This window comes from Callospermophilus lateralis, unplaced genomic scaffold (assembly GCF_048772815.1).
Source record: "Callospermophilus lateralis isolate mCalLat2 unplaced genomic scaffold, mCalLat2.hap1 Scaffold_109, whole genome shotgun sequence".
NCBI lineage: Eukaryota > Metazoa > Chordata > Mammalia > Rodentia > Sciuridae > Callospermophilus > Callospermophilus lateralis.
In genome coordinates this window covers 3,410,498-3,532,393 of record NW_027511135.1, presented here as the reverse complement: position 1 = coordinate 3,532,393, position 121,896 = coordinate 3,410,498, and the positions used below count along the sequence as shown (strand labels likewise).

Genomic DNA, 121,896 nt, shown 5'->3' with positions numbered 1-121,896 from the left:
AATTTTCTAATTAGTTTATACATGACAGTAGAATGCACTTTGACACATCCTACATGAATGGAGTATAACTTCTCATTCTTCTGGGTGCCCATGTAGTAGAATCACACCAGTTGTGTGGTCATATATGCACAGAGAGAGAGAATGTCTGATCCATTCTCTGTCCTTCATACCTCCACGATCCCTCCCCTCCCTTCACTCCCCTCTGTCTAATCCAAAGTACCTCTATTCTTCCCTAGCCTTCACCCCTGTGTTGTGAATTAGCATCCGTGTATCATTTGGCCTTTGTTTTTTTGGGATTGGCCTTATTTCACTTAGCATGATTTTCTCCAGGTCCATCCATTTAACGCCAAGTGCCATAATTTCATTCTTTAAGGCTGAGAAATATTCCTTTACAGTGCATATGTACTAAATATTTTTTATCCATTCATCTGCTGAAGGGCACCCAGGTTGGTTCCACAGTTTAGGTATTGTGAATTGAGCTGCTGTAAACATGGATGTGGCTGTGTCCCTATAGTATGATGATTTTAACTCTTTTGGGTATAAACCAAGGAGCTGGATAGCTGGGTCCAATGGTGGTTCCATTCCCAGTTTTCTAAGGCACCTCCATACTGCTTTCCAGAGTGGTTGTACCAATTTGCAGTCCCACCAGCAGTGTATGAGTGTTCCTTTCCCCCACATCCTCACCAACATTTATGGCTGCTTGTATTCTTGAAGAGCTTTCTAGTGGAAAATTCCCCAAGAGAGATGCTTCTCTCTGCTCTTTGCCCCATGAAATAGGATGCTAAGTTTTTTTTCTGCTTTTTCACACTGAGCAATGGTGACTTTTCCCACTGTGAATTCACTCTCATCGTCTCCTTGTCTCAAGTAGGTAGAAATATTGTCAGAGGTGGAAGCCAGGGTCTGATGCATGATAAACACCCACTCTGCCACCCAGTCACAACCCCTAGCCTGAGGCTTGTATTTAAATAGTCCTGGTAATGTTTTATGTCTGCCGTCGACCATGCCTAACACATTTTTTTCATTGGGAGGCCTGGTCCCAACGTATAAGTCTACCATATAGTATTCCTAGCATGTAACAGATGGATGTCACAGCTGGGCATGGTGATGTGCCCCTGTAATCCCAGGGGCTCGGGAGGCTGAGGCAGGAGGATCACAAGTTCAAAGCCAGCCTCAGCAACTTATCGAGGCCCTGAGCAACTCAGTGAGACCCTGTCTCTAAATCAATGATTTTAAAACGCTGGGGATGTGGCTCAGTGCTTAGGTGCCCCTGGGTTCCATCCCTCGTACCATTAAATAAATAAAAGGATATATTTCACAAATGCTTGTTAAATGGCCAGATGCCCACATCTTACTTTAGAAAGGGGCTTTCCGTTTTTCTCAGAAATGCCAGCAAGATGATCTCAATTGTCCCCTTCCTCTATGCAGGATCCAACTGACCATCATGGTCCCTGTACTCCTGATTCTTTGGGGAGCCACGGTGATACCATACTCCTGATTCTTTGGGGAGCCACAGTGATACCACCCGCCGACTTACTTCCTGACCCAAAGCGTAAGGACCTTGGATTCAACGTAGTGCATCATAGAATGGGTAGCACGGTTTCCCCCTGAGAAAACCCACAGTAAGGACATTTTATATTTATCTTTAAATATGACCCTTAGCTAGCCAGGGTGGGTGCAGAGTGCTGGAAGTCTCATGAGGTCAATGGAAAATCCCCACATGTCAGTCAGGGAGCAAAAGAAGGCTCTGTAGCAGCGTGAACAGTATTGGCCTAATTCTGGTTAAAGAAAAAAAAAAAGTTAAAAAGTCGTATCAATGCATGCCCAGAAAAAAAAAAATTATATAGTGACTACATCATGTTAATGTCCTTCTTCATGGTAGGACTGCAGATTTTTAAAGAAATATTTTTTACTAGTAAATGGACACAATGACTTTATTTATTTATTGATGTGGTGCTGAGGATCGAACCCAGGGCCTCACACAAGCTAGGGTAAGTGGTCTACCTCTGAGCCAGCACCCCAGCCCTTAATGTCATTCTTCATGGTAGAATTGTAGGATTTTTTTTTCTTTTTCTTTTTTTTTTAATTGTTCATGTTTACAAAACTGATGAGCAGGTACTGATTTTATTTTGTGATTAAATGAACTTTTTTTTTTTTAAAGCAAAGTGAAAGTGTGGTTCATGAAGCGGATAAAAAAAGCTGTTTTCTATAAATGCCCAAGGAACCAGGGTCACCAGTACTTTGGACCGTGACTCATAATAGGAAATGAACGCATCACAAATCTTTATACATCGTGAATCACATGTACACATACCTCAGTACCTTTATGTAATGGTAACAAGAGATTCACAATAAAGCTCTTCTTCTTTTCACGTGTGGTGCACCCTGTTATTTTCTATTCTGGTATTTTTCGATTCTATGTTTCTTCCACATCATTGAAAACATGCTGGTCACAACCCAATAAATGGTGATTACGGCCCATTAATACATAATGGCTCTCAGTTTGAGAACTATAGTTACAATAAATGGTGTTGAAAAATGTTCATATTTCAATAAAAAACCACATCCATGGTACAGATAGACACTTGGGAAAAGTAAAAAAAAAAAAAAAAAGATAATGAGATGGAAACAGTTTTAAAGAAGCATCTTCTGAAATTATTTCGGTATTGAACATCTTCACATCCATTAGCAAAATAGTACAGTAAAACGTTTTTAAATACTTGAAAGTGCTGTTTGTGCACAACAAAACATCATGTTGATTTTTAAATTTTTCCACAGTGTCCCTTCTCCAACCTGTGAATTTCACGATCAGAGTCATGGGTTTAGCTCAAGTCCTCTTAAGCTGGGAACCAAATCCTGACCAAGAGCCAAGGAATGCTCACCTGGAATACCACGTGAAGATCCACGCCCCACAAGACGATGACGTAAATATCCCTTCTAAGGGCAGCTGTTATTATGTAGAGTAAATGTTGTTTTGGCTGCATTTTTTTAATCAAATGAAATTCTAAGTAAAAAAAAAAAAATTAAAAGACAATGACCAAAGGTAGAATGGAGTAGATAATGGTTTGATGTTTTTTTTTCTACAATGGCATAAAGAACAGAAGACAATAAGTAGCCTTGCAAATGGGCAGAGAGCAAGGGGCAAAGTTAGAGAAATTGAGTTCAAAGCCCCCCTCATCTATACCCTATTGTTGTCTCCTTGGGCCCATTAGGTGACTCCCCAGGGCCACAGGTTGACTTCTGAGCTCATGGAAACCACCTGCTACACCTGCTGTGTCCCAAACTCCCAGGAAAGCAGAAACAGTGTGTTTTTAACTATTTTGCAGCCAATATGGAATTCTAGAGAATTTCCTGTTACTTCTTCTGCAGGGCAGAGGGACACTAGAGATAGGAATCAAAGGGAACTTCAACCTCAAGCTCAATTAAACCTTAACTGTGATATTTTGTTTGGTTTTATGAGAGGAATATGTTCATGGGCCACTGAGCAATGATGTTATTAGAATGGATTTTTAAAAATCTTTTTCTAACAAGCCAGGCGTGGTGGTACACATCTGTCATTTCAGAGGCTCAGGAGGCTGAGACAGGAGGATCGTGAGTTCAAAGCCAGCCTCAGCAAAAGCGAGACCCTAAGCAACTCAGTGAGACCCTGTCTCTAAATAAAATGCAAAATAGGGCTGGGGAGGTGGCTCAGTGGTGGAGTGCCCCTGAGTTCCATCCCTGGTACCCACTCGCCCCATTTTTTTTTCCTAACAAAACTATTTCAGTCTATTTTATCTATGTACCATTTGAAAAGTGGAAGAAGAGGCATCCGGGATAAGAAGTCGTTTTTTTAAAGGCTACTTGTGGATTTTATTTGCAGTTTGAAACCGGGAGCACCGAGAGCACCTGCGTGGCCCCCCTCCACGAAGGCTTTTCGGCAAGTGTTCGAACCATCCTGCAGGAAGGTCACGCCCCCCTGGCCAGCAGCTGGGTTTCTGCAGAACTTGAAGCCCCACCAGGTAAGGGAAGCTTCTCAAAGTCCAATTTCATTCCGAACTTTGCAAAACGGGGAAACAGAAAAACTAACAATGATTTGCTTTTCTGTAGTCAGTCACCAGTTCCTGGGAGGAGTCTTCCAAGGCATGCACACCCTAACAGGGGCTATGGTCACTTCTTATTACCAATTCCACCTGTTCATAATATATAGTTGAAATAGGTCTGCAGTACAACTTTTTTTGGGTACCGGGTATTGAACTCAGAGGCACTCAACCACTGCCACCTCCCCAGCCCTATTTTGTATTTTATTTAGAGACAGGGTCTCACTGAGTTGCTTAGGACCTCCCTAACTTCCTGAGGCTGGCTTAGAACTCGCGATCCTCCTGCCTCAGCCTCCCGAGTTGCTAACATTACAGGTATGCACCACAGCGCCCAGGTTTTAGGCCCCTGGGCTCTATACCTCTAGTTTCTATCCTCTAGAAAGTCAGCTCTTTGCAAATACTAAGTTTCTATAAATAGCTGACAAGACACATGCCATCTTTAAGGTTTCCAAAGAGGTACAAGATTCAAAGAAAACATCAGCCACCTTGTTTTGTTCTATTTCTGGCCACCCAGGGTCTCCTGGAACCTCAGTCTCGAATTTAACTTGTGCCACCAGCACAACAATGGCAGGTGGTGGTCACCTGAGACTACACCGAGTTTCTCTTCACTGCACCTGGCTGTCGGGTGAGGAGGCCCCCCCAGACACGCAGTACTTCCTCTACTACAGGTGAGTCCCTATTTTTACCCATGCAAATAGGTCGCCTCCTCTGGACCTTTAGGAAACTCACGAGCGTTCTACTGTAGGTATGGCTCTTGGACTGAGGAGTGTCAGGAATACAGCAAAGACCTGACCGGCAGAAATACCGCCTGCTGGGTCCCAAGGTCATCCATCAGCAGCAAGGGGCACGGCTGGCTGGCAGTCCACGTTAATGGCACCAGCAGGACAGCTGCCATCAGACCCTTTGATCAGCTGTTTGGGGTGCAAGCCATCGGTAAGACAAACTCTGCCCAGAGTGGCCCACATCACTGCATGGCAGGGTCTCAGAGCTGCATGGGGTGGGACTATGTTTGTGCTGCTGACAGGGGCAGGTGGCTCAGTGGGAACACTGCTGCAGATTTGGGTTGCATGACTTTTGTGCTATGGGGACTGGCCCTGGATGTTGGAGGATGTCTGGCCACATCCCCAGACACTGCTCAGGAGATGCTGTCCATACCCCTGTTGGAGATGAGGATCAGGTCCTAGTTTTCCTGGTGTTGAAGAGGAAACGCCCCCAAGCTTAGAAAATGAGTTTTATTTAAGAAAGAGACAGGCACAGCTGAAGAGAAGGGACCCCAGAGCTGGGAGTCCAGGTAACTGGGCGTGTCTTGCTCTTTGACAGACCCCAGAACCCCCACTACCATCTCGGGCTCCTCCATGTAGGTGCCCAAGGGCAGGCGGGGACAGGAGCACAGGAGGAGTCCTGAGCTATCTATCCACTGAGCAGCAGTAGTGGGAGCCCAGAGTTTAGCTATTAGCAACCCATCATTGTCTTTCTTTTTAGAACCCGGAATTGAACCCAGGGGCGCTTAACCACTGAGCCACCTCCCCAGCCCTTTTTATTTTTTATTGTGAGACAGGGTCTTGGTAAGTGGCTTAGGACTACCTCACCAGGTTGCTGAGGCTGGCTTTGAACTTGAGATCCTCCTGCCTCACCCTCCCCAGCTGCTGGGATGACAGGTGTGCACCACACTGCTCACTTTCTGGGTAGAAAAATGGCCCCCAATTATAGGAGGAATCCGTGCGTATGTAGGTGACACTGGGAGGTGACTTAAGCACGAGAGACTTTAACAGAACGTATCAGTTTGGGCATTCAGGAGACAGGTTGTGAGAAGAGAAGGTCTGGGGATAGCGTTCTACTGTAGTGTCACTGGGAAAGGATTTATTTGGGGGAGAAGAATCCATGTTTTGGCTCCTTCCCAAAGAATGTCATTTTTTAGGCTTGATGGATGGTTCCTTCCCAGGGACTCTCCTGTCACTAGGACAGGATGTGTTGGGAAAGGATCAATGATATCAATGGGTCACCTTCTTCCTCCTTCCCTCTCCCCAGGCCACACTGTGTGGGGGTTGTCATTTCCATATCTTTCTTTTGGAACTCTACCCAGCATAAATGTTCCATAAAGACACAGACTTGTTATTCACAGGGCAGGATTTGGTTGTGAGACACCTGCCATCAAATGGGAGCCTAAATCCGGCCCCAGAATTGGACCCTTTGCTATTCCCTTCAATGGTACATTTCCTGTGCAACCCCCTCAAACGTCCCTTTTATGAAAATAGGCAATAAAAGATTACGACAGAGACCTAAAAAGCAAATGATAATGGAAAAATTGTTCCGAGTTGGTACAGGCGGCAGAAATTTATTTTATGACCAAGTCCTGGGATTGCTAAAAGAATGAAGCAGTTTCTTGGTTGAGAATGTTCTGCTTTAGGGAAGGGCTGACTTTGAAGCCATCAGATCCCATTCTGAGTGTGTCTCTATGATCTGTTCATTGCGAGATCTCAGTCCTAGAATCTAGGACAAGGACGTGCATGTGGAAGTACTTTATTTCCAGGGACCTTACAATGGAGTCATGCCCTGAGCCAGGGCAGGGGTGAGGGAATTCATCCATGTAATTCTTTTTTTTTTTTTTTTTGGTACTGGGGACTGAACTGAGGTGCACTTGACCACTGAGCCTCATCCCCAGCCCTATGTTGTATTTTATTTAGAGATGGTTCTTGCTGAGTTGCTTAGGGCCTCACTTTTGCTGAAGCTGCCATTGAACTTGTGATCCTCCTGCCTCAGCCTCCCAAGCTGTTGGGATCACAGGCATCCAGCCATCCAAGCAATTTTGTCAGTCACAATCTCTTCAGTTCACAAGAAGGGTCTGTTTTTCACACCACTACAATACAGGAGTCCTAAGGAAGTCACAATCTTCCTGTGGCTTGAGATGAGCTGATTCAGATCTAATGATAAAGCCAGGTGCAGTGGTGCATGCCTGTCATGCAGCCTCAGCAAAAGCAAGGAGCTAAGTAACTCAGCGAGACCCTGTCTCTAAATAAAACACAAAATAGGGCTCGGGAGGTGGCTCAGGGCTCAGTGGTCGAGTGCCCCTGAGTTCAGTCCCCACAAAAAAAGAAAGATCTACTGGTAAATCTTGAATGCCTGGAGAGGTGTGGGTGGATTGGAGTCAATTGGCCATGATCACCAACTCATGTCACTGACCTCTCCTTCTCTAACCAGCTCGAGCGAATCCGCCAACCAATGTCACAGCCCACATCCAGGGAAAGCGTCTCTCCATCCGATGGGACAAACCCATTTCCGCCTTTCCACAGCACTGCTTTGATTACGAAGTGAAGATACACAATACAAAGAAGAATTATTTGCAGGTAATTCCTCAGAGGGTCCCAGAAGTCCATGACAAATATTCATTGTATAAACATTGAACAATTTTTTTTTTCTCCATTGGCTGCTCTGGTTATAGCTGGATACGAACAAGGTCAAATACATCTACCCAGGTGTTATGGAAATCAACCAAACCTTACAAGCCTTTTGTTCTTCTTATGGATGAAAATAATCCCAGGGATCAGATGAAACCTTGTGGGTACTGGTGTAGGGAAAATGTAAAATGTCATGGCTCAGTTGAAAGCAGAAACGTCAGTGTTCCAAGACCTAGAGCCATGGTTTTGGCTGTGTTAGATCCCATCTCAGCCCAAAGCTACAGACAGCCCAGGTGCCATCGATGGATGACAACACACCCAAAATGTGGTGTGTACATACAGTGGAAGGTGTCACTCAGCCTGGGTTTATTTACTTGTTAATTTTTATTTTTTTGGGCACTGGGGATTGAACCCAGGTGCTTAACCACTGAGCCATATCCCCAGCCCTTTTTAATATTTTATTTAGAGACAAAGTCTCACCGAGTTGCTTAGGATCTTGCTAAGTTGCTGAGGCTGGCCTTGAACTTGGGATCCTCCGGCCTCAGCCTCCTGAGCACTCAAGTTCTCAGAACAAACCAGAGATATTGCTCGTGATTCAACCTGAGCTTGTTCACGGAGCTACATCCCAGCCCAGAGGGCCAGTTTTGCAAGATGAGAAGCTCGGGAAGATGGACTGTATTTAAAACTGCTGATCTGTACACTTAAAAATGCAGCAGATGGTCAATTTTATATTGAATGTATCTTACCGCAGTTTTAAAAAACACATACTGGGTACAGTGGCATGTGCCGGTCATTCTGGCTACTTGGGAGGCTGAGGCAGGAGGATCGCAACTTTGAGGACAGCCTAGGCAATGTAAGTGGATCCCATCTCAGAAAAATAATAAAATAAAAATGAAAACCTCCCACCTCATTAAACTGCCAACATTTCTTGAGGATAGATTACGTGTCAAGCTTTATAATTTTATCTTATCCTCACAGTAACTCTTGGGTAATTACCATCCCTTTGGAGTGGCAAGACCTGGAAAAAGACAGTCTTGCTCACAGTCACCGAGCTAGAGCAAAACACAGGGGTGGCAGGCTTCCAACACGTGTCTCACTGATAACAGAAAAAGTAAATGCAGAGCAATGAGATTTCATCAATATATTTTTTGTGGGGTACCAGGGATTGAACTGAGGCGCACTCGACCACTGAGCCACCTCCCCAGCCCTATTTTGCATTTTATTTAGAGACAGGGTCTCACTGAGTTGCTTAGCGCCTCGCTTTTGCTGAGCCTGTCCTGCCTGCAAAATTTTTTTTGGTAAATGGTGAGAGGCTTTGCAGGCCATTCATTTTTCTATCAAAATTACTCAGAATTAAAGCGGCCACAGTGTCAACAAATGGGTAAGACTGCTTCCCATACGGCTTTATCTGTGGACACGAAAATTTCCATTTCACATGGTTTTCATGTATCATGAAAAAAGACTCTTCTTTGGAGATTGTCTAGCCACTGAAAAATACCTAAGCTGCTGAGTGAGGTGGTGCACACCTGTAAGCCCAGGGGTTTGGGAGCCCGAAGCTAGAGAATGGAAAGTTCAAGTCCAGTCTCTGCAAATTAGCAAGACCCTAAAGCAACTTAGGGAGACCCTGTCTCAACATTAAAAATTTTGAAAAATGCTGGGATATGGCTGGGTTGTCTATCACCTCTGGGATCCATCCACTGTACTAAACCCCCTCTCCATAAAAACCTCCAAAACGTAGCAGGTCATAGTTTGTAGGTCATTCAAAATCATGTGGCAGATGAGTTTGCAGACACCAGGATGGGCAGCCCTTGTGACGTTGTTTAGGATTCAGGATGCAGAGGGAGAAGGCCAGGGACCCTATTCACACTGGTAGAGGCTCCTCTGGTCTTTACATCTGAAACATCAATTGGGCCCCTACGGGAGCTCCTGGACTTAGCATGAATGGCCAGATATCTTTGAGTGACTTCCTGAACACCGGGTCACTTTATTTCTACAGGACCCCTCAAGCTGGTCATCAACATACCATATGGGTTTTGAGATTCTTACAAGACTTTTTTCCCCCATTTAGATCGAAAGGATCCCAACCAATGCATTTGTCTCCGTCATTGACCATCTCTCCAAGTACTCCATTCAAGTGAGGGCAGCCGTGAGTCCTGCCTGCAGGACAGCTGGGCTCTGGAGTGAGTGGACTCCACCTATCTATGTGGGTGAGTCTCTGAGAACTTGGGGTGGGGTGTCTTGGAACGGTTTTGCGTCTCTGCTGGGTCACATCTCCTATGACTCCACCGCTAGTTCCATCAGAGGTGGCTTTTCCAGGAAGCCAGCCAAGCCTGGGTGTCCACCCGGTCCCCAGAGCAAGCCCTTCTCGTGAGTCCTACCTGTTGTCTTGCTTGGAAGCCTCTGTTCCTCCTTCTCTCCAAAGGCTTGAACTTTTTCAGCTAAGTGTAGATCTACAAGCTGCTCAAAGAAAAAAGAGCTCAACTGCCTTTTACGAAGCTTACCCCAAGTTCAGTGTCCTGCAAAAAAACTTAGTACCATATGATGGTCAGACTATCAGGGATGACACTGCACCTATATTATTCGGATTCCCTTGGCTTTATATGCATTCATGTGTTCAGTTCTATGCAATTTCAGCACATGTTGAACTGCAAGTGTCAATATGTATCTTTACAGAGATCCAAAGTGTATCATTAGTCAGGATACAGGATGGCGCATTTCTAGGATTCCTGATGCTGTTCCCCCATCTCCATTTTTCTTTGGTACTGAGGATGAAACTCAGGGGTGCTTAATCACTGAGCCACATCCCCAGCACTTTTTTATATTTTATCTGGGTGCAGAGTTTCACCAAGTTGCTAAGTGCATCATTAAGTTGCTGAGGCTGGCCTCCAACTTTCCATCCTCCTGCCTCAGCCTCCAGACTCACTGTGATTAAGGTGCATGCCCCTGGGAGAGGCTCCTCTTGCCAATTTTATAACCGCACCCAATCTCTCTGTCTCCCTCCACCTTTCCCAGCAACCACTCATCTGTTCTCCAGCTCTGTGATGTTCCCATACCTAATTCTGAATTTATAATGCAGTTCTTTTTCTTCAAAAATGACTCTGAAATTGAGTGATCTTCAGAAAAATCTAGATCCCTCCCTGTGCCTTCTCTCTCATGGACAGAAGATCTGAATTTCTGGGTATTTCTTGAGCACCTGTGTTGCTCTGCCATGGTTTTGGTTTTATGGTCAAATTGGCTAGTTTTTGTGGCAAGTAAAATGACCATCTTTTCTGTTAGTGGGGTCTTTGAAAGGTCACGGGCATTAGATGGTGGCTGTGCATGAAGGGCACATTCCCAGGCCCTCCCAGTTAAGAAGCAGCTGTAATGTCTCACAGGACAGCGGGGTTCTGGAGTGAGTGGACTCCACCTATCTATGTGATGAACCTGGTCGAGGGTCTACGAGAGCAGGGAGGTGGGAATAACCCAGGAGTCCCCCACTGAATGCCGGGGTTGAACACCCAACCTCCGCACACACGTATCCTTGAACACACTGGTCTCTCTGTGGGACAACAGGAAGCAACTCCAACCTGTCTGCCTCTTGGGGTTTTGTGAAATACTCGACCAGAGCAGGCCACAGGTATGGGAGGTTATTTACCAGACACGGTGCTAAATGGCTCTCTTGCATTATCTCAATTAATTCCCTGCACCAACCTGTTTTGCAAGAAAGTTTAGGTCACTTGCAGTGGCAGGAAGAAATGGGGCTCATCCCTAGGCTGGTGCAAGCACCCCATCTCTTAGCCCCCTGGTGTGGGGTGTCAATATCCTGCAAGGTGCCAGGTGCTGTGGAAATGAAAGACCCGTGTAAGAGATCTTGGTGGCTAACTCCGTGGTCATGGCTGGTCATGGTGTGGCATGGCTTTTGGAAGAGTGGATTTAAGATTTCTTTCAGGGATGGCAAAAAAAAAATTACTATGTAGATTTTTACAGATGGTGGTACATATCTGTCATCCCTCTGGTTCAAGAGGCTGAGGCAGGAGGATCACGAGTTCAAGGCCAGCTTCAGCAAATTAGCAGCCCTAAGCAACTTAGTGAGACATTGTCTCAAATTAAAAAAAAAAATGGCGGGGGTTGCGGCTGGGGATGTGGCTCAGTGGTTAAGCACCTCGGAGTTCAATTCCTGGTTACCCCTCCACCTTGCCCCCCCCCAAATCTGCTCTGTATTCCATTCACTTCACTACAGAGTGGCTCTTGAGGCAGTGACCCATTAGACCCTGAGAATGGGAGTCAGACCTGAGGCCTATCAGGTAGACTTCCACGGAAGACCAGGGAAGGGGAACACTGTTTAGAGTCAGAGGAGCCTGGATCCCCTAAAAATTGTGCAGTGCGCAACACACATGGCCTTACGTGGTGGCCCTGACATCACTAGAGGGCTCGGAGAGCAAGCAGGAGCCTTCCAGAGGAGAGGGAACTGAAAGTGGGGTAAGAAGAACTTAGAACACACCACATCACCTGCTGCAGGGTTCTGCTGAGCCTCAGCGCCCCCCCTCTCCGTGCCCCCAGGTTGACCTACCTATGCTGACCCCAGTGCACAAGGGACTTCCCTCCACCCTGTTTCTTATCCCCAGATAAAAAATTCAATGTGGGCCCAGAAAGAGAAACACACAGAAGAACCACGCCTCAGCAAGGCTTTTGAACAAGATGATTCATTTTGTCAGATGCCTGGGGTGGGGGCTTCATTTTTATTCCTCGAATTCACAAGGTTTCCATTTTTAAAGTGTTTTCTGCGACTTCCCAAGGGCACCAAGCTTGGTGGCCCCACTGATATTTCTAAGCACCTTCCTAACACCACCACGTAGGCTGTTGCAGACAGACAGACAGATGTGAGCTCCTTCCCCAGCCCTCTTAGATTTTGTTTTGAATGCTGCCCAAGGAATTCCAAAGCACCATGCTAGAGACCAAGAGCAAGGTGGTGGCTAAAAAACCACTTAGGATTTGGGAAGGGGTGCGATGTGAAGCTGTCATCCCAGTTGACCAGAGCGTGGGCCATCTAGGTGTTAGCCAGGGCTCTGACCATGTCCAGATCTCCCACCCAAGTTAGAAGGGACCAAAGATAATACGGTGAAGCAGGTACTCAGAGGCTGCCTAGGTACAGTGTTCAGGAGGATTCTGAGGATGAATGTTGATCCGAGGGCATGGAGATCATTAGATAGGACCGAGTGGGGACTCAGCCCGTCCAACCTAACCCCTCTTGGCCTGTGTCCTCAGCTGTGACTCAGAGTCCCTTCCCCCTGTCACCAATCCTGTTTCTCCGCCCCCACATCACCCCTCCTTGAATCTGCTGAGCGGCGAAGGGGATCCGGACGGAGGGTTCATTTTAAGCTGGCTTTGAATTTGTCCCTCACTGGCCACTTTAGGGCCGTCTTGCCATTACGTCCTGGTCCTAGGCAACGGCTGGCTAGTGCAGATCTCAGCTCATTACGAGTCCCTGCCCCTTGCACCCCACCCCCAGGTGTCCCTCTTGGATGGGTAGCATCTCACCCATTTCACCGACAGCCACCCCTTTCATGAAGACGAGGTTAGACTGTCTCAGCCCCAGGGGCATTTTCACGTTGTCCTGGGGTCACCTGCTTTCACTTTTCCAGCAGTGTCTTGTCACTGTGTCGATTCAGAGGTCCCCAGGTCTTACGGAAGATGTTGAGTTTGCAGAATTTGGGGGGAAAGGCCAGGAGGAGGCCAAGAGGGGCCCTCCTGCTCCGGGTCCCTTTGGCTTCCCCTCTCCTGTTGGCACCACAGTGTAACGACTGCAGAGGCGAGGGCTGGTGCAGATCAGCAGGTGGGGGGACGAGGATGGCAGCTCCAGGGCCTGGGTGCCAGGCACAGTAAAGCCGAGGAGATGTATTTCATGGCCTCACGGGGGACTCTGGGTTCTGCAAGTGGGGGATGTTGGCTGGGCTGGGTCTGGTGAGGCCACTTCCTTTCCCCAGGCTCCTGTGGTTTCCAGGCTGGGTAGACCCCCGCATGGCAGCCCCACCATTTGTTCACTACAGTGTGTGTGTGGGGCTACCTGTGATTTTTTTTATTTTTTATTTTTTGGTACTAAGGATGGAACCCAGGGGTGCTGAACCACAGAGCCTTCTCCCCAGCCCTTTATTATATTTTATTTAGAGACAGGGATCTTGCTGAGTTGCTTGGGGCCTCACTAAGTTGCTGAGGCTGGCTCTGAACTCGGGATCCTCCCAGCTCTTGATCTGCTCAGCCTCCGTCCTGCCAAGCAGCAGGGCCAAGTTCCTGGACCTCTTCCGGCTCCTCTGACCCACCTGTTCCTCTCCAGTTCTCCTCCACGTTCATTTGAATGCAGATCCCTGCAGGATAAGGCCATCCTTGCCTCCCGTCCACTGTGCATTTTTGTTGAGGATTCTGACAACACTCCGATTTAGGTCATGCTCCGAGGATTTGCAGACGTTACCTTGAGGCCTGAGTGCTGCCTGGGCATGGAGCACCTACTATGTGGGTTCCGTGCCAAGCCCTTTACACACATCCACCCCCCATCTCCATTTTGCACAGTGGGAGATAGACTGATACCCTGCTTGGCCACCTCCAAAGCAAAAGGTGAAACCTGGATGGAACCCTTGCACCCTTGCTGTCACTTTGGTTTGATGACCGCACCCCTGCAGCTGCCTTTGGGGGTTGGCAGAGGCGATACAGCAGCTGATCCCACAGGGAAGGGAGCTGCAGGTTCGGGACCTGCAGAAGGTGTGCTGCCCTCGCTGCCAGGAGGCCTTTGCCTGCAGAGAAAGAAATGGCCCCAAGCCTAGCCTTCCTGGGGGTAACTCAGACAGGTGCTCTCCAGCCCTTTGTAAAGGCCCCAGGCTCCAGTCGCCATCACCTCTCCAGATTTCACTTCACCTGAGCCATTTCTCCAGGTGAACAGGACTGTGTGCCTTTTGGGGGTGGTGACCTCCACCCTCTGCTCACTCCTGCTGTCTTTTTGGGGGGCTCCAGCTGGGGCTCATGCTGCACTGGAGAGCCCAGGCACCTGGGGGTCAGCTTGTGCCTTTGACTTGCACTGGGAACCCGGGATCTCCTGAGAGCCACCACAGCTTCGCCCTTCCACCAGGGAAAGCTGGTTGAACCTGGCATCCCGGATGAGCACATTGAATTCTGTCCATGACTCAGCCCTCTTGGGGCCTACTGAACGTCTCTAGAACCAAGTGAGCAAGAGGGACTTGCTGGGCAAGAGGGGCTGCAGCGTCCAGTCACAAGTGGCTTCACCAGGTCCTGCACCAGCCAGGAGCAGAGCTGGCACTCACTAGTCCAACCCTGGGGACTTCCTGGCCCCTGGATGCCATCCCACCCCACATCCACCCCCAGGCCACAGAACAATAGAATTTCCACCCTTTGGATCATCTGCAAAGTTGAGATGTCAAAAATACAGGAGATCGAGGTCCCCAGAAACCAGACAGCTGGGTTCCCCAAATGCTCCAAGTTGGGGTTCCCAAATGCTCTAAGTTGGCCACGTGTGCAGAGTGTCCAGGAACAAAGTGGTCAATCCCGAGGGCTGCTGCCCCTCAGGACAGGCTGTGCGACTCCCTCTTTCTGGAACTCATCTTGACATCAACACAAGGCACTGCCCAGCGACTTTTTAAAAAGAAGCATCTGTGGCTGCGATTTCAGTGGTGGGCAGAGTAAAGATTCTTTAGAGAAAAGATTCAAGTTACCTGGAAATTGTGAACAGTTCTGGGACTGAACCCAGGAACGTGTGCATGAAATAGTTCTTTAAAGAAAAAAAAATCTACAAGGCCAAAGACTCCAAAATTCCAAGTAAGGATGTGAGATGTAGGATAAAGAGAAACACTGGATCCTCAAGGAAACACTCACAAGCCACTGAGATGAAGAAAACTTAGCTGCCTGTCAATCTGGGCCTGGGCCCTTGTAAATGGAGGTAAATAGGCAAATGCAGGGAAAATGGGTATGAAATTGTGCAGCTCCGTCCTGAACCCACCTCGTGTCCTGCCCTGATAGAGCCCTTTGATAAATATGTAGTGCCCAGCCCAAACCAGGGCCTCTCGTTCTTGAGACAGTGCATATTCTCCCCTCCATGTGCATCAACCTTCCTAAATGAACCTGTCTGTGCCTTTGTGTGGCTTACACAGAAATTCTCTCCTGTCACTTATGTCGAGAACCCTGCTGGTATTGAGTTGAGCTCCTATCTCCTCTGGGAACTTCCTGGAACCTTCTCTGCAGACATCTATTCTCTCGTGACATGTTCGAAGGACTCTCCCAACTCTTAGGCTGCTGAAATCCTTCATCCTCATGACCAGCATAGCTATACCATTGGTGGGGCCTGCTCTCCTTATTCTCCCTCAGCAACACCATAAGACATGCCCAGTTCATTTAGTTATAGTTAACTCACTTATTTATAGCCCCTGGCTCTCAATTCTTTGTGCATTAGGAAATAACTGGAAATAGCAGGTGATTGACAAGTCAGATGGTGAGTGCTCTTCCTGTACTAACTGTACCTGCCAACATATTTGGTCTTTGCAAGGAAGCTGACCTGGTTGTGTTCTTGGTTGTGTCCTTTCCCGGCTGCATGTGAGTAGACCCTGCTGGAATCAGGCCAGCGGCCATAACCCCCTTGCCAAACTCCCCCCAAGCACTCACGCATGGTACCTTAACGTGCATGGATAACATTGTTCTTTTCTGATGGAATGAAATGAAATCAGGGGCCTCGATCTCTTTGCTAATAAGGGGAGAATCTTTGCTTATCAAAGGGATAGCTGAACTCAATAACCAGAGAGTGGTTTAACTGAAAAGATCTTTGTAATCATGCTCACAAAACAACAGTGCTATTATCAGGACTTGGCTAGTGGGTGTTACACAATGTGAGCCATATATGTGGCCGTGTGTGTGTGTGTGTGAGTCTGATAATATTTACAACACTGCTTCTTCTTTCTACGGGACCCCCAACTTTCTCTGTCCGCTGAACCTTGTTGTAAACAGGCTACCTTTCTTCTGGATTGACAGACTCGGTACAGAACTCGCATCCACGCTGACAAGTCCAGCATCTCTGGATAGACTCATTAGGGTTCTTGCCTAATGAGCAAGAGAGGGGGATGGTTTATGTTGAGGGAACAAGGTGGAAGCCGAATTCCTTTTTTCAGAAAAGAAGAGTGGGACAAGGAGTGAGACAGTATTGGAGGTGACGCTGTGAATTCACCCCAGTTGCTCTTTAGCTATGAGCAAGTGTGGTCAAGCTTGGGGTCACTGGGGCGCTTCATCTGCAGAACTGAATCCTACCACTGATGAGCATGGGTGAGATTTGGAAAAATAAAAGGTCAAGCCTCTCCGAGGGTGTTCTCCCTAATTTTATAAACCAAGGCTAATGCACACAGAACATTTCAAAATGAAAGCTTTTTTTTTTCCCCAACAGGATGGCTATCTTTTTTTATTTGTTCTAAGTAGTTACACTTGACAGTAGAATGCATTTTGACACATTGTATACAAATGGAGCATAACTTCTCATTCCTCTGGCTGTACATGGTGCAGAGTTATACCAGTCTGTGATCATGTGTATGTAGGGTAATGATGTCTGTCTCATCCCACCATCCTTCCTACCCCCACTGCCCGACCCCTCCCCTGACTCTCCTCTACACAATCCAATCTTCCTTTACTCTTTCTTACCCTATTTTTTTTGATGCAAACTTGGGTTGGGCTGTTCTCAGCTTTGCAAAAACACTCAAGTGCATTTCATCTATGGGAGGTTTTATTTTATTTTATTTTTTTGGGGAGGTATCAGGGATTGAACTCGGGGGCACTCGACTATCGAGCCACATCCCCAGCCCTATGTCATATTTTATTTAGAGACAGGGTCTCACTGAGTGTTGTTTAGCACCTCATTTTTGCTGAGGCTGGCTTTGAACTCATGATCCTCCTGCCTCAGCCTCCTGAGCCGCTGGGATGACAGGCATGTGCCACCAAACCTGGTTTATAGGCACTTTTTGATCTAGACATGGAACTGTGCATCCTGCAGGGTCAGGAGGAAAGGCCTGGGAGAAGACTTAAATTAAAAGATAAGATAAAAGATAAGGTAATAGTTGCAAATATCCAGGGGTCACGGGATGAGCAGAGAGGGCCAGCCGAAATTACAAAGAGGGAGAAGGAACATTTGGGTAGCAGAACCCACAATTGTTTTTCAAGGAGGACTCGACCTTTGACAGACTGAAATCCAGAAAGGAGGTTACGAAGACTTGACTTGGGAGAAAAAAATCCAAGAATCCTTTGGCTTTGGCTTTGAAGACATCACCAGGGATTGGTTTGGGCAAATGAGGCAGCCCAAATCCTTTAGTCTAGGAAATCGGGCTGGAAGAGGAAGGAAGAGGCATGATAGGTTTGAGGAGGTGGCCAAGCCAAACCACGGCTTCTTCAAGACAGGACCTCTGTGAATATCCGAAAGCAGAAGGTAAGAGATTGGAGCTTTGGGGAAGTACAAGAGGAGCCTCAATTGGAGTCCCCAGAAACCCTCAAAGCAAGAGATGAGGTGGCGAGGAGTCACGGTCGCCCAATCTAAAGACACTTCTCCCTCTTGGTTCTTGATTTTTTTTCTTTTTGTTTTTCTTTCTGGTTTTAATTCATCTGGGGTTTTGGGAAGTCTTAGTCTATTTACACAGCCTGGAACTCTCCGCCTGTATATGCATTTCACATTTTATAGACCAAGTCAAGGGCAAACTGAGGATTGGAGGCTTCTTCTCCCCGGGCACTTGGAACCCCACCACACCTGGGCTCAGGTGTCCCAATATCCTGTGTTGTTATTGACCTCCTGCAGTTTTTCCCACCTGTTCTCTTCACCACTGTGTCCCAGGACCTTGGACAGTGCCCAAGACATCTAAGGAGGCTCCTAAATCCTTGTTAAATGGATGGATGATGAAGGAGAGGTCGTTGCCACAGAAAGGAACCTGCTGTGTTCAGGGACCTAACTCAGGGTCCATAGAGGCATTTTAGCAACCATACACACCCCTCTGTTGCCTTTGTTGTTTGTACTGGAAATTGAACCCAGGGCTGCTCCATGGCTGAGCTGTGCATATGCCCAGTCTTTTTTTTTTCCACTAAGACAGAATCTTGCTAAGTCACTGAGACTGGCCTCAAACTCACAATCCTCCTTCCTCAGTCCCTTAGACACAGGTGTGCACCACCCACCACATCGACTAAGGACATCGCTTCTTTAAATACCACTTAGAGAATGGCCTTGGGTTTTTCTTGAACACATTCCCAGTACCTTACCAAAAAAAAAAAAAAAAAGATACACACACCCCAAAGCTATCATTGAAACCCCCAAGTGTCTGTCCCTGGAATGTGGTTTAGGAACACATTTAGATGGAGACTAAGATGCATGCCAAATGCTTACTGCACGAACCAATGGTCATTTCCGTCTGCTCTCCTATCTGTGAAGTGGGAATATGGGTAAAGGAGGCTTTCAGGGGAATCTAGATCACAAAGCACTTACAGCCGAGTCTGAGACCACTGTGTCAACTACAAATATGCTCTCTTACTCCCTCCACAAGTTCAGTTTTCGACTTTGTAAAAAATGCTTTTACAATGAGTTTCTAATTGTGAACTAATTGTGGGCTTTTCCATCAAAAAAATCTGACTCCTCGAGTGGATGGGCTCCAGGTGCAGGTAGATGGGACCCCGCAAGTCCTTGCCAAATGAATCAATAATGCATTGCGATTAAAAGTGGCCTCATGGGCTGGGGATGTGGCTCAAGCAGTAGCGCGCTCGCCTGGCATGCGCAGGGCACTGGGTTCGATCCTCAGCACCACATAAAAATAAAATAAAGATGTTGTGTCCGCCAAAAACTAAAAAATAAATATTAAAAAAGAAACTATTTTGAAAAAAAAAAAGTGGCCTCACTGCTATTTCATTTCATTTCACCCTCTTGGCCACTTCAGGGGCATGACACGATCATCTCAGTCTCAGGAAGGTGAAGCCACCTGCCCAGCGTTACCCACCACTTTACCACTCACACCCCAGCCTCCTGATGCCCCAAGCCTCAACCTTCCTCCTATATACCTCTGATCCCTAACTCGGATCTTTCTCTCTTTTTCCCCTCCAGCAGGAAGCGAGACGCGGAAGCCCCTGATGGAATGGCTCCTCATCCTGCTCACGGTGACCGCCTGCTTCGCCGTGTTGATTTGCCCACTGCTCTGCAGGATGTAGGTCTTCTGTCTCTGCATCCATCAGACACAGGGTGTTAGCTATCAGGTCGAATTGATAGCATTTCTTTTTGTTTCTGGGTGGCCTTTCTGAGGTCAGCGGAGACCAAAGAGATAGTGAGACGCATCGACAGGCCTGGCTCAGACGCTGGACAGAACACCTCGTGGCCCTTGGACACTGCCCACGCTCTCAGATTCCTCAATGACCTCCTCATTTCTGTGAAGCTTTTGACCTGGGTGTTCTAGCCTTCCCATTCAGTGCTAACTGGGCTTCTATTTTATTTATTTATTTTTATTTTTTTGCTATGGGTCTTTGATAACCCACCAAGTCCCAAATTTTCAATTCTGCAATGAAATCAACACAGGTGCAATGAAACAGAGTGCTAACCATACTCATATATATGTATTCAAATGCTCTCACCAATCACCTATTACTTTTCTCCAAGGAATGGAGCCCCAAATACCTACCATTTCTATGGCATAAGCCTCAACGGTGAAGTGCTTCCTTCCACCACCTGGCCCCGAGGGGCTGGTGGCTCTTAGGTCCCACACAGATCCTGGAAATGCCATGCAGTCCCTGCAACTTGCAAATGGCCCCAGACCCCTCTCCATCCCTGGAGCACTCTGTAGGATAAAGTACCTTTCCGAGGCTCGACGGCATGTTCTGTCTCAGCCCTTTCATAACTCGGAAAATGAACTTCATGTGAAACAGCTTTACTGTCCTAAATGTTCTATCCACATGGCATCTCTGGGCTGGGGGGCAGGTGAATGGCAGTCACAGGAAGGGAAAAGCAAGCAAGCCATGTCCAGGCATGAGCATCGCAGGGAACATGCTAGATATGAAGGACACAGTGTCAGGACCCAGCCTAGCAACATGCACCCATGTCCCCTCTCCTCTGGAAGTCTCGATCGACAGATTTTTGGTATTTTTTTCATACTAGGGATTGAACCCAGGGACACTTAACCCATGAGCCCCCTCCCCAGCCCTTTGGATATTTTATTTAGAGACAGGGTCTCACTGAGGTGCTGAGGGCCTCACTTTGGTGGAGGCTGGCTTGGAACTCTCGATTCTCCTGCCTCAGCCTTCCGAGCTTCTGGGATCACAGGTGTTCACCACCGTGCCCGTCCTGGGTCAGCCCACCCTGGATTTTGAGTTGATCCATCATCCAGTCCTGGGACTGATGAGGTCAACTCTCAGAGTAGATATGGAGGGACAAGGGAGACACCCGTGCTCACCAGCTCCTTCCTTTATTCTGTTTTCAGATGTCACTTGTGGGCCAGGTTGTTTCCACCTGTTCCAGCCCCGAAAAGTCACATCAAAGATCTCCTGGTGACCGCTCACTGTGAAGTAAGGCTGAAGGTCTCGAGAGGCATCGTGAGCGCCCGGGGGGCAGCCCCTGGGGAACCACCGCTGAGCTCTTGGCTTTCTATATGATAAGGCAGGGGTTTCCCCCAGGAGGCCAGGGGACGGTCACTGGAATGGTCTTGTTTGGCTGATTTGGGTTGGACATGTTTACTGCTGTCTCACTAAGGTCCCACCCCATGATGAGGGCCCTGGCCTGCCCAGGCAAGCTCTGTACCGCTGAGCCACAATCTCAGCCCATAATCTTCAGATGGACACCTCCTTTCCCCAGGTGAAGTTATCTCGACATCTTTGTGGTGAATCACTTTTCTATTACACAGTTGCACTTTGTCTTTGACTCCGTTGATCTCCCTGTCTGTTTTCAAGAGGAAGAGAGAGAAAGAGAGAGAATGGTGTGGTCTGGTGCGATCAGCCCTGTGGCCTACATTCCCAACCACAGTGCTCATGGGGCTGGCCACAGCTGAATGACACCTGGCAGGGACCCAACCTCTATCTCTAAAGGCAAAAGCCCTCTGTCCTACTCTTAGGGCCTCTGCTACAAGAACAAGGGGACCCACCAGCGTTACTGGCAGTGACCACCAAGAAGTGACTGGCTAGTGAGAAGGGAACCCTCTACTTTCAATTCTGTTGCTGTCCCTCAGTGTCCACGGGGGATTTACTCCAAGGCTCACTGTGGATTGCAGACGCCGCAGATGTTCAAATCCTTTATATAAAAGGGGGCGGTATTTGCACAGAACCTGTGCGCATCCTTTCAAGCCTAATGCCTGATCTTGTGCAACTGCTGGGTAGAAAACGGTCTCACTGCACTCTTCAGGGAGAAACGACAAAGAAAGCCAAGTTCATACAGGTTCAGGACAGATGCAGGTTGTTTTTTAAAAATTTTTCTCAAATATTTTTGTTCTGAAGTTGGTTGGACCTGCAGATGCAGGATTCAGGGATTCTAGAGGACCGACGACGGTAGCTGGCACAGAGCTTGGTTCTGGGTGCCCAACGACTGGGGACTTGGGGGATCTCTGCCACCTCACAGCCCTGGTTAAGCAAGGGCTTGCTAAGACCTCAGTTAGAAATAGGAACATTCAAGAGACAGTGAAGCAAGGAGATCAGGTGCCCTTACAAGGTGACAAAATCAGGGGGCACTTATTTAAGAAAACAGACAGACAGACAGACAAACTTATGGTGAGCTTTTAATTTATTGTAGTCTGCTTTCTATCTAACCAGGGAGTTGCTCCCCGAGCGAGCTCAACTGTAAACCTTTAAATTAGGGGAGGCTGTGTGTGGGGTAAGAGGAGGAGGAGAGGGCCATCCACTCTTAGAAGGTTCCAGACTTTCCAATTATCTGCATAATGTTGGAGCCCAAACTGTGCATATCAAATGTCCAAATTGAGGGGAATATTGTAACGGACAGTGGAAGAAAATGAGCGATCACAAAACCAAAGAACAAATATCCATATTTAAAATAGCACATTATGTTACAGAGGAAGAAAGAAATTTGCAAAGCCGCTGGATGGCTGGGGTATACACTGCATGCTTAGCGAGGATGAGACCTGGGGTTCGATCCCCAGCACCAAAAATAAGGAAAACTGGGCAGCCCTATGACTTAGTCACAAAAAATGTACAGAATGCTTGATGCATATCAAACACTTTAGGAGAGACAGAGGTGGGTGACGGGTAGGTTTTATTTTACTCTTCTTCCTACTTTGTTTCTTCAACAGTCACTCTATTTTTATTTTTTAAAATCACTTGAATCATAAAGAGTTTGGAAAGATGAGGCGTTTCTGCTCCTTTTGCAGAAAGCGGGTTCCAGTGCCACAGAGATGGAAGTCGTAAGTTTCGTGGAAGGGCTTGGATGTGAGGTCTTGGAAAATTCCATGTTCTGATGCCTTGGAGCCTTCTTGGAAGAACTTGCACCATGTTCTGGGCCATGAGAACAGGGACGGCTGCTTCTTCCGTGAAGACATGGTCAGCATTTAAGGAGCCCTCAGCAGGGCGAAAGGGGTGCACGCCTCTAATCCCAGCGGCTTGGGAGGCTGAGGCAGGAGGATCCAAGCTTGAGGCCAGCCTCCGAAACTAAGCGAGGCCCGAAGCAACTTAGCGAGACCTTGCCTCAAAAGGAAATAACAACACTCAGCTGAAAAATCTCAGGAAGAAAGCAGAGTACACCGGCCTACAGAAAATCATGAATCCGGATTCAGAGAACTGTCTTTCCCATAGCAGCCGGGAGCTGCCAATTCTTGAGGGCTTTTTTCTTGGAGTTCTAGAATCCCTTTTGCTCAAGGAGCCGGCATGTGTGGTGAGAGAGAGAACCAAACAGACTGTCTCAAGCCCCAGCGGCCTGATCCAGGGAGCATCCTTTGAGGCAAACTGATGTGAAAACATCACCCTGCTCTTGAAGGTAGCATTAATATTCTGGAAATATCAAGGAAGTATCTCTGTCACCTTGGCAAGCCTGCTTGGCCTCTAGTCACCTTATCAATGCCCCATTCAACAGAGGCACTCACCGAGGTTCAGAGAGGCCCTTAGGCAGAAAAATGGCATAGTGAGGAGGTGAATGCCAGGTTCAGGTGACCCCAGGAGGAGCCCATGGGATGGGGGGAGATGAGACCTGCTGTAGGGAGCAGGAAGGTCGAGCCTAGGGTTATGCTGTAGTCATTTACCAAGGGTTTGCTCCCCGCCGTCTGACCCAGGATCCCTGGAAGGTGTCCAGAAAACTATTTTTAATAAACACCTTAAATCAGGAGTTGTAAGCAAGCATCAGCTGGGCACCGTGGTGTACACCTGTCATCCCATGAACTCAGGAGGCTGAGGCAGGAGGATCGCGAGTTCAAGACCAGCCTCGGCAATCAGGGAGACCTCGTCTGAAAATAAAAAGGGCCGGGGATGTGGCTCCATGGTAGAGCGCCCCTGGGTTCAATGGCTAGTACCACAATATGTAAATAAATAAAGCATCAGAGTCACCTGGAGGGACATTAAAATCCTGATGACCAGGTCCCATCCTCAGGTCTGAAGGAAGAGGTCTGGGACAGGCTCTGACAATTTGCACTGCCCACCAGCTCCCCGGTGTCCCTCGTGCTGTGAGTCTTGGGATCACATTTGGGAGATTCGCTGCCCTGGGTGACTCTGTGCCTCACCCACGTTGAATGTGGACTTCAGGCCTGTGCACCCAGAAGCACCGAGGAGCCGGACAATTGAAGCTGTGGGGAACCTTCTCTGAACAGGCAGGCGCTGGGACATGAGAGCCTCAGTGCCCAGCCTTCCCCAGGCTGCAGAGAACTGGGACCCCTCGAGGGGATTGATAAAGTCCCGGGACCCTCACTAAAAGAGGTGAGTGTCAGACACGTGGGGTCTCCTACATCCAGAGCCCAGCTGCAGCTCCTCAGGGGATGCTGTGGTTTTCAGATAAGTGATGTCGTTATCTCTTGCGACCAATGATGTCCTAACCACCCTGGGTCCAGGCCCTCACAGAGGAAGTGGCTGGGGCCTCGCCAAAGGGTATGGTTTAGGGGAGACAGGCAAATCAAGGCAGGAAGAACACAGGACTCAGACCTGCGAGCACCCCACCGTCCTCAATTTGAGGCAGTTGGTGCTGGACATAACCCTCTCCTTTCACTCTCTCTATTAAACGTTTTGTTTACTATCATGCGTTTCGCTCAAATTCTTCCTGGTGAAGTCACAAGGATCTCCCCCCGCTTCCCCCCACCCTGGCAGCCCCCCGGCCCCATAACCACCTCCCTGGGAAGCCTTCAGAAGCAAAGCTGGTGGACACTATCTCTGGATTCTCCTTCTGGGCCTCCATGCCAGCCTCAGAGCGGGTACCCTCTGAGGAGGAGACTGCTCCCCACTAGACTGTGAGCTCTTAGCACCCAGTGCACAGGAGAAATGCATCTTTTTTTTTAATCCTCGGTTCCCAGAACAGGGCCGGGCACAGGGGCACATTCTTGTAAGCCCAGTGGCTCAGGAGGCTGAGGCAGGAGGATCGCAAATTCAAAGTCAGCCTCAGCCACTTGGCGAAACCCTGAGGAACTTAGCAAAGACCCTGTCCCTCAGTGAAATATTTTTCCAAAGGGGTTGGGGATTAGGCTCAGTGGTGAAGTGCCTCTGAGTTCTATCCCCAATACCCCTCCAAATTGCTGTATGTATAACAGGAGTCAGACTTCAGAAGTGGCTAACTTTGGGGGGGCCTACTCTGTTCCCAGTTTACCTTTTGAATATAGCACTTACTGTTTATTTAAAATGGGCAGATTTTTCTTGTTCTTCTCCCTCTCCCCAACAAGATTAGAGAGACAGGGCTCTCTTTTCCTACCCTAGTTAATTGTCCTTGGACACACCGGCCACAGGAAGGGCTTATCTGCCAGAGGATGTAAGAAGTAAATATCTTAAATACATTCAGGGTGCCCTGGGACCCCCACCCCCACCCCCGCTTTACAGCCACGGGATCAGAACCAACCCAGGTCTCTCTCCAAAACATCCTTTGCAAGACTCCAGCCCAGCCCCTTTCCTTGAACTTGAAATTGGATGCACATCACGGCAGGAGTGTGCATGTAGGGTTGCAGGGGGTGGGGGTGCTGAAATTCCCAATTGCTAACACTTGAAGCCCCTGAGCCCCCCTGAAATGCCAGGGGGGGCCTCAAGCTATTTACGCAGCCCAGGGAAGAATGCACTTGGGCAAAGAACATCCTGATTAAAAATCCAAACATTTTTCTGATGAGACTTGTCTGTGGCAGGACCATCTGTTAGTGGAATTCATAAACCCCCGGTGCTCATTTGTTCAAGAAAAAGTCGATTTCTGGAAGCGAGAACAGGGCACTGAAAACACTCTTTGATGGGGGCCCAGGTAAAAAGCTTCATGAGAACAGGATCTAATGATGGCCTAAGGATCTCTGTGACCTGTGACTCTGTAGCCCTGTGCGCTTCTACTGCCTGTGAACCAAGTTCCAGGATGCTGCAGACTTCTCTAGAATTTCGTATTGAACTACCATCTTATTTTCTTTCAGTCACCCTTGGCTTTAGGTAATAGATGTGAATGTGAATGTGATTTAGATGAGAAATGTTTAGCACGAATGGCAGTGAATTGTCCAAACACTGAAGAGAGACACTTTTCTGTTTTTTTTTTCTTTTTCTCCTTGTCTGTGCACATTATTGGCTGACCTCTGGGCTGGGAGTGGTGCAGTAGCCTCTGACCTGAACTGACCTACTTCAGTCTTTTCTTTCTGTTCAGGACACATCTGCTGGTCACCCATGCACACCTGTCCTCTGACCCGCCAGGAACTGCTGGGATTACAGGTGTGGACAACCATGCCCCGCCCTCAGCTCCCTTTTGAAACCTCCTGGTCATGTAAAAATCTGCACGTTTGCTTTGCTCTGGAAACATCTATTTTTTTTGTCTTAATTCTCTCTGTTCTAAGAGGAACCTCAGAGCCCCGGTTCTCAGAATCTCTCACACATTCCCCTCATCCAAGAAAAGGCGGAAGGAGGGTCCAGTAAGTGAAATAGAAAAGACAGCAAATCTCATGCCTACCCCTTTGCAGCTTCAGAGCTCAGCAAGTCCCCTGGATATTGGATTAGAAATTAATCAGCCAGGGTGCATCTTCCTCCCCCCCATAAGATGGCAGGTTTAGCAAAAACATAGCAAGGAGGACCAGATCACGTTTCATTTGAATTTCCGGTAAATATTGCATGTGACATCATTATATCAAAAAAAGTTGACATTTAAAAAATCTGAAATCGAGTTTAACCGGGCTTCCTTTATTCATTCTGTCAATCCCAAACTTGCAGAGTATCCAGAGTTTGAAAAATCAGCTCTAAGTCCCTGGGTACACTCTAAGTGCACTCTAAGTACACCAAGCAGAAAGCACAATTTGCAGTCAAGGACAGAGCAGCAGCCCCACTAGTCCACTTCAGAGTAGAAAGTCCACTTGCACCTGAGCTCCATGGGCCCTCTCTGCAAGACCTGGATGCTCAGTCTAGCCCAAATCACCTACCTTCCTGCCTTCCTTTCTTTTCATGTGGTACTAGTAGTTGAACCCAGGGCCTCCTGCATGCTCTGAGCTACACTCCAGACCCTTTTGTAACTTTTCTTTGGAGACAGGGTCTTTCTCAGTTGCTGAGCTGGCCTCCAACTTAAGGAGCCTCCTGTTGGAGCTTCCTGAGTAGCTGAAATTACAGGTGTAATTTCTTCTCTGTAATTTGTATTATCGTGTGACATGTCCATGGTTTGACTAAGCCAGCATGCTTTGAGCACATTTCAGCAAGGAAGAGCTGGAATAACTGGGGAAAGGTTTGTAGGGATTTAACTCATTTCCTGCCAACCCACATTTGCACAGTAAGGATAACTCAATCATTCTGTCTTGATAAATGTTTATGGCAACGGCCCCTTCCCAGGCTGCAAGAATTCAGGGCTTACCTGAGGAACCAAGGGGGGTCCTCCCCATCTTCTGGTCTGCACCCAGGGCGTGCGGGCTCTGTAAGAGCTAGATGCATTGAGAGAATCCAGCCATCTGTCAGAACAGAATGTCCTTCTACAGAGTTGAGTCACAGGTGGATTACACACAGAGGAGAGGTTAAGGGTGAGAGTCTCAAAACGTTAAATAAGCAAAGCAGAATTTCCCCAGTGTTCTTCATTCAGGGAAAAGAAAAACCAACAATAAACATCAGCGGGTGACACATTCTATCTGAGAGTAATACTTGGGGCCATGCCTGAGACATCCCCTTGAATGTCAGTTGTTCAGAACCATCTATTTCCCCAACTTCTGCAAACATCATTTCCAATTTTCCTTGATCAAACTACTTTTCTCGATATGTGCAGGCTCAGTGTGATTAAGGCGCTCGGGCTACGTGAGCACCAACTGGATCAGACACTTCCTGGAGAACTTGGGTATTGTGCAGAGGAGGATGTGCAAACCAGAAACAAAGCTGGTCCCACAGTCTGGCTGCTCAGAGGGGCCTGGTTCTTGTTCTCGCCAAGGCTCTATCCTTGAGTGTTTCCTAGCCTCCTGGGATCTGACCTGTCATGATCATTAGCTCCTGTCCTCCTGCTAAAGTTGGCAAAGTTGATTCTGTTGCTTGCAACCAGCCGACCCGACCTGTAGCAACCGCAGCAGCAGCCAACAGATCAGACGAGTCGGGGGGCAAGTACCTGTGGGGAGCTTTCTTTCAGCCCCATCAGACCCACCTGATCCAGCGGCTGAAGCTGGAGGTGGAGGGAGCTCATCAAAGCCGAGATAGTGAGAAGCCAGGCCTTCCAAAACCACGCGCACATCACCAGGGTCACCACGACACTCTCTTCCGTGGCCGGTCTGCTGTGGCCCATGGGCAGGCAAGCGATGCGAAATGCTACTTCAAAGACCCCCTTGGATCCGTTCATCCATGAGTACTTTACCGCAAGGCACGGTGCTAGGCATGAGTGGAGAGTACACGGAGGAGAAGACCGACCTCCCTGCCCTCAGCGAGCTTACAGTCTAGTCGGGAAGACGAGGCGCACAGACCAGGAAAAGTCAGGGACAATACAGGCGTTGGCGTTGCCATCCAAGATAACAGTACAAGAGTTTTCCCAAAGTAGATTCCTGACGGAGGGGAGGGCTACAGCAAATTCAAAGGAAGGACATCACGAAGGACAGGCGTCTGGGAGACTTTCACAGAGGAGCCGGGCGGGACCTACCCCCTGGATGGTGGAGCTTTGGGTGGGAGAGAGGATGGGAAGGGTATTTCGGGAAGGGGCAGCCGTGGGACCCAATGGCACAGAGGTGAGACCAAAAGGAAGAATAGGGAGGGCTCAGAGTGAATGGATCTGGAGCTGAATTGGTTTAGATGAGGAAGAGAGTTCTGGGCTCAAGTTTAGACTTTAACCTTTTGGCCAAGGGGTTGGGGGGCAGCAGGACATTTCTTTGTGGATTTTTTTTTTTTTTTTTTGGTACCAGGGATTGACCTCAGGGCCACTCGACCACTGAGCCACCTCCCCAGCCCTATTTTGTATTTTATTTAGAGACAGGGTCTCGCCAAGTTGCTTAGAGCCCCACTTTGGCTGAGGCTGGCTTTGAACCTGTGATCCTCCTGCCTCAGCCTCCCGAGCTGCTGGGATGACAGGCGTGAGCCACCGTACCCAGCTCTTTGTGGATTTTGACCTTCTCTGGTTCCAAAGAGGATGTGAAACGGTGTCTCTGGGGTTGTTAATTCCTAAGGGACAGCTCTGGGTTGTCCAGCTTTGGGTCATGGCCAGAGACTTTTGAGTCCTTCTATGATCCCAAAGGTGAGCTAACACATTCCCTGATAGGAAAAATGCTCCCAGAAGACAAGTATCTTTACAAATGACAGAATATTTATTAACAATACCTTTGAAAAAAAGATTACATATGCTAGGTCACTGGTAAATATCATTTATACTGGGGGAGGGTGGATGGGAACTACCTGGGCTGTCATTTTTTTTTACTCTTTTTATTATTTTGCTGATTTTTTTTTGCGTGTGATTTTAAATTTTATTTTATTGGAACATAGAAGTAACCATATCCAACTAAGAAAGGAACATAGCTTGAAATACTGACAATATATATATATATATATATATATATATATATATATATATATATATTTTTTTTTTTCCCCCCCCCGGTTACCTGATTTTGACATGGGTGGAATTCTGATTTTATTGGAGAATGTAACTAGAAGGTTGAAAAAAGTTTAACTTGTATTATTGGTAAGCAAAACCGGACCCATGACAGGCAAATTTTGAGATCTCTGAGAAAGAAGAAAAGGTGACAGATGTTTACAAGTCAAAGTTTTTATAGAAAATTGCATTGCCTTTTATATTAGGGTTCCACGAATGCCTGTTTACAAAAACCTCTCCCATAACAAATAGCTCTTTTCATAAGAATATGACTTTGTGGATATTGTCATTTTTCCAACGTGTGATTCTGGAGAATGTACAAGGTAAAAGCTCATAAAGCAACAAGGCTAGAGATTGCAAAGCAGGAGATTCATCAAGATACCAGACAATTGTACTAAAGATCTTTTATAGAGTCATAGGAAAAAAAAATTCTTGACAGCAATTGTTTTGCTGGAACAGGAGAAATCTTCCAAACTGCATGAATGACTATAATTCAAAAGAAGGGCGCTAGTATTACAGAGAGACACGTATCCTCTATAAGAAACTGTGCCAAGAGAGGATGAATCCATTGACGGAAAATGACTTCTTTTAAAATTCACATTCCAAACAGATACATGGAAAGAGAGTAAAATTATCATTTTTGTTTTTTAAATTCTTTGAAAAGACTTGGGTGACTATAGTAACTTTGGATCTATGTTACTACAGGGTAGGTAACTTCAAATTTAACATCTAAGGTAATGCTACTACGAAGACGATGCTAACTTAGTCGAGGGAACAGAAAGTCTTACCATCCAATGACGAATTCATATTATGAGAGTATGAGGATATTGTACAAGGTACCTCTTGGACAGAAAGTGTAGCTTTTGAGACCTGCAACTGTTGCTAAAACCATATCAAGTTGTGTTGAACAACAAAATTCACCCTGAAGGCAGGAAACCATATTATACATGTCAAAAGGATTGGATTCAATGCATTAACCATTCAGAGAGTAATTTATATACAGCAGCCTTGAGTTAGAGACCCATGCTCTTCTGCCATCAGAGCCTTGTCAAACTCTACAAATCATTTGCAATGTATTTACCAAGATGGGCTTCCAACTCTTACAAGGAAGTATTTTCAAATCATAATTGTATATGGTTGTGTTGCCTGTAACACTTTTTTTATAGCAGAGGAAAAAAAATTAATATCTACATTATATGTTAACTTTAAAAAATTCTATAAAACACTAAATATATAATAAAAAATATGCATATAAGGACATATGTAAACTGCTTTGGTAACATCATATTACAGATGTCTTCAGTGCATTGAAGAGTTTCCAAAGAAACCTCAGGACAAAGCTAGATTTGCTTTGAGGAAGTACTGTAGAATACCATTCCTAAAGAAGCAAAAAACATTTTTTTTCCAGTAATAAGTTGTACTCGAACAACAATATTACTTAGTACTGGGTGTCTTCAAAACAACTAGCTAAATGTTGCTTAGAGTATAAACATCAAGTCCTTTAGAGACCGTTCGTCATAAACTAGACCTGGCTGTGAGGGAGATCATGAGGGTACTGATGGCCCATAAGGTGCACGAGTTCAAAGTGGAAGCCCCCGAGCCTCTGGCATAGAAATCTGCAAAGACAGAAGGAGTCCACTCAGCAGGAATCCACCCAGTAGGTAGCAGCACACCCCGCCCCTGCTCCAGAAAAATCTTCATTAAGCTTTTCCAGAAATGCACACCCTACCTGGTCTTAGGACCATCAGCAAAAGAAACTCTACAAAAGGGTTCAAGGTGGTGGATCGAGACCTGCAACCATTACAGAGAAAACTTTTTCCCTCTGCACCTGGCTGCAACCAAGTCAATCTGCTTCCTGCTGTCTTTGGAGTCTAATCTCATCTGTTCCTACTATAAGTCAAGAGAGAGGAGGAGACACAGGGCTTCACACAGTGGCTGGGTTCCCCCCCAAAAGATATGATCTCCCAGTGCCTCTGGAGCTACCTGGCTAGGACCCTGGGAGCAGGTGACAGGAAATCCCTGCCACTGTGTTTGGCCTTTTGTAAAATGAGGCTAAGGATGTGGAATGTGGGAAGAAATTTCTCCCCCTCCCCTCCCCTCCCCCTCCCCCTTCCCTTCCACCTCCCCTCCCCCTCCCCCTCCCCTCCCCCTCCCCCTCCCCTCCCCCCTCCCCCTCCCCCCCTTCTTTTTTCTTCTTTCTTTTTGGTATTGTTGTGACTCCATTGAATGGATGAGGAGCCCCGGGGCCCAAAGAGGTAAGATACTACTTCCAAGATTGCCTCGTTAGGGGACAGCTCTTGGGGAGCCTCCGCTTGACATCAAAGTACTTTAATATTAACAAACTAATACTAAATACGAAATCCAACCCAAACAAGACACAGCCCAGGGAGAGAGCAAAATGGCCTGAGAGCGTTTCAGGTACCCAGATTTTGCAAGTGCAATAAAATGGCTTCATGGAGACATGACTGCTATTTGGTACCCATAAAACATAACAGGTCCTTCATTCATCTGAGAAACCTATGGGCACTTAGCAGAAGGATACTCAGGGCTAAAATTCAGGACTCAGTGGTGAGGATTTTCATTATGATTTAAAATATCACCTTTCCACTGACGGCTTAAAATTTTACAGCCTGCAATGATCCCCAAATCTCCAGACTGCTAAATCCAAAGGCCAGTGCCCATCTCCCCTCAAACGTCTAACAGCAATCTTTCTTTTGTATTGTGGCAAAATACACAAGATAGAAAAGTGACCATTTTTAACTAGTTTAAAGGGTACAAAGCCTTGTCATCCATTTAGACACTCCTTGGCCAGCATTGCTATGTATGTCTAGAAATTTTTCATCCTCCCCCAAATGAAAGCCCAATATTCACTCAAGTTCCACCCCTACCTGGCCAGCCACAGCCAACTGAGAACCTGCTTTCTGTCTCTACAATTCTATAGAATTGAATGGATTCGCTCAAAATACATAAAAACAGAAACACATAAGAAATTTTAAAAAAATATAAAACACAAACAGAAACGCCTAAAATCATCAAGTCTGGCACATTGTTCCACATGTTTGAAAAGGAGGAGAATCCTGAGTGTGTATTTATGCACCTGTTGCACACACACCCATTCAAAATGAGCAGTGTTAAGCTTATCACATTTCCGGAGGAAGACACTGAACGGCATGATCGCTACCGTCTCTGGGAGAGGATTCTTACTTGATATCTTTGTGATTTGAATCTGCTCACTGCTGCTGCCATTGCCTTCGTCGCTGAACGGTTTAACTCTATGATGTAATCCTCATTGAAAGGTAGCGAGAGCTCCACCAAGGTCTTATTTGTCTCGATGACAGATGTGCTGCTCTGTCGGTTCCATCTGTACAAGACATGCGGGTACAGGAACAGGTCACCTGCTGTCCTCGAGAAGACCCCGAAGATGGGGGTATTCATTTGTTTTTCGCCTGTGACACCCGTGACACACAGAGATGCTGAGATTCTCTGGCTGCCCATGGATTTAGAAGGCCTGTTCGTGGAAAGGGTTGTGCCTGCAGCTCCCACTTCATTATGAGGGAAGAGCATAATGTCGAGGGGCTGGGGCAGCTGCATTGCACCAAGATACTGTGTGGCTGGCCTCTTGGAGGGGTCCCCTTAACACATCTGGCAGAGGATGGAGAGGCAGATGCACATTAGGGGCTGTGGGGGCAGAGTAGATTCGGCCACTGTGTGTCTGGGCGCCTCACTGTCACCTCTTGAGACTCACTCACTTCCCTAGTTTATCAGATGCTGATAATAGCCAGGTGCACTTGCACATGCCTGTAATCCCAGTCACTCAGGAGGCTGAGGCAGGAGGATTGAGAGTTCAAAGCCAGCCTCAGCAAAAGGGAGGCCCTAAGCAACTCAGTGAGACCCTGTCTCTAAAAAAAATACAAAATAGGGTTGGGGATGGGACTCCGTGGTGGAGTGCCCCTGAGTTCAATCCTTGGCTCCCCAAAACAAACAAAAGAAAAGATGGGCACAATAGCACCCATCTCTCTGGGTGTCTCCAAGATTGCACAGGGAGGGCCTGGCTCAAGGGAGTCTTAATGGGAATGAGAGACATTTGTGGCAGAGGCTACAAGCCCAGGACTCACCTGGCACGTCAGTGTCACCATGAATCCCAGAAAGAGAGGACACCTAAGCAAACGGAGATTTTGAAACGGGCAAGGCAATAATCTTTCCCCAAACTGGGACCCCAGACTGGCTAGTTCCCGGCTTGTGCTTTTGTTTTCTTTCTGGGTGCCCCAAAGTGATCGGGTCACGTGGATGAGAAAGCTACCTAGAACAGGCTGTGCTTCATTTGATGAGGGGCTAGCGAGCACCCCTTCACCTGCCTGTGGCTGCCTGCCCTGACCAGCAGCAAGCCCCCCCACCCCCGAGCAAGAATGAGGACTTCTAAACCCACACCTCTTTTTTTGCTTTTTTTTGTACCTGAGATTGAACTCAGGGGTACTCCACCTCTGAGCCCCATCCCCAGCCCTATTTTGTATTTTATTTAGAGACAGGGTCTCACCGAGTGGCTTAGGGCCTCCATAAGTTGCCGAGGCTGGCTTTGAACTCATGATCCTCCTGCCTCAGCCTCCCAAGCTGCTGGGATGACAGGTGTGCACCTAGCTAAACCCACTGTCTTAAGCTGCTATCGCCCACCCTCTGCAGTTTCCTATGATAATTAAAAAGCTAGGGGCACTTCAGATGGGTGGTGCTCTTAGAGTGGCATGTTGGAGTCACTGTGGCCACAGATCTGATGATCCAGACATGTGTGTGTGTGGAGGTGGGGGGGACGGATCACCTGACAGGAGGCATTGGGCACTTCCTGAAGACAGGTCTGGTGGTCACAACAGGTGCTCCAGGTGCAGTGGGTAGGGACAAGGGATGCAGCAGAGAGCCCCACAACAGAGAATGAGCCAGGTCAAAGTTTGAAAAGGAAAAAGGTGAGAAACCCCACTCCAGGTCTATGCCAGGCTGCCTGAGTGAGACCCCACAGAAGTTAAAAAAAAAAAAAAAAAATATATATATATATATATATATATATATATATATATATTGTTTTTGATTTTTTAAATTTTATTTTTGGGTAGTGGAGATTGAACCTGGGGATGCTCCTACTGCTGAATTTCATCCCCAGAACTTTTTTAATTTTTGATTTTGAGACAGGGTTTCACTAAGCAGCTGAGGCCGGACTTGAACTTGAGATACCTCCTGCTTCAGCCTCCCGAGATGCTGAGAATTTTTTTTTTAAAGATCCTCAGATGACATCAATACGGGAAGAACCCCATGAGCTACATCAGTGGCTCTCAAATTGGAGCACATATCAGAATTATCTGGGGAATTCAGTAAGACACAGACTGCAGGGTCCCCTTCCCCGGGTTCCCAGTGCAGAAGTGGCTGGGACCCGAAACACTGCAGTTCCAAAGCCCTCAGCTAATGCCAACACTGCTGGGCCTGGGGTCCCGCTCTGAGACCCACAGACAGGCTCTTTTTTTTCCCCCAAGACCCCCGACCAATGCTGATTGGAGACAGAAGGTCACTTTTCTTTCACAAGGACCAATCCAAACGTCAGTGAAATCTATCAGAATTCCCTTAAGAGTGTTCAGTTCCCATTTCTTCCCTGGCCATCTCATTACCTTAAAGGATGTCTCCCTCATACAAGGTGGAAAGATTCATCAGCCACCCCCCACCCCTGCACCCCCAGATCGTCCCCTTGCTAATGATCAGGCTCCAATAAATCCGCCGCTGCACTCAGGAGTGTCGAAGCCTCACGTCACAGCCCCTCAGGAGAGCGGGCTTGCTGAGAACATTCAAGGTCACATCTGGCTTTGAGGAATAAATTGCTTCTTTGATTTACCTCTGGTTCTTGCAACAGCTCAGAGAATTCAACGAGTTTCAAATATAAATCCAGAAGAAAAAAAAATCCAGACTTTTTATCTGCACGGCTTACGGGTCTTGTAATATTAGGGACTGTGGCAAAACCTTAAAAAGGACCCGAAAAACCCTTTATTGACACCAAACTCTTAGTTCGGCTGATGGCTTTGAGGGCTGTTCTTGCATTCAATAGAATCCAGGACGGAAGTCAGGGAGGAGGTGTGGGTTCCCAGGAATGAGGATGATAATAGCCACCAATGACTGTTTCCACTAGGGATTGTCCAGTGTGTTCTACATAATACAGGTGGATGACCACGGTAGCTCTGATTCCAAAGATGACCAGGGTTCCAGCTTGGCCACCATCTGGGTGGCTGTCTCTGCCTTCCTATAGGCAAGGAGGTGGTAGAAACCTGAAGATACAGGGATCATACCCAGCCTGCCTGTATTATTTGTTGATCTCTCATTAAGTTTGTTTTTCTGAGTTCCACGCCATGATTTATAAACTAAGGGATTATGCATGAAAAAAAAACCCTTCAGTTCTATTGATGAACTTTGAGATACGGCCCCTCTGATAGTTTATGGTCTGAATGTCTAACGTCTCTGAAATTCAGTGAAATTCATTTCCTACTGCAATGACATTAAAAGGTGTTTTTTTTTTAATAGGTGACATAGCATGAGGGCTTCACCCTTGTGGGTGGCACTGGTGCTGTTAAAGAAGGATCCCCTTCTGTTCTCTCATCCCCTTCTTGCTTCTGCCATGTGATAACACACACAAAAAAAGGCCATGGCCATAGGTTGGCACCTTGACCTTGGACTTCCTGGCCTCCAGAACTGTGAAAAATGAACTTACATTTATTATAACTTATCTCCCTGTGGGTGTTGGATTATAGTAGCACAAACACACTTGTCTCCGTTCCTGTCTGGCCCCCATGGGAGCCGAGAAGTCACTGCCTGCTCTGGACAATCACCAACTCTGCAGGCTGTTGGAGATGGCTGAACTCCTTTGTTATGTTGGCATGCGTGACCTCAGGACCTTTGTACCTCCTGTCAGTTGTACTTGGAATGCTTTTCCAGAGAGCTAACGGTTCACTCCTCCTTTCTTTCCAGGCCCATATGGAATGTCACTTCCAGAGAAGCCTTTCTTGATCTTTATATAAAATGTGAAGTCTGTTTTTTTTTGTGCCATGCCTCTGTCCAGTGCTGCACCCCGGTTTGTTTTCCTTTGCAGAACTGTATTACCACTTGCTCTATTTGTTTATTGCTGATAGACAGAATGAAAAGTGGCTACGATCCCTATTAACCATAATGCTATGTTCTGATCCCAGGTCTCTGACGTCTTTGCTGTGTGACATACTTCTTCATCCATAAAATTAGAGCTAATGCATGCACTACATTCTAGAAATGGAATTTCTCCCTCAGTGGGCCGTTATGAAGTTAAGAAGGGCTCAGAAAAGTGCTTAGTGCCAATAGGTAGGATATTTGTTGAACAGAGAGGCAACTTGTTTAGGTCACTTGCCTGACTCTGCGAGCCAGAGCAGAGGTTCTCCTTCTTAACTCTGGTGTCCTAAAGTTACCTGGAAGACTCGTGTGCACAGAACATTCTGGGACTCACACATTCTAGAGTCAACTTCTCATATGAAGACTCCTGCCCACGCAGAGATCTCCGCTACGCGGACACCTTCAGTGTTTAGGAGGAAATGTGGACCAAGAAAGGACTGAGTTTAATAGGAAAGCCTTTTGGGGAGGTGCTGTGGATGGAGCCCAGGCCCTCGCACTTGGCAGGCAAGTACTGTACCCCTGAGTCACACCCCCTGGCCCTACCATAGGCATTTTATTTTTTTAAATATTTTTTTCTATTTGATGGACACAATGCCTTTATTTTATTGTTATGTGGTGCCAAGGATCAAACCCAGGGCCTCGCAGGTGCCAGTCCCGTGCTTTGCTAACTGAGCCACAACCCCAGCCCTACAATAGCCATTTTTAATGAGTCAAATTCTCTATCAAAGATCAACTCTTCCTGCTGCAATCTGACCCATGATTTATTCAACCTATAAATCCATCTCTAAAAATTATCTCAGGGTGGGTTTCCTGAGATATCATCTCACCCCCACACACGCGCTCACACGTATGTGGACCAGTCAGTACAGTGATCGTGAGACTCAGTGACAGTGAGATTCCTTGGGATGCATCTGAGGGAGGTCAAACACTCTGGTTTCTCTTTTCCCAGCTTAAAAAGAAGAGAGGGGTGGTACTGGGAGATCAAGGGCTCAGGATGTGTCTCTCTGTCCCTCTGACCTGTCCTTGTGACCTCCGTCTTTCCTCTGCCCTCTGCCTAATGTTTCCGTAGCATTTCCCACTAGACCTCCATGCGTCCGCCACACTTCCTTCAACACCAACTTCCCAACCTTTATGTTTTCTGGAACCCAGAAAATACCATGAACGAATACAAAACCATATTTGGAAGAAAAGCAGAATGTCTAAGCCCCGTAGCTAGTTTATAGGATGTGGTTGGTGATTGAGATAGGAAACCGTCCCAAGCTCTCTGGTTTGCCTCATTCTGTTTCTATAAACATGAAAATAATTTCTCTCCATCCTACACCAAGCCCAACAGATCATTTTTGGGAGGTCAAACGCCCCTTGGTCTGTCTTGGCCTGTTTTACCCCCCCACCCGCCCCCACGCCCTACACAAAGTGATGCTGCCCAAACGAATCTCCTAGGTGTGCATTCAAGGGTCGGCTGGGGTCATCAATTCAAGAAGGGCCTTCTCAAAGAGGTGTTACAGAGCTCAGGGGAGAGTCTCTGAGAGGGAGCAGGTGTACCAAGTGGTGCCAACTAAATCGTGACCGTGACTCAATTTTTCTCTCTAAAGCCGTCCTATCATCTCTCATGGCCAGTTCACTGAAGCGGACTCGGTGGCGTGCATAGTGATCCTTGCCCTGGCCAAACCCGAGGGCACTCCAAGTCACTTAGCTCAGTGGGCTTGAGTTTTCACATCTGCCACATGAGGGCTTGCTGATCACTCGTCGGTCGAGCGAACGTTTTTGCCTAGTTGCCTGGAATTCTTCTTTCACTTCAAGCACCTGCTGGAAAATAAGCCTGGGACACGGGACTTGTGCAATTCCTGGGGACCCTGGTGGCTGTCTGCCTTTGACACTCCTTTTCCCACCGGTTCTAATGGGTATCACTGAGGCCAGGAGGGAGAATTTACTTCTGTTATTATTTTTCATTCTCCCTTCTTGGTTGGGTTAAATAAACTGTGCGTCCTTTCCTTTTCTGTGATGATCAAGGACATATTCCCAGCTAGCCTGGTCAGGGCTCCAGAGTTGCACATTTGTGTCTTTCTTTCTTTTTTTTTATATAAAGCTACGCTTTTCCTCATTCATCCTCCAGCCTAACCCAACCCCACTGTCTCTCTGGTCATCACAGAAACCAGAGTTAGGAAACGAGAGCGGTCTCATGATCCCCGTGAATGTACTCCTTGGTGGGAAAAACACAGATAAGAATTCAGACATTGTCCTCCGGAAGCCCACAGCAGGGGATTCACAAGCCACCAGCTAATTACAAGAGGATGGTAAGGACTTCCAAAGTCTGGTACAGAGAGCTCTGGCTGAAGCCCCGGCACGTGCCTGTGATTCCCAGCAACCTGGGAGGCTGAGAGAGGAGGATCTCAAGTGCAAAGACAGCCCCAGTATCTTAGCTAGGCTCTCCACGATTTAGTGAGATCCTGTCTCAAAATTAAAAAATAAAATAAAATGGACTAGGGAGGTGGCTCAGTGGTAAAGTGCCCCTGGGTTCAATCCCCAGTACCTCTCCAAACAACAAAAACCCCCATCTCCCACAAAACCCCTAGCTCTGGCCAGCAGGTAAGGCTTCCAAGCTCAGAGCTGAAAAATGAGCCCCTGCTTAAGGATGTCTGGGGGAACAGTCACAGGGAGAGACAGGGTAAGAGGACAACAAAGATACTAGAAACTTCTCCTTTTAACACCAAAGGTCCATGTAGCCCCAGAGAGCTCAAACGATCAACCTAAAGTCACACAGCCAAGAGAGAGCCAAACTACAGGACAAAGTTAGAGGAGGAATCCACATTTTAAAACTGTAATATAGAATGATCCATTTTATATTTTTCCCCCTACCACCTTCCTAAAGCCTGCAGTCTCTGGGGAGCTGTGTTTCCTTTTTTCTGAAGTCAACACAGGCAGGAAGTGGTCTGCAGCTGGCACGTTCTGATAGCAAGACACCCTCTCTAGGTTGGCTGTGGCTTCCCACCCAGCCTGCTTCTGCCTTTTAATTGGTGCGGGGGGAAGGTCTTGGCAATTATTTCATTTACTGAGTCATAGATGACAGGCTATTTTGCAGGACCCCAGAAAATTTCTGACTTCCAAGCGTGCCTCCTTGGGGGAAAAAAATAAACATAGGCTTTGGTTTTATAATCTTCCTTTTACAATGAAAACCACGGAATGGTTCATTGAAAGTTGACATGCAGAATTGCTAAAAGAACCACTTTTTCTCTGGCGGGATTCATGTGAAGCCACGAGAGGTCAAAAGCATTGCCCACGTGGAGCCCGGATGATGAGGGTTTCCCGAAAGCTCTTTTGCATGTCACTTAGTCATGACTTTCCTGGGCTAGAAAGGAAGTGGAATATGCGATGGAATCTATATACCCTACTTATTTCCTTCCCTAACATCTCACTGTGCCATAATCCAGCTGAGGTTCATTTCCAGTGACAGAGAAAAATGCTCCACCTCTCTTGGAACTAAGTCCCCTTCAGAAGAGCTCTGTCCATCAGCAAGGAGAATGGAGCCACCCTTTATCTTCATGGAATTCTCATTCATTGGCTGTCGTTTTAAAGTTCCTTGGAACTTTGCAGGACAAATATGTTTGTCATTCCTGGCAATAGCCCTTCCCATACAGGAAGTGGGCATCATACTTCCAGAGCATTTTGATTTTTTTTTTAACCCAGATTAAATATGCTCAATTCCTTCCTTCATTCCTTAGGGATGTTCCGAACCTGACTGCTGGACACGGTCTTCCTGGTGCATTCTCTGGTCTATCAATAGGGTTGCTACCAACCTCTTCCCTTCTGCATGGGACATTCTAGGCCTTACATCAAAAGCTAGAGTCTAGCTCCCCTGCCTCTGAGTCTGAGGATGGCCATTTTTTTTATTTGTTCTAATTAGTTGTACATGACAGACAGGAGGATACACTTGGCCACATCATTAAATGGAGGATAACTTCTCATTCTTCTGGTTGTTCATGATATAGAGTCACACCAGATGTGTAGTCATGTATGCACAGAGGATCTGATTCATTCTACTATCCTCCCCTTCTCTCCAATCCAAAGTAACTCTGTACTTTCCTAGGACCACCCCCAGACCCCTTATTGTGAATTAGCATCTGTATATCAGAGAAAGCATTTGGCCTTTGGTATTTTGGGGACTGGCTTATTTCGCTTAGCGTGATAGTCTCCAGCTCCATCCACTTGTTGGCCAATACCATGATTTCATTCTTCTTTAAGGCTGAGTAATATTCCATTGTGAATCTATACCACATTTTCTTTATCCATGCATCTGTTGAAGGGCATCTAGGTTGGTTCCATAGCTTGGCTATTGTGAATTGAGCTGCTGTAAACACTGATGTGGCTGTGTCCCTGTAGTATGCTGATTTAAAGTCCTTTGGGTATAAACTGAGGAGTGGGATAGCTGGGTCCAATGGTGGTTCCATTCCAAGTTTTCTGAAGAATCTCCATTCAGTGGCTATTTTCATTCTTAGATTTTAAAAGGCCTGGAAGCTTTGCTTTCTTTCTCCTTGAAGCTGGAAACCTGAGATCGCCATACTCTGTGGAAACCCAAGCCGTCCACAGGGAGAGGCCTCACAGGACAGCGATCCCTGGCCAGATTCCGCCTCTTCCACTCCATCAAAGCAGGTGGAAATGTGTCAAGAGGCACCTTAGTCCATCCAGGCCTGGGGGGCTGGGGGTGCCCATGGGAACCCAGACCAGATTACAGAATCATGGAAACTACACACAGTAGGTGTTTTAGCCACTGGTTTAGGGGAGGCTTATCTGGAGACCATAGGAAGCTTTTGATGGACGCCTGGTAAAGACTTCTTTCGATTGTGGAAATAAGACTACATCCATTTTCTTCTTTTTTCTCTAAATGACTTTTCTAAAAAAAAAAAAAAAAAAAAAAAACCTCCCACTTGTTTTCCTAAATATATGAAGCTTCCTAACTACAGGCAGAGCCGAAGCGATTGGACATTAGTTATGCTGGGATGTTACTGTGTCTGATTGACCAGTCCAGCTGAGAGGGGAACCAAACCCCACCGAGTCCTTAACCATGTCTGATTGATGCTGCCTGAGCCTAAAGGTTAGGTGACACTGTGGCTTGGGTAAGTATCTCCCAAAGGTGTGGTCCCCGGCCTGTGGAACTAGAGGCTGGTGGTGCAAATTTTAAGAGGTAGGACTTACAGGAAGGTTTTATGTCACTGGGGATGTTCCCTTAAGGGGACCGAGGGACCCTCGTCTCCTCCTCTCTCTCTCTGCTTCTCAGTGGCCGTGATATGAGCAGATTGCTGGACCATGATGTCTGCCTCGGTTCAGGCCCCAAAGCAACAGGGTTAACTATCTATAGAATAAAAACCTCTGGAACTTGGAGCCCAAATCAACCTTTTTCTCTTCATCGGCGGATTGTCTCAGGTGTTTGTTATAGTAATGGAAAACTGACTAACAGGGGTGATTATCTAAATTCTGAAAAATCGTTCGGGGACATTTATACAAATTGGCCCACACCACTCTGGGGCAGGGATTCCTAAGGGGCTCGGAAAGCATCCTCAGGTAAAGGGAGAATGTGCATCATCTGATGCAGGGAAGGACACTGTCCCCACTTCACATTAAGATTAGGTGCCTTTGCAAAAAAAGAAATTACCCACTTTGTATCCTTTGACTTCCGACTCATTATCCAGGGCCTTCACCTGATCCCAATTCAGGATAATTTTGGAGTCCGATGAATTCCATATGATGTTTCCTGGAGGTTGGCTGGGTGCTGTAAAAAAAAAAAAAGAAGAAGATACACGAAGTCACAGGTTATTAAATCTCCATGGATTCGGAGGAATCTCTCCTTCCTGGAACTCAAGAGTGCAGGCCATTTAAAGGACGATTGCACTAATCTGTGTCTTCAAGGTCACTGAAATCTGACTGAGATACCGCGTTGCAAATGGAAAAAAGATTCAGCTGGCTGCCTAACATTTAGAGCTAAAAGCAGCAGCAGCCCTTTCCAGGGAGGAGAAAAAACATTTATCTTTCTGTCCTCGGGAGCAATGAGTTTGGCATGATGCTCTCAAGGGTTCAGTGAGATGCTAAGGTGAGTCTGAAACCACATCCTGATACCAATTAGTATGCAAATGATCACCATGAAGTGGGGACAGGGAAGGAACCTGGCGCATATGTCTGATGAATCCCCCCAGTATTTCTGAGCGAGTTTGTTATTACATGGCTTTCTGGTGGAGACGTTGACCGTGGCGCTGGAGGGACCCGTCCCAGCCGAATTATACGCCTTGACAGCCAAGTGATACAGGGCGCTGTCTTTTAAATTGGTGATTTTGGTCGATGTCTGATTGCCCACTGTGTGAATTTTTCTAGCGTTTTCCTCTTTGTCGTCGTGTCTCCAGTATTTCACCTGAGAAGATAGAAAGATGCTGGAAATCCGACCCACAGGGGACATTTCCAATGTTATCAGGTAATCTTTTTTTTTTTTTTTTTAATGACGGAGTTAATTTTCTATGACCAATTTAATGAGCAAAGATTTCAGAACAAAGAGATTTGCATGTTCTGAGAAGTTACCCATAAAATTAAGAAAGCCTTCTTTTTTTGGTCTTTGGCTTTTTAAAAATATATGTATATTTTGTTTTTTGCGTAGTAGTAGAGGGACACAGTGTCTTTATTTTATTTGTTTCATCTTTATATGGTACTGAGGATCGAACCCAGGGCCTCACCCGTGCTAGGCAAGCACTCCATCACGGGGCTACAGCCCCAGCCCCTGTTTTTGACTTCTTACTGAGAAGCACTGTTGGTTGTTCTCTGTCTTTGCTTTGAGCTCAGGTGATGCTGGGTAAATCAGACCTGAGCTCATAAATGCTTAAAATTGCATATATCCTGAAACACCCCCCTAGAGTATGCCAGGGACCAAGGATGGTCTGAACATTTAGTGCTTTCATTAATTCTGAGTCAGACGCCGGGTTCCTAAAACAGGCAGCTATGAATGGGAATGGAGGGCAGTTCCCGTCCCAGTGTGTCCTTGAGACCCCAATGAGGGGTACAGACCCTGGGCACACGTGCTTGCCTACCTCATAACCTTCGATCCGTCCTCTATTCTTCTCCAGGGGGGAGGCCCAGAAAACTTCAATATCAGTCACAGAAAGACTCCTGGCAAAGATACTGGCCGGTGGTTTGGTGGGTTCTGCCGAGAAAGGAATTCAAGTTCTTATGAATCAATCGGCTGCATGAGCACAAACTTCTACAGACGATGTTCATTATAAGGTGCAAAAAATCCGTGGTTCTAGAAAGGTCCTTAAGGATGCCAGGCAAAGCCTCATTCTGTAGAGAGGCAATGACTGACGTGTAGCGGGTGGTGGTCAGGAGGAGACCACTCCAAAGCCTTTGGGTTTTCAGTTTGGAGGTGAGTGGTATGGAAGGAACCCAGAACTGGTTTAGTTCAAGGTTTTTCAAAGCCAGCAATTCCTTCAAGGTGGGACTTTTTTTTCTTTTATTTTTCTTTTTTGGTACCAGGGATTGAACCCAGGAATGCTTATCCACTGAGCCACATCCCCAGCCCATTTTATTTTATTTTTTTAAATTTTGAGACAGGGACTCACTAAGTTGCTTAGGGCCTTGCTAAATGGCTGAGGCTGGCTATAAACTTGTGATCCTCCTGCCTCGGCCTCCTGAGCCACTGGGATGACAGGAGGGCACCACCATGCTTGGTTGGAACTTGCTTAATGAACACTTGTCATCAGTAGTAATTCTAGTCACTGGATTATGAGAACATAAGAGAAAAGGAAAAAAAAAAAAGACAGTCACCTGCCTTCACTAAGATTCCAGAGAGCTGGACGGACACTAGTTTAGCTTCATGCTCTGGATCTCCATGCTCTTGGACAAGATTTAGCCACGGTTTACCCAAGTCATTTGCGCTCTCAGCTAAAAGGACAGGCTGGACCAACTGTTTCCCAAATTTCAGTTATTTTATTTCATTTTATTTGGCAGAGTTTCAGCCTGCGTATTGTTTGTATATGAATCTTTCCTTTTGATGGTCTATTTGAAAGAAAAATCAAGCTTAGCCTTGTTGGCAGCAATAACACTCACGACGTCTTGCATTTGACGGGATGGCTCTATATTTTTTCTAATGCAGCTGAAATCAACGTGCCTCTTTGAGTCTTTGAAAAGTTCGTGCGATGTCATTTACAGTCATCTTGTGTACCCCCACCAGAATGCACTCCACCCTCGAGGCCATGTTGAACAAGGAGACCTCCATCTGCCTGGGATAATCGAAGATTCTATTGATGCATTCATGAGTTCAGCATTTACTAAATGTCCGACACACAGGGGAAAAACAAAGGACCCATCCCCAGGAAACACAGGTGAGTACCTGCCACCAAAATATTCAAAATCTGCAATAGAGTGGGGTGTGAATTAGAATAGAGGAACGTTCGAATACTATAAATATGACCACTAGAAATGAACTGGGAGAAAATGGAGTTATTCCTGCCCTGTCCTGGCCTGGGGAATCAGAGAGAGGCCTTGGTTGTTCAAGTGGAGGCTTAAAGGGCCAATATGAATTCACGAGGTGGGCAGGACAGGGGACGTGTTGCGGCATCTGGGTAAATTCAAAGGATGTGGTCGGGGCACAGAGAATGCACGGAAGCCTGGGAGGGCTGAGGCAGGCGGAAGCCAAGGACAGGTGACAGAGGCCAAGGAGAGGTGACAGAGGCCAAGGAGAGGTGACAGAGGGCTTCAGAACTTAAGGAATGGTTTCTCTCTGGGGGGAAAGACTTGACCGCATCTTCACTAAGTCCAAAGTAAATAGCTCAACTTCCACACGTTTCAATATGGTCCCATTCTGAACAGCAAAACAGCAAAGAGAAGCTGGAGGTGGTGGTGCACGCCTGTCATCCCAGCAGCTTGGGAGGCTGAGGCAGGAGGATGGCGAGTCCAAAGCCAGGTTCAGCAACTTAGTGAGGCCCTTAGCAACTCAGTGAGACTCTGTCTCTACATAAAATACAAAACAGGGCTGGAGGTGTGGCTCAGCAGTTAAGCACCCCTGGGTTCAATCTCTGGTACCAAAAAGAAAAAAAAAAAAAGAGAAGTACCCAGCACAGATTATAAAAACAGAAGTGGTGTCAGGAAATGCATGTTTCTACTTTGCTATTTGCTTAAGGAGATAAAAATATAATTTAAAAAAGCAATGACGTAGATAGGTAGGTAGATTCAAAGAGAGATGAGATCTTAAGTGACCGTTGGAATCTGGGCCCTCTGCGACAATAACGGACAGCCATGGACATGGTTTTATATGCAGTATTTTTATATACATCTTTTGATAATGAGCCACATTTAAAAAAAATGATACCAGGGATTGAACACAGGGGTGCTTGATCACTGAGCCCCATCCCCAGCCCCATTTTGTATTTTATTTAGAGACAGGGTCTCCCTGAGTGGCGTAGGGTCTTTGTGAGTTGCTGAGGCTGGCTTTAAACTCGAGATCCTCCTGCCTCAGCCTCCCGAGCCGCTGGGATGACAGGCATGAGCCACTGTGCCTGGCACGAACCACATTTTTTTTCACACGATACTTTTCTCAAATCCAGATGCGCCTTTGATCCACGTGTTCCGTATGTCCTAAACTGACAGTCCGGCCTCCCTAGAAACTTGAGCGTTGAAGAAACATCAGCTTTGTCCAGGAAACACACAGTGTACCTTCTTCTGCAGAATACACCAGGGTGGTGGGGCTGAAGGGTCCTTCTCCCTTGTTGTTGAAGACACCCACTTTAACCTCGAAGGGAGAGAAGGGGCGCACGCTCTCGTTCGTGAACACGTATCTGGAGGCGTCAGCCGAGGCCAGCACCGTGATCATCCAGATCATCTTCCCATGGGGCCGGAAGGCTACCACGGAGCCAAAGCCTCTGCTGTTCTGCAACTCCTCGGGCACCCTCTGGGAACGAGAGGAGGTGGTGGCCTTCAGAAATCCCAGCAGTTTGATTCCAAAGCCAACACCCAAACCCGATTGTCTACCTTCTTCCCTTCTCTGCTTCTTACGATTATATCAAGTTTTTTTTTTTTTTTTTTTTTTTTTTTTAAATTTAGGGTGGGCCAGTAATCTACCTAACATATTCAGGAGGTTGGAGATTGACAGCCGGCTTAAAGCACTCAGTGAAAATCTGCAGGGGACCCTTGGGCTCCGAGGGTCACTCCCAACTCTGATCTTGAAAGGAGATAGTTGGGGGAAATGCCACGTCCCCCCCCAGCATCTCCCTCTAGTGCCAAAGTGTCTTCACTGGGCCAAGGGACCTAGACCATCTTGGCCTCTCAGGCAGGACCTTCCTGCTCAGAGGAGAAGAGCTCAGCTCCAGGGTGGGGGGGGTGAGGGATTGCTTCCACTGCTGGGGCTCGGAGGAGAGGAAATGATTTCATTTTTACAGCCACAGACTAGAATCTTTCAAAAACATTAAAGGACCCTTTTCTGAAAGTACCTCGCCTTCTCTCTCAAAATCAATTTTTTAATAAATTGGTGACTAACCTTCCTCCAGGTTTTTTTTTTTTTAATGCCTCCTAATCCAGCAGCAAAACCAATTGCCGGGCTGAGCTAAATCTCTGGCCGGCAGATGCTTTAAATCAATTGACCATGTAGCAATTCAGGAAGAAAAAAAAACCCTGGTTTTCTCTGAACCTTTTTCTTTAATTTCTCTCTCTCTCTCTCTCTCTCTCTCTCTCTCTCTCTCTCTCTCTCTTTCTCTTTTTTTAATAACTTGTGTTGGCTTCTCTTTCCTGATTCTTTTTTCCTGAGATGAATCAAATGAAAAAAAACTTGCCTGCACCATGGATGGGCTAGCACCTTCATTTCCTGCTACCCATTAGCTAGGGGAAAGGAAGCGCTGGTACTTGAATGGATTTTAGCGGCTCAAGACAGGGGGGAAGGCTTCCCAGCTACGTCTGAAAGAATACAATGGCCCAGACCAATGCCCTGTGGTGTCATTTATCTCCCAAGTTATAACCAGTTCAGATTTGCTTCCTCCACCACCGCTGACGTTGGCCGGGGTGACTTCAGGAACTGCATAGGAGACACAGAACAAGTCATGTCACACAAGCGATGGCAGATGACTGCTGGGGAAGCCTGGTGGCTTCCTGGTGGCTCACTGCCAGCCAATACTCGGATACACACACCTTCAAGGAGGTGAAGTGTACGTGGCTCTCGTAGCTCTCAGTTACCTGTTTCCCATTCAGCAAGGGGGCATGTCTGACCCGTGGGTCAGCTGGATCCCCAGAGATCCAGGGGTTCCAGGGAGGAGTAAAGAACAGAGGTGCGTGCATTTCCAAGCTTGGTGAGGTGTTTATTAGCCACGTGGTGATAACACAAAGGGAACAGGGGACCCTCTCTGCTCAGGCAGAGCTTACAATCCAGGTGGAGGGCAAGGGCGTGGGGGGATCGTTTATAGAGCCAATCCATGGCACAGTTCAGCAGAGACAGAATGAAGAGGAGCTGAGGTGTTCTGCAGCAGCAGGTTGCTGGACGGGGTGGGCTAATGGCTTCTCAGAAGAAGGTGAGCTTTGAGCTGGGTGCTGGAGGAAGCGGTGAGCAGAGGGTGACCCCTGGCTCACTGTCTTAACCTCTTTGATCCCCACTTTTCTCTGTAAAAGAGGGGGAAATTGGGCTGGTTTCCTCCCCAGGATTGCTGAGTGGAATTAATTCAAGTATAATTTTGCAGGGAACAAAGGAAGCCTCGGGTTAGCTGGGCTATCATGACGTGACTGCAAGACTTCAGGCAGAACTGTTCACAAGGTCAGGCTGGGGTATATAACTGGACAGTGGGGGGTGTGTCCTGGTTAAAGTCAAGGACCTAGATTTAGATGGATTTTGTTTGTTTGTTTGTTTCTCTTCCCTGAGAGTAGGGTCAGATTTCTTATTTGCTTAGGAACATTGCTAGTGCTAGTCCTTCAAAAACCATTCAGCTTATCTCTACAAAGACAACCCACGTGGGTGCACCACTTCACAGGAGAGAAGTCCGTCCCAGATGAAGAGGTGTTCTCTCCCTCTGCTCAAACTGTCTCCAGATGTTCTAAGTCTTAGCTCCTGGGATGGTTTAGACCCCAGGAAAATTCTAGAGGAACTTTCTGGAGACATTTTTTTTTCCTTTGCCGTCAGTGATCTCTGTGAGAGGATGTCATTTCAAATGTGGGTTTGGGGATTTATTTTTAATAATCCCATTAGGATCTTGGTGACCTCTGAACCCGTGAAGAATGACTTTTTTTGGGGGGTGGGGATGAGGGATTGAACTCAGGGGCATTCAGCCACTGAGCCACATCCCCAGCCCTATTTTGTATTTTATTTAGAGACAGGGCCTCACTGAGTTGCTTAGCACCTTGCTTTTGCTGAGGCTGGCCTTGAACTTGCGATCCTCCTGCCTCAGCCTTCCAGACTGCTGGGATGACAGGCGGGCGCCATTGCACCCTGCAAGAGTTGGATTTTGAAAGCGCTTCTTGCTCTACCAGCGAACCCAACGTGGAGGACCCAACTGGTGATCACAATTCACTGCCTGCCCAGCTCACCTCCTGCTGGCCTGATTTCTGATCTTTTAAAATCGTTTCAGGGGAAGAACGTGCTAATACACAGACTCCTCTGGCGGGAAGAGTAGTGAAGAATTGAAAGCCCCTCCAAGGAGCAGCTGCTGCTGGAACAGTTGAGGTCAATCCCAGGGGGCTACTCACGGGCCTCTTCTGTCCTCCGCTTCTCCGAGGGCCGGCTGGGCTCCCCAATGCCAATCACGTTGGCTGCGACGGTACGGAATTCGTATTCGACCTAAGGGTTCAAGCCCACCACTGTCGCAGTGAATGTCTTCCCATCAATGAGTTTTGGGACTGCAAGATATCACAAGATGAGGTGGTTTCGCAGGATTCCCAGAAAACAAATAAACCAATGCAGATCCCATGTTGGGAGGATAGGAATGTCCATCTATCCATCCGTCTGTCATGCATCCATCACCTCATTCAGGGCCTGGAAGGTGGTTTGATGGTGGCTGTATAAATTGCTATTAAAGAGAGTAACCCCCGAGCTCTGTTCAACTAACACACTCAAATCAGATGCCAGCAGATGACCTCATAAAAATGCAAAGCCCTCCAAGCTTGAAGCTACCTGACCGGGGCTATTCTTAGGATCACCTAACAGGTTTTCCTGCATGGACTATATAGGCAAGCTTTCCTTCTGACAGCTATCCAATGGGTCAGGTAAAACTGTTGTGTCTGTTCTTACAGAATTCTTACTGCGCCCATTTAGCAGAAGCTGTAGAGAGATAGCAGTCAAGGCTAGAAGTCACTGCCTACCTTCCAGATGCTTCTAAAACACTCCCGGGACTCAACAGAAACTCAGTGTTACCACGGAAACCTGTTTCTGAGATTCGATTAAGCTAAAATGAAAAAAAAATAAGAAAGTAGGGGTTGTTCAAACCAACAGTTTATATAAATTGCATAAAATTGGGTCCCACTACATTAAAACATGGAGACCAAACAGGCAGCCCTCGGGGACTATAGAAATGTGAAACTTTCTTGCAGGAATTACTCGTTCATCCAACCTTCTGCTCAGATGAACCTAAATTTAAAAATGAGATACTGACAAAGGTGTAAGAATTAGGACCCCAAAGCAAAATGATTATGAAACTTTAAGAAATATAGGGAGTAGTATATCATAATTATAGAAAATTATAAAAAATTATTTAAAAAAGGAAAGAAGGTGAAAATATTACTGCCACTAAGGATAATCCGGAAAAAAAATTTATGCTAAAATTTGTAAGATGATTTTAAATATTTCACACCTCTTCATCCCCAAATCTATCCATCTAAACTGAGAGGCAACAGTTCAAAAGGCTCCTAGAGACTGCTTTCTGGAAAGTTATGCAGAAGCTTTACTAAGACTGGATTAAAGCCTGGCATATTACTGAGGCCCTAAGCAACTCAGTGAGACCCTGTCTCAAAATAAAATGGAAAGAAAATAGGGCCAGGTGTTGGGCAGAGTGGTGCACACCTGTAACACCAGCGGCTTAGGAGGCTGAGGCAGGAGGATCGTGAGTTCAAAGCCAGCCTCCGCAATAGTGAGGCACTAAGCAACTCTGTGGGACCCTGACTCTAAGTAAAATACAAAATAGGGCTGGGGAGGGGCCTCGGTGGTTGAGCACTGCTGATTTCAATCCCCAGTAAAACTCCCTCCCCATCAAAAAAGGCCAGTGTTGTGGCTTAATGGTTCAGCGCCCTGGGGTTCAATTCCCAGCACCACACACACACACACACACACACACACACACACACACACACACACAAATGAATGAATGAATGGATGAATGAATGAGTAAATAAATAAATAAATATATAGAAAAAGGTGAGGGATGTGGCTTAATGGTTAAGTGCCCTGGGGTTGAATTCCCAGTACCAAAAATAAATAAATAAATAGAAATAAGGTTGGCACAACCCACGGCTTCCCAACCTACCACAGTGGTACAACGATGATTTTTAAGGAATACACAGATGCATGCAATTTTTTTTTAATAACCAGTTTTAAATTCGTTAAGGAGCAAAGAAAAAAAAAACAGTAACAGACCTATCACTTCACAGATACTATTGCTTAAGGGAAGCAAAAAACAACAAAACAAAACAAAACCCCAAACCCCAACAAAACATGAGTTGTTATAGAGAAAACTAGTAAGTCACTGACGGCCACAGCGGGCCGAGGTCTGGGAGACCTGGCCACACTGCATCATTTGCAGTTGACCCTGGCTCCTGCCCCAGTTGGCTGTCTGTCCATCTCGCTGTGCTGTGGAAGTCTCCGAGAGACACCAGTACCCAGCACCCAGCACCCAGCACCCAGCGTGGTACCTGTACTGACTGCCTGCCATCCCACGGAGAATGGAGTCCTGGCTTGGATGACATACATGGTGACGGGGCTGTGGTTGTCAGGCCCGGGTCTCCAGGACAGCTGGGCAGTGGTGTCTGTGATCTCGTCTACGGTCACGGCCTCTGGGGGACCCGGAGGACCTGGCAAAGAGTGAGACTCCAGGAGTCGGATGAGTATGGCAGATGACCTGGTAAATGACGCACCAGACGGCTGATCCCCTCCCCGACTCCTCACTTAACAGATCCCTTATGACCACCTGCTAGGGGTTGGGACCTGTGCTGGGCTCTGGAGCTACACAGATCAAGGAGGCATGCCCCTGGCTTCCAGGGGTAATAATAAGGAAAGCCACCACACAACCAGAGCCTTACAGGAGAGTATTTGTCCTGATGCGAGGAGAGAATATCGGGCCACCTTAGGGTTCAAGTTCATTCCTCCATTCATTATATACATGTGTGGGTTCCTCCTGGGGGTCATGGGCACCACTCTCTGGGGACACGGTGGTGACCAAAGATAGACAGCTCTTCCTGGTTTCGTGATTATTCTCTGCTGAAAAGGGTCCTTTCGGTCACCAAGGATGTGGATTGGAGCAGAACTAGCTTTAGAACTTTGAGGGTCACTGCCTTGCTCTGTAAAACTCTGCTACCTGGGGATGACTAACACCCTAGCTCCTCCCATGTCCTGGAGGGCCACACGCTGGTGTGCAAGGGGACAGCTGTGAATAGGGGCAGCGCTCCTGAGTCACAGACTCCTCTTTCTTCAAAGCAATGTCAGAACTGGGTGAGCGTCTGAAGGTCCTCCTTGGTCCTCTTGGCAGGTCACCGCTGTGTTTTTCTTCTCACCCCTCCCAACACTCGTTGTTTCTGACCAAGCCCTTAAGCCCTTAAGGAGGGGAAATCAGACTTACATGAAAGTGTGGGAATGATAAAGAATCAGAGGAGTGGAGAGCAACTGGCAGGAAGACTAAAGAGCAACAGGCACAGGGCAAAGACTCAACCAGATGCATCCTATTTTCCAACGGGGAAATTTCCGCCCAGGCAGAAACAAGACTCAACTGAGCATCTCAGGAGAGACGGGGGTCGTCAGGGGATAGGATGACACATCTCGTACCCATCTGACAAGTGGAAGGAGATACTCCTAGGAGGGGTTTGCTGATCTCCAGGAGAGATCAACTGATTGCCCTCCCCAAGTACCACTGGGCCATGTCCCAGGGACAGGGAAAAATAAGAGACCCCACCCAGAGGGTGCAAAGTCGGATTCAATTTCCCCCAGACTTTGCCCGGGGATTCACCGCTTCTCCCTGTAGGGGGTGCCCTAACGTCCTCTTTCCTTTTGAAATACACCATCTTTATAGATGCACGGATGACACCAGATTTATCTTCTCCTTCTAATTCTTGGCTAAGGAATCTGGAAATCTGCTCATGGAAACTGATCAATTTTCCATGGTGACATTTCAGCCTGTCCACCTAATGTCACCCAGCTGGGGCTGAGGCAACCTTGGGTCTTGGGGATTCTTATTAACCAGGTGAATCTAGACAACAATATCCTCTTCTTCCTCTCTCTCCTTCACCTCTTCTCTTCCTTCCTTCCTTTCTGTTATGGTTTAGACGTGATCTGTCCCCCGAAAGACAATCAGAGGGGGGATGATTAGATTGTGAGAGGTGTGACCTGATCAGTTGGGCTAATCCACTTATGTGAATTAAATGGGTGGTAACTGTAGGCAGATAGAGTGTGGATGGAGGAGGTAGGTCACTGGGGTGTGCCTTTGGGTTTACATATTGTCCCTGGTGAGCAGAGCACTCTCTCTCTCTCTCTCTCTCTCTCTCTCTCTCTCTCTCTCTCTCTCTCTCTCTCTCTCCTTCCTGGTCACCATGTCTTGAGCTGTTTTCCTCCCTCAAGCCCGTCTGCCATGATGTTCTGCCCCACCTCAGGCCTACAGCTGTGGATCTGGCCATCTTTGGAGTAAGACCTCTGAATCCAGGCACTAAAATAAACTTTTCTTCCTCTAAATTGTCCTCCTCCGGTCTCTTTATCATAGCAATAAAAAGCTGACTGAAACACTTCCTTCCTTCCCCTCTCTTCCTTTCTGGATTCCTCAACCTAGCCCTTCCATCCTTTGTTTCTTTATGGGTACTGCTTCAATGGCCTTCAGAACCCAAAGATCACAAAATGGAAACGTGTTCCCTCCACACTCCTCAAATATCACCACGGACGGGAAGTATCTGACACCACCATGGGCCCCCATGTGTAAGAAGGAAATGTAGAGGGTAGTAAGAATTTGACCTTTGGAGAAAAAAATGGTATTTTCAGGACTTTGTTTATTTTTCTTTATCTTCCTGACCCCACCCCCACCAACCTGTGTAGTTATGACCTGAAGGAATGTTTGCTAACTTTTGTTTTTAGGGAAGTTGGGTCTCTTTCAAAATGATGACATGTGCAACTGTCCGTCCTTTGAGCAAAATGATAACATGGTCAGGGGTGCATACAAGTTGTTGTTTTTTTTTTTTTGTGACAAACAAGAGCAGAGGGACGGTTGGGTTGAGGCTAGTGTCTGCTGCTTGCTCAGGGGTGGCCTTTGAAGGTGCTGCTATGGATTGAGGAGAGGGGGAGACCCAGCCCTCAAAGCCATACTCGATTCAAACATCAAAATCTCTCACAGGCTCCTGTAAGGGTCTCTCTACTGTAATGTGCAGAAAGTCTGCCAGACAAAGCAGGAGGAGATACGATAAGAGATCAGGGTTTAAAATGGCATATTAATTTATTGGCCTTATTAGCTGATTAGAACTAGATTTTCTTTTAGGCTGCATTTGCAACTTCGATGTTATTCTCTGTGAAATGAAGTATACAATATCATTTAAGAACTTCAAGTATTACTGATTTAAATATTTGTCAGTCTAATTTATTGACATTTAAACGGCTGATCTGAACATTATCCTAATTAAATAGAGGATAAATCTCCAGCAATAGAATCCTTTTGTCCCTAAGGAGAGAGCAGATCGACTCTGGTATATTTTTTTTTTCTTTTTAAGTAGCATTAAACACGTTTCTGTTAAGATATTCTGTGGGCAGATCAACCTAAGTTATAAGATATTTTTTTCCCTCTTATCTGCACCATGACCGAATGATTTTTTTTTAAAGGCAATTTAAAGGTAACCAAAGCATACATGAAATAAATGCTATTTTTCTTTAACCTATCTTTAACCTTAGCACTTTTAAGGTGATAATTCCTACACATCTATCTCCCTGTCACCTTCTACCTAGAGGATACAGCACAGAATTGGAGGTATTTCCCACCATGCCTTGTTCCCTGGTTCACCCTGCCTCCAATGCTGATCTCCTGGGTCTTTATTTTCTTGCTCTCGAAGCTCCACCTGAGCTCAGCCAGCTGGCTAAAGAGGGTTCGACACCTATAGTTAGGAATTCTGACCAAGGTGCTGCAAGCCAAGATATTATTTTCATGTTCTGGGTTGGCTTTATCTTGATTTTTATTTTCTTTATTCAATTTTGTTTATGGTGCTGGTGATCCCACCCAGGGTCTTATGCATGCTAGGTGAGCCTGCTTATCCCTGACCTACCCTCCTGACCCAGTTTTTATTTTTAATACTTTAGAAAATCCCCAGCATGCACCAGCCTGATTCTGGTATGCACACTGGTTCACCAGTACTTTAATTTTTATTTAAAGGTATTTCTTGAAAATCCACTAAGCGGAACTTGGATCGGGCCCTGTGGGCATAGCTTAGCTTAGGTCCAGGTTACATCAAGTTGGCGACACTCAAGAGATTCGCACAAATGCTAGTTTTTGCTATTCACCTCAGCTTATTCGCTACATCCTAGGCAACCAAAGGGGTGTTTCCTGTCACCCCTAAAGTGATATTTTAAAAAAAAACCAAACTCAATTAGTTTTACAAGAAAAAAATGAATCTGGTAGCAGTCTGATATAAACTTCTTAAACTACTGTTCAAATAGCCGGCTGCCCAGAACACTATGGGTTAGCCCAGAGGAGACCCAGAAAGGCCCAGGTGAAACCCCTTTGGAGACTATTGGCTTTGGTTAACCTTAAGTCATTCTAGGAAATCACAGGGACCCCAGCTGCCCTAATTTGGGGGTGCTTGCAGGCGTCACTTTCAGTATAAAGAAACTGGGCTTGCTTGTTATAGCTTCTGACATTGACCCAGGAGGAACTTCTGAAGACTTCTGGGGACTGGTGATATGTAGCTCACGTCTTTTTTTTTTTCCCTCCATACTTGGAAACCACTGAGGTCTTAGAACTCGGTGCCAGAGTAGATATCACAAAAAATGTTTTAAAGACAAAAGAGCAGGGGGGGGGGGTTGAAAAAAAATCCAATACCTCTTACAATCAGGTCTGCTGTAGCCGATAACTTGTCCACACTGGTTTGGACCATACAGACGTATTTCCCAGCATGCTTCAGTTGGATGTTTCGGATCATCAAATCTCCAGCTGAATCCTGCTGATAAAGTAGGGGAAAGTAGGCTACAATTACTTTTTAATGAGCTCTAAACATCCTCCGCACATGAAAGACACGGTGACAAATGGATTTATTTTTACGCTGGCTGATGACAATATCAGCGACGCAGGCCGTGGCCTGTGGATGCTCCTGATTGTCACATCGCATGCCTTCTGATGGCACCTTCCAGAGACTTCAGGTGTGTGGCCTCTCAGGCTCCCTGAAGCAGTTCTGCCACCATAAGGTGGCTCCTGATCTTGTCCTGGGGGTTTCTCCAAAATGTCCTCTCCCTGCCCTCCACGTTGGCATTCCCACACTTTGCAACTCCACATTTGGAAAGAGGAAGCAAACCGCTCCCTCCTCATTTGGAGGCGTTTGGCAATTTCCTGCACAGCCTTGTTCTACAGCCAGCAATTTTGATTGCTCCCAGGTTTGAATTAAAGGATTATGAAGACCAGACTCTCGAGGGAAATATCCCATCACCTAGTGTGGAACGGGTGCTAATTTGTTTTCCAAATGCCAAATGCATGTTTGATTAGCAGATGAATAGGACTAATTACATCCCCGGGTCTAGAGATGTCTCTGTGCCCCATAAATATTTCTACAGCATTCAACAGCGTGGGACTTTTAATAAACAGGAGAGGTTCCCTCCTCAGGCTCGCACAAAGGTGGCATTTGAATGAAGGACTCTGGTTTCTTATCCCTGTTCATCAAGAGCCTGGTGAACATCTGTTCAAGCATAGGTCCATCCCACAGGCCAGGTGTTGAGATGCTCTGCCTCTTTCCAAACTCCCAAAGAATAGCAGAATAATTTATGGTCTACCCGCCCACCCGAGTTTTCCCCTTCCAAACTCCAGAATGGAAAGCGGACCCAGATCCTGAAGTACTCCTTCTGCAAATGGCCACCATCCTGGTGAGACTCAATGGTATTTTGCATATGGCGGCTACCTTTCAAGTGCTTTATTTCTGTTAACTCACTAAACACACGTTCTGAGAGGCAGGCGCTCTTTTGATTTCACAGAAGAGGAAACTCTGCTACAAACAGGTGAGGTGACTTGCCAACGGTCACTTAGCTACTAAAAATCGGGGCCAGATTTGAACCCCTACAGTCAGCCACATAGTCCCCATTCTTAATAATATTTTGCTATAGGACTCTCTAGAAAGACCTTATTCTCACTGGGAGTCAGCAAGTCCTGAGTTCCTATCCTGTGTGTCAGTAGAACCCATCACATTTATATTTACCAAAGACAATGGAAGAAGCTACCAATGGCTGTCAGGGGATTAGCACAGAGGCCAAAGCACACAGCAAAAGGAACACTCAAGTTTTGATACTTAGTTGTCTTGGGCTGACCCCTGCTGTGTGATTTCATCTAAGTCTCTTAATCTCTCTGGACCTTAGTTTATTGACCTTTGAAAGATGGATGTCTTGCTCCACTGTGCTGTGGGATTGAGAAACAAATCAGATTGTGCGGCTACTCAAAATCCTTTTTACAGACTGTGAAGCACACCATAAATTTAAACTGGTATTATTGATGGTCATGATCAATTTTCTTTCTGAAACAATCATGTCAAAGACCTTAAAGCTAACTCAAGAAGAGCTATGAAAAAAAATTTTTTTTTTTAAATCTGAAAGTCTCTTACTTATAACACTTAGGATTTTCATCCAGTTTTTACTGTGCACTGACCATGTCTCAGTAACAGGAGATAATAGATGCTCAACTTATTTCCTACGGATTCTGTGGGGATTAGGGAGCTAATATATAAGAAGGTGCTTTATAAATGATTAGGCAAATAGAAGGAATTATCATTACCACCACCATCATCAATATTATTATTATTATTATTATTATTATTATTATTATTATTATTGCTTTGGCACCAGGGATTGAACCCAGGGGTGCTTAACCACTGGGTCACATCCCCAGCCCTATTTTGTATTTTATTTAGAGACAGAGTCTCACAGAGTTGCTTAGCACCTTGCTAAATTGCTGAGGCTGGCTTTGAACTCACGATCCTCCTGCCTCAGCTTCCCAAGTTGCTGGGATTACAGGTGTGCACCACCATGCCTGGCTATCAGTATTATTATTAATGATTTTTTTTTTTACCTAAGATATTTTGACTGGGGAAACATAATACTGGAGATATAAATATTCAAGTGACATATAACACTTGAACAGAGGTGTGGATTAAAAATCAGCCTCCCATAGGGAATATGAAAGGTGCATTGATTTTAAGACAGAAGCCACGTTGGCAGTAAGGACATGCCTATACCATCTCCTTAATTCACTTTATTCACTGGGACTTGAATGTCAAAGAGACTTCCTGTGGCCTGTTTCGGAGCACAGCAACCTACCATATGCTCTCTGATTTTGGGATTTAGTACATGCTCTAGTGATTCGCCAATTTTGACCAGATTTGTATCTTTAAAATGAAACAAATATATATATATATATATAAAAATAGGATCGAAGTAAGAATTTCCTAGAAAGAGACTTTCCCTTGGAACCAACCAGACCAAACTGTTTAGGGAGATCTGCACCGATGCTCTTACCCAGGACGACAGGGCCATCTTATCCCCTTATCCCCCACCCCATGGTCTGTTCTGTTCCCGACAGAGCCCTTGAAAGTGTCAGAGGAAAGGCGGTCAGTTCTGGTACAGCATAGAGGCCACATGTGAGTGATTACGAGGACATCCAATTTGATTGTCCCGCCTCTATTCTGATTGGAGAAGACATTTTTTTATAACTACTTCTCTTGCCCAAGAAATTGGTTTCAATGTTCAAACAACTCTTCTGCTTAATATAGACAGGATTTTCTCGACTTGCATTTCCTGTAATCACAGCTAGTGTTATCCTTCCTCTGTGTAATAGAAGCACTAAAGTTTATGCAGTATTTCTTTTGAGGTAGGCACTGGGATTTGCATTTTTTTTTAGACCAAGAGGTATTTAATAGCTTCAATGCCCTCATGAAATAGGTAATGATCTTGTCACTTAGCCACAGTGATTCAGCGGAACCCCATGGAAGAGGTCCAGAGTGGTTCAGATGGGCCGTGTCATTCAGCCTCTCTCAACCAGGGTTCCAAGAGACAGTCCCTAATGAACTGTGACTTTTTTTGATGCAATGCATGAACTTCTCTCCTATTTATCTGAAATGGTGCCAGTTGGATTCGATGCTGAGAAGAAGAGAAAAAAATAGTCATTCAAATTGTTCCATGGAATTCTGTAGCTGGAACTCATTTGAGAAAGTCGGCCTGCATGTCATCAGACGTTCAGTAGAAGAGATGCCCCTTCATGTCCTGGATGGTGAGCTTTAAGCCATTTATACTCAACCTAAAGCAGGTAAGATAATGTGCAAATCAGATTATGTTGGAAATGTAGGGGGTGGGGAGGGCTTTTCAAATTATAGCTCCATTTTTGAATTCTGCTATATTTTTATTAGGTGCCTCCAAAATAATGGCAGCCAGAAAGAATCTTCATTACCAATAGGAATGCAGAGCTGGGTTAGGGCAAAGAAAAAAATTTTTTTTGAGAATGATATTTTTGTTTGTTGGTTTGGTTCTAAGGATTGAACCCAGGGGCACTTTACCACTGAGCCACATCCCCATGCCTTTTTATTTTGAATTTTGAGACAAGGTCTCATTAAATGGATGAGGCTGATCTCAAACTGGCAATCCTCCTGCCTCAGCCTCCTGAGTGGCTGGGATTACATGCACAAACCATGTTGTCCAGTTTCATAATGATTCTGATAGACACAAACTGTCAATTGTTTATAGATTTAACCTTGTTATGTATTTATTGATAAAGTGCACCGTGAAAAGTAAGGCCTTTCAAAAATCAAGTACTTGAATTAAAATTACCTGCAAATAATACATAGCCTCACCAGACTTTTAGAATCAAGAAAGCAAATCCTAAATTTGCAACCATGAGTCTTCTACAAGAGCTAAGGGGAAGGACAATTAGTAGCCTAAAGAGATATGAGGTGACTATTCTGAAGTTCTTTCTCTAATCAGGTCTAGGGTCAAGCACATGGATTGGGGCACAGAGCTTGGGACTTTGAAGTTTAAAACTGAGTGTGGCAATCTAGGAACTGGAAGAATGTGACTCCTAGGAGCGTCAGTCTCCTCCTTCACACACAGGAACACATAACCTGCCTGTGGGATTGCTGTGCAGAGTTGACAGCAGACTTGTGGACAGGGTGACATTAATGCTTACCCCTCCGACTCTTTCAAAGTGGTCCCCATCTCGGTCGAAGTCTATCAGGTGTCCTTTAAAGGACTACGTGAAGACGATGTCCAGGGAGTGATCATGGGTCACCTGGCATGGCAGGACGATGCTCTCTCCCACTGTGACGTCCATGCTGGAAGCGGGGACCATCACCCTGGTGGGATCTGAGAGTGGAAACAAGACCAGAGACAGACAGCGTGGTGGGCCTCCAACCCCGCACCCGGGAGCAGGCAGGAGTGGCTTGGCTTTGGTCATCTGGGAATCCCAGATGTGAGCCAGGAAGTCGTTTTGAAGACAAAAAGATGAAACTGCTCATTATGTGAACCTTCCCCAAGTGACAGAACCCAGCGGGGGAGCCCTGAGGTTAGATCTCTGCAGATGCTCAGGGAAAACAGAAAGAAGGCTCTAGTAACTTTGCCTTTTCAGTAAAGCTACACTCGACCACTGAGCCACATCCCCAGCTCTATTTTTGCATTTTATTTAGAGACAGGGTCTCCCTGAGTTGCTGAGTGCCTCACCTTTGCTGAGGCTGGCTTTGAACTCGCGATCCTCCTGCTTCAGCCTCCAGAGCCCCCGGGATTCCAGGCATGTACCAGCGTGCCCAGCTATCAATTAGTTCTCAAGGCTCTGCCACTAGCTATAACCCCAGCCCCACCAACCCTATTTTTAACAGATGAAACTCATGTCCAGGAGTGTTAAGAACTGTTATTCTGCCTCTCTTCATTTATTTTTCTATTTTTATTTTTTTGGTACTGGGGATTGAACCTAGGGATGCTAAATCACTGAGCCATGTCTACCGCCCGTTTTTTTTTTTAATATTTTTTTGGAAAATATTTATTTTTTAGTTAGAGGTGGACACAATATCTTTATTTTATTTTTATGTGGTGGTGAGGATTGAGGAGAGTGCTCTCTCCCTGAGCCACAATCCCAGCACCACCCCCGCTTACCCTCTTTATTTTTTATTTTGAGACAGGGTCTCATGAAATTGCTGAGGCTGGCCTCACACTTGTGATCCTCCTGCCTCAGTCTCCTGAGTTGCTGGGATTGCAGGTATGTACCACCACCACACTTTGCTTCATTTAGCTGAAGGCCTGATATTCATTCACAAATCATCCAGAGAGAAAGTCTAAGGGCATAACCTATCAATCTGCACTCTTTAGTGTGTGTCATCAACTGAAGATATTTTAATGCAGAAGGAAATTCAAAGAATCCCTGCCATGGGTTACAACTGGTTTCAGAGGCTACAAGAGAAATGAACTTCCTGCCTTCGACAGGTAGCACGCAGGGGTGATTTCAGGTCTAAAATGCTAGCTGTAGCTCTAAGCTTACACATGGAACTTGGAGTGTACAATCAGCACACCTATACCACTGAGCCACACTCCTGACCACCTGTCTCCCACTTTTGATTGGCAGCAGTCTCCTGAAGTAACTGTTCAGCACTCTATGCACATGTAGGGGTCTGGGACAGGTGTTATTATTAATTTTTTTATTAAATTGGCAAATTCAGCTGCCTATTAACCAGAGAAGTCCCTAAAATAAAGGATCATGTTGGTACAGTTGCTAAGCTGACAGCCACTAATTCATTAATCGAGCACTTGTCGCCGATTTGCGTTGTGAGCTCCAAAGCAGCAAGAATCAATGCAAAATAACTCATACGCTGTACACACACCAAGAGAGGTCTCCTCGGGACTAGAGAAGATTAAATTAAAGAGGTTTAGAAACCTCATTAGCTTCTTGGTTTTCTCAGAGTGTATGTTTCCTGAGTGCTCTTGTTTACTGCGTTATGAGTTCTGATACTTTTTTTTTTTACCGGATTAATTTCCTTCAATTTCAATACACGTGCTGTACACAAACAAACAGATGGCTTCTTGAAAAAACAAACTGTCTCCCTTCCTTTGGTTCTAATTCATCAAGATCAGCAGGAACCTGTATTTCTGACTTCTGTTCTGAAGAGAGTCACTCTAGTAGCTACCATTCTGTGCAGAGAAGTCTCAGAGGCAATTAGAACTCGAGATGCAAATTTGTGCCTGGATTTGGATGTAATTAGCAAAAATAAGTCGGATCAATGACACCCCTCAATCAATGTTCATTCTTGTGGTCGGTTCCTACGGGAGAGAATGACATCATTGGGACTCTTGCTTAGAAATTTCTGTGCCAAGTGCTCACCCGCCCTCGTGCTTACAAACATTCTTACTTTCTACAGTGTTTTCTGTAACATATAGATGACAGTTGGGAAACTGCTTTGTGGAAGAGGCTGTAACAGCCATGAAGACAGGTTACTTATTAAGCACTCCGTTAACAATGAGATCAACAACTCCTTGCACCAATTCCAAACGTACAACAGGCATCCAAGCCATAGAACATTCTGACTTTGGCTGTTGATGAAAAGATTTCCTGAATTAGAGCTATTCTCTGTAAACAAGTATTTGGGGTTCATGGGACAAGAATTCCATTTCGATGAGGTTTTGCCTATACGATACCAACCATCCCATTTCCATTGATAACTTTTTTAACATTTCATTTGTAGTGCCAAGATTATCCCTTGGTGTCTTTTAGTTTAGCTTTTTTTTTCTCCCAGTGCTAAGATGGAACCCAGGGCCTCACACATGCTAGGCAAGTGCTTTTCCACTGATCTATATGCTCAGGCATCCTCGATGCCTTTTAGGAAACAATTTAATGTGTTGTAGTCAATTTAATTTAATGTGTTTAGTCGTCTTAATGCATTCTCTTTGGTAAGCAAATTTCTTAAGTGTAATGGTTTTGACAATGTTCTTAGTAGGATTTTTTTACATACTTTTTATTTATAAGGAAAAATTTAAAAAATGGATTTCTTCAAAGGCCTGAAGCTCATCAAAGAGCTGAGAGTCAGTTTACCTCTAAAGCCACAGGGCAGAGGGACAGAAAACTATTTTTAACAACATTTAAATGCTGCAACAACGATTGTTGATGAGTGATGGCAAAAACCCTTCAGGAAACATCTCTACAGATGAAGTTCAGCTTTGTACGGTTGAACCCACTTAAACAAAACTCAGTGCTGCATACATTATATTGACCAATTCTGCATAAAACACATATTGAATGAAAGATCATGAATACATGAATATTAGAGATGAGAATTGAGATTCATAGTGATTCTAAGCTGGGCCAACCTTCTGCCAGGCAAGTGCTCTACCACTGAGCCACAACCCCAGCCCATGGGCCAACCTTTTTATCCAGGATGAAAGTTCATGGGGATTGAGGCAAAAAAGCTACACTTAAACAAATCTGCTGCATACACACCGTGTGGAGGACAGGTAGCTCACATGGACAAGAGCTGCCCACATTTCCATGTGCACCGTGCCCAAGAAGCTACCAAAGAAGGCCAGCACCCTCATATCCTGCATTCCTAGCATGGGGCATTCCAATTTCAAGAGGTAACAGTCCAGTTGTACTTTGGGTGAGTCAGAACACAGCCCTTTGGGAAACACCCTGTGGATTCACGGACAGCTTCGTGGGTCTAGACCCGTGGAGGACCTAAGAATCCTCCAACAGCTGGAATCACTGAACGTGTTTAGCACGAGAAAGGTGCAGCCAGAATTAGACAGGCAGTCAGCATAGAGAGGTGAATCCATCAGATTGGATCCAGGAGGCCAATCTGAGTGAATCTGGGAAGTTGGAGACTGTCCCCTGCTGGACTGAAATGCCTTCAGAGCCCTTCCTGCACCCTATCAAGATAACCTGTTAAGGTCTCCTGTCCCAGGATAAATTATATTGTCCCTCCCTACAGGGAGTTTTAAAGTTGTTAATTAGTGTGTCCTGGGATGCTCCATATGGCCCTTCCCCCGGCCACCTGCTTCCCACCTTTTGGCCATCCCACCTGAGCATCCCTGGGCCTAGTCACAGATGCAGGAAGGAGAGAGATCATGGGAAGAGGGCAGGAGAACAGAGGAAGCCCAGGACATATCAAAAGGCAAAGCATCCTGGCTTCTGGGGACACCAGGACACCAGCTGTGGCCCCCTCCTCCCTCCTGGTAGAAGTCTATGTTCTCTTTTTTAAATAAACCCTTCTTTATCTGCGTGCCCCCTGTGCTTCTCTAATGTTCATACTTGAACATGTCAAGGAGCAGGACTCATCACCCAAGGAGGCTATATGGTGAAGGACTTATCCAGACTTATGTGGGACCCAGAATGTGATCAAGGAGCCACCCGAGGGTTCCCTCACCAGTCACCATGTCAACAGCTCCCACCCTGCGGCTGTCGGTCATTGACTCTTACCTCTGAGCCTCCTTTTATATTTTTACCTGCTTTTGAAAAAAAAATCATTTACTTTGAAGAGATTTCAACGTGACCAAAAAGGTGCCACCAAATTTAATATTTTATTATATCTTCTTACTACCTTCTTGCTCTCTCTCTACACACACACACACACACACACACACACACACACACACACCTGCCTACACTCACACGCAGTGTTTGCCTCGCTGTGACTTTTCCACTTTTCACTTAAACAGTCCCCCACCTTGAAACTGACTGCATTTTGAGGGCAGCTATTCTGAGGCTACGCTCACGTCCCGAGGGTACCCATCCACCTTAGAATGTGCTGCAAACCCCGCCTGCATGGATGACCTCCATGATGGTGGCCAAACGGTAACCCCCCCATGGCCACCAGTCCACCTGCGTGGACCACCTGACATCTGACGCCAAGAGAGTGCTTTCCTCTTGCCCTTATTTATTTATTGGCTGACATATATTGGCATACACTCATTTTATCTGACACATTATCATACTTTTCTATGGTGATTTATTTTAATGCTCAAATGGTCCCCATTTTGGCCTCCAGGAGTCCTTTTAGGTGTGCCCCTGTGTCGTCTTGACATTTTTTGTCGTCATTCAGAGTGTATGTCCTTGCTTTCTACTTCAGTCAGATGTTCTAGGTTCATCTCATGCTTTTCCCTACTACAGCTATTGAGTCAGTCTTTTCTCCAGGGCACCCTGGTTCTTTGTAGTGGGAGATGGTTTTGAGAAACCAAGGTGTAGACACTGAATGTACTCATTGTTGATGAGGTCATTGATTCCAGGCCTTCTCAGCCAACAGAGTTGGGTGTGTGTGTGTGAATATATATATATATATATATATATATATATATATATATATATATATACACACATATATATTCATATATATATATTCATTAATATATATGTATGTATATATATGAATATATATTTTTATATGTATATATATTCACACACATAGATATATGTATATGTACAAACATAAATATATGTATCCGTATGTATATATGTATATATATGTCATATATGTCCACAGGTATATGTATGTAGGTCATATATGTACATACACATATATATGGATGCATATAGACAGAGACCATTTCCATCTCTATTTCTATTTTTTCTGACAGCATTTATTTACTCAAGTTGTCTCAATTTTATCATTTTACCATTTTGTTCAGTATAAAACAAGTCTCCTGTGCCCCCTCCCTCGGCAGCTACCTGCCACCACCCTGTGTCCTGGAGTCACCCTTCCCCAGAGTCCTCGACCCACCTTGCCACCCTGCATCATAGCCCTGCACTTGGAGGGATGGGAAGGGGAAGAGGAAGTTAAGGAATGGAAGCCTGCTTAGATTTCCTTAACATTTAAAGTGTAAATATTTAAAACACACCATGGAACAATGAAATTAAAAAGATAGCTAACTCTAATTCTAGAGCAGATGCCACTTAAAAATTAAAGTTTCATGCCGCTTCTAAGAAGAAGAATAAATAAAGCAAATGTATCACCTGACTAAAATTCAAGCAATGAATTCCTGCACTGCACACCAGGGCAGGGGGGAAATCTGAGCTAATACATTAGTAAAATCCCTATTGTCAGGAGTGAGGCATTGCATAAAATTATATTTATCTTTTGGAGACAAATGCATTGTTGTATCGGAAAAAAATGATTAATTTTCTAATTATTGTAGCCTGCTTAGACGTTAGGTTCTACCTTTTAAAAGAGCTAGAGAAACAAACACACAACACACTATGCTTCCGCTGTGCCCTTGAGTGACTTTTCACAGAGGAGCCGACCTACGTGACTTCCACAGGTGCAAACTGTGGGAGTGTGCTTGCTGTCTTGCATGGTGGTGGATTTTTCTCGTGGTCTTTTAAATTCTAATTTGGAAGTTCATCCTGATGAAACAAAAATTCAGTGTACCATGGTCCAGCTAAGACCAGGCATGTATGCACTGTCGAATGCCACCGAAGGATGTTTTGGTGGTGGACAGACAGCATAGACAACAGAGGTTCCCCAAGATGATGACAGGTCTGGTGAAGACACAGCTGTCTTGGTTTATCTAAGTACCAATCAAGGGTGGCCAAGTGTGGGTACTTGGCAAACAGGCGTCCAATGATTATCCATGTTATTAGATTTGCCTGGTCAAAATGTGTAGCATTAAACACCTATTTAATTAGGAAGATTGTTCTAAGGACACCTGGATTCTTCTGATGCCCCCCGCCCCAAGCCTGTAACTTGTTTCAATGGTTAATAAGGAATTTGTATGTTTTTTAATCAGCAAGTTATCATCTGTCTAAAAATCATTTGGGGTCATTCCATTGTTCAGCCACCAGGAGGAAAGTAAACTCTTGGTTTGGGGTTTGAGCCATGTTTTTGTAGCAGGGTTTCTCAGCTGGGATGTCTTTCTAAAGGCCAAGACTTTTCTGTGGTGCCTAAACTTTTATGATGAATAAGGATACTCTAAAAGCAAAGTAGCCAGCCAGTAACAAAGGGATGAAGATAGCCTAAGTTTATCCTCTCACAATTTTTTTTGGGGGGGAGGATGCTTCATTTATGATATAAAAGAAATGACAATCTAAAAGAATTATTGAAAAAAAATTAGAGTCAATGACAAATAAGTTGCATCTTCAAGTCAGAGTATAATTAAAATCTCGCCATGACATTCCTTTTTCTGTGAGAAAAGATCCAAAAGAAAGGGAAATGGGACCCTCAGCTACCTATTTTACCTGGGGAGAAACATGTTCACCAAATAATCCCCCTGTTCTTTCTCTAGGGAGTCTAGATCCAGGTTCAGGTTTCAGGCACAGGCTGAGTTCTTTCTGTTTGGGAAGGAGAAACGGCAAGGCTGTGTGTTCCAGCTGCTACACATGAGTTAACTGTCCCTAATGAGTGACCGGGTAAAAGGGTCTCAAATAAATCCCATTAAATGTCAGTGAAATAAAGTGGATCCCATTGGAAACATTGCACAAAAATGGCCTAATAAAGCCTTTCCTGCTGAAATAACTAGATTACTGGGTCTGAGGGACATTTGCCATGTCTGCTGATGCAGTGTGAGTAGAAGAAATGATATGTATACCTCGAGGAAAGGACGAGGATTTCCACAGATGCTGCCTTCCTTGGTCATTATATGCACAGGAACCACCGGTGCCCTTTGGTGCAAGGTCTGTCCTGTGGGGACAATTCATATTCTGGACACTAGATGGTGCTAAATGCTCAGGAGAAGAAGCCATCACCCCTGTTTCCCTGCTAACCGTGTTCCTGTTAGAGGTTCTCTACCTGTTTCCAGATGCCTCCGCTTAAGAACTCTGCATTTGGGGAGGAGACAATAATTGTCCTATTCTAATTGTTCTTCTTTGTTTGCTTATGAGTTTGAGAAGGGGAACTTGTGAAGCTTTAAAAGGAACATATTAATAGCTTGGTGGACATGGGTAGCTACCCTTGCTTGATTTGATTTGATTTGTAAAGCTTTCTGCAAATAAAATTTACCCCCTGCACCCCACCCTGGTTCTCCCAGCAGTCTGATTTGCTACTGACTAGCTTGCTGGGGATTTGTCTGCAATTCTAAGTGAACTTCCCAAGAAAGTCTTCAAGATGGGGCAACTAGGAATAGCTCCTGGGCCCCGTGCAATTGCTAAAATACCTGCTTTGTGTGCATGCTGTGTTTCACTAACTAAAAGAGACTCTTCTTCCTGGTGTGTTGGTTGAATGGGCAAGTTGAGTCTCTATAACACTTCCAAGGAAATTTAAAGGAAAGAGAATAATAATCGGTGGAGACCCGAATTGAGATTTCACCACTGCTCTTCATTTGGAGGAGAAAGATGCCAATTCTTGAAACCCACTCTGGTCGGGAAGGACTCATTCTCTGGGGATAGGTCTGAGGGGGTCACTGCACATGGGGGCCAATCTTCCCCATCACGGACAGAGAAGCTTTTCTTCCATTGAGATCCACTGACCCAGAAAAAAAAAGAATTTAAAAAAAAAAGAAGAAGAAGAAAAATCAATCGAGGATCAGAGAAGTACAAAGCAACTTAATTTAGTTTATTTGGGAGACGTGTTCACCACGTTTTGTGTTTTTAAAATTAGGTACAGGGGACATTGAAAAAAAATCCAAAGATACATCAAGTCATTTAAAAGAGATTTCATCTGTGTAAAGGAGACAGTGAGCCAGGATGAGGAACATCGGGGACAGAAAAAAAGATGGGGGTACACAGCAGGACAGATAGGCAGATAGTAGCATCATCAACACCAAAGACCACACACTCTGGATCAAGGACACTCATTCCAAGGAAAGCAGGTAGCCACAAATATATATATATATATATATATATATTTTTTTTTTTAAGTGAAAAGACGATCTCTTGTGGATCAACATCCCGTCCTTTGGTTTTTAGGATTCTAAAATAGAAAACCTTGGCTTGGCATACAGCACCTTTGTAAATACAGTAATTCACAGACAAGCTATATACGTGCTGCTGTGCTCTCCAAAGTCCCGTCTGGAACTTAAGTCGGCATTCTGATCTGACCTGATGTCTCCTGATTTTGAAATCTACAGTCACTATCCTCCACAATGACCACTGGGCTTTGGTGTGGTAACGAGTGTTACAGTAGTACTACTATCTGAAAATACTCAGTAATCGTCAGTGTCGAACCTTGGTAGCATATTCTAGAAAGAGACGTAGCTAGCTGGCTAGGTCAATTGAAAAAAAAAAAAAACCCTAAGAATTCCTCACTCCAGAAACATGTCAGTTACTTGAATTAAAACAAACAAGAGTCGTGTGCATGCATTTAAATGTCTGCTCCTCAATAAATGCTTATAAACTTGCTAGATTATCCATTAGAATCTAACAGCTCCCTATTGGTAGGGAAAGATAGTTAGACAAGAACCCCAGCTGAGGCTATAACAAATATGTACACATTATTTCTATGACTCACGTCAAGTCCCTGAGCTGCAGGGGAATAGAATAAATAGGGCTTTACAAATTGCTATAGCATCTATTTGATGCTCACAGTGCTCACAGAGAGATAGGTAAGAAAAATGCATCCATCCATATACCCATGCAGTCATTCTAGAAGATGTGCAAAGGATGTGGAACTCTACATTTGTAGATCATTCCATGATTTTTTCACTCATTACCCATTTGCTTTCCACAAGGAGGGTATTTGGCCACCATGCCAGGTGACCTGTTACTTTCCACCATCCCAGAGGGGGGACAGTCACACAGGATACAATGCACCCTTCAGTGAGTGACATGGCCACCAACAGCATACCCTGTCATGTGGGAAGCTCCCAAACAATGTAGGAGCATCAGAAACAGGCTGGCCACACACTTCACTGGAAACATGTCCAGGCTTAGAGCTTGTCTCAGAAATGGAAGCTGCAGCTAATTCTAGAGAATCAGACCTCATAGGGATGTTCTAATGCTGACATGTTTTGCTAAAACCATCAGTCTCTGACATATAAAACCCACTGATTAGTGTCTAAAAACCTATTTTCCCACTTTGGTCAATGCGTTAGTCAGTTTTTATATCACTGTGGCCAATATACCTGATAAGAACAGAATAGAGGAGGCGAAGTTTATTTTGGCTCAGAGTTGGGGAGGTTTCAGTCCATGTTTGGCCCCCTCCACAGCTCTGGGCCCACTGTGAGGCGGAACATCATGGTGGAAGGGCTTGGCAGATTCGACAATGGGGAGGAGAGACAAGCTGAGGGCAAAATATAAAACCCAAAGTCACATCCCCAGGGACCTACTTCCTCAGCCACACCCTATGTGGCTACAGTTATCACCCAATTAATCCATTCAAGTGGATTAATTCACCAATTAGGATAAAGCTCTCGTGATCTAACCATGTTTCACCTGGGAACATTCTTGCATTGTCTCACAGGTGAGCTATTGGGGGACACCTCCTACCTACACCATAAGAACCACACAGCAACGCTGTATCAGGAGCCACCAAGAAGTCATTTCCTCATCTGTAATTTGAAGGTGATAGTGTTCGGCCTCCCAGGATGACTATGAAATTCAAAATGGGTTAATGGGTTTCAACATGCTTCATAAACCCTAAAAGTGCTCCGTGGCGTGAGATACTATTATTCCTCTTCCTATCGATGCCCAGGACGTGCTCAGGAAGAAAGGTAAAGGACACACTTATGTTGGACAGTGAGAAGAGGGTGACATTCAAAGGGAAAGAGCTGACTCTAGTAAGTCATTGTTCCAAGGCAGCTGTGGGGCTGCTTAATAAAAGCCAGCCAAGATGACAAAGTAATTTCTGGTTCAAGCATGAATGCTCAAGTACAGGAGTTTATGTTTGATTGCCAGATGCTTCAAGATGCCCGCTAAATCCAAAGACACTTCATGCACCAACAATATTCTGGCATCCCAAGTCAGGAGGACTGTATAAATGCACATTCCAAAAGCTAGAGATGTCATTGGAAAATTACCCAGAAGGAATAATCGTGAAGCTGGGGAGAACCACTCAATCTGAGGTTTGGAAAAAAAAAAGAGGTTAAAACAGGAATACAGAAAAATGCATGCATCAGCTGCAGAACTGCAGGTTACAAAAGAAGACACTGATGTTTGCTAATGATGACGGAGACCACTCACCAAGGTGCTGGAGAGTGGCTTCACTTATGGATTTTGGAAATCTGTCCATCCTTGGTCTTTCAAAAGAAGACTTATTGCGTGTTCAAAAGAAACTGTTAAAACCTTTACCTTTCTTATCCTCACCACAAATTAAGGCTGTAGTACAAATTTCAAGTGTTCAGGGAATGTGTCTAGGAAACATTTCCCTTTTTATTTTGTGGTTGTCTGCTACAATCATTTATATGAGGGGTGGGGGAGAGAAAAAGGGTATTTCCTATGGAAGCCCAGTTTCATAGATTCCTGTTCTTGGTCAGATAGTCATGGTACCATGATGGCTACTTGTCACCATCACTGAACACCAGAATCATTACATCACCATGGCTCATGTGCAGTATGTGTTTACCATGCCCTGGAGTCAATTTTGCATAACTGCATTTATGAACTCAGTAAAATATGAGCATTGTGAGGACAGAGAACATGCTCGCCATAGCTCACTGATACAGAGCATTGCTACTGACACATAACGGATGTTCTGGTGAATATGTGCACAAGGAATGAGCACTAAAACCTTACAACTCCATGATACAAATCTCACTGTTACCACCATTTAAAAGACAACGGGTGTGGTGGCACATGCCTGTCATCCCAGTGACTCAGACGGCTGAGACAGGAGGATTGCAAATTCGAGGCCAGCCTCAGCAAATTTGCAAGGCCCTCAGCAACTTAGTGAGATGCTGACTCTAAATAAAATATAAAAAGGACTGGGGAGGTGGCTCAGTGATGAAGTGTCCCTAGGTTCAATCCCCAGTTCCAAAAACAAAAATGTCCCTGAGGCTCCCTGAGAGAGGTTAAATATATTCCCCAAAGCAGCATGCCTAATTAGAAAGAGAACACAGATATTTGAACCCCAGGCCTGGCTGAAGGGACAGTTCCCCCCCACACCATAAATGACTCAGTTCCATTCCAACATGACTGCAGCTCACCGCTTGCTGTAATTCACTGCGAGAGGCCTTGGGTGGCTGCCAATGTTTGGGTACAAATGAGCTCCACCTTATTCTCTTTTTATGCTGATAAAGTGTGACATGATGTGTTGGAACCCAGGATACCTTTCAGGAGTCAAGATATCAGAAGGAGGAGGAAGAAATGCAAACCTGAGCCCGAAGTGACAAGGTGACAGAGGATCCAAGAGAAGAATAGGCAGAAGAAACCCAGGACCCCAGACACGTCCTCAGACGTCAGGAACATGGTCAGGTCGGGTTATATATGGAGTCCTGAGGAGGCGAACACTAAAACACTCCAAAATTTAAAAAAAAATGTCATTTCAAAGCATCGTGTATTAGAAACATAGAGTCCGAGATGGTATAATTTAGGCATTCAAAATGGAAATAGTGGACGGTGGTTCCACAATTTCTGTGTTTAACTTTTATTTTGACCCCTTACTAGGTTGAGCCTAGGAAAGTGACTTGCATCCTCAGTACCTCAGTTTCCCCAGATTTAATAAAAACCTTTCCCTGATACATGATGAGTCAAGCTGTGTGACATTTTGAGAACACAGCTTGCCACATGGAAAGTACTCCATAAAATCTACTATTACTAAAAATGTACCCAAAACAGATTTCACCATCTTTAGCTCACAGTCAATGCCCAAATCCTTACGTTGGCCGACACTGCCCTAGATCATCACAGTTGGTTTTTCATTGAAGACAGAGATCCTAAGTAAAAGAACGGTTTCAGGTGTGAAGGTCGTCACCTGAACCATTCAGGTGTCAATTGCAGACTGCTGTCTAGATTCCAGATACAAGTCTGCTCTCACAGCTTGCAGTGGTGAAGAAACTCTGCTCTGGAATCAGAGGAATCTGGAAACCAGGTTCAGCTTTTCCCCTTCATAGAAGACTGAATTTGGCTAAGTTACTTGACTTAGCTGATTTGTTTCTTCAGTTTTAAAAGTCTGCGGGTAAATGTATGCAACCAGAGGCTATTGTGCTAAGTGAAATAAGCCAGTCCCCCCAAACCCAAGGTCAAATGTTCTGTTTGATTCTAACATATAAGAAGGGGTGGGGGAGGGAAGAATATAAGTTCACTGGATTAAACAAAGGAGTAGGAAGGAGGAGGGATGGGAATGGGAAAGACCACAGAATGTATGGACTTAACATTCCCAAGCTCAAATATGAACCCACGACCAGTGAAACTCCACACCATGTGTGAAAGAACGAACAAGGCTCGTGGTCGGAGCAACTGCCCGTTTATTGAGGAACAGTTCTGCATATTTATAGAGCCAGGGGTAGTTTGACAGTTGGCATGGGGTGCTTTTTGATTGGAGGGTAAGGATCAGGTGAGCCAGCAGGGCTAGTCTGGTGGGTAAGGATCCTGTGAGCCAGCAGGGCTAGTCTGATTGGTGGCTAAGGATCAGGTGAGCCAGCAGGGCTCCCCATTGGATGGCAGGATCATGTGAGCCAGCAGGGCTTACCATTGGATGGCAGGATCATGTGAGCCTAGGAGGGCTCTACATTGGATGGCTCTTCTTGAGGAATGGGGAAGTTAGTCTTTGGAGCCGGGGTGACTCCCAACAATGTACACCCACAGAATACTCCATGTATGTAGGATATGTCAAAATACATTCTCCTGTTATGTATAGCTAAAGAGAACAACTAAAAATGTTTTTATAAATGTTAGCAGCAGCTCATAGTGGGAAAAATGTATTTGTTAATAGGAAATATAAAAACGTAAGGAATCATCATAAAGTATTTGTTTTAGCTTCATTCAACCCGCTTCTTTGCCCCTGACATTTATTTATTTTGTTTCTGTGGTGCTAGAGAGAGATCCCAGGGCCTCACACAGGCTAGGTAATAAGTGTCCCACCACCGAGTTACGTCCGTAGTCCTGCCTCTGACGTTTTATCTGATGGAGATTGGTAGATAGATTCACGTTCCATCAGGTAAATCTAACATTCTGCCAATTATCTAATATAAGCTTGTTTTTCTTTGCTGCCAAAAAGAGTCCTATGACTGTGTGGTATTTGATGGTGATGCTGATGATCACAGGATTTGATCATTTGATAGGATGAGGATCACATCATGGTGACCACCCAACCCCTCTGGGCCTTGTTCCGCCTGTCTTCAGTGTGGACGTTTTCAGAGACGGACAACTTCCCCACACCTTCAGAGCCTGGGATATGAAGCATCTGAACAAAGCTTCATGGAGTTGCATGCTTGGCTTTAAGACACAGAGTCTTTTAGAACTTTTGTTTTCCCCTCTTCTATTTTATACTCCTCCAGAGGCTAGGAGTGGCTCAAGGACAGAGGGTTGTTTTGGGGAGAAATGGCACAAATTCCCAGGTGCACTGTGAGGCTGCTCACTTCCCGGGGGTCGGCTGGGGCTTGTGGTTTGACTGTCCCCCTGGGAAGGTGGGGAGCGAACTTCAGATGGGGCACTCACTCAGTCTTCTAGAGGAGTCAGTAGAATGTTCCAGCAATTGAGATCAGCCTTCCAGGATTGGGGCATCCGCAGGTGACGTGAAACCTAGATTAGAGTCCTCACTGTGTGAGTGACTGTGTGACCCCCACCCCCACCCCCAACTCCTGTTTCTTTTACAAGCTCAAGAAAAACAATAGCAGTAACATGGTGAGCCCCGAAGAGAGCAGGTGACCTACACGGGTCTCCACTTCACGGAACCCTCCCTCTCCATGCTCTTTGGCTCTATAGAGATGACTGAATATAATTTATGCACTAGGATGTTTTGACTAGGACAGGATAATAATAAAGCCACAAAAATAATTATGATGCTTATGCGACAAGCACCATGATGGTGTCTTTCCATGTGATCTCATTTCCTCTTGCTAATAACCTGGATAATAAGGGTTCTGGGAACCTTCTCAAGCTTTAAACAGGAGTACAGAATTTTTCCTTTTAGGACATATGCCTACATGGCCCAAGAACATGGTTAAGAGGTGTTACTATTGCACTCAGGGATGCCGGGAAGCAAGCTGCAGGCGAGAAACCCTGAATCTTGAGCTGGAGGTGGTGTAAGACAGCAGAGCAGCCTTATTCTCATGTAGAGCATACCCCAAGATTTAGAAATCAGTGATATCAGGTACCAATGCAGCCGGGGAGCTCAGATGGTCTGAATATTTTGATTAGCATCAGTTAAGACCTGAAATCCTCTCCCTTATCCATCCAGCCAGGGGACCCACCCTTCCCACCCCAGAAGTAGGTTTGGATTTAACTTTTTAACCACAGAGGACAGAGGAACATGTCTGGACCAGAGGACGGACGCCAGGTTGAATCAACGGTTACAGGGGTTTGGCAAAGGTCCCTATAGAGAACAGAAGATCCCATCTCCTCAATATGGCTCCCAAGCAAAGAGGACTGGATACTCTATCTCCAGGCAGTGATCAGACCCGAAGGAAAACGCTGCAAATATTGATGAGTGGAACAGGGAATTTCTCCAAGGAATTCGTTCAAGGAAAGAAACCTAGAGGCAAATTGTCTTCCAGGGAATCACTGCAGAGTATCTTTCCATCAATGAAGAAACACATCAGGAACGAAGAAGACACAAGATGGAGGAGATGGTGGGATTTTTTGGATTCAAAGTAGGAAACAGATGATGGGGAAGGAACATTCTAGAAGAATATTTATCTCTCATATATATATATATATATATATATATATATATATATATATATATTCACATTGTATATATATTCACCAATTCACTATTATATATATATATATATATATATATATATATATATATAAAATAAATATATAGAGAATATATATGTATTTAGTGAATTTTAAATATGTGTCTAATTAAGTTTTTGAAAACTGGCCCAAAGCTTGAGGTTTGACTGAGTGATATGAATACTACAGAACACTAAGAAATGAACAAAGACACTAGCTAGGAACAGCTAAAAAAAATAGAGAAAGAGAGGAGGAAAAGAAAATGATGGTAGGGTGGGAGGGAAAAAGGAAGGAGGAATTGTGGTCTGCTCCACTGTTTCCCTGGGAAGGGCAGGGCAATCACGGTTATGCAATCACAGGTTAATGATCTATCCAGAATGATGATTTATTTATATGAGGAGGGTGTAGGAGAGAGAGCTAAGAACTCATTTGCTGTAAGTCCACAAGATGATCTGTGAGAATAAAGAATCAAGATGCCTCCATAGCAACACACGACTGTTATTTACCGATGAAGATCAATGTCCTACGAATCAGCTGTACAGGACCAAGTTGGTGGGAGGGGCTACCTCTAGGAGAGGGGGGGGAAGCGGGAGGACAGGAGGGTTGGTCCTCATACTGAGCCTTTTAGAAACATTTCATTATTTATTTTTTCCCCATCTGAAAAATGGAGAACACAAAACGCTGTCAGGTTGACATTGGGATCTTTACTTCAAAGATGAGGAAATTGAGGCTTACTGAGCAGCAGAGAAGGAATTTTTAAGCTGGGTTTGTAGAGACTCTCAACAATGATGGTACTCTTAGCTCCCTCTAAGAGATGGGCTGCTTTGGAGGGCAGAACATCTCCTTTTTCGTTAAAAAAGGTCGGCCAGGCAAGGTGGCTCATGCCTGTAATCCCAGTGGCTTGGGAGGCTGAGGCAGGAGGATTGTGAGTTCAAAGCCAGCCTCAGCAATTTAGTGAGGCCCTAAGCAACCCAGTGAGACCCTGTCTCTAAATAAAATACAAAATAGGGCTGGGGATGTGGCTCAGTGGTAGAGAGCTCTTGAGTTAAATCCCCGGTATCCATGCCCCCCCCCCCAAATCCCTCCAAGTCTGTCATGTATAGCTAATTGGAAAAAAATTATAAAATAAAATTTTAAAAATATGCCTCTGGATTTGTTTGTTTGTGTGCTTTGGAGGATCCATACCAGGTGAACTGCAGCCTGACTCCTTTCTTGTTCTGTCTTCTAACATTCATTTAGGGGGACGACATCTTTCTCCTTGACTCTCTGGGTCCTCAAACAGGGGTTTGGATGGGAGTTGTTAGCATTTTCCCTAACTGAAAATAAAGATGGAGCTCAGGATTCACTGAAAACTGTCTGGATTTGACGTAAGATTATCCTTCCCAACATCAAACACCTGCCCTCCTCTGTTAGGTATGGACTCATGCATTCTCCATGTGGCTGAATGATAAACAATGACTAATTTATATTCCAAAGGATTCCTCTCAGAGACCCCCGGAAGAGAAGTACGTCAGAGAAAATCACCCCCAAATGTCCCAATTACTCAACAGTATAGGGAAGTTTCTTAAATTACCAAAGAAAGTACAATTTAGGATGGCCATGTGTCCTCTCTTGCTTAGGACAGTCCTGGGTTATTACTGTTGCTCTAAGCTGCCAATCGTACTCTGGGTTTGCTGAAAAATTACTTGGTAGTATTGTGATACTTTGCTGTTGCTCCCTAATTCTATGAATAGAATAGAACAGAACAGAATAGAACAGTCATAGAATCTATTACACATTCTACTTCTCTCTTGCTCCCTAGTCAGTCTTGTGGAATGAAAATGGGTAGCCAGGTATTTTACCCGCCTGGTACCCTCTCTTTATAATAGGGAATGATCCACAATACAAACATGTATTTCATGAACCGACTGCCTTGTCTGCACACTGTTTGAAAAATAAAACCAACTTCATTTCCCAGCTGCTTTAAATGAAATGAAGTCATTTGATAAATGGCATTAGCCTTTGGGTCAGACGTTATAGATTACCACAGGCAGAGCCAGGTGACACCTTCTGTAGGCTATTGATTAAAATGAGCTGATATTCATCTTTCCAAGCACAGAATAATCCGCCAGCATTACAGACATGATGGCAATCTTACAGAGAAGGTTAATCAGATACATGAGAAATCATATCAGCTCCTTGATGAAGTACAAGTCACTCAGAGATCAATCACAGACCCCAGGTACCCACAGCACCGTCCCTCGGAAAGCAGAACGCAGGGGCAGGTGGATACCATTTTGTCAAAGACCTTGAACAGAACACGGCACGCCGCAGGTTGGAACAGTTTTGCCTGCTGAGAGCATTGATTTGTGGGTTTCATAATGCATGCACAATAGTCCACAACATAAATATAAGCAGTAGATATAAAGCAATGATTTGCTTTTCCTGAGAAGAGAGTGACAGATCTCTCAGACCCGCAGGGCTGCTGTGGAAACCACGCAGGATTTGGGAATGTTTTTAGGGAACTCCAGGAAGGCACCAGGTCAGGCACTTTGAGATACGACTCCTGGGTAAATGGTTGCATAAGCCATGTGGGCGGGCAGTAAAGCTCAGACCAGTGAAAGGACAGTGACTTTTAGGTGATACACCATTCAGTGCTTCACGTGGAGAAGTCTAATTCTTGCTATAGGTAAAACTCCACATTTTATAGAGGAGGAAATGGATACTCCTAAAGATTGATTTGACCCAGGCATCAGAAGTGCTAACGGAGGGCTGGAGGTGGTCTATGAAACCAAGTCTTCCAGACACGGAAGTCCCCAACCCTGCACTGTGAGCTACTGAGGACCTATTTCCCTAGTGCGCTTCCTAGTTACTTGCTCTTGAAGCACAATAACTCACCGAGCTCCTCTGGCAGACAGTGTAGTGAAACAGAAGGGGCATGACGATTAGATCTCTGTATATGAAATTTCCCATTTTTAGTTTTACTCGCAAAAAGAAGGGTTAGGAGACATAATGGTATCTATTAAAGTATCTCAAAGGGATCTTTCACTTGAGATGCTCTATGATTTAACTGCGAGGAGGGGATGATTCCAACATACGGCAGAAAGAGACTTGGTTATAGGGTCTTTTAGTTATTCATTCAAGAAATAGTTCCAAAGCACTTAGGATATGCGCAAGGCATTTTGCAGGTACCAGTCACTAGTTCTGATCTTCCTGGGGTCTATGTTCTAGAGAATGTGACAAGGAAACAAAAATAAGTTTAGATTATGAAAGTGTTATGAAAGAAATGGAGTACTCAATAGATTGCACTTTGGGGTCCCACTCCCAAATTCATAGTATGAAATTTTAATCCCACCATGATGGTATCTGGAGGTGAGACTTTTGGGAGAGTAATTAGGTCATGAGATTAGAGACCTCATCAGCTGGCTCGACTGCCCTACTATGTAAGTATTCAGTGAGCAGATGGCCATCTGCAAATCAGGGCACCCTCCTTGGAACTGGGTCTGTCAATGCCTTGATTTGGGACTTATAGTCTCATAGTCTTTAGAAAGTGAGAAATATATTCTGTCAGTTAAGCTAGGGGGAAAAATAAGTGATCCTTGTTATAGTGGCTAAGAGCTTAGGGGAAAGGTGTTCTAGTGTTTTTTAGAAGGTAGGATTTGTAAGGGATGCAATTGGACATTTGGGTGAGGAGGTTTCTAAGCAAAGTGCTGAAGGGGTAGTTTGATTCCTCTTCACTGCATTTGGAAATATGCAAGAAGAGAGGAATAAATCCCAAAGCAGAATGAGTAAGAGGACAGTAACTAGAAATTCAAGATCTGAAAAATTATCAGTCTATCCACGTTGGAGAGAGAGAGAGAGAGAGAGAGAGAGAGAGAGAGAGAGAGAGAGAGAGAGAGAGAGAGAGAGAGAGAGAGAGAGAGAGAGAGAGAGAGAGAATTTCTGGAAAAGGGTAAGAATGTGGCCATGAGACCTTCTACCTTCTACCTAGTGTGGGTATTGGGGCAGGGCTCCTGCTGGGTGGGTCTGCAAGGTTCTATTTGTGAGACTAAATGTGAGTGTCGTGAACCCATTTGTAGAATATGTCATTTGGCTAGATGTGGGAGCTCTCAATTGGTGGGTTATGAATAGTAGAAAAAAAGAATGACTAATTGTGTTTGGTGGCCATCATGCATAAAGTTAACACGTCATCAAACAGTGAGATTCCACTCAGTATGGCAACCTGGTACACAGATGGACTGATTGGTCAACCTGCCCCCATTATTTAAATTTAATTTATTTAAAATTAATTTCACTCTCTTTCCTTCAGTGATCATAACCTAGATTTGTATCCAACGAATGTCCCTCTAATGCAAATCTCCCACACGTCAAAGGTTTCATCTTCTCTTCTTTGGGAAGCCCGAGTTGTGATACCTCTGGATACAGACTTTGTGTTGTTGCATGACAAAGACATTAGAGGGCTTTCACGCTTTCTTCCAACTAAGTCTCTCTCTATCCAATCACAGAAATCTAATGTTAGGAGAAATCATAATTCTTTACCAAAGGCTCTTCATTTTATAGATGGTACAACTGGAGTCTTGGGGATGTGACCGACTGGTACCCTAATGATTTTGCCGGGAATATGGCACACTTCTTTTGCAGAGCTGAATCTTAGGACCAACTTTGCCATTCACACATGCTAGAAAAATCAATTTGAAATATCCATGAAGTTGAGAAAATGGGTTCATGGGTATTTCCTGACCACTATTTGAGTATCATGAACCTATGCTCTCCCTGTTTTTGTGACGGGGAGACAGGACAGAATGACCGTGAATCCCCTAGTCAGCAGCTGAAGGAAAGTAGAGTTTTTAAAGACAGGACTAATTTGTTTCCTGGTGAGAGGTGACAACCTGCCTCAATTTGCTTCAGATTTCTCAAAGATAATGACTTGTGTTTTCTGGTCCCAATTAACCCCCCACTGCTCCTTAGAAGACCATGTCCAGTTAGATAACTCAATGTTTTTTGCTCACTGAGCACCTCTTGGTCTAGATTCAGGAGGGCAATGTGGATTCAGGGCAGGGTCACGAGCAGGATTATAAATAGGAAGATCTGAACAATTCCCTCTCCATCATGGAACAATGCCCTCTCCAACATGGAAATTTTGCATCTACTGAAAAATTTAGAAATGACCAAAGACCAGTCTTTTGCACAAAGCAGTGAGACCCACTGAATACTGCACATCAAAGTATTATGTCCTCAAATCATTCAGAGACACACGACACTAAGATATAATGAAGTCAGGGGTGAATCTAGAGAATACGTGCTGCTGTCTGAAGGTATTCCAACTCACAACTTTTAAACGCTTTGAAAGGCACCTCGTGCAAGTGCATGGCTTTCCACCAACTTGGCCATGAGGTTCAACCGGTTTGTCATCTCCAGTCGAAAGCTGTCATTTCAACTCATCTTATTTTTTCCAAATATATTTTTTTCTCTATTCCTTCTCTTACTTACTCCTCATCCCACCATGGATGGGCGGGGGCAAAAACCATGGAGAGTTCTTGTCTCAGTGCCATTCTTTGTCTTGGAGGGGTGGCAGAAGCAGCCCTGTTGGGTTGACCCTGCATTTTATGTTTCATGGTGAGAAAGCCCTGAGGTTATAAAATGGGATCAGTCTGCCTAATTCGAGGTTCTGTCCTAGGAAACCCACTGATGTCACGAGTATTTGAGTCTTTGCCACATTTTCCGCTATCAGTTGGGTCACAGTGGGAGGTACCCTGTGATTGACATCTGCCTGACTACCTGGACTGATCTCTCAACTGGCTCAAAAGTATTTTCTATCAAACTCCTTCAAATCCTAACATGATTAAATAGAAAAGAGACCCTTTTAATTGGGCCCTATTTATTGTTCAAAATCAGCAGAGTCACCTCCTTTTCAACCCACTGTTTATGGTTGATATGCCGGAGATTTTTAAGAAACGGAAAAATCTCTGCAATAAGCACACAGAGTCAATGTGATAGAATTCCACTGAAGGCTATGCTTTTGCTTAGACAAACACCACAGCAAAAATAAGTGTCCAAAATTGTAAGTCACAGAATGATCACATTTTTTAGGTGGGAGGGCCATTTGGGTCAACGTGCATTCAGGGTAGCTCCTGAGGATGCTGAGATGAACAGGACACCCCCTTTCTAAGCTACTTAGAGCCCCCCACACCCCTTTTGATTCATGGATTCTTTCTGCCGGTCTTCCCCAGAGCAGGTGCCCAGTCTGGAAATGAATGTCATCAATAACAGAAAAACCAGCAGTTTCTTTTTTTCCATTGACTTCATTGTTGGGAATTTTGTCCTTTTATTGGACATAAATAATTCCCTTAGCTCCAACCGTGGCCACCCATCTCTTTGGCTACTGCCCTCTGATGTCACCTAGAGTTCCATAGCTCTTTAAATGTTAGAAAACGATGACCACCCCTCCCCTCCCACCTTCCCTGAGAATCTTCTTTGACTAAATCAGCCTCCATTTTTATAGCTGTGCCTCCTACCACCATCCCAGTTTTGCTCCTCCTTATGGGGACTTCCAATTTCAATGTCTACCTGAACATAGAAGACCCGTCCATCACCAGTGGTAACGGTCACCAGGGCTATAGCAGATCTTGGGACGACGTTTTCCTCTATGATTCTGGACCTTCTGTTATGTGCAAGATTTAGTTTGCCTTCTTGAAAGCAGAGAATAGTGTCAATTCATGAATAATCCAACTAAGACCTTGGACACACAGCCTGACCCCCCCAGTTGGACTCACTCCTTCTCGTTTTTGGAGTCCAATGCAAATCTCTGTAGGTGACTCTATTAAGATGAATCTTGTCCCATCTGGCACCTATGACGATCTTTTCGAGGAGATTCTGACAGAGGCTGATTCTGTCATCTGTTCCCTGGTGATTCATGTGACCGGAAAAGTCACTCAGTGTGTCACCAAGAATGTCAGGTGCGGCTGGTAAGACATTCCAACAGGAAGAGGTAGAGGAAAGAGAGGGGAGGGATGGCTACGGATGTCCTTCCCCAATGGACATCAATCCCTACTATGATTGAAGCGTTTGTGCCACATACAAAATTACTCAGGCAACGATCTTAAGAAATGTGGCCTTTGGGGTGTGCCTGAGTCATGAATGGGGTTAGGCGCCCTTGTAAAAGAGCTTGCGGAGGAAGTTCATCCCTTTGCACCCCACTGTCTCTTTAGCTGAAGTGCCAAATTGGACTTGGGGCTAACGCCACTCACCAGAAACCAAGTCTGCCAACACCATGATCAGGACTCAGCCTTCAGAGTCAGGAGAAATGAATTTCTATGTTTATAAACTACCCAGCCCCTGGTATTTTGTTACAGTAGCACAAAAGGACCAAGACCATCCTCTAACACACACATGGGGTGAGACATGTGATACCATAAGGAGTAGCAACCAGGATGGCGGTAGGAGGCACAGCTATAAAAGTGGAGGCTGATTTAGCCAAAGAACATTCTCAGGGAAGGTGGAAGGGGAGGGGTGGTCATTGTTTTCTAATATTTAAAGAGCTATGAAACTCTAGGTGACATTAATGGGCAGTAGCCAAAGAGATGGGTGGCCACGGTTGGAGCTGAGAGAATTATTTATGTCTATCTCTCCAGCCTCCTCCTTATGACCCACAGAAATATTAATTTTTTTTAATTAAAAAAGTCTTTCTGTGTATATCAGACTAGGAGAAAGACACATAAGAAAATAAGGTTGGTGCTTATTTCTTGTTCAAAATTCTATGCAGAAAGATATTAATTAAAAAACGATGTTATAAAACTATGTATGAGGCATCATTTTTTTGCAGTAGGGATATTTATTTATAGATCTGAAGACAGATAGATATAGATTATAGACATATTTCTAATTCTACCTAGATAGAATTCCAGAAGAACACATGAAATACTTACACAGATCTCTCTGAATGGTGTTATCTTTTTTTCCCTAATATTTTTTACAAATAATATGAATTGTCCAATAATTAAAACATAATTTAAAAATTCTTATGCTGGTGATCACCACTTTGCATTCCAAATTATCTTAGAAAATGCAGACTCTCCCCTGAACTTGGTGTCAAGACCACTTAGCTATAGATCATAGAATCTGTTTTATTTTTTATTTTTTTGGTACCGGAGATTAAACTTTGGGGCACTGACCACTGAGCCACATCCCCAGCCCCCCGCCCATTTTTTGTATTTCATTTAGAGACAGGGTCTGAGTTGCTTAGTGCCTCGCTCAATTGCCGAGGCTGGCTTTGAACTCACGATCCTGCGGCCTCAGCCTCCCAAGCTGCTGGTATTACAGGCATGTGCCATGGTGTCTGGTTCATTTCCATTTTTAAAAAAATAAAAAGCACTAGCCGTGTCCACGGTTCCTGGAATACAATCATGAGGTCTCAGTGGACTCATGCCTGAGTGTGTGCTCATGTATCTTTTCCACGGTGTTTTTCCAGAATATTCTGGAAGCTTTCATGCCTTGGGTCCATGGGGTAAAGCTCCTCTATCTGGGATATGGCCTTACCTTCTTCTAATTTGGTAGAATTCTGTTCCTCTCTCATCTCCCTGTTCAGTGATCACCCATAGCCTCATTACTCATTTTGTTTCTTGTTCTTTCTGCATTTATACACATTATTAATATCTCTCTTGGGCTGTCAATGTCCGTTCCCAGATGGTGAGCTCCTGGGTGTGTATCCTTCACTGGATACAGGCATCCTCTGGGCAACTTGTTAACAATAGAAATTCCCAGGTCCCATCCCTGGAGGTTCTGATTCTGCGGGTCAGGGGAGGGTCCAGGAACATGCATTTATTTAAAAACCCTTACACGGCTGTTATGTGTGTTGTCTCAGAGCTGTGAAAGGGTACAGGAAGGGAGATGGCTGTCTTTTGTATCTTTTGATTATGCCTATTATGGACTGCATCAGATTATACTGGTCTTTATTGTAATTTAATGTCCCTTTCCTGACATATCAAGAAATTTTAGCGCAAGTTGGCATATGCCTGTGATTCCAAACACTTGGAGGCTGAGGCAGGAGGATCACAAGTTTGAGATCAGCCTGAGCAACTTAGTGATACCCTGTCTCAAAATAAAAAATAAAAAGGTCAGGCACAGGAATCCATGCTTGTAATCCCAGCAGCTCGGGAGGCTAAGGCAGGAGGATCGTGAATTCAAAGCCAGCCTCAGCAAAAGCAAGACAACTAAGCAACTCAGTGAGACCCTGTTACTAAATAAAATACAAAATAGGGCTGGGGATGTGGGTTAGTGGTTGAATGCCCCAGAGTTCAGTCCCTGGTACCATCCCAAATATAAATAAATAAAAATTTAAAAAAAATAAAAAGGATTATAGATGCATCTCTGTGGTCAAGTGCCTGGTGAGTTCAAACTCCAGTTTCTCTCTCTCTCTCTCTCTCTCTCTCTCTCTCTCTCTCTCTCTCTCTCTCACACACACACACACACACACACACACATGTGTATGCACACACATACACACACACTCACGTAAGTGCAAATGGCACGACAATCAGATGTTTTACTTATACTATGCAGAAAGCCAATAAAGGGAGACAGGTCATATCAGAAGAAATGCAGGCAAGACTCACAAAATATATATGCAGGAAGGGAATTTCTGATTCAATCCCATGCACCTTAATTTTCTAGGCAGAATCCGAGTTTTGCTTAGACTTATAGGCGGTTATATTTCCAAAGAGTAGGAAAGATAGAAAGAGTTAATAAGATGACAGGCGGCATGTTTCCCACTTTGGGCGACCTTCAAAGCAGATGTTGCTAATCTTCACTTAACAAAATGCCTTGCACTTTTGCACACCGATTATAGACTCCCTAAAAGGCCACGTGAAAAGTCACCATCGCTCTAAATGTTCTGCTTACCTCTCCTCCCTTGCCACCAAAAGCCTCCTTTCAGCTCCCCAAATGGACGCACAGAAGAGACAACCATTTTAACCTTTTAGAAATGGATCTTGCAAAAGCAAATCAGAGGAGGCTGTTCCTTTGGGAGAGTGGTTCTCTTCTTGCCTCCGGCATGCAGTACAAATGCCAAGACGAGAGAGTAAGAGTCACTCATGAATTATTCTGACACATCTCTTTCCGGTTCAGGACTTGTTAAGAGAACAAACGTTCTCCTTCAGAGTCCGGGCCAAGCACCAGCTCTCCCGCGACAGCCAAGGGACCACTTCTCAGGTCAAAGGAGATGGTTGACTGAACGTGGGCACCGTCACACACCCACAGGCCCCTCTGCTTGGGAGCGATCACATGCTCATCCAACCAGTCTACACCATGAAGCATCATCATGCTCAAACCACAGGAAGTTCAGATACTGAGAAGATATAAAATGCCCAATTTGGCTCTCCTTTATTTTTTTTTTAATTTATGATAACCATTAGCCAATTAAAATCCATTTCAGTTCGGGAAAAGGATAAGAAAGCAAGCCAAGCATGGTTATGAAAGCGAGCTACACTGAGCTTTAATCATTTAAGGAGCGAAAAAAGCTCAACATAAAACCATTTCTTTCTTTTGGACGGGAAAGAGTTGCGTGGCAGGATGACAGATGTACCCTGAAGAGATGCACACAAGTGAGAGAGATGGATTTTTATTGATGCATTAAAAAATGTATGACTTTAATAATATGAAGAATGGGCGCAGAAGTGGTAGCCGAGGTAGGTCAGAGATCTATGCTTTTTAATATCAACTTCCTCTCAAGTAGGGTTTTATCACACTCTTAGCTAAATCCTACTGATTATAAAACAGCCAAAATGAGCCAATTAGTATGGCATGTGACAGCCACAGAGAATCAAACATGCAGGGGGGCGGGGTGTGGTTTCAGCGCAAGCCAGATGGATATCCTCAATATACTAATTATCTGCTCCATGGTAATAAGTTCAATTAAACAAAATCACTACAACTCAAGTCTCCTTGAAGGTCCAGAAAAGAAATTAATTATGTGCTTCACATTTAATGAAGCTAAAGAGTCATATTTTTCTCTTTGCCTTTTTTGTTTGTTTGTTTATTCTGAGTGGTAAGTCTTCATTAGGAAAAACAACAATAACCATTATTTCATTCTACAATCGAATCTGGCTCCTAAAAAGAAGGGATTTGGAATAAACAGGCTAAAGACCACTTAGGGCAAAAGTTGTGTGTATTCGGCATTTCCTGGGAGAAAAAGTGAAAAAGTTCTATCTACTATGATTTTGTCTGTAATAGGTGACTGTACGGAATTCTGACCTGAGCTTTTCTTTTAAGTTTATGCATCTAAAACTACAATAAAAATCTCCCAATACTCAGATGCCCACTTCTGGAATTAACTGTCTTCAGCACATTATAATGTGCCTTTTTTTCCCTCTTCTGACTATGTTTAAATCTTTATGCAAATATATCACCACTAACCCAGCTAAAGCCTTTCCCGTAATCTCACTCTTGGAGGGCGTATTTATGTTGCACATGTGTTTCTGTGTTTAAAAATCATATTATGTTTTAATCTTACTAATTTTATATTTAATCATAGCATACCTATGAAATAACACCATGCGTATTGTTCCTTAATTTGCTTGTTTTTTTTTCACCCCATTACAAATGACAACGTAATGAACATCTTTGCAAATCTAGGGAGCGTCACTCAGAGCATGCGTGACCTCCTCTAGGGGGGAGAGCCCAGACACAGAACAGCTGGGCATGGAGGTTGTGCATTTTTGATCATTCTTGCTCTCCTGGGCATCTCTTCCAGCTGCCATCCCAACTCAGAGTGGGTGAGGACTATCTCTGTCTCGTGCTCACTCCCAAAAGGTATTGCTGGGTCTTTCTCTTGTGCCCATCTTGTGTGCAAATTCATTGGATCACCTTGGTGTTTCATTTAGTGATAACGAGGGGGTGAGGTTGAGATTTCTTTACAAGTGTACTGGCCCACAGAGTGTCTTTTGGACCAAAAAGTAAGACCGTGAAGGCTGCCTTCAATGCGGATGCTTTCCTACAAAAGGAGAGACTTGGCATAGAGAAATACAAGTCAGGGGGGAAATTCTTCCCTCTCCACCAAGGATTTTGGAGGGGTGTGTAGGACAGAGCCAGGGTATACTGTCACCGAATGCCATCTTTACAAACTCTGATCTTAGCGTTACGAAAGGAAGATGCTCTTTTACGGAAGATTTGGAAAAAGGAGACTCTTTCTATCCATGACTGATATGGCAAAAGGCACCATATTTGCTAAATCTACCTGGATCTCTTTTTTTCTTTTCTTTTATGGGGATATACAACTGGTTTTGCACATTGCAATATACTTGCAGTGGTTTTCAAAGAAGAAAAAAATTTGCACGAGCGCCTGATTCAGACTTATCAATATTCTACGTGGCTCTTCCAAGTGTCCCTGAGAATATCAGGGGAAATCCTGATCAGATTTTTCAGGTAAGCCAAGCCCTGTGAACACAGACAGGACAGGAAGCAAAATTACCAACCCTTGCTTTTAGGACTCTCCTCTCTGAGCCGTTGCCAATTCCAGTGTGGCAGAACTCATCAGTGAGATCTAGAATCACCGTATTCTGGCCAACGTCCTTCTCTGGAAGGACCCATCATGTTTAGCATTTAGCACTTCTAATAACAAAACTCTTTGCTTTCTACTCTGGAAGCCTTGGGTCAGAATTGGCGTTAATCCTATTAGAAAGTCCGTTAATTATCGCCTAGAAATAATTGGTTCCAGTGGAAGACATCTAATTAGGTCCAAATGCATTCTGTTCTAAGGGTCCAATGTTAAAAGGTTTCGTTGTAATGTCAGCGGCCAAACGTCACTGCTGGTTACTGACTTCTGATTGATTCCCCCGTCAAATATGGATACAGCCTTGAATAATTTTACATAGAAGATAGGGATTGCTTCAAACTTATTTCCCAAAGAAGCTTTCAACTGTAAACACTCTACAGGATGGTGTCCATCAAGATGTGCCTGGAGAGGCTGATATTTCTCAATGTTATATTTAGTTAACACAGAAGAATAAGTGGTTGCTATGCACAAACAGCAATGCTATATGCACTTTGGGTGCTGGTAAGAAAATTCCCTTCCTGTTGACTATACAACGTGCCTTTAAGGGACTCTTTTCTTGAAAACATAAATATACTTTGGCTGAGATGGACATCAAACACCACTTTGGGCAAAGAAGGAATAAATTGAAGGCGTGGTAATCCACAGGGACACCTGTAGCTTGCAGGTTTGGGGATCAGGCAGGCAAAATGAAGAGTGTTAAGATTGTATGGGGTCTTGGTTAAAACCCACCAAGGACTTCTGGATTATCATAGCCATTTATAGTGCAATTACTTTTTTTTTTTCCTTAAGGCAAAAGTAATTCTGCACACCGAATAACAAATTTAAGTGGACAGATGAAGGAAAACAGAAACCCTCTTTTAGCATGCAGGGGAAATTTTTACGGAGGCCAATTTCAAAAAAGAAAAGAAGACTGTGTTATTGAAAGGCTGGAAAGAGTGTAAGGGCACAGTGCTGTGGATAAACTGAATGGGGTTGTGATGGAAAGTTCAAGAAGGGAGGGTGTCCACAGCACCCCCAGGAGGTATGAGTTTTACTCAGCTTTGAATGGATGTGACCAAAATGCCTGACCAGGACAACTTAGAGGGGGACGTGCATCGTGGATGTTATGGTTCATGAATGATGGGACAAGTCCGTTGCTTTGGGTCCAAAGTGAGACAAAACATCCATGGCGGAAGGGCATGGTGGAGGATGTCAGCTTCCTTCATGGTGGCCGGGAATTAGGGAGAGGGAGAGCAGGGGCCAGGGGCTATAGGGAGGATGCATCCTTCCAGGGTACCCCCAGGGACCCACCTCCTCCAGCCATGCCCCACCTGCCATTCCAACTAGGACCGATGGATGAGGTTACAGCTCCCACCGTCCAGTCACTTCACCTCTGAATATTCCTGCATTAACCCGGGAGGCACGGGAGCAGTACCTTTCCTGCTTTGGAACCCCTCTGGTCTAGTATTCTGATTCCAGCCCCATCAGGAATTCTCAAATCCTGGAGTAATGCATTGAATAATTCGTTTCAATGACTGGTAAGTGATCTTCCTCTTGTCTTTCAGTCAAGAAGCAATCGCCTCTCCACAGATTTTCAACTTCAATGCACATTCTGATGTCAACCCTTGTGCTACTGGGGTGAGGCTTAGGTCCTGGGAAGGAAATCTCCCAAGCAATCTCCGCGAGCCATCAGACTCAGCAAACACCCTCAGCATGCAAGATCAGCATGATGCACAAACAGAAGTTAAGGACGGCCTGGCTACTCGGAGCTTTGGCCCCAATTTTGAAAATCTATCTGAGGAAGTGAAAAAAGTTATCCAAAGAAAGGATAAGTGGTTTTTTTTTCCTTTCTGTAAATGGATGACTAGTAAACATGTAAGTCTTCGAAGGTCAAGAGGCAAAGTTGACGATATTATGCAGATACTTATATGTCACGTTGCCTGTTATAACTACTCCACTGAACAAGAGCAATCACGGTCAATATGTAAGCAAATGGCCTGGCTGGGTTCTAACAAAGCTTCGTTTAGGGACACTGAAAGATGAATTTCCTAAAGATATTATTATTATTATTATCATCTTTTTTTTCTGATATTAGAGTTGAACCCAGTGGCACTTTACTACTGAGCTATACCCCGAGCTTTTTTTATTTTTCATTTGGATACAGGGTCTTGGTAAGTTGCTGAGGCTGGCCTCAAACTTGTGATCCTCCTGCCTCAGCCTCCCAAGTTGCTGGGATTTTGGTGTGTGCCACTATGCCTGGAAATATTGTCGTTTTTTTTTTTTTAATTTTTTCCCTCTACTAGTTAAGCCCTTCTTAGTTTTTAAAGTCTACAAAAACCGACACCTAGATTGATTCAGCTCATAGGGCATAGTCTGCAATTTCCTCAAATTACGGTGCCCCTGAGGATCAACTGAGGTATTTCTTTAAAATACAGTTTTTTAAAATTTATTCTGGTTTCTAGATATGTAAATTTATTAGGATGAGGTGACCCTAGGAATGAGCTCTACATTCCTATTAAGCTCTGTACTTGACTTTCACCTGCTGGGCAATATGTACAAAGGATTTTAGTACAGGACAGTGTTTATTAAAGTGCAGTCTGAGCTGGGTGCAGCTGTGAATGCCTGTAATCCCAGCAACTTGGGAGGCTGAGGCAGGAGGATTGCAAGTTAGAGGCCAGCCTCAGCAACTTAGTGAGGCCCTAAGGAACTTAATGAAGCCCTAAGGAACTTAGTGAGACTTTTGTTTCAAAAAATAAAAATAAAAAAAAAGAGCAGGGGGTGGGGTGGGGTGCTGAGGATATGGCTCAGTGGTTACGCACTCCTGGGTTCAATTCCCAGTACCACAAACCAAAGTAGTGATGGTGATAGCCTGAAACCACCAGCCACAGAGTTCTGCAAGGTCACTTTGGAAGCCGTTCAACAAGATAACCATGGTGATCGGATCCATTGCTTAAAGCCCTGCATTTCATTTTGAGCCCTAGAGGGGATCAATAGAAGCTAGGGTTACTTTTTTATCATGGTTATCTTGTTGATCTACACCCAAGATAAACTCTCCAAGTTGCTCCTCTCCAGACCCGTGGCTTGAAAATATGTGCCCTATAAACCCTCACAGTCAAGGCTGTTAAGCAAAACAGCACCCTTGAACTCTGCAGTGGTGACAGAATGAATCAGGGGGTCCCCAATTGCCTGTAAAAGTCTAGGGCCCCCCTCAGAGTTCTTAACGACATCCACAACTGCTAAAGCATATTTTTGCTTAAAGGCAAAAATATTAGGCTTTCTGGGAAGATTTTTTTGTGTGTGGGGGGGCGGGGGAGTGTGGTTTTGACTTAAGAACCATTTTTTTTTCTTAGAATTACACAGCAAACCTAATTCCAAATGTATTTTAACTAGCTTGAAAAAATGAAATCGGTAAGATTTAGAAATTCAAATGATGGCGGGATTATCAAGAGCCCCCTGGGCACCTGCTAGAAATTGAGCAGGTTTGGAAGTCGGCTCATGCATAATCTGAATATTCATCAATTCGATTCCGACTTGCCAGAGATTCATGCTAAACCGCCCTGTGTCTGGGATGGGGGCTGTGTCCCCTGCTTCTGTTCCTCTACTTGCTGACCTGATGCTTGAACCTCTAACCTCTTCAGCTTCTCTCCAAAACACCAGGGGGTGGTGGTGGAGAGCATTGGATTTTAAAAAGCGTGGTTAATGACAGAACGGTTGTAAAAAGGTTAGAAAGAATGCGTTCTGATGTCTGACCTTCCCAGTGTTTTAATCCCCGACATAGGAGGAGATCAAAACGCATACAAGCATGTTTTAAGGGTTAGAGGGACACCTTCCCTGATAAATTAGTCCCTTTGTAGATCTCAAAATTGAATTAAAAATACAGCACTCCGACATCTCTCAGGCTAAACTGTTAGATTTGCATGAAAAGGTACCCAAGCACCGGCATTTTTGATGTGAGCCCCTGAACTGGGGACAGTTCATGCGGAGTTCAGAACGTTTTTTTTTTTTCCTCTGCTTTTATTGTGCTTGATGGAGCAGATTCCTCAATTGTATTTCTCAGTGTCTGTTAATGTCCTTCTCGGAAATCGGGCGGTGTGGCTGTCCACTTGGAACTCACGTGTACGTCCCATTAACAGCTAATGAAAAGTAGAAGGGACCTGTGGGAAACAAGTGAGCACCCACATCTCTTCTGACCTTACTCACAGGAGCAGGATTGTTAACTTCTGCGCACCTCTAGACCAGATAAAGATCACATTTCTTTTCTTCCATCAGTTACCTAGGAGAGGAATCCAAGAAGCAGGAGACCTGGAGGCCAGCTGAGCCTCGTCAGTGAAGGCCATGGTTATTCTCCTGTGACCATGCATACGTAACACTGCTTGGTGGATGATCTCACTTCTTCTCCTTTTCATTAGATACTAGAGCCTCAAGATGATTTTTTTTTTCACAGTCGTTCAGGGAAAACTAGTGTTTTCCTAACACACATTGCAAGAAGCAAATAATTCCTAAAGTTTAATGGAGAACTGCCTGGAACTATTCTTGGGGAATTACTGTTTGCATTTGACTAGGTGGGTAAAAAATACATTATTTATCTGGTTAAAATAGGTAGGCGTTATTATCTCAGCAATATTTATAGCCACACCAAAAAAAAATAATAATAAATGAGGAAGTCATGCCATATTTCATCCCTGGTACATTGGGAAGGCTTGTAGTGTATTCAGCAGGCGGTGAGCACAGGAACTGCATGGTTCGTTGGGGATGGTTTTGTCCTGGGGCTGCTGGTATCTGGGATATGTACACTGAGGGGAAATCGGGGTCTTTCCTTGAATTTCCTTGAGAGCCAAGGTAAGCCAATGCTTGTAAGAAGCATGATAATCAAATACGGCATCAAACTGGTTCCGACGTGTGAAGATTCTGCACTTTGAACAATCTGGAGGAGCATCGGTACAGTGTCTGTTTAGGTGTTTATCACTTTCCGACTCTTAGCAATTACTGATATTCCCCAGATGTCAGGCACCGTGCTGAATACAGATGATCCCAATCACTAAGACCCCCCCATCAGGTTGGAACTGCTGTTATCCCCACATGGGTGAATAACCTGGTCCAAGGTCACAGAGACCATGAGAGAATAGTCAGATCTCTCGGACTCCAGCCCCTAACCCTTAATCAGGATGGAAGATAGCTCCTCTCCTATTCTCTTAAATTCTGTGTAAAGGCCCCAGTTCTACCATCTCTGAAGGGTGTGGGGGTCTCTCTGGGGGATGAGTAAATTTCAGCCACTGGTGATCAAAGAACCCAAGCTGGAACTTTTTTTTATAAATATTATCTAACCTCTTTTTCCTTTGTCCTGTGACCATTTGATGACTTACAAATGCTATTGCTCTGAGCGAAAAATAAAGTGAAATAGATGGAGCTCATCTAAGCACACATTTACTGCTAATTCTTGGCCTTTTTTACTTTTCTAGCTGTAAAGACAAGTATGTTCATAATAAAAAGATGTCTCCAAACAGCAGTAAATTCCTAGCTTTCAATGACCCTGAAATACACAATTAGGCGATTTTTTTTTAGCCTCCTTGCTTAAATTATATTGAAGTAAATATTCTTAGATATTTTAATTTGCTTTAGGCTATTGCATTTCAGCGGGAGCTATTAGTGGGTCAGAAAGAAATAACAGGATCTCTTTTATCTATCACACAGAATTAGGTAAAGCTAAAACAAATGGTCTATTGGGCAAACTCTGTGGTTATATTGTGTGCGTGTGCAATATGCAGCAGAAAATCCCACCATTATGTGCAACTATCATAAAACATACAATATGTGCCAATACAATAGGTACGATAGGTACCAGTAAAAGTGTGGAAAAAAAGAAAAGTGCTGTGAACTCAGAATAGGGATTCCTGGGTTCAAGTTCCTCTTCTGCTCTTGGTGCTCAGGAGCAAGCCAAAAACCTGAAAGTCATCTTCAATCCAAGCAGCACAGAGATTATTTCAACTCAATAATCTTATGACTGACTGCTGGGCATGGTGGTGCACACCTGTCATCCCAGTTGCTCAGGAGACTGAGGCAGGAGGATCATGAGTTCAAAGCCAGCCTCAGCAACCCTGAGGCACTCAGCAACTCAAGGAGACCCTGTCTCTCAATAAAATACAGAATAGGGCTGGGGAGGTGGCTCAGTGTTCGAGTGCCCCTGAGTTCAATCCCTGGTACCTTCCACCCCCAAATCCTAGGACTGGAAGGACATGAAGTAATGCAGATGCAGATGAAATGTGAATCAAGACCGCACCTGGGACAGTTCTTTCTTAGCACCCTGCCAACCACCGCATGTTGGGACAGCTTCCTATGAATGTGCACATGTCATAAAAAACATAAATCACCCAGGCTTAGGTCTGTGGAAAACAGGATTTCCTTAAAACTGACCTGATTGGCAGTAACTTACACCCAGTTCCAGAGGTGATCAATACCCATCTTTGGGAAGAGAAGCCACATTGCTCAACTTCCCCACCACCAGGGCCAGGCTTTTAAAAAAATCACCAATGTCACTGTTTAAACAATGTTTGCTAAAAATAGTGCTTGAGTCATGGGTATTTAATTTGTTAGCACAGTGTTCCTAGACACGAATTGCAAATCTACAGAGACTCAAAAGAAATTTAATTAAAGGGGGTGAAGATAATGTGAGTTACAGTAATGTAATAGCTAGAATCCTCCAAACTGTATGGGATGATTCTGAAGGAAGATAGAGCCTTTCCATCATGAACGCTTCCCCCAAAAGTATGCATCGTATCATGTCTGCGGTGATGAGTTAATCTAGGGACACAGGAAGAGCTGTGCATGTTAATATGCCTGATGGCCCCTGTGTAGATCACCTTATTAGACGGGAGGACACATGCAAGAGTCCAGACGCCTGGCGCAAGTCCTTACCTTTCACCACCACATTTCCCGTGCTGCTAGCAGTTCCAAAATGGTTAGTGGCGATGCAGGTGTAACTCCCAGTGTTGGACTTAGTCACGTTGACTATTCGGAGGTTTCCATCGTCAGAGATGGTGATTCTGAAATGAAAGCCAAGAAAGAAAGGTGGGTGAAGTCTGTCTCTCGTACGACTCTTCAGACATGATTTCTGACCATTCTGTCCTCTTTCAAGACAGACAACCAGTTAGGGCATCTGATGGCCTCATCTTTCTCTAGGAGGCTTGCCCACAGATCATTAGATCTATGCTTCCAGAATCCAGTGGAACATGGAAGAACTCTGTGAAAGGTTCTGGAAGCATAGGAGGGAATATTCACATTCCACGTCCGTCAGTTCTACTAGCTCATTTTCGTAAGTTGACACTTCCTCGTCTGCGACTGGGGAACAAGACCAACCTGATAGGATTAGGGTAAGAAGAGGGCCCGGGAGATGTGGAGCTCATTTCTAGGTGTTTAAGAGGGTCTCCGTCATCTTAGAGACTGTATCTTCTTGCTTAGTTATTTGTACATACAGGGAGAAGCAGACAGAAGCCTCCGGGCCTGCTTTCTTTTTTAACAGAATAATGAAATCAGTTTTCTTTTTGCACATGGGTTATCCCAAATCAGCACAGGAGCATGGTACCTGTGGCTGGGTTACTTTGTGGTGGGGTCTGCAGTTTTGGATTCGACAAAAGTTTTTTTTTTTTTTTTTTTAAGTACCAGGGACTGAACTCAGGGGCACTAGACCACTGAGCCACATCCCCAGCCCTATTTTGTATTTTATTTAGAAACAGGGTCTTCCTAAGTTGCTTAGCACTTCACCATTGCTGAGGCTGGCTTTGAACTCACAATCCTCCTGTCTCGGCCTCCCAACCTGCTAGGATTACAGGCATGTGCCAATGACAAAGTCGGGTTTGAACTCAAAATTACAGAAAAGAAGGTAGCATTAAGACTAGGCTTAAGTCCTACTGTCAACACAGGAAATACAAGAGATGCTCATTGAAGAATCATGCTCTTCAATCACCCAGCAAATTGTGTCCTTATAGAACAGCCCAGATCAACAGAGCTCAAGATTCTGAGCTAAAATAACGAAGTTAATGAAGGATGAATTTTAGGTGCATATTAGTTTCTGTATACATGTTCTGATGCTTATGATAAAATGCCTCAAAGCGACGATTTTTAAACATGATTTTGCACAGGCTAGATCAAAGCGTTGGTTGAAAACAAAAAAGGATCCAGACAAGGAAGCCATTTGTTCATTCACACCACAGATACACATAACATTTGCTCAATAAACACCATCTGATAACTCGTTTGCTAAAGAGCAGATGCACTAACAGAAATAGAGTTGCGATCAGATCGTAATTACCTCAATAATAACAAAAATAGCTTTCGAGGAGTTAATCATCTTCCTATTTATAAGATAATTTGCTTTGGAATTGCAAAATGTCAGCATCTGAGGACTCCAAAAGTAAGGTGACATTTGTGTTTTAAAGATGAGCTCAGCCACCACCAGCTAACATGGGCCTAGGCTCAGTAAAGGCTCTGAGGGGCCAGCTGACTCTTGCAAGCACCAAGGCCTATTAATCATTTCTTCCAATTAAAATGTTATCATTGCAGTTCCAAAAACACCTAAAGCCATTGCCTACTCGGATCACGCTATAAAATGCCAAAGAGTGTGAATGAAGGATCCAGGGATGGAGTTTTCATGAGATGACTTGGGTTCTAGCCTCGGTCCTCATACTTGTCAGGTGTAGGACATGGCCAATTATTTGTGCTCTGAGGCAGGGTTGCTCAGCCTTGGCCCTGACATTTGGACTGGAATAAGCCTTTGGGAGGGTATGGAGCAGCACCCAGGTCTCTATCTGCTAGACTAGGCAGCTCAGCCCCTCCCCTCCACGTCCTGTCAACAGTAAAGGCCTTAGATATTGCTGAATGTCCCCTGGGGAGAAGGCAAAGTGCACCCTGACTGAGGAATACTGGTCCATGTTAATTTGTTTATCTGTAGAGTCTCATGGAATATTACAACAAATATCTTCTACATTGTAATAACACACATGAAGAGTTCTGTTAACGGAAAAGCATTCTACAGATGTTTGTCCTTCCTGAGAAACTCTGGTTTATATAGCACAAAAGGTGTCTCACACATTGTGGCTGAACCAGTTCTGGATCTGACTTGGTTCTCTGCACTCCAAGTTCAAGGATCTCTGTGTCTCTGACTTTCAATGCTTCCTTATCTAATTTCTAAGGGCTCTGTGGAATATAAAGTAGTTTTACAAACGATTGCACTACTCCTTTTTAAGATTTCAGTGCCTGACATTGGTTTAATGCTTTATTCCCTACCTTATTATCTGCAAAGAGGTAAGAAAAAGAGATTGGGCTTTAAATGTTCGAATTCAGAGAAGAGAAGGACAGGGAAGGATGTCATTTGCAGACAGAGTAACTTCTAGCAGCCTTTATGAAATCATGTCATATTGCTATGGCTGCTCATCACCCCTAGGTGTATTGCAGATGTGGGAGTAATGTGATGTTCCAGGGACTGTTCTCTTGGGAAACTCAACCATGTTCTCATCCAAGTGATATGTTTTAGTGACGGAGAACGTAAACTCTGAAACTAAACTAAGACTCAAATCGCTCTCCTATGGACGAGCTATGTGATTTGGGGTAAGTTGTAGGTTTGTACCTAAGTTTTCTCATTTGAGGAAATGAATCATAAAAGTAACTCTATCTCATAGACTTGACAAGATGGGCAATGCTTAACACAATGCCTGGTATGTAAAGTGCACCACCTAAATTCATTAGCCAAATGTCCTAGTAAGGCTAAGACAATGCCCTCTATACATCAGGCCTTGGCTAGTACATAGTGATGTGAAAACTAAAGTTTCTGTTGTCAAGAAGCTCATAATAAAAAAAGATTTTAGATGAGTATATATCTAGAAATAATTTTAGTGCATAGGAGAATGGGTATTACTTTTTTTTCAATGAGAAAGCCATTCACACACTATCAAAAGATAAACAGGGACCCAGACCCGGACAGTCAGGAGATGCTGTTCTCTTGACAACAGTGACTGGTTTAAGGATAAGCATGTCCCCAAGACTAGGGGCTCTTGGATGAGACCATCTCTTCCTGCTAGAATCATTAAATTTGAAAGATAGGAATCTAGAGCCATGGACAATCATCTTGCCTACCATTTAAAGAATTTGGATTAGACAGAGGGGAGTGAAGGGATTGGAGGGGACATGGGGGGAAGGAAGGACGGACAGTCGACTGAATCAGATATTGTTATTCTCTGTACATATATGACTACATGACGGGTGGAACTCTGCATCACGGACAACCAGAAGAATGATAAGTTATACTCCATTTATGTACAATGTGTCAATGTGCATTCTACTGTCCTGAATGACTAACTAGAACACATCGGAGAATAAAATAAAAAGAAAAGAAACTCACACCCAGAAATAAAAAAATAAAAAGAAATAAAAGTATGCCTTCAGGAAGGAAAAAAAAAAATCAAAGACCTGGCCCGAGACACAGACATAAGCCAAAAGAGAGAGGCAGAGACCTTACAGCATCCCGACTTAAGCCAATAGCATCCCTTAGACACCCCAGCCATATGAGCCAATAATTCATTAAAAATTGAGTTTTCAGACCTTACAACTGGAAGAGTATAATCTCTTCAAAAATTTACTGAACCTGAGCAGGTGGTGGTGGTTGTGACAGGGGAGAAGAGGGTAGCGCTGTGCGTCTATTGACTGACGTGTAGCTGTGAGCTTGGTATTGAACTTGAGCATCTTCTAAAGCTCCTGACTCGTGATAGAGGATTCTGGGATACTCTCTCTCTGGAGCCTACTTTGAGAAGACTGATGGAGGCTGCATATTGAACACCGAGGAAGAGCCTCAGTGTCCTAAGGATGAAATAATTGTCCCTATATTTCTTGATACGTGACTGTTTCATATAGTTTTGCTTGGTTATTCATTTCTACATATAAAGGCCAAGTATACAATCTTATATTGGATACTGAACCTATTGTCTTTAATGGGATTTTTATGAGCCAGGCATTAACTACAAAGCTTGCTTTTTCTTTTCTTTTTTTCTTTTCTTTATTCAGTGCTAGGGATTGAACTTAGGGTCTTGGGCATGCTAGGCAAGTACTGTACCACTCACTGAGCCACATCCCCAGTGCTAAAGTTGCATTTTGAGTGCTATTTGGACGAACTCGAGGAATTTTTGAAATGTGACTCAATGCTAGTGTTTCAGATACTTGCTTCCTTTATCTGGATGCTATACCGAATTAGCAAAATGACCTCTTCAACGAATATCTCTATATTGATTTATTTTTCGTGTCGATGGTGCCTGAATCTAGACCCAGGATGCTGTTATTTTCGTGTTGGTTTCTTGATGAGATTTCGAAGGATCCCTCATGCTCCGTCTCCTCCCAGGCTCTCCACCTTGGTCTACTGGATGAGTATAATCTCTTCAAAATTTGGGCTCCTCCTAATGCTCATAACTAGTGACAGAGCCAGATACAGAGAATTGAAAATGTAAATCCATCCCTGGCTTAGAATAGGTAAGCCCTGACCTGTCTGCAGACTTTTTTTTTCTTTTTTTTCAAAAAAAAAATCACGGATAATATCAGGGAAGAGTCAAAGATAATAAAGGCAGCAACATGAAAAGAGGTCATCTCGTTCACAACACAGTAAATTACCTGCAACAGACAGAAGCCCTTCTGTCCCTACTGTCATGGAGATTTGAGATGGATGGGGGGGATAGCAGCATATCTGGGATTATGAGACAAATTGAATCTCTTTCTGAATATGAGGTCCTGGGTTACAGCCATCGAAGGGCTCACCTTGTCAGTCCTATAAATCAAACCAGTCTGGGGACCAGGGACCTTTAAAAATGCTGATCTTTCCTTTTTGGGGGACTTTAGTTACTGATGACAAAAATCTGCCAAGTCCACAATATTCTATCACCTTCAGGAAAAGGCTTATCCCCCAAATGGTGACCTCGTGGTTTTTTGTAAGTAGCTCTGCAAGGAAGCCCATCTGCTTGGGAGGGAGATGGCACATCTTTGCTTGCTTCTGAATCCCTTTGAAACACTTCATCTGTAATTAAATCCCTTCTGACTATAACCCAGTGCCCTTCTGCAGAATGGAGGGTGGGGAGTAGGCAGAAATGACTTTCTTTTATGAAACAAAAAAAAAAATGAAGTTTCAAACTGTTAAATGTTGAAACATCTTTAAATTAGATCTGCAATAACACAGCTCGCTGATAGTCATGTGCCATTGGAATAATATCAAAAGGTTCTAAAAAGCTTTCTCTTATTTTTCTCTACATGACAGTTAAAAAAAAAACATGCTCAAAAGTTTAAAGTTTGAAAGTCAAACAAGAGATTCACATATTACCAGGCAGGCAAACAGTCCTGCGGAGCTAAAATATAATGAAATCCAAATATGTAAGTATTGCTGCTGCTTAGTTCAAGCAAACTAGAGGGCGGGGGACAGAGGCAGAAGGGGATTGCTGGCTGCAGAGGCCACCAGGGAGTCAAGATACAAACCCCTCAATCAGGGTCTCCTATGCATCATGCGGCAGGGAAGGGGGCAACATGTCAATCAGCCCTTCATCCCAAGAGATCCAGGGCTGAGCGGCCCCTTGTGTGTTCTATTCATTCTGCACTGAATATTCTCTTAATTCAAGTAACAGGGAGAGCTCACATAAAAACCCACCCCTCGCCAGCATTTATTGTTGTCTGTATTCTTAATGGCTGCCATTCTGACTGGAGTGAGATGAAATCTTAGTTTTGATTTGCATTTATCTAATTGCTAGTGATGATGAACATTTTTTTCATATATTTGTGGATTAATTGTATATCATATTCTGGAGTGTTGGCGAGGATGTTGGGGAAAAGGCACACTCATACACTGCTGGTGGGACTGCAAATTGGTGCAGCCAACATGGAAAGCAGTATGGAGATTCCTTAGAAAACTAGGAATGTAACAATCATTTGACCCACTCCTCCATCTATACCCAAAGGACTTAAAAACAGCACACTACGGGGACACAGGCACATCAATGTTTATAGCAGCACAATTCACAATAACTAAACTGTGGAACCAACCTAGATGCCCTTCAGTAGATGAATGGATAAAGAAAATGTGGCCTATATACACAATGGAATATTACTCAGCAATAAAAGAGAATAAAATCATGGAATTTGCAGGTAAATGGATGGAGTTGGAGACTATAATATTAAGTGAAGTTAGCCAATCCCAACAACCCAAATGCTGAATGTTTCCTCTGCTATAAGGAGGCTGATTCATAGTGGGGTAGGGAGCAGGAACATATCTGGAATTATGAGATAAATTGAATTTCTTTCTGAATATGAGGTGCTGGGTTACAGTTATTGAAGGGTTCACCTATATAGACAGGGAAAAGGGAAGGGAGGGGGCTTGGGGGCAGAAATGACGGTGGAATGAGATGGACATCATGACCCTAAGTACATGTATGAAGACAGGAATGGTGTGACTCTACTTTGTGTACAACCAGAGACATGAAAAATCGTGCTCTATGTGTGTACTATGAATCATAATGCATTCTGCTGTCATATATAACAAATTAGAATTAAAAAAAATAAAAAGTAAATAGAAGTCATCTGGACCCAAGGGGAAACAGGGCAATACTAGCAGCATCTACCCTCAGGACATGAACGGGTTGGAGTAGGAGAACAGCCCTTTAAGCATCTGATCCTCTCTTTCTACCTCCTCCCTGGCCCTCGGGGGGCTTGAGATTGGAACCCCCTATTTAAAATGGCCACCATTTGCCGAGTACATGCAGCAGGGATCTGGGGCAGCCTTCAGGCAGAGAGCTGCTATGATTCCCCTTGCTCTTCTGTCCTCCCTGCCCCAGCCACACCACACAGAGACACACACAGTCAGGAAACGGAAGGGGAATGGGCCTGATCTTCGTTTCTTATGGCTGCCTTAACCCAGGATGATAAAACCCGCAGCTTCAAATGACAGGAAGTCATTCACTGTTAGTTTTGGAGGCTACAAGTCAGAAATCAACAGGAAGGACTGGTCACTGGTGGAGGCTCTGAGGGACAGACAGTCTCATGTTTGTCTCCTGGCTGCTGGTGGCTGATGGCCATCTGTGCTGTTCCCTGTCCTGGAGAGGAAGTCCTCGAACTTCTGCCTCCATTACCCCAGGGCTCTGTGTGTGTGTGTGTGTGTGTGTGTGTGTGTGTGTGTGTGTGCTGATTTCTTTACTCTCCTCTTGTGCATGATTCTATATTCAAATATCCCTTTCTTAAGGATGCTGGTCATCGGATAAGGGCCGTGCGAATCCAGGATGACCTCCTCTTAACTCGATCACACCTGCAAAGACCGTTTCTCCAAACAAGGTCGCCTTTTGAGGTTCTGCATGAATATGAAATTCAGCGGGGGGACGCTATTCAACCCACCACAGGTGTGACGAGTGGAACTCATCAGGGTTGGTTCTAGGTCCCCAGAGAAAGGGCAGAGGGAGGCATTAGAATGAAGGTGGTTTTCTTCTACAGACCTGGCACCTCATCACACCATCACAGATCAATCTGCATCCTGCTTGTCCTGGTCCTGGCCCTTGGGCTCCAACAGTCGCGTGCAGAGATGTCAACTAGTTGCTCTAGGTGGGTTGTATTAACAATCCACTGTGGACCAATGTAGGGCAATGGATCATGTGCAAAAATAAAAATCCAAGAGGAAGAAAGAATTGACACTTGCCTGAGATTTCAATTTCTTCTTTAAGGAACTCAGCTGGTTTATTTGGTGGATTAAATCAGCTCTCCTATTCAGTCCTTTTTTATTTTATTTTTTGGCTCTGGCCGATAAATTAATATTCTATAACTATTATCTTACAGACAACATCATAAGTTGTGTTACCTTTCTTGAAAGTTAAAAACAAAGCACATTAAAATCAAGGGTAGTCGGGAAGAGGCCTGAACTCTCTGGCTTTGCAGCAGCTGAGAAATTAGAAAAATCTGGGCAGATTAACTGGCACTGGTATGTCACAGATGTCCCTGAGTCAATGACACCAAAACTTCTCTGAGGCGGGGAGGGGGTGGTGAGGATTTGTTCTGAGTTGAATGATCTTGGTGATCTGGTCTGATAAAAATCAAAAAAGGTATTTTAATGTTTAACTGACATTTGCCTGAGCTGACCAATTTCATTCCCAAGGGAGTACGGAAATTCTCAGCCTGATGAGAGAAAACGAAGTATCCTGGCTTACAAAAAAAAAAAAAAGATTATTTTGTGATAATATGAAATTTATAAAAAGGCCGTTAGGAGCCCTAAAAGTTTGATTTTTTCCCCTCCCATCATCTTAAGGAAATAAGGATGCTTCAGATTACAAATATACAAATGCAGGTCAAGGAGGAGAGATTCATTGCAAGGGCACAATCAAGCAGCCCCATCATTGATCTTTCCACGGAGTCTCTGTGGCAGTGAGAGACATCACTATTGAACAGGCACCCCAGTGACAGAGTCCTCTTGGAGATAATTTGCTTTCTGTCGTAAGGCTTGGGTTTAATAAAGCCCTGAAGCCCTGTGCATTTTAGTGTGCAACCAGCTGCTGCGACCCCATTGCCCCTGCCTGGAGCCCTGCTCCCAACCCAAATGCCTCCTGTTGGTTTAACCTGCTTTGATCTAGATCTCACTTCCTCCTCCGAACAACAGTTTTAAAGACCCATAAAACAACCCAGGATGAACTGACTACCTGGGACTTGCTGGGGGTTAAAGATCACGTAGTGAATTTTAATCATTCTTTTCCACACAGTGCATGATGGTCAGGGGCAGTATTTTTCTTTTGCTGCTTAAACAATGGCACTTCATCCATTCACAGGGTCATCCTACGGCACCGAAAGACCACGTTTTGGGGAGAAGGAAATTAAACAAAGGACACACATTTGGACCTTTTTTTTTTGTCTAAAACTGCTTTCTTACACTGCTATATTTAATTTATGCAAGACCTCTCTGTGTCTCCATTAATACAAGATTTAGAATTCCTTTCTTCCGAGAACTTAGGACCCGAGATAATTTCGACATAAATCTACCAGAAGATGAACTGCGGAGAGGCAGAAAGGTAATATATTTCATTGTTTATATTTAGTCACGTTTTTATCAAAGCATCATGAGTAATGTTACTTTTCTCCAAAGTTAAAAACAAAACTCATTAAAATAAAGGGCAGTCAGTAATCTCTTAGTCCAGTAGAATCGTTGGTAAAAAATAATAGAGTAATAAGCAAGCACAAGAGTCTTTATAGATCATTGCCAATAAGGAAGACAATATGAGAAAAAATAGGTCACACAAAAATCCAGAGGAATCACTGTGTATACTACTAAGTTAAGTGTTGGGCACAAAAGGTGCTTGGAAGATTTAGTAAGTACCTCTGATAATACTTTGGTTATTCCTAGACAATTGCAGTTTTTAATCTCATTTCATCTGCAATATTTTGAAGAGCAGTATTATTTCCAATTTTTTTTCAGTTAAAAAAAATCCCAAGAACTAAATTAAAATATTGAAGATCAATCAATACAGTTAAGAAGGAACAGAAAAGAGTCTTAAACTCAGGTTTGGCTACAACATTTGCTTTCTACCATGCCACCCTGTGGTGTTGGAGGGTGTTGAAAAAGAAGAACACAAATAACAAAAGATATAACCACATGGAAGAAATTTTCCTTAAATTGGTAATTAGATCTTGGGTTATAATTAAATAGCATTTTTTTTTTTTGTTTTCTAATTTCACTTGTCAAAATAGCTTTTATTAATTTTGAGAAATTCATGATCACACTAACTTTCTGAGAGCACAACAAACGTAGAGAATGTATAAAGACATAATTCGAAGTTAACTACAATGCCCAGAGGACAATATTAATTTTTAATTAGAAAGGCCCCCTTTATAGATTTTGTAATCTAGCCAGTAGAGGAGATTTCTGCGCCACAAATAGCAATACGGGCAATGCTAGGGAAAAGATGTTTTGATTGTAGTGTGTCCCCAGTTCTCGATCCTTTGGTAATTGCAGGATGATGATTTGTTTGCTCCAATCCATCCTACCAGAACTTTGTAGCATTTCTTAGAGAGGAAGTGAAGGTGGACTCTCAGTCCGTGTCGGAACACCTTTGACAAGGTTCAGTTAACATCCCTAATGACTCTCCCTCTCCTGTGTGCTGACTGCATTTGTTCTCTTTGCCTTCTGCAGAAGAACAGAAGCTCACGATCCCTTTAATGATCTTACAAGGCTTTCTCAAATTTCCCCATAGGATCACAGTTTCCGCCATATACATTCAAGATGGCTCCAATCTTGGCCTCCATATTTGCTAGACATGTAACTAGGGCAAGTCTTTAAACTTCCTTGGGCCCTAGACTGCCATTTCCAAAATAGGCATCAAAATGACATCACCTCAATGGCACATGGTTTTTGAGAAGGCTAAATGGTGACACTTCTTGGTACTAGGAATCTGATTTCTAATTTTTTTTTTTTTGATGGTAGGTGGAGACCAGATTTGTTAAGAATCTGAAATAAATTATAACACTGTCTTTCGGGCCCCCAAATGCAGCCATGCAGGTTGTTTTCAAAAGCTTATGGGCCTTGTCTAGCTTTTCCACATTATAAAACTACAAAGGAAAATCACCACCCAGACGGAAACAGAGATTTGACCAAAATTTTTAGCGATGGATGTGTATAAGCTATATTTTACTGTTTTCTACAAAGTTCAAGAAATGACTTTATGTGCTGAAGTTAATACCTGAGTTTTCTCTTCCCAGGGAAATCATTCTTGTACCTTCAGGTTGGTTTTGCACAAGGGCGATTTCCATGATTAAGCCAAGTCCTTGCAAAGATTCTCCTTCCTCTCCTCTCTCAACTCTTATACCCAACTTTTTTTCCCTCAATGGCAAAGAAAGCTATTTCTTTTCAAGGGAGAGTCTTTATTCTTTTGAGACAAACCATCTAAAAAGAACCATGAAGTCACACAGGTAATGGGTTTCAATAAATAATTCTCATGACGACAGAACAGTTAAAGACTTGATAGATGGATCCTCTCCTATTTAACAGCCCAAATCTACAAGGACCTTTTCCTAATTCCAAGGAGAAGAAAATGACAGAAAGAGCGAAGAGCTTAAGAAAGAAGCAGAGAGCTCTTATTATTGAAAGTGTCTTGGTCAAGCAGCAGATGATGGTCATTTAGATATGCCCATGATAAAGGACGTTTGAGAAGGATATGGGGAGGGGGGACTTGAAAAGAGCAGATCTTTGTGAATCTTACTTAAAGCAAAGAACAAGATGTTATCTTGAACATGCTCGCCCTGTCTGTATAGAGGAGAGAAATTTCTAGAAAAATCCTTCTTTAATAATCAGCAAACCACACTTGGCAAACCTTGCAAATGAGGCTTTGTGTAGACGTTCAACTCAAAAGAATGATGAAAAAGAGTTAAAGTAATCCTGAAAACATTGATAGTCTTAGGCAATGAACGAAACGTGCTACAATGGTTTGTAAAGAAATCACCAAATTATTGCAAATCAGATCTCTGTGATGGTTTAAAAAATATGAGACTGCTTAGAATTATTCTCCAACAAAACCTGCTTTGTTGCTGTGTCCAAAATTTCAGGGTAAGTAATGCAGAATTTAGGCAAGTTTGTCTTGGGCAGAGAATAAGGAACTTATTAGTAGCTTTCTGCTCAGTGTGGGTGTGCCTAGGAAAGTGAGTGTGTGTGTGTGTGTGTGTGTGTGTGTGAGAGAGAGAGAGAGAGAGAGAGAGAGAGAGAGAGAAGGAGGGTAAGGTCCAAAATTAAGAAGCACAAGGACCAACATTTCTGAGTCATAGTGATTTAAGAGAAAACTGATGTTAATAGTAAATTCATTTTTTAAAAAAAAATGAGGTAACCTGAGTAATAACTGATTTGAATATATTCACTTTGTAGTGGTCAAATAGCAGAGAGAAACAAAGTTGAAAAGACTACAAAACATCAGAGGGTCTGTATAATTAATCAGCAATCTTACAAAATATGCCATAAATTTGAGCCATAATTATACCACTGTGCTTGGAAAATAGGAAACTGGACTTTTTAATAAAACTCTTCAGGTTTATTTCTTATTATCTATCTCTGGAAAAAATATAAAGTGCACTTTAGAAAAGTGACCAAGAGAGTTAATGCTTTCATTGTGGCTATTTACAACCTCACCTGCAAATTTTTATAGCATCTTAATAGTCATATCAAAGTTAAGTATAAGAAAAAAAATCTCGCCATTCTTGAAAGTTCCTGTGGAGAAAGAAAACTTTGAAAGTCAGTAGAAAATAAAGTTTCTCTGGGTTTAAAATTTGCCATGAACCCTATTGCTCTTACAAAATTAAGGAGAAAATTTGCTTTTAAAATATGAATTGTTCCTTTGCAATTTCCAACTCTATTTCTTTCTATAAAGCATATACGTTAAGGTATCCATTGCTACTGAATTATTGAGCCCAAAGATTCTGGAATTTCATTTGTGGTTTTATGCTATGTGTACAGAATCATATCATTTGAAAAAACAATTTTTTAAATGAAATTACAATGTGCAAGGTTCTTTGCCAGCTTATGTAACACCACCAAATCACTAAATCAACACCTAGTTTTCACTAGAGTTATTTATCTTAGGAAAGGATATTAAGAATGGTGGAAAAATAATTTCTATGTTCTACATAAGGAAAGACTGGTTATAACTTCTTTTTTGAGTTGTGACACCCATCTGGCCATTCCCTGACCACTGTATTTCCAAGTGCCCCTCAGATGAGTCCCAAAGTAGTAGCTCTCAAGAATGTCAATCATCTTCCTAATTCTTGCAGCCTTCCCCAAAATTAAGGAATACAGTGTCCTTCATTTTTGGTCTGCCCTCAGCTTTAGCCTATCCATAGTCAAGACAGAAATTTCCTGAGCTCTTGGTATACACCTCTGTGACAACCACTAGAGGGGACTTGAAAGGAAAGAAGCCACACTAAGGTTTTCCTGTACAGTCAATATCTACTCTATGACCTGCAAAGAGTCTAGCTATTCCTCTTTGTCTAGGAACAATACAAATGACATAATTCCCTGTGGGAAGCCAGACCTTCCCACTCAGACCACAAATACCATCCTCTGGATACCCAGTGTGCTCATGTGACTCTGGAGCATCCAATGGGAGAGCATCGCATGCTCTTGGTTAAATGCATTGGTGCAGAGTTGGGCATGTGACCTAGTCTCAGCCAATCAGCATCAACCAATGTCATCCCAAGATGTTGGTTCAAAGATTGGGAAAAACAGGTCTATATTCTCTGCTGGAATCATACCAAGGAAGAGTTTGCCTGAGAATGAAACTAACAGAAATCAAGTCTCGATGATATTTCCTAACCCCAAAGACCAAACACCTGGAAGACTTAGATGTATAAGCCAGAAGATTTCTTTGGAAGGATGAGGCATTTTTTTAAATGGGATAATAATAACTGCAAAACAAGAGGTTTACTAGCAAGTACTGGGTTGTTCACTTAAAACAGGTGAATTTCAAGGTATGCCAATTAGACCTCTATAAAGTCATATAGATCCCTTGCTTTGGATTTCTTCCATCTGCAACGCAAAGAGCTGTGATACACACACAGTCATGCTGGTGAGATGATATATGTAAAGAATATCCATGTGTCAATCAAATGAGTCAAAAAGCAAAAGAAGAGGTCAATGTGGGTGCTGGTGCTCACCCCAGCCCACCACTGTGTCCGCCTCCTCACCAGACCACAACCTTGTGCATGCAGTCACCCTTTTCCTCTCTGCATTTAAAACCTAGGCTGGTAATGACTCATGGGGACCACAAACAAGTTTGTCCCGTGGTGATGGTGGTGTTGTTGGAACCCTGTTTGGTGAGAAGCCACTTACATAAATATAGCACACCCAAACTGACCTTGATTGTGTGAGACACTTTTAGTGCCTGAGCACAGAAAGTGTCTCCCTGCCCTAGAATTCTTCAGAGTTCGGCCTTTTATCTGGGGATGCTACTTCTATTTTTCAGAAAATTCAGGCAAGAATTACTGGAGGACTTCCGGAGGGTCAAGTTCATCCACTGAACCAGGGAGATTCCCAGGTAACCTGCACATCCTGCAGCTCACTTTGTTCACATAGCGATAGCCTTTGGAGGAATCATACCCCAGCTATATTTAGTTGGCTGTTTCCCCATCCTTTCCCTCAGTGGGGAGGCCCAGCCTTGGAGGTTGAGAATGATAAATTGAGGATCTCATCTTCCTTTTGAGGAGGGAAAGAAAGAGCACATTGTAATCAACTTCCAAGGAACTTAAAAAGTGATTTTCCTGTGAGGAGAAATATGTACATGCCCACAGATCCTGTGCTCCCTTCAGCTGCTGACAAACCATTTTTGGAACCATTCAGAAGATTAGCACAGAAAAAAACAGCAAATGCAATCTCAGCTTATTTGTTCCAGCTGATATCATCTGAGCAGCAGCCCGAAGGCACAAGTGGTGGAGATAAGGCACATCCCACCCCCACCCCCTTGAGCTGAATCTGGCCATGGTTCAAAGACAGAGAATCCACCTGCTGTAACGGACACACCAGGAGGCACAAAAGGTAGCCCAGCTTTTGTAACTATTAAGAGAAAGCTCATTGAAACCATTGCCATTTAAAAAAACCAAATTCCCCTGAAATAAGTATTTGGGAAAAAATAAATACACAGAGGTGCTTTACCACTGAGCTACACCCTCAATCATGCCCTACCCCCACCCCCCTTTTATTTTAACACAAGGTGTCACTAAGTTGCTCCTGGCTGCCCTCAAATTCCTGATACTCCTGCCTCAGCCTCCTGAGTTGCTGGGATTGCAGGTGTGCACGGCCATGCTTGGCTGGAGTCTATTTTTATCATGTAAGATTTCTGTGTCATAACAAGGATTCTGCTGTCCCCAGAGATTTGAGATCCTTTCATCTCGTGGGACCCTCTCATTATGCGAATGAAACACAGATAAGTGAATTGTCTTATCCAAAGTCACAGACGGGAGCCTGTTCTTTAAGGGAAGGTTTTCTTTTCTTTTTCTCTTCTCTCCTTCCTTCCCTTCCCCCTCCTCCCTCCTCCCCTTTCCTCTCTTTCTCTCTTCATTCTGAGTTATGACTCATAACCCAGTTTTCTTAAACCACATAGTGACTGATCTTGGTGCTGCCTGCTACACAGAGATGCCATGGTTACACTGGTAAGGAGGCGCTGGGCCATAAGTGCCCTGGAGCTTCTGGATGTCTGGCTGGGGTCTTTGGCCAGAGCTCCGAGGTGTAGTCTGAGCCACACAGCGTGGCCAGCTGGCTTCTGCTTTCCCATCACCTGGTGCCGGCAAGGGGGTCTCCTGGGGAGGATGCATCTTGGACCAGCCTTCCCTTGCTGCACTAGTACCTTGCAGATCTTCTGTTTGGCCCTTTTCTTCCAAAGTTCTGTTCATTTTATGCCATTGCCACATCGAAAGATCATTATTCTAGGGGCTGGGGCTGGGTGGCTCAGTGGTAGGTGCTTGTCTGTCTAAGATGATAGCCAGTACCACAAAAAAATAAATAAATAAAAGATTTTTTTTTTTAATTATAATGTATTTCCTTCCAGACTTTGGCTTTTAGGATATGTCCATTTGCATATCCCCCTCCCTACTGATCCATCACTGGAGAGTTGTACAGTTTCCTCTTCTATAAAATGAGGAGGCTGGACTTAGTGTTTTCTGGTTTTAAAAGTTGATGACTGTGAGCTGCTTCGGCAAAAGCGAGGTGCTAAGCAACTCAGCGAGACCCTGTCTCTAAATAAAATCCAAAACAGGGCTGGGGAGGTGGCTCTGTGGTGGAGTGCCCCTGAGTTCAATCCCTGTTTACTGCCCCCACCCCAAAAATTGATGCCTGTGTCCCTATGTAGTCATAGACTTGGGAATTTTAGCAGAAGGAAAAACAATTTGGCTGGTTGAAATAGTCTTCGTAGAGAAGCCTCAATGATTTTTTTCTTAAATAACATTTTTAGTTGTAGTGAAACACAATACCTTTATTTTATTTATTTTTATATGGTGCTGAGGATCAAACCCTGTGCCTAACTCACTCTACCTTAAGCAATCACTCTACCACTGAGCTACAAACCCAGATCCTAATGCCGTTTACTTGTATAACTGAAACTAAAGTCAAAATATCACTAATTTGTGGGGAAAAAATCCAATACCAAATTCATGCAACTAGGATTTATAGTAGCTGTTAAAGGTAAGAAAATAAGTCAAATAAAAAATAGGTATTGTGCCAGGTGCGGTGACTCACGCCTGTAACTCCATACAGAGGAGGCTGAGGCAGGAGGATTCTAAGTTTGAGGCTAGCCTGAGCAACTCAGCAAAACCCTGTTGTCTCACAATAAAAAAAAAAAAGTCTGAGCCTTCACGGTGAGATGGTAAAGGGGATTCAGGAATCACAGGTCACAAAGAGCCTTGTAAGTCTCCTTAGAAGCAAAGACTTTCTCCTCTCATCTTTATTTATCTTATCTCTTCTGTGGATAGGACTTAACTGATGGGAGCAACACCATCATATTTGCATTCTAGAAAGATCCACTGGTAAATAAGCGAGACAAATAAATTTCAGTACAAGATGGAAATAGAGGTAACCAGGACAAGAAGCTCTTGGGAGGGTCTAGGGGTCTGGTACCTGAGAGGCGGCTGCCAGGCAGGTGCACAGCTGCTTAAAATTAAGCAAGATCAAACTGACAGCCCTCGGTTGCTGTAGCCAACTTTGAGGTGCTCAGTAGCCACCTGTGGTGAGTGGGTACCCTATGGGACCTCCATAGATTGGAGAAATGGTAAGCATGTCACCAAAGAAAGTGCTACTAGGTGCTGCTGCCAGAAAAATGAAGAACGGTTGAGCTGAGGCGAGACTGGGCAAGATGGCCAACATGCAGCCCTGCTTAGGAGGAGAAATAGGTACTGACAGGGTGGGTGTGAGGAAGGGGGCATGCAGGAGGGTGCAAACAGGCTGGCACGCAGTGATCCCAACAGTGCCATAAGAAGTTGCTGGTGGTGGGGGTGATGGGCTCAGCAGGTACAAGGTGATGCACTTCCATCTCCAAGTTTACTTATTAAAGCATGGCACCCTTTAATAGAACCATAGGTCATTTTTACAGCTCAAAAAAACATTCAGGAGGATCCTAAGTTCAAAGCCAGCCTCAGCAAAAGCGAGGCACTAAGCAGCTCAGTGAGACCCTGTCTCTAAATAAAATACAAAACAGGGCTGGGGATGGGGCTCAGTGATCAGGTGTCCCTGAGTTCAATCCATGGAAACCACCCTAATAAAAATAGTAGGACCTCAGTCACATTCACTTTTGGACCCTCACCCACTTCAGCAGGGTCTGATGTGTATAGAAGGACAAGAAATTTATTGTGCAGGAGAGGACGGAGGTGGCCCAGACAGGTGACACAATGGTGTGTGTGGAACAATCACTATTCCTAGAGTGAGAGATACGGAGAAGTCTCCACTTGTGCTGTGAACTGGGTGCTGGAGAAGGTAAGTGGTAACTTTTCTAAAACAACTTTTAGAAAAAAAAAGATTTTTTCAGGTTTTATCATCTTTAAAGCATAGGAGCTTTGTTGTAATTAAAAAAAAAGTTAATTTAAAAATAAGTGCTCTAAAAACTACAAAGGGCTGTATTTACATGAACTTAGGGGTTTATTATTATTAGCCAGAGTCATCTAGCTCCTTGCTCAAAGTTTGCTCCATAGATTAGTGGCCCGTGACGCACGGGAGCTTGTAAAACAGAACAAAACAGCAACAACATCAAAATCCCCACAGAATCTCAGGCCCTGCCCAGACCTTATACATCAGAGTTTGCATTTTATAGTTTCCCGGAGGGACTTGGAGGCTCCATAAAGCGAGAGAAACATTGAACATTCCTTCCCTCGGGCCAGAATTTTATCTCCAACTTCCAGATTCTTCAAGGATGATGAAGAGAAGGATCAACACCTTTGCAGGGCAACTTGGTGGAAAGTGAATATCATCTGAAGTCTGATTTATTCCTATCAGATGTTCATCACTGATGATGAACAGTAAACTTACTATTCTGGTCTATTTTTTTTTTTTAATTTAGATCTGGTGTTGAAGATGGCCAGATCTCACCAATGGCATTGCTGATGACTTGGACAATGTGTTCATTGCTTCTCCTGAAGACACAAAGTTAAAAGGAAAGCTCACAGAGTGGGTTGATCAGTCAGGAATTGAACATAACATAATGGGCTATTTTTACAGGGAGAAATAGAAACATCTCTGGGAAGGTGATAGTGTAGCATTTTGTGAATTAAATAGATATATAATAACAATGTGATATGTGTCAGATGATGTCCTGGAGAAACACACTGATGAATCCCTCCCTCATGGAGCTTAACATCTATTGGGAGAGGACACCGATTCTGTCTATGAGCATTCTTCATTCACCAATTTAACAAACATTTCTGTTTTGGGGGAGGTACTTGGCATTGAATTTAGGGTCACTCGACCACAGAGCCACATCCCCAGCCCTATTTTGCATTTTATTTAGAGACAGGGTCTCACTGAGCTGCTTAGCATCCCACTGTTGGTGAGGCTGGCTTGGAACTCACGATCCTCCTGCCTCAGCCTCCCGAGCTGCTGGGATGACAGGCATGAGCCACCACACCTGGCCTTAACAAATCTTTCTTGTGCATCTCCTGTGGGATCAGCACATTTCTGGGCACTGTGAATATAGTCGTAAAGAAGTCAACTAATGTCCGTGGTCTCCACAAGCTTCTATTTAAGAGAGAGAGACGATAATGTAAAGATAAGAAAGTGATCACTCAGCAATTCCTGTTAAGCAAAACTGTACAGACTCATGATAGAGATGGAGTTTTGCTGGGGGGCCATTGGGGAGGATAGAGGGATTTCTCTACGTTAATCATGGAAACCGTGTCTTTGATAAGGTATTATCTGAGCTGAGATGAAATTGATGAAATGTAGGCATCATGGCAAAGATGAAAGAAGATCAAGAGCAGAGGCCCCCAGGAAATATCCAGATGTGTGAGTTCCTGGAACATAAGGAATCCTAGTTGTAGGGGTGGGGTGCAAGGGTAAGAGGGGAATTTGTGGAGGCTGAGGGTAGGTCACATTGTAGGAAATGTAGATTTTTATTCCTACATCAACCTGAAGCCATCCCATCTTATGCGTCCATGTAAAATGATATCATAATAGCTGTTATAAAGGAGAAGTTCCTGGTGTTATAAGAACCTATAAAAAGGGGAATTGAGTCTAAGTCAGTAATGATACAATTGAGGTCTGAAGCCAAAGGAAGAATTAACTAAGCAAAACCGAGAGCCCGGGAGTGACTTCTAGATAGAGAAAGAAATAGACTCATGGCAGGGTCTCAACTACAAAAACAGTAAGAAAATGAATGTCAAAAACTTTTAGGTGACTTTAAGCTCAGTATGCTTCATTGGGATGATGCAATTGTCAAAAATGTGCATGTGACTTTTTAGGCTGCATTAATAGATATAGGGCATCTAGATGACAGAGGGGGTGACCCCAATCTACTCAGTGCTGATGAATGCTAGAGTTAGGGGACACAGCTATTCAGGGGGGACTCCAAAAATGTCCCTTGAATGACATTTGAAAATTTAAGATACAAAAAGTGAAAGAAGTCATTTGGATGTCAAGAACTGTTGAATCTCTGGACCTTAAAAACCATTTATGTTGCTGGGCGTGGTGGTGCACGCCTGTAATCCAAATGGCTTGGGAGGCTGAGGCAGGAGGATCTCAAGTTCAAAGACAGGCTCAGCAATTGAGCTAGGTAGGCACTTAGCAACTCCGTGAGACCCTGTCTCTAAATAAAATACAAAATAGGGCTGGGGATGGGGCTCAGTGTTCGAGTGCCCCTGAGTTCAATCCCTAGTATCACCCTTCCCCCAAATCATAATCTATGTTAATCCCATCTGATTCTTGTTTTGACTTTTCTCCAAGAAAATTCTAATGGTGAATGATCTTCTGCCACCAACACCTCCGCGAATAGACAGTTGGGTGAAGAATTATATTTCTTAAGGTTTTTTAAAAATGTATTAAAGTCCTTATGCATGGTTACAATCTTTTCAGGTTGGGTTATAAGCTAGCCCTTGGCGTGTCTCACGAGACATCTGAGATTGCTTTTCTGTATGAGTCTTGAAATCTTAGAAGACAGTCATTCTCCTATCTCCAGGTTTACCCAAGTCTTTTGTTCACCAGGTGACAGGGGATGTGGGAAAAAGTCAACACCGTCTAGGAAGAGAGAAGCCAAGGGCATTGTGTGATCCATGGGAACAAGATGGATGGAACTCAAGGGGACTTCCTGTAAGGTCAAAGGAAGGAGGTCAACATTTGCAATTTTTTTCTTGTTACTGACTACCGTTCCCTGTGGGCTATGAACACACTCAGGCAGTCGCTCACGGCCACAGCCCCCCGACCACACACACACCAGGACAGAGACCCTGAACATGGCTAGAGCTGAACTCCCCAGGGGCGTCTGATCAAAGGATTCTTCCAGGAAACACTTCCTGCATTTCCCATCTCCCTTAAGTCCTTCCAATAAACTTCCTGGTGCTTGAGTTAGCTCCACTGATTTTTATTTATTGCAACCAAAGAACACTGAATAAAAGGCCTTGGGTGAACCTGGGGACAGGCGAGCTGTATCTTCTGATTTTTTGAACTCTTAAAGAAAAGAAAGCTTTTCCTCCTGCACCACACCCTTGTAACTGGCTTAAGACCCAATTATAAAAGACTCTGACTATGGATGAGCATTTTAATAACTCAAAACTCCCTAAGTGGGATAATTCTCCACTCCAGCTTCTGCTAGTTAGAGAGTTTTGGAGCAGAGAGACAGTCATTCAATGAGTTAGGAAATTCCTAGGAGGGATCTGAGACTAGAATCGGGTGGGTTTGGCATAAATGGCTTTGAAGGTCCAGAGAGACCCCATGCTTCTTGGGATTCAAAGGACACTTTTCATGTAACTCGGATCTTCAGATGCAGTTGTCTTCGATGTGTTTTCCCAAGTCTGTTTCCTCCAGGTGACTGTGATGGAGAAGAAAAAGGCAACTGGACTTGTAGAGAGGCATGTCACTAGAAGCTCCCATCAGTCCCGATTTGTTTCTCTTGGGTTGTTCTGTGCAGAGGACCAAAAGCTCAGTGCCGTGGCTGACCTGCTCTCTGGGCCTTTCATTCTCTGAGTCCTGTTTAAACTACTGGAGGTAGATACAGTCTTTGGTTCCCCAGCCATATGGCAGGATTGCTGGGCATGACCGGAAAGGTGGCTATTTTCTAATGACAAGGCGGTTTGGTTTGGGGCTGGCTTTGCCATCTCCACCAGGAATTGGATCACATTTTATAGAGTGGGCACTGAGATCAATGCAACGTGTATTTTATTTTTATGTACAGTATGCTTCTATATTTTACTCAGCATTGTGTAAGACACAGTCCATTATGCAACTAAATACTCCTTGTATTGTATCTGTTAGTTACTGCTGTGTAACAAACATCCCCCAAACTCAGTTTCTTAAAATGATAGTTTTTATTGCTCATGAATCTATATTTTTAGCTAGGTAATGGTTAAGGTGACAGAGGTAAATGGACCATGTATCACCTTCTCACTCAGTCGATTTCCCTTGACTGCATGGTAATAGTGGCAGGGTTTGGAAACCAAGAAGGAGCAAGTTTTAAAGCAAGAGATTTTTAAAGCTTTTGCCTGCATCAAATTTGCTAACATTTCATCGGCCAAGGCAAGTCACAAACTCAAATCCAAAGTCAACGTGAGAACATACCACCCCAGGGCACGTACACAGGCAGGCATGAAAAATAGGGGCCCGTACGGCCATCGATCTGCTACGGAGCCCAAGTAATCTATTTAATTTATAATTTAATATCAGGAGAACATTACCTTGCCTCAAGAATTCTTCTTTTTTTTCAGATAATAAACTTCACTAGATCATTGATTTCCCTTCACGCTCTAAGAAACTCAAAATATTATGAGTGAAATCATTATTAATGTACTATCCTCTTTTTCTACATTGTCTAAATGTTTTATTGCAACCGACATATTCTCTATAACGTGTATCAGTTATAGAGACAGTAAGCTGTCTCAAGTATTTATTTGTTCTCGAGAGAAACAGCACAGTAACAATGAAACAAAACAATATACTTGGCTATAAGGTCTGGCAATCGTTCACGCCTATAGACATCTGAAATATTGGTGACTAAGAGAGAAAGGGCTCTATTTTTTAAAGGGGTGTAAGTCATTATCACACGTTACATTCTCCTGGTTTGACTGAACCAAAGTGACAACTGTACACTTCGACAAAAGTTTTTTTTTTTTTTTTTTGGAGCATTATCTCAAAACCAATTTTCTCTAGGGATGTAGCCTTCTACAATCTCCGCTGATTCAAAAAAGAAATATTTTAAAGTTCAGAACCCACACCTAAGAAGGTGACAGATGTGGGGGGAAAAAGAAATTCAGCTGAAAATTAAGTTCTTCATTTCATTTTGGAATATCTCCTTCTCAGATATCATGAGACAGATTTTCAAAGGACTTTGAAGATAGAGCTGCAGTGTTTCATGCCTGTATGATTGAGTCCAGGAAATATTACCTGACTCTTGGCAGCTGAATTTGAAATGCTGACTTGAAATATTTTCATTGAAGTCGTACCAAAGTTAAATAGCACTCGAAAGTCATTTAAGCTGGTTTTAACATTTTCTTACAAATTGCCTCTCAACTGACAGCCATCTCTCCTGCCTAGTGAGACAAAGACTTAATAGGTGTTAAAGGTGTTTGGGAGAATTTATCTCCGGAAGAAACCAGAGGATCTTTAGAGATTCCCAAACCGTTTCCGATGAACTGAAAGATTTCTTTTTGATAAAATCAGTCACAAATGAACATGGCTTCGAGAATAAAGGAACTGTTCTCTCAATTAACTTGTGGGACAGATTAGGTATTCCGTCGAAGGATAAGGAAATGATTTATATTTTAAAAATAATGATAGGAAAGACAGACCTTCCTCCTTCTGTTCCCTTTAAGAATTAAGTTCCCTTAAGAGATTAAAGTCCGGGGGCTGGGATGAGGGAAGGATTTGGGATAAAGAGAGGGAGAGAGATACAGAGTATATACAGAGATATATAGTATATACAGATATTCAGAGAGATACAGAAATACCCATGAGCCAGGTGCAGTGGCCCACACCTATAATCCCAGTGGCTTGGGAGGCTGAGGCAGGAGGATCACGAGTTCAAAGCCAGCCTCAGCAACATCGAGGCACTAAGCAACTCAGTAAGACTGTTTCTAAATAAAATATAAAATAGGGCTTGGGAGGTGTTTCAGTGGTTGAGTGCCCCTGAGTTCAATCCCTGGTACCCAAAACAAACAAAACAAAACAAAACAAAAACCCCAAATACTCATGAGCCATTGAAATGCAAAAAGCACTAAGAGCATTTTTGCAGCTCCTGAGTGAAGGCCCTTGACCCATGCCCTGGTACCACTAGGACAATGTACAAGTCCAGGGAAAACCAGTGTCCGCTCCAGTCCACCTCCCGTCCAGCCCCTCTGTAAATACAGAAGCCTCCACCCAGGGAGGTGCTTCTCACTCTCAAGAATGCATATCTACTCCCACTGAATGCATATTTACTTCCTAAATAAACCTCCGCCCAAGTCTTTGAAAAAAAATACTAATGAGATTGAATATACCTCATTCTAAATCCAAGGTTTAGCTCCTGGATGTTTTCCACACAGTATGTCGAAGAGGGATCCATGTGCAAAGGGTTTTCAAGGTCATGGCCACTCGGAAGAACTCCACAAATACTGAGACAGGATTAGGTATTTACATTTCTAAAGCACTTTTCACTCTATCAAGGCCTTGGATGTAAGTGAAAGTATTACCTTCTGAAAAAAATCTGCTCTGAAAATATTATCCCACTCTATTTAACAGGTGGCCCCCCCTCCCCACTGAGCTGCTAATTTGACCTAAAAGGATGTCAAAGCCTTCTGTTCTTTTGGTGTTTCATGCCTGTATGATTGAGACCAGGAAACATTACCTTCTGTTCTTTTGACCTCTGTCCAGTCTGGGTCCCTCTGGGGTGCAGCATCTGTCTCCTCTTCATCTGTGTCCTGGCACCTAATCCACAGCCTGGCACACAGTTCATGCTGCATGAGCACTTGGTGACAAGGGAAAAGGAGACTGCCCAATGGCAGGTTTCACCCACAAGACCCAAAAGGAGAAGGGACAAGAGACAGAGGTGCAGAGGCTCTCTGTGTTGTGAGTTCACCTGTGTTGTACTTTCAAAATGCCCCCTACAATCCTAGGAGTCTGAAGGTGCCAAATCCCAAGCATGGGACCACCAGGGTTGGCGGGAGGGAAGTGGTAGCATTTCCTGTGAGTATCCTGCAACACGGTACCCAGCACCCTACAGGGGCTCTGCAAGACTCTGGGGGATGAGTGACCATCTCCATAGATAAAATGAAAAGGATGGGTGGCCATCTGGCTGCCCCTGAGAAGACCCACTCGGGGCCACACAGCACAGAGCAGGAGGGCCCCTCTCAGTAAAGATGATGTCTTCTCTCCTTCAGCTCTGGCCCACCCTGACTTTCTTTTTTTTTTTTTTTTTGAAAGAAAGAGTGAGAAAGAGAGGGGGAGAGAGAGAGAGAATTTTTTTAACATTTATTTTTTTTAGTACTTGGCGGACACAACATCTTTCTTTGTAAGTGGTGCTGAGGATCAAACCCGGGCCGCACGCATGCCAGGTGAGCGCGCTACCACTTGAGCCACATCCCCAGCCCCCACCCTGACTTTCAACTCACTAAACAATACAGTCCCGTGGGGCTTCTGGGATCTTTGGAGGAAACCCAGTGAGTGTCACACGAAGGAGAAAATGCTTAAACAAACAGGGTCGGGTGGGGAGGAAGAAGGTGGTTTACATGGCCACCATGAGATCAGGTGGGTTCTGAGAGTAACAAGGACACTGCTAGACTTCAGAATAAAGGGGGGACTTGGCCTCAGTAAACGCGCCTTTCACAAATTGTGTCTTTTGACCTTTAAATTCTCCACCTGAAGTGCATATCTGCCAGCAAGTGGATAACTCAAGCCAGAGCTAAGAAAATAAGTCTGCACTCTGGCCCTGACCCTCTGTGTAGCTATAGTCAAATTACTCAACTTCTCTGGCCTTTGACTTTCTGAAAAACAAAAACAATCATGCACTCACTTTACAGACACTCCTGGAGCAAGGCCCATTCTGAGCCTGGCCTGTAGATCTAATACAGAAGAGGACAGCCCTTTGGTTGGCAGTGTAAGCACTAAATGCCAAGTGCTCCCCAATGCCAGGTGTTGTTAGCACACTTTATTTTCTATCATACGAGCCCCTTTCTTTTTTTCTCTTCCTCCTTTTCTCCTCTTTTTTTAAAAGATGCAGGGCTTGGTGCTTGGTCAACACTAAGAGGAAGAGAGAGCCAGGAAGCTCATCTTGAATTCAGCGCTGACAATACTCGGCTCAGCTCGAACTTGGCCAAATGCTTCCTCCCAGCACCTCTATTCATAGACGTCTGTCCCTAGAGCGGACTCTCAATTATTTGCCCTAACAGGAACTGTCCCCAGCCTGAGAACAGTACTGGAGGGGTAAGAGTGGGAGGGCAGGCACAGAAGACCCCACCTGGGGCACAGAGAGCAGTCACAGCCCTGCAGGCAGGGGGAGGTGACAGCACTGTCAGGCATGTCAGTGGAGCTGATGACCAGGGCCTCCTGTGGGGTCCCCACACTCCACCCTGTCCTCTAGGTTGGCAGGACACGTGCAGCCCCAGAGCAAACAGACAGCAGAGCTTTGGGAGGCAGAGGCAGAGGCACAGCCAGGACAGGTACATGGACCTTCAGGTAAGGGCAACCTGGAGACGCTGCAGTCGCTATGAGCTGGGAGCTTTCCCGCGCCACTTTGCACCTGACAGCCCCAACCAAGATGCTGTGAGCCCAGGAGAGGCCTCTGCCGTCAGCATTTTCCTCCCGAAGAATGAAAAACATGCATCCCTCAGCCAGGCAAGCCCAGGCCCCGCTCAGCAAGCAGCTGGAGGTGCCTGTCCTCACCACCCATCCACAGCAAGACAAGCAACTGCACTGAGGAGCAGGGAGCCCCCTGCCAGGACACGAGATTGCGGGCACACGGACAGACGCGGGAGACAAAGGCAAAACCAGGCACTTTCTAGACACTCAACCAATGTCTATGTGACATGCTAAGATGCCCACTTGGTGTCTACTCTCAGAAACACATATGTACATATATAAGATGGCAGATCTGCATGTGTGAGGCCCTGGGTTCCACCCCAACACCGCAAAAAGGGGGAAACTTGTGGGGCGGGACATACGTATTTTTAAAGATGCCAATTTCAACTGTCTACCTGAAGCAGGAAATTAATGAATATATTCACATTCACCAAAAAAAAAAAAATCTGATACCTATGAACCTTTTTTTTTTTTTAATTTCAGGGGGAACTGAGATTGAACCTAGCAGTGCTCAAACACTGAGCTACATCCCCAGCCTTTTTTCTTTTTTTTAAT

At 44.5% G+C, this 121,896-nt stretch overlaps 1 protein-coding gene and 1 pseudogene across 1 annotated transcript; one reads left to right on the top strand and one right to left on the bottom strand.

The window, feature by feature from the left end:
* The first annotated feature begins 515 nt into the window (after window positions 1–515).
* LOC143386357 (interleukin-5 receptor subunit alpha-like) lies at window positions 516–22,896 on the top strand. The gene is made up of 11 exons (XM_076841515.2): window positions 516–531; window positions 1,484–1,549; window positions 2,776–2,921; window positions 3,857–3,995; window positions 4,588–4,741; window positions 4,819–5,006; window positions 7,272–7,417; window positions 9,537–9,675; window positions 19,560–19,656; window positions 20,920–21,004; window positions 22,810–22,896. Exons 1-11 carry the CDS (start codon window positions 516–518, stop codon window positions 22,894–22,896), a joined length of 1,263 nt encoding a protein of 420 aa, XP_076697630.1.
* Window positions 22,897–31,130: 8,234 nt separating this feature from the next.
* LOC143386335 (contactin-4-like) lies at window positions 31,131–98,882 on the bottom strand (annotated as a pseudogene).
* Between the last annotated feature and the right edge of the window lie 23,014 nt (window positions 98,883–121,896).

Bases quoted from the DNA above. Each gene is read 5' to 3' on its own strand.
- LOC143386357 (XM_076841515.2), top strand. The intron at 2,922-3,856 runs GTAAATATCCCT...TTTTATTTGCAG, and splicing joins ACGCCCCACAAGACGATGAC to TTTGAAACCGGGAGCACCGA. The intron at 21,005-22,809 runs GTAAGGCTGAAG...CTCCTTTTGCAG, and splicing joins TGGTGACCGCTCACTGTGAA to AAAGCGGGTTCCAGTGCCAC.